Source organism: Chrysochloris asiatica, unplaced genomic scaffold (genome assembly GCF_000296735.1).
Source record: "Chrysochloris asiatica unplaced genomic scaffold, ChrAsi1.0 scaffold00168, whole genome shotgun sequence".
NCBI classification, from domain to species: domain Eukaryota; kingdom Metazoa; phylum Chordata; class Mammalia; order Afrosoricida; family Chrysochloridae; genus Chrysochloris; species Chrysochloris asiatica.
Genome location: NW_006408686.1, coordinates 5,222,267 through 5,346,922, shown reverse-complemented (window position 1 = coordinate 5,346,922; position 124,656 = coordinate 5,222,267). Strand labels below are relative to the sequence as shown.

At 46.9% G+C, this 124,656-nt stretch overlaps 3 protein-coding genes and 1 pseudogene across 6 annotated transcripts; 1 reads left to right on the top strand and 3 right to left on the bottom strand.

Annotated features, from left to right (window-relative positions):
- Positions 1–6,870: 6,870 nt before the first annotated feature.
- On the top strand, positions 6,871–10,803 carry LOC102811172 (annotated as a pseudogene).
- A 20,571-nt stretch (positions 10,804–31,374) lies between these two features.
- Positions 31,375–39,443, bottom strand: DYRK1B (dual-specificity tyrosine-(Y)-phosphorylation regulated kinase 1B). 4 transcript variants are annotated; one of them, XM_006871430.1, is made up of 12 exons: positions 39,267–39,443; positions 37,038–37,201; positions 36,067–36,186; positions 35,777–35,965; positions 35,220–35,367; positions 34,197–34,483; positions 33,439–33,585; positions 33,212–33,352; positions 32,879–32,914; positions 32,599–32,794; positions 32,206–32,312; positions 31,375–32,108 (listed from the first exon to the last, which is right to left on the bottom strand). In XM_006871430.1, the coding sequence occupies exons 2-12, from the start codon at positions 37,098–37,100 to the stop codon at positions 31,737–31,739; spliced, it is 1,806 nt and encodes a 601-aa protein (XP_006871492.1). In that variant the 5' UTR covers positions 37,101–37,201; positions 39,267–39,443; the 3' UTR covers positions 31,375–31,736. The 4 variants fall into 4 exon arrangements, with proteins under 4 accessions (XP_006871492.1, XP_006871491.1, XP_006871493.1 ...); XM_006871429.1 differs by having other exon boundaries at positions 32,599–32,914; XM_006871431.1 differs by lacking the exon at positions 32,879–32,914.
- A 269-nt stretch (positions 39,444–39,712) lies between these two features.
- Positions 39,713–57,457, bottom strand: FBL (fibrillarin). Its single transcript, XM_006871526.1, has 10 exons — positions 57,341–57,457; positions 51,658–51,685; positions 44,518–44,694; positions 44,312–44,413; positions 44,135–44,229; positions 43,035–43,205; positions 42,191–42,323; positions 41,199–41,311; positions 39,905–40,050; positions 39,713–39,812 (listed from the first exon to the last, which is right to left on the bottom strand). The coding sequence occupies exons 1-10, from the start codon at positions 57,455–57,457 to the stop codon at positions 39,788–39,790; spliced, it is 1,107 nt and encodes a 368-aa protein (XP_006871588.1). The 3' UTR covers positions 39,713–39,787.
- A 103-nt stretch (positions 57,458–57,560) lies between these two features.
- Positions 57,561–102,321, bottom strand: FCGBP (Fc fragment of IgG binding protein). Its single transcript, XM_006871525.1, has 20 exons — positions 102,267–102,321; positions 98,853–100,100; positions 95,146–95,489; positions 92,862–93,432; positions 90,020–90,624; positions 87,927–88,494; positions 85,088–85,680; positions 82,489–83,074; positions 82,063–82,262; positions 81,534–81,675; positions 78,442–78,779; positions 76,469–77,042; positions 75,333–75,949; positions 72,253–72,796; positions 69,420–69,991; positions 68,377–68,950; positions 66,730–66,929; positions 62,220–62,603; positions 57,899–58,170; positions 57,561–57,570 (listed from the first exon to the last, which is right to left on the bottom strand). Exons 1-20 carry the CDS (start codon positions 102,319–102,321, stop codon positions 57,561–57,563), a joined length of 8,997 nt encoding a protein of 2,998 aa, XP_006871587.1.
- Between the last annotated feature and the right edge of the window lie 22,335 nt (positions 102,322–124,656).

Genomic DNA, 124,656 nt, shown 5'->3' with positions numbered 1-124,656 from the left:
ACTTTTCAGGATGTTAGGGAATTTTTCTTCCATGAGCTCTTCAACTGTCTCTTCTGTGGACTTGTGTGATTGTTCCTGTTCTGGAATGCCAATAATTCTTGTTGTTCCTCTTCATGTTATCCAACATGAATCTTAGGCCTTCTTCAGACTTTTTTAATCCTTTGTTGTATTTGTGCTTCTATATTAGTTGTGTTGAGAGATTTATTTTCTAGCTCACTAGTTCTGGCTTCTATCTTTTCAATTCTACTCCTTTGCCTTTCAATGTATTGTCCATTTCTGATATTCTATTATTAATCGTTTGGACCTCTTTCTGTAGGTTTTGAATTATTTCTAATGCTGTATCTATCTTATTTGATTGTTCCTGTAGCGCTCTCCTGAATTCTTCCTTATTTTTCTCAACTCCATTGCATAGTGTTTTGATACATTTTATAATCATTTTTCTGAATTCCTTTTCAGGCATTTCTAAAGCCTGCCCATCTTCTGGTATGGAGTGTAGGTCTCCTTCCAGCTCATTTGCCTCAGTCACTTTATCTTGTTTCTGGACATGTGCAGATATGGTCATCTGCTTCTGTTTTTTGGGCATATTCAGGGGTTATGTGTGGCCTTAATACTTAGATGGGTATGTATTTTGGTATTTTTTATGCTTTCTGATTGCCTTCAGGTAGATATGATCAGGAAATGGGCTTTCCTTTTCACTCTTCTTCTTAAGAAATTTCAAGATGCCACTGTTGGTCGTTTTGACATAATTTAGGATTTAATTTTTGGCTTGCTTCCTTTTTTTCTGCTTGTCCCGCTCCACAATACCTGTTCAGGCCTTTTTTCTAGTTGTAAACAGTTTAGGGCCAGCTGTGGCTGTTTGGTTTTAATTGGAAACTGTCTCTTTAAATTTTGAGGAGATCTGTGCGCATGTGTAGTAGAACCCTCGAGGGTCAGGCTGGGGTGCCCACTAGCTCAGACACCCCTATAGTCACCAGAATGGCTGTGCTCAGACAGCCAGGGACCAATGAACATCTGCCAAAAGAAAAGAATATCCACACCTTTATCTCAGCGGTTCTGCCAGGCGTCTGTGGCCGCTACAATCCTTCCCCCGCTTGGCTCACCCAAGATGGAGGCTCCTGGAGCAGGTGAGTGTCCCGGACTAGAAAGCAATGAATTTCTTGCTTTTGCCACAAATTCCCCCAGCTGTAAGCCTTCCAACCTTCTAAATATTCCTTTATATGTGGTTCAGAGTTCTGGGACCATCCCCTGAGCCTGCTTGGTCAGGTATTCTGTGTTGCTGGCGGGGCTCCTTTACTGCGCTTTCACCCGATCCGCCATCTTGTTTGTTCTCCCCCATTTTTCATAAACTTTTTTTATATATATATATATAATATGGAACGCTTCACGAATTTGTGTGTCATCCTTGCGCAGGGGCCACGCTAATCTTCTCTGTATTGTTCCAATTTTTTTTAATAGTATATGTGTTGCCGAAGTGAGCACCCATAAACTTTTTGAAGCCTCGTCATATATAGGTTTGGCAGAAGATATTTCTACATGGATATTTACCTCTGCTGCAAATGTATGTGGTGACATGTATAGGGGACATAATGAATGAGTTACAAGGGCCTGGAGTTCAGGACCTTGATCAACTTATAACAAGATCTACTGGCCTTTTGATCTCAGATAATGTGCAGACCTCACTAGAGGTGTTGGCCCCCACCTGTATACCTATCGAAGTCCTGGTAGGGCACTGTAGGATGAGCACTGGACCGAAAGGTCAGTTTGAACCACAAGATCAATGGTTCAAATTCACCAGCTGCTCCTCAGAAATCTCATACAGGGTTTATATGAATCAGAACCGACTCGACAGCACTTAACAACACCAACAATATACTTTTCTATTATTTGGTTGAAAATTGAGCCGTGGGGGTGAGTACAATTCCAAGTCTCACAGTTTCCATTAGTCTCAATTTACTCTGTTGTTGTTGTTGTTTAGCATCATCGAGAAGGTTCTGACTCATAGTGATCCTATGTAAGGCTTAAGCCTGGACTCTCTATGATTTTGAGTTTTGTTCCACATTTTCTCTCACTCTATCCAGGACCTTCTACTGTGATCCCTTTCAGAGCAGTTGGTGATGATAGCATTCCCATCTAGTTCTCACGTCAGGGTCATAGAGACTGCTGTTCACATGGTCCATTAATACTATTTGTTCCCAACTGTCTTCACTTTTTGTCACTCTTTCTTGCGACCAATAGTTGCACCTTAGATGGCTCTCCATGAGCTTTTTTTTAAAAAAAGTTTTTTTGTTGTTGTAAATTGAGTGATACATGGGAGAACATTGGTTTTACATTCATCTTATCATATTTCATTTCATTGCAATGATTATAATCCTCTCTGTGCATCATCATTCAAAAGTATTTGCTTCTATTCCCTGCTTTTTGTGTTTTTTTTTTTTAATGTACACAAAAACATTCAGTAATATACAATCACTTAAACAACCAAAGAGCACACTGTTGTTGTTGTTTAGTGCCGTCGAGTCGGTTCCGACCCATAGCGACCCTGTACAGGGTTTCCGAGGCTGTAAATCTTTACGGGAGCAGAAAGCCTCATCTTTTTCCCGCGGAGCGGCTGGTAGTTTCGAACTGTTGGCCTTAAGGTTCGCAGCCCGATTCGTAACCACTACGCTACCAGAGCTCCTTAAAGAACACACTAGAAGTCCCTTTATCTTACTGGGGTTTCCTTATTGGTGAAGAGTCATTTTTTTTCTCTTGTGGCTTTTAAGGTTTTTCCCTTATCACTGACTTTCATTACTAGCGCAGATGGATCTGTTTGGGGCTCTCTTTGTGTTTATCCTACTTGGAGTTCATCTTGTTTTTCAATAATTTTAGGAGGTTTTCAGCCATGATGTCTTCAATTTTTTTTTCGGCTCCTTTCTCTGTGTCCTTCCCTTCTGACAGTTGGTTTATACACATGCTGTTGTTCTTAATGGAGTTCCATATTTCTCTGAAGCCATTCTCATTTTCCTGGATTCTTTTTTATTTTTCTTCCTATTGTTCTTTGAACTCCATCATCAAGTTTGTTCATTGCTTCCTCTCAGTTCAGTCTACTGTTTAGTCCCTCTAGTGATCTTTTCATTTCAGTTAGTGTACTTTTCAGCTCCAGAGTTCCACTTGGTTCTTTTCTTATGACTTCTAATTTTTTTTTATATTCTTTATTTAATGAAACATTGCCATTTAGACCTTCCTCTTACTTCTTGAATCATGGTTTTTCTTTAGTCAGTTGAACATATTTATAATGGCTACTTTGAAGGCTTCATCTGTTAAATCTAACATCCGGATACTAAGTTTTTATTGTGAATTGAGTGATAGTTTAATGGGCACTCTCACAAGTGGTTACGTATCTGGTTACTCTCGAAAGCATTTCTTCTCTCTTTCTCTCTCCCTCACACACACACACACATACATACATACATACATACATACATATGTGGTGCTGTGGGTTAATGCTCCAGACTGCAAAGCCATTTGAACTGCAGAGTCAGTGGTTCAAGCTCACCAGCTGCTCTTCAGAAACCCTATACAGGGTTGCTATGGGTCGGATTGACTCGACGGCACTTAACAACAATATATATATATATATTCTGCATTTGGGCATATCTCAGAGATATTGTGGGTTCAGTCCCAGGTCACTATCATAAAGCGGATATTGCAATAAAATGAGTCTTATGAAGTTTTTGGTTTCCCAGTGCATATAAAAAAGGTTATGTTTACACTATAGGAAGCTGGATGGTACTAGAATCTCTTGTAAAGTGTACACTAGCTGTATGAGAAAGTTTGACGTAGTATGAGAATTTCCACGATATGACACAGCCACAGGAAGTGAACACAGGATGTTGGCAAAATGATGTGGACAGACTTGCTCGACCCACGGTTGCCACAAACTTTCAATTGGTTAAAATCACAGGCTCTCCAAAGCTCAATAAAGCAAAGTGAAATAACGAGATATGCTTGCATATATTTCACAATTAAAATAATAATTAGTTTTTTTACTGCAATTGGGATAAAGTCTAAACTCTTGCCCTGACATATACATCCTTGTACAATTTACCTCCTGTTCTAGTTCTTTAACGGGCTCTCCTGCCATCCTCGCCCCTTGTTCTCAGCTCTAGCCACACTGATCTTCTAGCTCCAGCCAGCCTGGCTAAGTTACAGAGGAATTAGTTGAAGGAGTCTTAATTGGCCCTTTATTTAAAGCCATTTGTATTAACAAGGCAAACAAGAACATTTCTCTGTAATGGGGGGAGGACTGCAGGGGACAACCAGTGTCAGAAATGAGGTGCCGATTGTCACCTCCCAGAGGGCAGGAGGGAAGATGTCAGTTTATGTAAGAGACTTGGAGACAGTTCTGAAGGCTGCCAATAAAGGAACAGCTGTGATTGAATGAACCATCAATTAGATGCCCTGAACAGGTGGAGGCTGGGGCTACTCTTGGGGCTGGGGGGGGGGGGGGGGGGGGAGGGAAGCGGCCTCAGAGCTCCAATTACCAACTATCAGAACTAATGCCAGCCAGGAGGGAGAGGAATAGGCAGAAGACCTGAGTCAGCGGAAAGAGTGAGTCCAGAGCACCTGAGGTGACTGCAAAACCATCAGAAAGGGAGCTGGAAAGCAGTCAACAATAAACTCTTAACTCACTGATTCTCAAAGTGAGGTTTCCTGGACCAGCAGGAGCAACCTGGCCCGGGAACGTGTTAGCAATGAAATTCCCCAACTAGGGTGAATCATAATCTCTGAGGGGAAGGTGGGGTCCAGCAACCAATGTTTTAACAAGCCGTCCAGGGTGATTCTAATGTCTGCTCACGTCTGAGAACTATGAATTTAACTTTAATTGAGCTTGGACTATGTAGCAGGCACTGTTCTGAGTATATTACCCTTATGAATGCATTGATCCACATAACAGTGCTAATTATAAATTAAGGAGTTCTGGTAGCGTAGTGGATTACAATCTGAGTTGCTAGCCGCAAGGTCAGCAGTTCGAATCTACCAGCCGCTCCATGGGAGAATGATGAGGGTTTCTGCTCCTGTAAAGATTTACAGCTTCAGAAACCCAATACAGGGTTGCTATGAGTTGGAACTGACTCCGTGGCATGCCACCACTACCAATTAAAAATTACCACCATTTTACATATGAAAAATACGATGTAGGATCATTTATGTAGCTCGCCTGAAATCAAAGTCAGACTAAGGCAGAGACGTAACTTGAGCCTCAAGAGTCTGTGTTCTTTCTTCACCATTGTGTTCTGTGCAAGGAGCCCTGGTAGTGCAGTGCCTAAGTGCTTGGTGCTAACTGAAAAGTCATTGGTTGGAACCCACCACCCACACTGTGGAAGGAAAATTTTCTGAAGCAGACTGCCATATCTGGAAATCATTTCTACTTTGTCCAACAGGGTCACTAGGAGTTGGACTTGGGTTTTGGTTTGGGACTGTAGGAATTGGGGGAAGGGGGTGGAAGAACAAGGTAGATAAGGGAACACTGAGACAGGTTTGCATGGGCTAAATGGGACAGAGGTAAATAATGATGCATGCTAAACCTTGGAACAACAGGGCTCTGGAATACAGGGATCAAGGCATAGTTTGAAGAGGGGAAATAATACTAAGATGCTTGATTGTCTTATGTATATTGGTTTCCCTTGCCTACTCTTGTAAAATGGACATTTGAGTGGGATAGAAAGGAATGTCCAGAAACATGATTACAGAAAGCTTATAAGTCTGTCTTCAGCCTATAACAGATTGGAATACCTAAAAGGGGTTCTAGAACTTTCCCAGTGAATAGGCCTCCTGCAGAGCCTTTGCAATGTATAGGACCTTAGGTGGAATCCTGAGTCCCATCCAGAACTTTATAAGGTGGGACATTCCCACTAGAAAGGACAAGCAGACCAACCTGGAACAGCTACAGTGACAGAAGATACATTTTCCAAGAAAGATCATCAGGAAAAACCCAAACCAAAAATGGCAGTATGATCGGCTACTACAAGAATAAGCAAGTTGCTCACCGGAAAGCCATCAGAGCAAGCAATCAAGTTCCTTCAGGACAGACCCCCCTCTAAGACTGAAAGTCAGAGGGAGCACATGAGCTGGCATGTTGGTCTACTGGTGAGTCTACTGGTGAGTGGAAGAGGGGGAAAGGCAGCAATGAAGAAATGGGCTGAGTTCAACCACGTTCCACAGACTCCTGTTGACCTGGAGATGAGAGAGAGAAGAGGAAGGGCTGGTTGGTCCAAAATGTGAGACCTGGGGACATCTGAGCCTATGGACAAGGACATAGCTGCAGAGGGCTAGAGCTGAGAGTGAAGCATCCAGCTGATATGAAGTGAAAGGAGATGTACAAGAACACCCAAACTTGCAGATAGTACCCATTTGACCTAGCCTTGATGGCTCGATAATCAGAACTCAACTAGAGGAAGATAAAAACAAAAAAGAACAAAACAATTTTTCATAAAGAAAAAGAGGGTGAATTGCTACAATTTGATGAACTTGACCTATACTCATGGAGGTAGTAACTCTAAAGACCAACAGAGAGGAAAGGAATCTTCACATCAAGTATCAATGCTATCCTCTCTGTACACAGGGTAGACAGGATTGGGCATCTTACACATTGGCTACCTAAAATGAGGGGGCAATAAATGCACGAAGTGACTGGCTTACAAAGTTCCAAGGGGGAGTTTAGTTTAATAGTGTGTAGGGGAAGAAAGAGTCCCCACTAATAGTTTTCTTCTTGTCTAGATGAGTCTGGTGAAAAGAGATAGGGATAAGATTTGTATGATTCAATAGAGAGCAATTGTTACCATGACTAATTGTGATGGTCACAACTGTAAAGGTAGTTTTGTAACAAAAATGGGGAAGTGGTTAATCTTACAGTCCAGAAACAAAGAATCCTAGGATCATCAAGGGAGAAGCGCACAAGTGGAATGAGAGACATTATTCAGAGAAGCAGCGACACCAGAGATGGAGGCAGAGATGGAGACATGGAGAGAGGGAGCAGCTGAGGACTCTAGATTCATGGGAAGAGTGGGACTAAGAAATGGTGGCCAGGAGGTAAACTTGAAGAATGTGCTCTTTGGTGGTGTAAGTTATTATAAACGCCTGAGTGTTAAAAAAAAAAAAAACACAAAAAAACATAGCTAAAGTGAATAGAGAGAAATACTGTTAACTGATGGTACATGTTGTTGTCAAGTGCCATCAAGTCGATTCCGACCCATAGCAACCCTGTATAGAGTTTCCAAGGAACAGTTGGTGAGCTTGAACTGCCGACCTTGCAGTTCAGACAACTTTGCAGTCTGGCACATTAGCCCACAGCGTCACACCAGGACTCCGATGGTACATGGAGGGGGTTATATTCATTGTAATGAAACAAGGTATATGATTTATTGAATGTAAAACTGATGATCTGTCCTATAAACTTTCACTCAATCCACAATAAAAACCTTAAGTTAAAAAAATTTTTTTTAAAAAAACAAAAGACTCTAGGAATTGATGGACTACAAACTCAAATCTTTCAACAAACTGATGCAGCACTGGAGGCACTCACTCATCTATGCCAAGAAATCTGGAAGACAACTACCTGGCCAACTGATTGGAAGAGATTCATATTTGTGCCCATTCCAAAGAAAGGTGACCCAACAGAATGCAGGAATCAACGAACACTATAAGTAATATCACATGCAAGTAAAATTTTGTTTAAGATTATTCAGAAATGGCTGCAACAGTACATAAACAGGGAACTATCAGAAACTCAAATTGGACTCAGCAGAGGACATTGTTGTTGTTGTTGTTATGTGCCGTGGAGTCGGTTCCAACTCATAGCAATCCTGTATAGGGTTTCCGAGGCTGTAAATCTTTACAGGAGCAGAAAGCCTCATCCTTCCCCCGTGGAACAGCTGGTAGTTTCGAACTAATGAAATAAGCAGCCCGATTCATAGTCACTATGCTACCAGAGTTCATAGAACTAGGGATATTTTGTTGTTGTTACGTGCTGTCGAGTCGGTTCCTACCCATAGCGACCCTGGACAGGGTTTCTGAGGCTGTAAATCTTTCTCCCGCAGAGTGGCTAGTAGTCTCGAACTGCTGACTTTAAGGTTGGCAGCCCAATTCGTAACCACTATGCTACCAGAGCTCCTTAGGGATATTTTACTGATGTCAAAAGGATCTTGGCTGAAAGCAGAGAATACCAGAAAGATGTTTACTTGTGCTTTATTGACTTTTTTTTACTGTGTGAATAATGACAAGCTATGGATGACATTGTGAAGAATGGATATTCCAGAACACTTTGTGCTCCTGAGGAACTTGTAAATATACAAAAAAGTAGGTAGTCATTAGAACAGAACAAAAGGACACTAAAATTAAGAAAAGTGTGTACCAGAGCTGTATTCTTTCACCATACTTATTCAATCAATATGTGGAGCAAATAATTGGAGAAGCTGGGTTATATGAAGAAGAATGTGGCATCAGATTGGAGGAACACTCATTAATAACCTGCGATGTGCAGATGATACAACCTGGCTTGTTGAAAGTGAAGAGGACTTAAAATATTTACTGGTGAAGATCAAAGACCACAGCCTTCAGTATGGATTGAATCTTAATTTAAAGAAAACAAAAGTCCTCACAACGGGACCAATAAATATCATCATGATAAATGGAAAAAGATAGAAGCTGTCAAAGACTTCATTTTGCTTGGATATACAATCAACACTCATGGAAGCAACAGCCAAGAAATCCAACTACGTATTGCATTAGGCAATTCTGGGGCACAAGACCTCTTAAAAGTGTTCAAGAGCGAAGATATCACTATGAGGACTAAGGTGTGCCTGACCAAGCCATGATATTTTCAATGGCCTTATATGCATGTGAAAGTTTGACAATGAATAAGGAAGACCGTAGAAGAACTGATGCATCTGAGTTATGGTGTTGGAGAAGAATATTGAAAGTAACATGGAGTGCCAGAAGAACAAACAAATCTGTGTTGGCAGAAGTACATCTAGAATGTTCCTTAGAAGCCAGGATAGTCTGACTTCATCTCTCATGCTTTAGGCATATTATCAGGAAGGACCAATTCCTGTAGACGGACATTATGCTTGGTAAAGTGGAGGGCTGGCGACAAGAAGAAGACCCCCAATGAGCTGGGTTGGCACAGGGGCAGCAGCAATGGGCTCAAGCTTAACAATAGTGAAATGGCTCAAGAATGGAGAGTATTTGCTGTGTCGTGCTGTGAGTTAGAACAGATTTAACAACAACAGTTTTCAAAAGTACAGTCTTTTGGAGAATGGTTTACTTTTTGTGAAATTAAGAGCTGGCTTTTAGTGAAATGAATGATACCAAAATGTAGACGAGGAACAGAATTTAGGGTGTTTGTGTGAGAGAGACTGTAAATATGAACCTAGCATGAGTAGGGATGGTGGGCGAGGGAGGACAAAAAACAGGCTGTGATAAGAGTGGAGAGAGTGGAGCAGCCCTAGAAGACCCAATGAGAGCAGACCATGAACAAGCTGGGATGACAGGAAGCTGATCTCAGCGTGGCCTTCATTTATCTTTTACTAATTACTGATGTGATTGAGCTAATTACTGATGTGATTTCATATCAATTATGGAATTAAAGCAATAGGCAAATATATATATTTTTAAAAAGACCAATGAACTACCTTTTCAAGCGTAAATTTCAAAGCAATGTTTCTATGCCGTTAAAAAAAAAAAGGAAAGAAAATAAGGGAAAACAGTCTGGAGAAAAATTAATCTCTTTATCAAAATCTATGTTGTAAGTGTCTAATTGTATGGAACAAAACTCAAAATTATTTTATAAAAAAAAAAAAGACTGGGCTTACTGTTCAGAAAGAGATTGGGGGTCCTAGACTACCCCTTCAGGTCTGCAAAGGAACACGCCCTCTCAAGCAAGCAGTAGATAGGAATATAGGGGGAACAAGGAAAGTAGTAAGATATGCTCACTATGAATGATGGAATGATCTTCATTTAAAATCAAAGGGGCAGCCATGGACGCTCATGGGAAAGTTAAGTTTGGAGAGGCAGGAGGAAGAAACATGGAGAGAAGGAACCACTTGTAGCTGAGAACTGGACCCCAGAGGCTGTTCAAGAACTTACCCTAGACAATTGCAAATCAAATGATGGAAAAATCAAGGGTTTAACAACTGAATCTATGAATTTAGAGTTCCTCAGTTTCATAAACATAGTCTTGATTTCAGTTTCAAATCTTCCCAAACCACCAAAATTGAAAAAAAACAACAACAGCACAAAACTTGAGCTCAGTGACAACAGAATCTTTGGAGGTCTGGACATGTTAGCAGAAAAACTTCCAAACCTCACACAACTTAATTTAAGTGGAAATAAATGGAAAAATATTAGCACCTTGGTAACCTTTGAAGAAATTAGAATATCTGAAAAGGCTGGATCTGTTTAACTGTGAGGTTACCAACTTGAAAAATTACCAAGGGAGTGTCTTCAGACTCCTCCCCCAACTGACCTACCTGGATGGTGTCAACTCAGACGACCAGGAAACCTCTGACTCAGATGTTGAGGTGATGGTGAGGATGAAGAATAAGATGAGGATGAGGAGGACAAGGAGGAGGATTTTGATTTAGAAGAGGATGAGCATGAAGATGTAGACAGGGAGGAAGATGAAGATGAAAGTGGGGAGGAAGAAGAATTTGGCCATGATGGAGAATTTGATGAAGATGAAGAAGAGATGAGGATGGAGAGGAAGAGGAAGAAGAAAGTGGAAAAGGTGAAAAGAGGAAACAAGAAACATATGATGAAGATTAATAAGACCCCAAATAAACTGCAAATAAAGAACATTATTGGTTGGACGGCTCATGAATTTTGTAGCTGTTTAAAAAAAACATAGCTGTGATTCAAACTCCAGGACACACACCCACCCACCCAAAAAACCCAAAGAATAGTACCTGTGATGTTCCACGTTCTTCTATTTAGTCCTTCTGGGAAACCCACCACCAAGCTTGAGGACTTCACCCCAACAAAGTTCTAAGTGTTGTTAGGTTTCTGTGTAAGACTTTTGCTGTAGCATTTTTACTTTCTGTACAACAAAGAAGCGTTGTAAAAGATCTTTGTAACATTTGGCAGAACAGAGCAGTGGACAAGGGACCACATTGCTGAGAAGCCAAAGACAAGTGAGGCTTGTCTACACTAAAGAGAAGTATGTCTGGCTAGAAAACTGCTGTGTCCTGAGGGTTTTTTTTGTTTTTTGTTTTTTATTATCCTAGATTGTACCTGGTTCACATCCCTAATAAACCTCATAATTGGGGGAGGGGGGAAGAAGAAACATTGTAAATAAAATCTTAACATTTTGGGGGGGAAAAAAAAAAGCACCATGGACTGCCAAAAAAACAAACAAATCTGTATTGTAAGAGGTACAGCCAGAATGCTCTTTGGAGGCCAAGATGGCCAGACTTCGTTTCTCATATTTAGGATATATTATCAGGAGGTATCAGTACTTGGAAAAGGACATCATATTTGGTAAAGAGGAGGGTCAGTGAAAAAGAGGAAGCCCCCCAATGAGATGGATTGGCACAGTGGTAACAGCAATGGACTCAAGCTTATCAACGATGGTGAGGTTAGCATAGGACCAGACAGTGTTTTGTTCTATTGTGCATAAGGTCACTATGTGTTGGTACTAACTTGACGGCACCTAACAATAATACACATCTATGCATATATATATAGAGATCTCCATATTCTATTGTCGGTCTGTTCTCTGGAGAATCCGGGCTGATCTAGCACGTCTGCTGCACACCCAATAGTAGTTAAAGCTGACCCAAGCACTACATTAGGGTAAGATCTCTAAGGTTGGTTTTACAATTCAGTTCATGAGAGGTGAAATGTTCATAATCCACATCTTACTAGTCATTTAGTAATTCACTTAACAAACGGACTCTGTGCCAGATTCTGGAAATAAAGTGGTGAGCAAGGTAAACTTTTAAGGAACCCTGGAAGTGTAGTGGGTTATGAGCTGGGCTGCTAAACTCAAGGTCAGCAGTTCGAATCTACCAGTCACTACCATCAAGATGTACAGCCTCAAGATGTACAGGGTCGCTATGAGTTGGACATGACTCAGTGTCACACAACCACTACCACTACCAAGACCAATTTTATCCTTCATGTACTAATCTGTCTAAAAGGGTAGACAGATACACAGACACAGTTTAGATGGTCAGGACAAGAATGCACTAACAGAGGCCTGTGTGTAGCAGTTAGGGCCAGGATAGAATTGATGAGGTCAGGAAGAGGGGGGCCCAGAGACCTGTGAAAGCCCAGAATAGATACCTGACCCAACCTGGAGGCTCAGGGAAGGCTTCCAGAAAGACACAATCTAAGTTGAGACCAAGCCCAAACCTAATCCAAGACCAATTTCAACTCATAGGACAGGAAAGAACTCCTTAGGCTTTCTGAGACTGTAGAGTGTGAGGAGAGCAGATGGCTGCATCTTTCTCCTGGTGGTTTTGAACCACTGACCTTGTGCTTAGTAGCCTGATACTTAATCCATTATGCCACCAGTGCTCATTAAGAGTTGAGACCTGAAAAGATACATGGAATTAGTTGTGGGGAGGAGGAGTGGGAGAAAGGGACTCCCAAAATGGGGAACAGCATGTGCAAATGCTTACAGATAAGGAATATGGACCAGCGCTACCCAATAGGAGTCCTGTGTAGCACTGTAGGATAAGCACTGGACACAAGGTCGGCGGTTCAAACTCATCAGCTACTCCTCAGAAACCCTATACAGAGTTGCTTAACAACAACACTTAACAATAACTGTTCTATAGAAATGTACTGAGTGTCAAGAGTGTGAGCTACAATTGCAATGAAAAATGTTCTTTCCCACGTTAAAAAAAAATTTCGGTAAAATCGATTTTGGCAACTGATTTTATTTAACTTAAGATATTCAAAATATCATTGATGATATAATGTGAACTCTTTATAAAAATTATTAATGAGCGATTTCACAGTCTCTGATGGGCATTTTACATTTATGGCTCATCTCGGTACACACTGTCACACCCAGCTGGCCGCCGTACTAGACAAGATGGTGTTGGCATCACCTAGAAATCAGCATTGATTCCATGGCAGTGAGTTTTGGTGTTTTGGGAGCTTGTGTCTACATTAAAGTGTAGGAAAAGTTAGAGATCAGAGCTTAGGTCTGACCATATCTCAATTCGGCCTAAAGCAATTCTGTGGCTCCCTATTGCCCTCGCAATAGAAACCCGCCTCTGAACTTGGCATTCATCCATTCAGCATAATGTTATTGAGTGCTGAGAGCTCATAGGGTTTCCCAGGAACAGCTGATGAGTTTGAACTGCTGACCTTGTGGTTCAAACCCATCTAGTGGTCCAGTGCTTATCCTACAGTCCACATCAGGACTCTATTTGATAGTGCGGGTCTAGAACTCTCCAGACTCCTTACCTGTAAGGCATAAGCCTGCCAAGTACCACATCTTGTGCTGGGGATAGAGTGGCTGATGAAAACCCTGGTCCCTAGGTAATTAACAACGTGTTACCCATGAGCCCATTCCTTCTCATAGCAACCCTACAGGACAGAGTAGAATGGTCTCCAAGGAAACAGACTGTGGCAACAGACTGCCACCATCTTTCTTCCATGGTGCAGCTGGTGGACTTGAACTGCCAACCTCTTGGTTAGCAACTGAGTGCTTAACCATTGCGCCACCAGGGTTTCTGATAGATGAGGGTTTTTTTTTTTAAGTACATGGGAAAAAATTCCATTATTTTTCCAATCTATTTTTTTCAAGGAACTTTTTGAAGACCCCCACCCCCTTACAGAAGAATCCCAATTATTTTGGCTTCATTTTGACCCGGCCAAACCTCACTGTGCTTGAAGTGAAGTTGCAGTGTACCCGGCGGCCAGACCTGGTTTGGAGATGGAACCTAGAAAATAACCCCAAATAAGGAAAGAGTCCATGATCGTGGCAAAGAGCCACAGGCCGATTAAATGTCCTGCTGAGGGGCTGGGTTTACCACTGCCCACGGCCACTGAGAGAGATCGTTTTCAGTTGCAGAGCTACGTGGAGAAATAAACGGCAGGTAGGATTACAGGAAACGCGCCAGGAAGAGAGTCCGGCTGATCGTATCTCTCCAGGCAGAGTTGCCTGCATTTGGAAAATGAGGGGAAAGGGGAAGAAGTATCAGGGAGGCAGTTATTTTGCCCGCAGGGAAAGGACTGGGAGCCAGGAACTGTAGGTTATCTTTTCTTTTAAAAACTTCCTTAAAGGATACTTTATGATTGCACTTACATGAAATAAGCAAATATATAGAAACCAAGAATTATTTGTAATTATCAGGGGTAGGAGGGAGGGGGTTTAGGGGAGTTTTGCTTAGGAGACATTGTGGTGATGATTATATACCACCGAGTTGGTTCTGACTCATAAGCGACCCTTGTATAGTGTTTCTGAGGCTGTAAATCTTTAGGGGTGCACAAAGCCTATCTTTCTCCTTCAGAGTGACTGGTAGATTCGAACTGTTGACCTTTCAGTTAGTAGCCCAGCTTGGAATCCACTGAGATACCAGGGCTTCTTGGTGAAGGTTACACAGGAGTATAATCTATGTCACGGGATTGTATGTGTAGAAACTGTTGCATTGGTGACAGTTTTGTTGTATATATTTCCACCACAATTTCTTTCAAATGGAAAAGTTCGTTTAATAAAATACATCTGTATCTGCTTTAAAAATAACTAAGTAAAAACTCATAGCGAGTTTCTGAGATTGTAAATCTTTACAAGAGCAGACAGCCTCATCTTTCTTTCAAAAATAGCTGAGGAGGGGATAAAAATGTACAAAATATACAAAATGAAGCAATGACCATGTGTTGATAATTGTTGAAGTTGTGTGTAGAGGACATGGGCATTCAATATAATAGACATTTCTCTCCACTTTTGTGTGTTTAAAATACCACCCCCACCAAAAAGGTAATGTTTTTCTTAACAAATAATTGGGAATGTAGAAAAAAAATGTTAGTAGCTAGAGAAGAAAGTATAAGTAGTCTCCAACTTACAACATATTCTAATTACGTACAACATATTCTAATTATGGTGAACTGCACTTACGACCACCTGTTGCCTTTTTCTTTCTTTCTTTTTGTACATTTTATGGTTAGCAATACAAGGGGGCTTTGAAAAGTTTATGGAAAAATTCCATTATCGTTTCATTCTATTTTTCCATGGACCTTCTGAAGTCCACACATATGTGTTCCATACAATGTATCTGCACTAAACTTCCTGATGTTATCAGTCTCCATATTTACCCACAGATGTCTGATGTTATGATTTATAAAGGTACTGATAATAACAGGCATTAATAGTCTTCAAAGAGATGGAAAAAACTATTATAAACTTTATATGGAAAGGAAAGAGACCCAGGATAAGCAAAGCATTGCTTAAGAAGAAGAATAAGGTTGGAAACCTCTCACTTCCAACTTCAAAATTTATTACATTGCTACAGTGGTCAACACAGCTTGGTACTGGTACAATGAAAGATACATTTATCAATGGAACGGAATTGAGAGTCCAGAAATGAACCCATCCACATACAGCCAACTGATTTTCAACCAAGTACCTAAATGTATCTCATGGGGAGGGAATAGTCTCTTCAACAGATGGTTCTGGCAGAACTGGAAGTGATATACAAAAGCTGGAAACAAGACCTTTACCTCATGGCTTATACAAAAACCAACACAGCATGGATTAAAGACCTAAATGTGAATCCCAGAATTATGAAGGCCATCAATGAAAAAATCGGGACAAATGTTAGGGCACTAATTCTGGGAATACACAGACTATAAAACATTTAAAAAACTACACAAACAAAAACAGACAAAATAGATGATTGGGACATACTAAAAATTAAAAACTTATGTGCATCAAAAGACTTCACCAGAAGAGTAGATAGGGAACACACAGAATAGGAAAAAATCTTTTGCAATGATACATCAGACAAGGAACATATTTCTAAAATATATAGGAAACTACATCACCTCTAATTAAAAAATGGGCACAGGACATGAACAGACACTTCACCAAGGTGGAGAACCAGGCAGCCAACAAACATATGAAGAAATGTTTACGATCACTAGCCATTAGAGAGATGCAAATCAAAACAACAATGAGATATCATCTCACACCAACAATAACATCAAAGATCAAAAAAGTAGAAGACAATAAATGCTGGCAAGGATGTGGAGAGACTGGTACACTCCTGCATTGCTGGTGGGATTGCAAAATGGCCCAACCTCCCTGGAAAGCAATATGGCGCTTCCTCAGAAGGTTGGAAATAGAAATACCTTATGATCCAGCAATCCCTCTACTTAGTATTTACCCAAAAGAAATATGAGCCATAACATGAGTAATGAGTAGGTATATGCACACTAATGTTCATAGCAGCACTATTTACAGCAGCAAAAAGATGGAGACAGCCTCAGTGCCCATCAACTGAAGAATGGATAAACAAACTGTGCTATGTACACACTGGAATATTATGCTACCTTGAAGAATGACAAGGAAGCTGTAAGCTACCACATAACATGGATGAACGTTGAGGACATTATGTCTCGTGAAATTAGTGACAAAAGGAGAAATACTGCATAGAACCACTACTGTAAAAGACTAAGAAAGAGAACCAATAGGAAAAGGGGGGCGGAATTCTTTGCTGGCTAATGGAATGAGGGGGGTGGGGTGAGGGGAGGGAGGGGAAGGTGGAGCACAGGGTAGGAAATAGACACAGGATAGTTTGGGTGCTGGGGAGGGGGCCAATACGCAAGAAGGGGGAGGGGGATGGAGGAACAAGGCGAATGGGAGAACAGTTAAGTAGGTTTGCATGGGCTAAGCGAGACAGTGGTAACTAATGATGTATGCACAACCTTGGAACAACAGGGCTCTGGAATACAGGGATTTAGGTATGGTTGAAATGGGCAAAACAGGAGAAATAATGTTATGATGCTTGGCTGTCTTTTGAATCTTGGTTTCCCTGGCATACCATTATAAAATAGGCACTTGAGGGGAAGAGAAAGGAATAGCCAGAAATATCACCATAGAAAGCTTGTAAGTCCATCTTCTGCCTATAACTGATTGGAATACCTAAAAAGGGGATACAACTTGCCCAGTGAAGGAGACTTCCTGCAGTGCCTCTGCATTGCATAAGACCATAGATGGAATCCTGAACCCCATCCACAATCTTCTGAGGTGGGGCATTTCCACCGGAAAGGACAAGCAGACCAGCCTGAAGCAGTTAGAAGAACAAAAGATACTTCTTGAATGAAAGACCGACAGGAAAAATACAAAACATTAACAGCAGTCCGACTGACTACTACAAGAGCAAGCAAGTTGCCTGCCCAGGAGACATCAAGGCAAGTGGTCGGGTCCCCTCAGGGCAAACCCCTTCCAAGACTAAGACTCAATGGGAATACACAAGCAGACATGCTCTCTGACAAGTGACCATGTTGGTCACCAATAAGGGGAAGTGAGGGAAAAACAGCAATGAAGCTGTGAGCTCAGTCCAATCATGTTCAATAGACTCCTATGAACCCGGATGGAAACCTGGTTGGCCAGCAATTTGACAAGACCTGGGGACTCTTGGGCCCAGAGTCAGTGACATAGCCACAGAGGACTAGAGTGGAGAATGAAGCATGTAGTTGATTAGAAGAGAGGGCATATGCACAAGAATTCCCACACTTGCAGATAATACCCACTTGACCTGGCTTCAATGGCTGGATGATCAGAGCTCAACTAGAAGAAGAAAGAAGAGGGGAAAAAAGAGTAATCTGATACATTTTGATGAACTGGACCTACCCCTATGGATGCAGTAGCTCAAAAGAGGGAATAAATCTTTACAACGAGGATCATTCCCACCCCTGCAATACACAGGGTAGACAGGATGGGCAACTTGGACATTGGCTATCCAAAATGGGAAGGAGGTGCAACAAAGGCAAGAAGTGACTGGCTTACATGCTTTCAAGAGGGAGCCTAGATCCAGAGGGCGCAGAGGAAGGTAGAATCTCTACTGAGTAGTGTCCAATCTGTCTGGGCGGGACTAATAAAAGGAGATGTGGATAGCACTCATGTGGTACAATAGTGAATAATTACTATCAGGACTTACTGTGAGGGTTGGAAATGTAAAGGAAGATGTTTTGTAGCAAAAGGAAGGGAGTGGTTGACTTTGCAGTACAGGAGCGGAGGGCCCTGGGACCACCAAGGGAGAAGAGCGGAGTGTGGGACCCTACCCAGAGAAGCAGTGACACCAGAGATGGAGGCAGATACAATGATATGGAGATATCGAGCGGTTGGGAACTCTAAACCCAGAGAGGGAGAGGGGCTGTGTGCTGACGACCAGGGGGCAAGCTTGCAGGGTATACACTTTGGTTGGTTGATGATGCATGGAGGGGATTGTAACCATGGCAATGTAACGATAGGATGAATGTAAAGCTAATGTTCTTCCATGTAAACTATCACATAATTCACAATAAAACAGTTAAAAATAAATAAAAGGCAGTCATAATGAAAACAAAACAAAAGAGGTATTTGACTTACATCAGAACTGATTTACCATGGAGTTGTCAGGACAGAACCTTTGTGTGAGGATTGCTGAGGTAATGCATGTATCAAGAAGGTGCTAAATAAATGAGGGCAGTCTTTATTAAGGTACTCATTAGCTAGATTTCATATTACAAAAGATTGTTCCTCTACGATGTCCCAACAGCCACTGGTATCAGAATCTAGAGACGAGAATTCTCCCTGTGATCAGTAATCTCCCTTTTAAACTCAGAATCTTTTTATATAATTCAGTGGTTTCAAATGCTTGTGAAATACTGTTTCACTACATTACAAAAGTCATACTCACCATGATAATTGTGAAAATAGTTGGCAATTGAAAAAAAATCCCTTCAGGGATTGCAACCATCTAAGGAGCTCTGATAGCATAGTGGTTACGAATCGGGGCTGCTAACCTCAGGGTCAGCAGTTCGAAATCACCAGCGGTTTTGTGGGAGAAACATAAGGCTTTCTGCTCCTGTAAATATTTACAGCCTCGGAAACCCTGTACAGGGTGCCTATGAGTCGCAACCGACTCCATGGCACATAACCACCACCATCAATGAAGTAAAGTGTATGACTTGTTTACTGTAAAGCTGATGATCTCCTCTGTAAACCTTCACTCAATTCACAAGAAAAAGTTGGGAAACAAACAAACAAAAAAGAATATGAGTCCATTCTGCAACAACAGTGGGCTTCAACACAGCAATGACTGTGAGGATGGCCCAGGATGGACAGTGTTGTGTTCTGTTGTGCATTGTTGGAACTGACCCACCAGCACCAAACAACAACAACTGATACGAATGGATGATTGAATAAATCGAATAAATGGAGTAGAATCGGCAAATCTTCCATAGAGAAGAATTCCAAATAATAAATATAAAATAAAAGAAGAAGATAGAAAATTATCTTTAGTCGATCCCAAAGGAGCTCTGGTAGCGTAGTGGTTACGAATCGGGCTGCAAACCGCAAGGTCAGCAGTTCAAAACTACCAGCTGCTCCACGGGAGAAAGATGAGGCTTTCTGCTCCTGAAAAGATTTAGAGCCTTAGAAACCCTGTACAGGGTCACTATGAGTCGGAACCGACTCCACGGCACGTAACACCACCACCAACAATCCCAATAATGGAGACCTGGTATGGCACCGTAGGATAAGCACTCGACCTCAAGGTCAGTTTGAACTGCAAGGTCAGTGGTTCCAACTCACCAGCCTCTCATTGGAAACCTATCCAGGATCTCTATGAGTCAGAACCGATTTGAGGGCACACAACAACAACCTCAACAACATCCCAGTAATAATTGCTACAGGCAAGATTCACTGGTGAAAGCTAAGAGCAGAAAGTGAAAGAATGTTAAATAGTCCATGGACTGCCCGAGATCAAACAAATCTGTCTTGGAAGAAGTATGACAAGAATGCTCCTTAGAAACAAAGATGGCGAGACTCCATCCCTGTACTTTGTTGTCAGGAGGCACCAGTCCCTGGAGAAGGACATTATGCTTGGTAGAGGGTCAGTAAAAAAGGAGACCCTTAATGAGATGAATTGACAAAGTGGCTGTAATCATAGTCTTAAACACAGGAAAGATTATGAATATAGCGCAGGACCAGGACATGTAACCTAGGTTACCAGGTAGTGTACACAGGTTCACTATGAATCAGAACTGACCTGACGGCACTTAACAACAACAGAGAGTAAAGCTTTAAAGAGAACCAGGGCATTTGCATAGCCTCAAAGTATCCTCCCATAATATTAATTATTGTGGTGATGTTAAAATATGAAGACAAATTCTTAGATATTTGTCTCTCCAGGAAATCAAGCTTAATCCTCCTCTGGACTGAAGGCTGGATTTAGTGACTTTCTTCTTTGTAAACTTTTGATTGTGAGTTGAGTGAAGGTTTACAGAGCAGATCATCCATTTTACAGTCAGCAAATCCTGCACTGTTTCATCTGACTGACTGCAATCCCCTCCATGCATCGAAAGTTATTTCACTTGCTTCTTGTGGTTCTGATTTCTATCCCACCCACCTTCCCATCCCTTCCTAACTTTGTCCTTAGGTAAATGTTGCACTTTTGATCTTGAATGATTGACCATTCCATGGTGAGCAAACCTTGCTAATGTTGTTGTCCCCTATATACCTATATACTGCTTAGCTGTAAATTGGGCCACAAGGGTGAGTTCCTTTCTCGACCTGAAGGATTGTCTCAGGTTCCCCCAGTCTCCTTCTAATCAGTAAGCCCCGTTTTTGTTTTTAATGATTTTGAGTTTTGTTCCACATTTTCTCCTGCTATATCTGAGACCTTCTAATGTGATCCCTTTCAGAGCAGTTGGTGGTGGTAGCCACCCTACCAGTCTTCTTTACGCAGAGTTGTGCAGACTGATGTTAACATGTTCCATTAGTCCATTGGACTAATTGTTCCCAAGCATCTCCATTACACTTCTTTCTTCCACTCATGGAGAGACCAATAGTTGCACCTTAGATGGTCGCTCAGGAGCTTTTAAGATCCCAAACACTGCTCACCGAAGTAGGATGTAGAACATTATCTTTGGGGACTAGGTTATGACAATTGATCATGATGTCCTCTGAGACTATGGTCCTGAGCCCACAGGTCCAGAAACTCATTGCTTTAAGATATTTGATAATATTTAAGAAATTGTCATCATTTGCCTCTTGTATGCTCCACCACATTCATAGTTATATTTGCAGAAAAGGTTTAAATACTCATGTGCAAATACCTTCTTTCAATTTCTTATATGTTTGTGGCTATTACTCCCATTCTCCTTCCCATACCTGTTCAGCCTTTGTATCTGGGCTTCCACACCACATTGGGTTTCCTCCATCCAGCATTAAAGAGGTCTTTTGTGTAGCTACATCTTTACCCACAGATCACAGTTGTTCCAAGGTTGTGTATCTAACACTATCACCTTTAGCCCCTGCATACTTCCCTGTGTCTTCACCTGTCTTCATCATTCTTCTGCCAACCTCCCTTTTCATGTACATTGCCCTCCTTGTCACTGAGTTAGCATGTATCTACCCACTCACCAGTCTCCCTTCCCTTCCACACCTTCCACCCCTGGTAACCATCAAAGAATCTTCCTTTCAACATGGAAATCTTTTCTTGAATTTTTACAATAGTGGTCTCATATAATATTTGTCATTTTATGATTGATTTCACTCAGCATAATGTCCTCCAGGCTCTTCCATGTTATGAAGTGTTTCACAAATTTATGATTATTCTATGTACCAAAGTTTGTTTACCCACTCTTCCACTGATGGGCATTTAGACTGTCTATATCTGTTTGCTATTGTGAATAGTGCTAAGATGAACATTGGTGTGGATAGATCTACTTGTGTCCTGGCTCTTATTTCTTGTGTCCATATACCAACTAAGGAGCTCTGGTAGTGTAGTGGTTATGAGTTAGGCTGCTAACGTCAAGGTAAGCAGTTCGAAACTACCAGCAATTCTGTGGGAGGCAGATGAGGCTTTCTGCTCCTGTAAAGATTTACAGCCTCAGAAACCCTATGCAGGATTGCTATGAGTCAGAACCAAGTCCACGGCACACCACCACCACCATACACCAAGTAGAGGGGTTGCTGGGTCATTTCCATTTCCACCGTACCGTTTTCCACAGTGATGGAACCATTTTACAGTCCCACCAGCGATGTCGGAGGGTCCGAGAAGTGATTTGCTTCTAACAGAGTGCAAGAAGGTCTTTGATTGTCATCAGATTTTAAGTCCTCTTTGCTTCCAGAAAGCAAGGTTGTGTCATCTGCATTATCACAGGTTGTTAATGAGTCTTCCTCCAATCTTGATGCCACATTCTTCTTCCTATAATCCAGCTTCTTGGATTATTTGCTCAGCACACAGATAGAATAAGTATGGTGAAATAATACAACCCCAGAGCACACCATGATTTTAAACAAAATTGTTCAAACAAAACAAGGGGATGCTGAATAGTTATCTTGGTCTATGTGCATATTGGTCTATGTGCATGTTCCTCATGAGCACAGTTCTGGAATACTCATTCTTCACAATGTTATCCATAGTTTGTTATGATCCACATAGTTGAATGCATTTACATACTCAATAAAGCACAAGTGAACGTCTGTCTGGTTTTCTCTGCTTTTGGTCAAGATTCATCTGATGTCAGCAATGATATCCTTTATTCTATGTCTGCTTCTGAATACAATTTGAATTTTTGGCAGCTCCCTGTATGATGTACTGTTGAAATTGATTTTTGAATTATCTTCAGTAATATTTTACTTGCATGTTGATATTAATATTTTTGATGATTGCTGTATTCTGTTGGTCACCTCTCTCTTTGGAAATGGTACAAATATGGATCTCTTCAATCAGTTGAACTGTTTCCCAAATTTCTTGGCATAGATAAGTAAGTCCATCAATTCCTGGAGCCTTGTTTTTTCCCATAAAGATATACAGCCTTGCAAACCCCATGGGGAGCCCACAGATTCGCTTTGAGTCGGAACTAACTCAATTGCGGTGGTTTGGCTCAACAGGCAGACATCGCTGTAGAAACCTTTAAGCCTGATGCCAGCAATCTGGACAACTTGGAATGGGGAAAGAGGGGTGGTAGAGAACTAAGCTGAAAGGTCATCTACTGGGGCAGGAGTCCAGCCCAGTTGCCTGCAAAGGAAGGAAGCAGCAGATGCAAAAAAAAGACAGAGCCCACGAGGTCCAGGGGAAGAGGAACCCAGAGTCACAGCCCTGTGTTCTGACTCTGGCCTGTTCTCAGGAAGCCTTGGTCCATTTCTTTCATCTCTTATGCGTTTCTTTCCAACTCAATCCTTCTGTAAGTCCCACAGGCTCTGCCTTCAGAAGGTATCCAGAGCCCAAGACCTATTCACCCCTGTTCATTCTTGTCCAGTTCATTGACCTCCTTTATCTTCTTCTAACATACCATACATGCCTTAGAGTTTTTGAAATTGTTTCCTCCCCCACCCCCCACCCCCCCACACACACCTGGAACGTCCTGTCTTCCTGCCCCTACGATGGTCCTGGCCACTGTTATAAATTAATGTAGTGATCTCCTCATGGATTCTCAGTCTTCTCCATCTCATCCTCCCTTTGTGAACGCATCTTGAGTTTTACCACTATATATATGCCAGTGACTTCCAAATCTGTATCCCCAGCCCACATCTCTTGCCACTGAATACTAGACTTGTACCCCACCACGGGCTCAGAAAGTCTACTGGGATATTTTCAACATATCTGAACCCTCTTGTAGTCTTCCCATATATTGCTGTTGTGAGTACTGTTTTGACTCATAGCACCCATATGGTTGATGAGCTTGAACTGCCAACCTTGTCTAACTGCAATTCTCACCTTCTTCTGTTTAGGCTAAAAACCTTAGCGTTGTCCTGGACTCCTCTCTCTCACTCCACATCCTGTCAGCTCTTAAATTATACCCAAACCTGCCATATCTCCACCCTTCCATTACTGCCACGCTGACCATGCTCCCATCATCTTGGCTGGACTGTTGCAGAAACCAGAGGCCCTGCTTCCATCGTCATCCCCACATGACCGTCAGATAAATCCCATTAAGTGTCAGACACAGTCTACCATTCTTCAGCTCAAAAAGCTCTCATTTCATTCTTTCTCATCTCACTCAACATTACATTGAAGTCCTCCTTGCCATGGCTCAACAGGTCCTGTGTGGCCTTGTCCTGGGCTCCTCACCTTGGATTCATTCCTGTCCAGTTCACTGACCTCCTTTCTGTTCAAGCTTACCAGCTGCTCCTTGGAAACCCTATACAGGGTCACTATGGGTCGGAATCGATTCGACGGCACTTAACAACAACAACACACCATACATCATGACTTGGGGCTTTTGAACTTTTTTTTTTCCTACCTGGAATGGCCCTCCTTCCAAAATATAGGCGCAGCTTGCTTTTCTTCAGGTCCCTCTTCCAATAACCAGTTGTATTGGTAGTTCAGAGGTAGAATTCTTGCTTGGGTTTGATCCCCGGCCAGTGCAACTTCATCTCCAGTTACCACTCTTTGGTCAGTGGAGATTTGTGTGTTACTATGATGCAGAACAAATTCCAGAGGAGTTTACAGTGTAAGATGGACTAGGAGAAAAGATTTGGGGATCTACTTCTGAAAAACCAACCAATGAAAATCCTATGGATCATATGATCTGATACACAACTGGCCGTGGGGATGACACAGAGCTAGACAGCATTTTCAGTTGTGCCTGGGGCCACCATGGGTTGGAGGCTAACTCAACTGTTGCTAACCTCCATTAACATTTTCTTAAAGGCGTCTTAACTCTGCCACCTAAAATAGCAATTTCTGTCATTGTCTACCACTTCACCTCTCAGACTTCATTGCTCTGATCGCCAATATCTCACCCACCATCCCCATTAGAATGGTGGTCATGTGCCATGGAGTCAGTTCCGACTCACAGCAACTCTGTATAGGCTTTCTAAGGCTGTAAGTCTTTATGGGAGCAGAAAAAGTTCATCTTTCTCTAGTGGAACTTCTGGTAGTTTCGAACTGCTGACCTTGAGATGATCAGTCTGACTCATAATCACTATGCTACCAAAGCTCCTTCCACTAGAATGGAAATTCCATAAAGGCAGGGATTTGGGAGATCTTGTTTATTATAATACCAGCAGTCAAAAGAGTGCTCGATTTGTTGTCGTCGTTGGTTGCTAGGGGCCATTGAGTCAGTAAGTGACTCATAGTGACACTATCACAACAGAATGAAACACTGCTTGGTCTTGGTTTGTCATAAGTACTATTTCCTCAATGGACAAATAAGTGACTAGAACCCTGGGATCACTTAGGATCAGCTGTTGTTGTTATGTGCTGTACAGTCAGTTCTAGGGTCAGCGAGGATGCTGTTAATTCCGTGTAACAGAAAGCCCAATTTGACTGGGTTTAAACAATAAGATTTATTGGACTCTTCTAATGGAAAAGCACTTCAGGTGGTGCCTGATCCACTATGTCAACTACGTTAAGTGTAAGCTGTCTTTCCATCCATCCGCTAGACCTTCTAAGAAAACGGTTTCACCCCTCTGATCCTTAGATCACTGTCCACAACGTACTTCATAATGATTATCATCGCTTCTGCATGTTAGGTGTCTGCTCTGTGGCAGACTTCGTGTTACTCACAGTAATCTGCGAGATTAATATTACCATCATCTCCACTGTACAGTAAAAATAAAAAACTGAGCTTTAGTGAGGTGAAGTCACTCATCTAAAACCACACCAGTGTTGGGTGGGATAGTGCTTTTATTCATCTCACTGCCCCTTCTTTAACAATGAAGGAAATTTAGATGATGTTGATAATAATGACTACCACATACTTAGTGCTTACCATATGCCAGGCACTTTATTAACCTCTCTGTGCTCTAATTTCCTCATCTGTAGAATGGGAATAATATTACAAGTGACTTTGAAGATTAAATGAATGAATAATCAAGTGGTAAGACCTCAAAACATATTAGCTTATTTCAGTTAGCTATTGCCACATAACAAATCATTCTAAAACACAATGGACTACAATAACACCCATCCATTAGCTCATGGTTCTGCACTTTGGCCAAGGCTCAGTGGGTCAGCTGACTCAGGGTGAATCATCTCTTACTCTGGGTAGAGTCAACTGGGAGCTGGGTTGTGGCTAGATTATCTGAGATGCCATCACTCACGGATCTGGCTGGAATAGCTTGGGGCTAGCTGGGCCTCTCTTCCCACATTTCTCTTTAGAAAAGCCTAGCTGGTCCTCTTTCTATGGGAGCTCAGGGCTCCCAAGAGAGTAAAAAATGGAAGTTGATGTTACAGTGGGTTATGTGTTGGGCTGTTAATCTCAAGGTCAGCAGTTCGAATTCACCAGCTGCTCCACAGGAGAAAGATGAGGCTTTCTGCTCCCATAAAGATTTATAGCCTTGGAAAGCTATACCGGGTCACAAGGAGTCGGAACTGATTTGACAGCGCACAGCCACCAAGACCAGACCTCCTATGGCTCAGCTTCTCCAATGGCATAGCATCTCTGCCATTCTATTGGCTAAAATATCTCACAGAGCCAGCCTAGGTTCAAGGAAAAGGGAGGGAAACGCTCCCTTTTTGTTGGAAGAAACAGCAAAGAATTTGTAGTCTTTAAAGTCCTGGTGTGGGGAGCTCTGGTAGCGTAGTGGTTATGAATTGGGCTGCAAACCTTAAGGTCAGCGGTTCGGAACTACCAGCCGCTCCGCGGGAGAAAGATGAAGCTTTCTACTCCCGTAAAGATTTACACCCTCGGAAACCCTGTACAAGGTCGCTATGGGTCGGAACCGACTCGATAGCACTTAATAACAACTACAACAAAGTCCTGGTGTGACACTGTGGGTTAATGTGCTGGACTGCAAAATCGACTTGAACTGCAAGATCAGTGGTTCAAGCATACCAGTCACTCCTTGGGAACCCTGTACAGGGTCGCTGAGTCAGAATCGACTCGACGGCACATAACAACAATCTCCTCACAAGTCTCTCTGCCCCAATCCTTAATTTCTTGCTGTAAATTCTCCACAAAGCAGCCACAGGGATCTTTAAAAATACATAACTAACCCTGCTCCCCTTTTACTGCTTACCATTCTCCTACTTCTGTCTACACAAAGGGTAAGGACTCAAACTTCTTATAGGATTTACATGGCCAGTCTCTGGCTCCACCTTGGCCTGTAAGTTCTGGCCACCATGCCTCTCAAATTGATAAGTTCCCACCATATTGTTAGACCACAAACCTCAGGGCCTTGGTTCATGCAGTTCCATCTTCCTAGAAGCCATCCCGGTCTCTCAAACACTCTCTGAATCAAGCCTACTCCTTCACTTCAAACCTCTCTTCCTAAGGTCTAGGTTAGATTTCCTGTCAAGTGCTCAGTTAGCACTCTCTCTCTATCTTTGTAACTTCCTATTTGCCTGAGGATTCGATCATCTGAATCCCCACTCAAGATTGTGAACTCTTTGGGGACAGAGAAACAATTTTGTTCTCTGTTGTGTCCCCAATGCGGAGCACAGACCAGGGACAAAATGAAATGTGCAGTGTCTTGTGTTCTCAAAAATCTGTACAATTCTGTGGGAAGGAAAACTACAGAGGCTCTAGGGACAGAAAGGATTAGGAGGATGTGCTTCAAAATCATTCATATTTTTCATTAAAGAAATATTTTAAAAAATATTTTAGTAGTATTAATGGGCACAGAGAAGTAGGTTTAGAAGTCATATTTTTATGAGAGTTAAGGAGCTCTGGTAGCATAGTGGTTACGAATCTGGCTGCGAACCGCAAGGTCAGCAGTTTGAAACTACCAGCTGCTCCGCGGGAGAAAGATGAGGTTTTCTGCTCCCATAAAGATTTACAGCCTCGGAAACCCTGTTCAGGGTCGCTATGGTTTGGAACTGACTCAACAGCACATAACAACAAGAAGCTACTAAGATATTTCCAGGTACTGGCTTCAGTGAAGGAATCCTGGTGTGGCCCTGCACAATAATGCGCTAGACTGTACAGTCGGTTTGAATCGCAGGGTTGGCAGTTCAAACTCACCAGCCGCTCCCAGGAAACCCTACACAGGGTCATTATGAGTCAAAACCAACTCAAAGACACTTAACAAGTTTCAGTACATATTTAGCTCCTACAGCTACCACAAATGCAGCAAATCTCCATTTGAATCCTTTCAATATTGCACCAAAAAAGGAACCATCATTTGCAAATTCACCCAGGTATCTCCAGGCTTTATCGCAGCTCACTTCGCCTGTGTACAACCAGCTTCTCCAGAACTGTTTCTAAAGGTATTCCTTCTATCTTCCATTGTTTATCATCTGAAAGCTTCACTTTATGATGGTCATGTTCCTGCCCATGTCTCCAGGAAAAGACATCTGATGGCAATCTGACCTCTCGGAACATTCAAACGTTGCCTCCAGCTAGAGGTCAACAGAAAACGGAAGTTGTTGCCGCTCAATAAATATTTCTTGAGCTTCAACTATGTGCCAAGTGCACTTCTCTTGCTGGAGATAATGCACAAAGTAGAAAAAAGGCCCCTGTCCTCATTAAGTTTACTGTCTCCTGAGCAGAGAAAGCCAATAAGCAAGATGTTAAGTGCTGTCAAGTCAGTTCCCACTCAGCGACCTGTATAGGGTTTCCAAGGAGCAGCTGGTGAGTTTGAATCTCCAACCTTGTGGTTCAAATCGGCCTTGTGGTCTTGCACTTAGCCTACAGCGCCTGACCAGCACTCCAAGTTTATTTATACAGCATGTTAGTGATGTGATGGATGCTAAGGGGAAAGTTAAAAAGGAGAACTAGGAATGCTGGCAGTACCATTTGAGAAGGTTGGTCAGGGAAGTTCTTATTGAGAAGGTCTGAGGAAGGACTTGAAGGAGTGAGCCTTAGCTATCTGAAGAGTGTTCCAAGCAAAATCCCCAAGGTCAGCGTGGCTGGAGCAATGTGAGAAAAGACAGGGGTCTCAAAGAGGTAATGGGGCTAGCTCTTTCAAGGTCTCCCAGGTCACGGTGAGGATTTTTGTGGTCTTGGTGATGTGTAGCAGGAGCCATTGGAGAGTTTTGAGCAAAAGAGAGAAGTGACTTGTTCCCGAGCCCCTCTGGCAGCGTGTGAGGAATAGACTTTGGGGAGCAGAGGTATGGGGAGCAGGGAGACCACCAAAGAGGCTGCCATGATGGTCTAGGCAGAAGAGGGAGGACAGCAGCTGGGTAAAAGCAATGCAGGTGGGGAGAAGCGGCCATGTTCATGTATTTTTAAGGTATTTGCTGACTGACTGGACAGGTGTGTAAGATCAAGAGTCAAAGACAACTCCAAAGTGTTTGGCTCAATTACAAGGGTGGAGGTACTATTTATTGAGAATATGGGGAAAGGAGGTTTTAGGGAAAAGACCAGTTCAATTTGGCAAAGATTACACTCAAGATGTTCCTAGACATCCAAGAGGAGATAACAAGTAGGAAAGCAGAAATTCAGGGGAGAGGTTCTGGACCAGGAATAAAAATTTGGAATATAAATTTCCATAATCTATCCTAAACTCCTGACCCATGTGATTTGGCCTCTGATGTCTCAAGGTTCATCTTGTATGTTGTTAAACTATGGGTTCTCACACAAATTCTCAGCCACCTACTTCTCAACTATGTGATCTTGGGTAAGTTCCTTTATCTTCTATCTTCAAAATCCTCATCTACAAAAGGGAGAATAATATGATACCCATCCCATAGGAATATTCATTGAAAAGCATTTTTCCCTTGAGCATCTGCAATGTCCTGAGATCATGCTCTGTGCTTTCAAGATTATGACCTTGGAAACTCTATAGGGCAATTTTGCTGAGTTGCTATGAGTAGGAATGGACTTGATGGCAGAGGGTATTGGTTTTATGTGCTGGGGATAGTTTCTTCAGCCCTTCTCCCCCTTTCTCAAAACCTTTCAGGCCCATGGTCTGTCCACTCAGTTTCGTGAATGTCTCTCTCCCTTGCCTGGGTCCAGCTCCACCTCTTGTCCTGTCATTACGCTGGGATCTCAAGATCCCAGTCTTTCCCATCAATCCATCCCCATATGGCAGCAAATTGAGCCATGTTCCTTCCTTTCTGGAAACCCTCCCATGGCTCCTAAGGACAAAATCCAGGATCCAAATCCTCCCCATCTACCTCATGCAGAATTTCCAAATCATCTTCACCCACAGCAGATCAACCGCAGCTCACATGCTTACACCTGGCTCTTTCTCATCACACAAACCATTCCACTACCGCCAGCCACTCCCCCAACCATCCTTCAGTCTTCAAGTCCCAGCTCAGACACGCCATCTTCCTCTGTTCTTTCTCTCAGCTCCCATGGCGTTCCGCGTTGCCGCCTATAGGAAACACACGGCCCGTGTCACGCACGAGACGGGCCAAGCACAGTGCTTAGTGATGCCCTGTGATGGGTCCGTTTGAGACTCAGGGCCCACTATCTGCTATGAAACTGCAGAGCACAGAAGGTATTGGATCGCCAACACCCAGCGATCCACCTTTTGAACGGCTTTAAAAAACTCAATTATCCGCCGACATCAGGTTCAAAGCCCTATCTATAGTCACTGCCTTTTCCTTTACCAGGATCAAACATCCGGGTGTTGACAGACTGCCGATTGGCTGTATAAAAGCTCATCCTCCCCCAACGTGAACAAAAGAATTCTGGTCTTTGTAGTTTCATAACAAACCGGGTGGGAGCGGGGGGCGGAGGTTAGAATAAAGAAATTGCTACGTGGATCGCATTTGCCAGGAAGCGGCGCGCCAGCTGACAAGCAGCTCGATTGGCCAGTTGGAAGAACTGGTTTCCAAGTTGCCATGGAAACGGACAAAAAGACCACTTACCTGGAACCCCCCCCTCCCCGTTGACCTTTTTGAGTGGGAAACTTAAAAACGCTTTGCCCCACATTAGTTCCACAAGGCATGTCTTTGGAGGAATGTCTGTACCTACTACCTGCCTACTGCCCAGGTGGGACCAATAAGGCCTGCCTTGCACAGACAGCACCTCCAGGAGTCTGTCTGTCCCAAAGGACCCCCGCCTGTGAAGATTTGAATTCAGGGCAGAATAGGATGCTTCTGAGACCTTTCAGGGTCTGTTTGTGATATGTAAAGAGCAAATGTAGGCCAGGATCTCCAGGAATCCGTGTAGGATTTTGTGGCCCTGTCTAGGCCAACAGCCCTCACTCCCCCAGAAAAGCTGTTCATGTGCCATGAAGCTCTTCCTGCAGACCCTCCCCACAAATACCATTCCCCTCCCATGGGCCAGATGAGGGGAGCCAAGGCCCTGCAAACGCTCAGGCAGGCATGTGAGAAAGCTTTTTACTGGGGGTACAGCAAGGAGGAGCAAGGCCATCTCCCCCCACCTGCCCCCACCCCCTCCTAGGGTCCTGGGGTGAGGAGGGTCTCCCCTCACCCCCAGCAGACCACAACTGTCTTTGGTACAATAAATAGAAAACAAGGGGGAGGGGGCCACGGGTCCAGTCCTTAGTGGGGAGGGTTTGGCCAAACCCCTCTCCCTCGACCCCCTGCCCCAGGCCCCAGTCAGTGCAGGCCTCACCCACCCCAGCTGGTAGCAGCAATCCCAGTCGAGGGGAGAGATGAGGATGGGAGCCCAGGGCCCCAGATGGGGGGTATGGCTTCAGGGGGGGCCCCAGGGAGGGGACAGGGTCATGAGCTGGCTGCCGTGCTCTGGGGTACACCACGGAGGCCCAGACGAGGTCCCAGAGCGGCAGGGTCATCGGGGGGTGGGAGGGGTGGACGACCTCCTGTCATCCGAGTCCGGAGGGCTGAGGCAGCTGGGTGCTGGGGGGCAGGTGCTGGGTGGGGTGGGGAGCAGTCCGGAGGGCCGCCCACCAGGCTCACATCCATCAGCTCCGGGGGTGGTGGCGAGGTTGGTGACGGGGGACGGGCAAGGCATCGGGGTTGAGGGGGTGGCTGAGCCCCGGCTCCCGGCAGTGATGAGGTGGAGGCAGGGGCTTGGTGTGACTTGTGGGGCACATCACCCCCTGCCCAGGGGCGCAGCGGCTGGGAGGGCGGGACCTAAAAGAGTAAAGAGGCAGTGGATGATGGAGACCCAGGTGCCGAAGACCCAAGTCCCCCATCATCCATTTCCACAGTCCCCAAGGCCCCAGTATACCTGGGGGCTGTTCATCTCACAGTCAGTGATAGGGGGCCCAGGGCCCCCACAGTATCGGTTGCTGTATCGGTAGGCCCGGTTGTCATTGGAGGAACCACTTGAACCTCCTGGGAAGGAGAGAAAGACCTCAGGTAAGGAGAGGTGCAGCTGGTTTTCAGCAGCTGAACTGGATTCAGGGCCCAGATCCAAAGATGAAAAAAGATCCAGTTTTGCGATTTGGTGTCTTTCGTTAGAATCAGTTTCAGGGAGTATGAGCTCACACTCAGTTTCAGAGGTCAAGCCAGGCCCAGTCAGTTACGCATGCTGGGGGCAAGGATCAAACAGTTTCAAAGCCCTGGGTGAAGGGCAGCTCTCCCATCCCTATTCTACCCCACTGGGGCGCTGGGCACCCACCAGAGCTGGAGATGGAGCTGGCGGTGCTGGAGGAGGGGCAGGTGTCGAGGGGCGCGGGCGAGGTGGAGGCACTGCTGCCTGCCGGCCCCGTGTTGGTGGCCTCGTCGGCCGTGCGGCGGAAGAAGCCGTGCTGCAGGGCCCCCAGTGGGCTGATGCGGGCGGCCGGCTCATACTCCAGCATGCGCAGCACCAGGTCCTGGAAGCGGAGGTAGTCGGCGGGGCTGTGGCCCGGCTCCCCCGCCCGCCGGCCCCCGGGCCCGCCCGTCTGCACGCCCAGCACCTCCTGCAGCCGCCGTGTCCCGGGGCCCTGGTAATCCTGGCAGGGAGGGGGTGGGAGGGGGGGCAAGAGAGTGGCCGTCAGTGGGCGGGAGGGGCAGGGAGACACACATGGGGAAACAGAGGCACAGGAGGAAAAGTGGAGAAAGCAAAGCTAAGAAGAGGTGCGGGATGGGCAGGCGAATTGGGGTGAGGTGGGGAGCAGAGGAAGGAAAGGACAGACAAGGGGCGAGGGGAGAGAGGAAGACACAAGGGAGAGGCAGCAGGGAGAGGAGCCCCAAGTGTGAGAGAGTGAGGGGCCACCCAGGGTGGGAGGGGCACAGGGCGAGGGCCGCACCTTCCTGAGTTCCTTTGTCCTTCGTAGGGTCCAGCCACCCCCAGGCAGCCGCTCAAAGTACTTTCGAGCCTTGGGTGCCTGGTCCAGCATGGGGGCCGGCGGGATGCCTAGCACCTCCACGATCCGGTTCATCTGGTCCACCTGAGAGGACACACAGGTGGTCAGGGGTCTCAGGCCAGCCAGGCTCCCAACCCTCTGCTGCCATTCCCCCTGGCCCAGGGTCCTACCTCATTGGAGCCACTGAAGAGGGGCTCTCCAGTGTGCATCTCCACCAGGATGCAGCCCAGAGACCACATGTCAATGGCCAAATCGTAGGGCGTGCCCAGGAGCACCTCGGGGGAACGGTAGAAGCGGCTCTGAATATACTGGTAGATCTGAGAGGGTAGGGAGGCATGGAGGTAAGTGTCAGTAACCTCAATCCTGCTGTCCCACTAACTTCCCCCAGTTAGCAGAGACTGCCTGAGGTCATAGCTGCTGCTGCCTAAACCTTGGGACAGGAGCCTCTGAAACTTTTCCTCAGCATAAACTTCCCTGGCACCCCTAGTTCCAGCTTCAGCAACCCACCAGTCTTTTCTGCCTACTCTGACCCCGGGCCCCTCCAGTCACCAGAGGCAGGATTCCCCAGCCTTGTAAAGCCTCTATACCCTAGTGTTGTGTGCCGTGGAGTCGGTTCCGACTCATAGCGACGGAACAGCTGGTAGTGTAGTGGTTACAAATCGAGCTGTGAACTGCAACGTTAGCAGTTCGAAACTACCAGCTGCTCCGTGGGAGAGAGATGAGCCTTTCTGCTCCTGTAAAGATTTACAGCCTCGGAAACCCTGTACAGGGCCAGCACTTAACCACCTCAATCCCCTACCCACAGCACAAACCCTCAGGTCATACCTGACTACCTAACTAGCCCAGTCCCTCCCTTCCCCACCCTCAAGGCAGGCCCGCAGCCCCGGTTGGCCCCGCCCACTAGCCCCGCCCCTAAGCCCTCCCGCACCCGCTGGCCAAGCTGGCAGGAGCTGCCGAAGTCCACAATCTTGATGGCGCTGCGCTTTGGGTTGCACAGCAGGATGTTCTCGGGCTTGAGGTCGCAGTGAATGATGCTGAGCTCCGGTGTGGCTAGGAAGAGCAGCGCCGTGCAGAGCTGCTGCGCCAACTTCCGGGTCAGGTTAAGCGAGACACCCCGGAAGTGCGTGTTGCGCAGGAGGTCGTACAGGTTGTAGGAAAGCAGCTCGAACACCAGGCACAGGTGGTTCCGGAACATGAAGTGCCGCTTCAGGTGTACTGCAGAGGGGAAAGGGCCGACAGGGAAGAACTCCGGCTCAGAGAGGGCTGTGGGTGACCGGGGCCACACAGTCACAGGGGAGATGCTGGACGCAGGCTAACTGTGGAGGCCTCTGGGGTAGGGCCTTGCTCGCTGGGTGGTTTTTATGTGGCATATAATTTGAATCACACAATAAGTCCATCCCTTTTCAAGTCTGTCAAACCTTCTGACTAAACCAGTTTCCAAGAGGTAGGTCTTAAGGCCACCCTACACTTGCTCGTTAATTTTATAGCATTGTTTTAGTCTCAGTGGTATTCGAGGTTGTGGCAAGGGTTACTGAGTGTCTCTTTACTGCAAGGACAAACGAACACTTCCTTTGAGAAGAAATACACAATTTTAAAATCCACTTGCTTTTTTTTCTCTCAGAGAAGTGCATCAGGGCGGGAGGAAAACCAGATGCAGAGACTTGAGGAGTAAAAGCTCCAGAGAGGACTGCCTGGTCAAATGCTACCTGACAGCCCCCCCCCCCCCCCTCGGATTCTTCAGTTTCTTCCTTGCCAAAATGTGACCCACAACTGTCCCTCCCCTTTTTGTAAAGACCTTACAACAGAGCCTGGCCCTAAGTGAACACACAGTGAACTTTGACCATTATTAGCACATGAAGGTGAAGTGGAAAATCAGGCTAGCAGCAGGTGACAGGAATCAGCAGCACAGACCCACACCAGCCCCGGGGGCAGGCCCTCATGGGGGCCTCACCTATGTAGTACTTCATCTCCGTGTCGTGCTGGTTCATCAGTTCCAGCAGCCGAAGCTCGATCTGGGCCTGGGTCAGGAAGGCCTTTTTGTTCTTGATGATTTTGATGGCCACCAGTTCCTGGGTCTGATGGTCATAGGCTTTCACAACCTGCTGGGGCAGGCCATGTCACAAGGTGGGGAAAGGGACGGGCCACTCTGCTCCCTCCAAGGAGACCCACCAGTAACACTAAAATAAATGCGAATTCACATGTGAGTGCTTACTATCGGGTCAGGCATGGTATAAACCCACTTGAGGTGAAATTCACAACTACTTGAAGTAGTGAGGTCAGTTATCTGCACTGGTTTATAGGAAAGGAAACTGAGGCACATGGAAATGCAGTGACTGGTCCCCAGCAGTATATGGATCCACGTCAGCAGGTAACCATGTGCCAGTCCCTGGGGTGGGGGCGGCTGTCCCACATTTGGCTGAAAGAGCCCTTGCCAATGAGTATGTGGATCCACATCATCAGGTACCCACCCATGTGCCAATCCCTGGGGTGGGGGTGGGCGTCCCGCACCTGGCCGAAAGAGCCCTTGCCAATGAGGGAGTCAATCTCATAGCGCTCGAGCCAGCGCTCGCCGCTGCGCACAATGTAGTCATGGTTGTCATCATCATAACCGTGGTTCAGGACCTTCTTCTCCTTCTTGGTGCTCGAGTCCTGGGGCGGAACCTGTTGGGCCCGCCGCTTCTTCTTCGCATAGTATACCTGTCCAGTCAGGTGACCAGAAGATGAGAATCAGGGCGCCACCTCTACCCATGGCCAGGACCTCCCCGGCTCCCTGCCTGGGGGCCAACATCTCTGCCTACCTCGTTGATGTGCTTGTAGGTCTTGATAAGGTCCACAGAGAGTTTGCGCAGTGGGGCCGAGGTCGCGTCCCGGAAGGCCAGGGGCAGCCTCCGAGGCAGTAGCCGCACATCAGGCAATACCTGTGAGTAGGGTGTTGGGTGGGTACTGAGAACAGGGGAAGTCCTTCATTTCTGACCTCCAGGGGGAGAACTAGATGGGTGGCTGGCCTCAAACAATCACAAATTGATCTGATCAGTGTCCCCTCTCCCCCCCAACTAGAATATAAATTCTTATTCTTCCTGTAACCACAGTGCTTTGAGCAGGGCTTGGCACACCATGGGAGATTTGTGAAGTGAATGAAATATTTACCCCTGACCTTTCACCCCATAACTACATTGCTTTTTGAATCAGTGGGACAGGTCTTAGAGGAATTCTGGCCTCTGTCCACCAGTCCTTCGATCGGAGTCCCTATATCTGGATATCCCACCTCTAGATCCTCTTTTACCCACATTTTGCTTTACTTTCATCCCTTGGGGCCTTTCATCTACCCACTGAGCATCTGTGTCTAGCTTTCACCCCAAGATTCTTGAATCTGAATCCTGGATATCCCCTGTCCTGCTCAAGCTCTATGTTCTAGAGCCTCAACTCCCTGGGAGACCTTTAGCCTATACCCCCCACTGCCGAAGGTCCCCAAACCTTCAGCCTCTGCCCTCCTCTCCACCCACTCCCTTGGGTTCTTTCACTCAGGATTTTTTTCTCAGTATAGTCCTTTAATTTGTGAAATCCTCAAAACTCCTGTGAAGCACCTATCTGTATCAGCCCCATTTTACAGATAAGAAAATGGAAACTTAGGGAATGGAAATAAATTTGACTATCAGTGGAGATCTGGACTGAGATTTTTAAATCCCAATGCCTTTTACATTGCCCTGAGACTCTTTTCTCCCCAGCATCTTCTGACCCCAGGCATGTGAGGAACCAGCCAAATGCATACCTGTGGGTGCTCCTGGGGCCCTGGGAAGCCAGAGAAGGGACCATGGCCTGGTGGGACGGCCATGGTGGGCTCAGAGGGCCGCAGGGGAGTGAGGCCTGGAGCGGGAGCCCGGCCGGGGGGCGCCTTCTCGCATCCTGCACCTCGGCTGCCACCGCCGCTGAGACCTGATAGCAGGCAGGAGAAACAACATTTAACAAGGGGATGTGTGGGACAGGGCCAAACAAAAAAAGAGGTAGACATCAGTAAGATAGCACTGAGGGATGAAGAAATGGGTGCAGAGCAGCAGGTGGCAATGAAGAGAAAGGACAAAAAGGAGTAGGCACGTGAAAAGTGGGTGGTACAACAGAGGTCATGAACAAATGACCACCACAGAAATGAATGAGGTGGGATAATGAATGACAAGGACACAGAAAACAAAACCATGGGAAGCAGTGCAAGAACAGGTCGGCAGCAGGGGGAAGGAAGACAAGAAACCACTAATAGGCAAAGAGAAGACAGAAGAGACAGTAAGGGGAGCAGGGGTCATTCTTCCCATTTCTACTTGGGGCCTTCTCCAGGGTCCCCATCACCAGACCCTGCCCCTCTGTAGTCTTCCTTGCACATGAGAATCTCATTCCATATCACCAAGCCTTCCTTCACTGTTCACTACTAATCGACCCTTCCCTGCAACTCCCCCAATCCAGAGAACACGAAGGTCCTCCTAAACCACACCTGAGATCCTGAGATCCTGAGTCCCAAGATCTCCAAATCACAGCCCTGTTCTTTGCAGAACCCTCAAATCCACACCAGGGCCCGCTGAGGTTCTCTTGACTACACCAAGGTTATCTGGGGTACTCTAATCCCAAAGCGTCCTCCTCCATGGCAGATCACCAGACACCCCTTTCTCAGCAGACCCTATTTCTGCCAAGACTGTTTCCCTCTGTCAAGCGCCCCCAAGCCCAGAAACATTGGTCCAGGTGGTCTCCCTATACCACATCCCAGTTCTTCCACACCACCTCAGAACTCTCCCCCCTTAACTCCCCCTTCCCCATCAAAGCCCACTCTTTACCCTGGCTTACAATGATCTTCCTTCTGTCCCTGACAATGAATCCCCCTCTCCCATATTCTCACCAGACAGACCCCTTCTCAGTAACCTCGCTGTACGTTAGGGTCATCCCACAATGGTGCACATTCTTAGGCGGTCCCTATCTCCAAAGTCCCCAAACAGGGAGTCCCCCAGGGTCCCACACACCCGAGTCCCTCTCCCAAGGTCTAACCATGTCAGATGCTTTTCTCCTATCTCAGGCCTTGCTACTCCACGACAACCCCTGCTCTCTTGAAGACTCCCTCCCGGACAGTTCCCCCTCCAAACAACTTCTTTCCCAGGGCCCTCCAACACCACGACTGTCTCTCCCACCCTCCAACCCCTACCCGGGTCAGGACTGGCGCGTGACCCACGGGGGGCTGGAGCGCGATGGGGCCCCCAGTGGGGCGGGCGGACGGCCAGCATGGCGGCGGTGGTGGTGGCAGTGAGGAGGCGGCCGCCTGTCCCTGGCCCGGGCGGCCCGGCAGGCCCCGCGGCGGGGAGGGCAAGCGGGACAGGCGGCCCGGTGGGTGACAACAGCAGCCGCCGCCAGGGGCGGGGAGAGGAAGGGACGAGGGTCAGCCCGGGGCACGCAGGGGGGAAGGGAAAGCAGGTGGACAGGGGGGGAAGGGCGGGTTAACCCTCACCTCACCGGCCCCGCCCCACGCGTCCGCCCGTCTCCTCCCCCCCCTACCCCCCTAGGGACCTGGCGCGTCCTGCCCCCACCCTAGAGGCCCGCCCTGGCCTGCGGACACCAGGCAGGCGGGGCAAGACTGAGTTTGGCAGTCCGCACCCTGCCATGGCAACAACCGTACCATTGGCCACTGTTGCCAAAAGTCCAGCCAATCAGAACTCAGGGCAGTTGTTGCTAGGCGACGACGATGCAGCCGGCGGAGCCGAGCCCAAACAAAGGGCGGGAGCAGGGCCCTGGCTACCCCTTCCCAACTTCCCTCCCATGGCTGCTCCCAGGGGTTCGGCCCCTTCCAGGAATCCGACTATGAATAGCCAGGCACTGCCCGCACCTGCCCGCCTCCCCCTCCTTTTCCTCTGTGTCGTCCTCCCTCGTGCTCAGTCTCGCGGCGACACGGGCAGTCAGGGCGGGTCTCGCCCTTCCCCCTCCCAGCCAACTCGTGCCACTCCACCCGCCACCCCGTCGTCGTTGTTACCTGAGGGCGCGGGCAAGGGGACTCAGGTTGCTCGGGAAGCCCGAGCTCAGACCTGCCCACTGGCGGAAGGTATCCGGAGGACGCAGCGAGTCAGGGCCGCGATTACCCAGTAATGCAACCAGCAAAATGGCGACCACAACAAACCGGCCCCCCTTCCCTGAACTCCGCCCCCACCCCCCCAATCCGCTCCCCTTCACGTGACCCAGAGAAGCACTGTGCGCATGCGCTATGGGCACTACCTGCAGACATGCGCAGTGGCCCGTCTGCCACACCTAAAAGCTGAATTCCGGTTACGGCTGCAAACCAGAAGTGGGCAGCTGGAAATGGAACATGCGCAGTGTGATCAGATGAGCATTACAACGCCTTCCGTAAGTTGACCAGGGCGCATGCGCCACAAATTGTCAACAGCAGGAGCCGCAAAGCAACCAACAGCAGACTGAAGTGACCGAATGAGTCTTTTAATAGAAAAACACACGTGCAACAGCAACAACAAAATCTCACAATCCAGACGTCATTAGGCTTCAGTTCTTCACTTTGGGGGGTGGCCTGTTGAGAGGAAGAGAGGAGATGGGGAGTCATAGCCTGTCCCCACAAGTAGTGAGACAGATCAAGGGCAGCGGGCAGGGCTCTGCGCTCACCTGTACACACCCACCACCACAGCGTGGTCCCTTTCATATGGCTCCAGGGTCAACTGCTCCTGGGGCTTCATGTTCTCCTGCTGCATCTTCTTCACTTCAGAAGCAAATACTGCCTCAGCTGAGGCCGTGGAGTCAATGCAGTTGGCCTGCAGGAGGGCAGGATTCAAGTCGGCAGCTAGCCTCAGGGCCCTTATCCCCCTTTTGTGTTGTGTAAGGTCGGCGGTTCAAGCCCACCAACTGCTCCTTAAAAACCCTATATGGGGTCGCTGTGGGTCGGAACCAACTCAACAGCACTTCACAACAACAGCAATAAAAAGGAGCTCTGGTAGCAGTAGTTACAAATCTGGCTGCGAATCTCAGGGTTAGCATTTCAAAACTACCAGCTGTTCCCTGGGAGAAAGACGAGGCTTTCCACTCCAGTACAGATTTACAGCCTCGGAAACCCTGTCCATGGCACATAACAACAACAGCAATAAAGCACTGGACTGCAAAATCTGTTTGAACTGCAAGGTTAGTGGTTCAAACCCATCATGCTCCTTGGAAACCATATGGGTCAGAACTGAACACAGAGAACCTATGGAGTGCAGTTCTACTCTGAAACACGTGCGGTCACCATCAGTCGGAAGTCGGGGTCAATGACAACTGGTTTGGATTTCTTCTTTTTTGTGTTTACAGCAGGGTTTTTAAAATGTGGGATAAAGTTACACTGAACTCTTACTTAGTTTGAATTTGGACTAGGAAATTTTATCTACAAGTCAACAGTTTTACATTTTATATCCAGGCTTTTGTTGTTCTTTTAAAATAAGAGTAATCATGCAGCCGGGAATGACAAAAAGTAGGAAAAAGCAAACTCTCGTAGAATTCTCAGTCTTTCAAAAGAAAGTTTCTTAGAATGCACTTGGTGGTGGTGGTGTGATGTACCACCATCACACCACACCAGTGACCTCATTCAGGGTTTCCGAGGTTGTAAATCTTTACGGGAGCAGAAAGCCTCATCTTTCTTCTGAGGAACAGCTGGTATTTTTGAACTACTGACCATGAGGTTAGCAGCCCAATATGCATCCACTATGCTACCAGAGCTCCTTAAAATGCACTTAGCATTTAGATTCATCTAGTGTTGATTCTATACCAGGCTCTGTTTCTAAGCACTTCACACAGACTGATACATTCAGTCCTTACTTGTACCCTAAAAAAGACTGGAAAGAAATCTATTGGACTGGCTGCTTGTCAAGACACAGGTAAGATACGCCTGGGGATTCCCCTACCCAGCTTAAGACTCCCATAAGGCTGTTACCTTAATAGAAATCACAAAGTGCCCTCCATTACGTAGGAACGTATGGGCATTCAGGGCCACAATTCGCGTCTGGTCAGGCTGGGCCACGTCAGCAAAGATCACGTCCACCATTGCTAGGGAGATGGGGAATGGTAGTTATTCAAAATCAAGTCCACCAGAGAGCTTCCCAGCTGCCCCACGGGACCTGTTCCCATTACTAGCAAGTTTTGGGCAGTTTCCCTGCCTCCAGTCTCACCCTCTCCCTAATGCCCTCCCCCACAACCCTTATCAACCCCAAGGTGGGTCCAGAACCCACAGCCAACATCACTTATTGACTACTCTTGTAAATCATAGTTGCCACCTACTCTGTGGCCAGCCCCGGCTGGGTGTGGGGGACACAGAGACGAGTCAGACCCGGACCCTGCCCTCGAGTCGCTCCAGGGTCTGGGGGTGGAGACAGACACGTCATCAAAACAAGCAAGTAAAGGTAAGTACTGACAGCAAGAAGTGTCTGCAGTATTGTCACTGAAAACAAGTTGCAGGATGGGGTATGGTATGATGGTAGTATGGGGAGCAAAACAGAAAAAACCAGTGAAATGAAAAGGTTCTGTTTTTACACACTAGTGTGATTAAAAATACAAAACGAAACACAAAAACACTAAAAAGGTGGTGTAATGAAAATGGGCTCTTAAAAGCAAGAAAAGCAGATACCCAATTAAGCTCCTGAGTTTTTTAAACTAAATCATTGATATTCACATTGGGCCACTCTGGGCCAGGCCCATATAAAAAGTTTTGGGGGAAGGAGGGAAGAAAAGATGAAGGACAAGATGGGGACCTTCAGAGAGCGAAAGTGCCAGACCGTGAAGCTAGGCCACCATCCCTACAATCTCACCTTCCCTTGTCATTCCCATGGACTTAAAGAGGCCTACTAACCCAGCTTTATCCGATTCAGGTCTCAGTCTCCGGCAGACTACCTGGCTCCTACCCCACCCCGACCTCTCCAGATGCCTCACCGATGAGCATTCGGTATTTGTGCGGATGCCTTGCGTCTTCAATGACAGGGATTATGTTGGTCCTCTTCTTGGCCAGGTTAATGAGGTCACGGCCAGAACGATGGGAGAACTCGACTGCATAAACTAGACCATCCTAGAGCAAATCAAGCAGTAACAGTAGGTTCTCATGTACTGAGCTCCTATTTACCAACCATATACTAGGTGCAACATTTCTGCAAATCTCCAAAACCAAACTCCACCATTAAATGACTACTGTTATCATGTATGACAAGTGACTGTTGTTGTCACGTCCATTTTATAGGTGGGTAAACTGAAGTCCAAGGGCTATGTAACATGCAAGCAGATCAGCACATTGCGCAATCCGTAACCAGGTAGTGGAGCAGGAGCCATGCTGTCAGGTGCACATGTGCCCTCCAGGTGGGGGTCTCAACACACAGAAAAGTGGCCCATCAACATCAGAATTCCCATTCTAAACAATTCAAGAGAAGTCACTGATAGAACCAACTAGGTTTCTGATTTGGGGGGCATGAACTTTCAAAGACAGCAACCAATTCACTGCTATCTGTACTCCCAGCTCTGCAGCCTGTAACTCTGATCACCTGACCACACAGGCCCCTTCCCCTTGCAAGGCCAAGAACCCAGGAGTGGGGCAGAATGAGGCTCTGGTGGTCATCCAATTCAAGCAGCCTCTTCCACCCATGGGCACTTCCAGAATGCAGTGCCCGGCACTATGCCACAGTGCAGGGAAGCAGTCATGCCTAACTCCACGGTGGTAGTGTGGGTCCCTCCACCCACCCCACCAGCTGCTGTTACTCATTTCTCATGCTCCCCTTTCCCCACTTACCTGGCCTACAATGTCAGAGACGTGGGAGACAGTGGTGCCTGAGGCAGCTCCAAGGTAGAGCACCTTAGCCCCTGGCTTGATGTGGATCTGGTCCACGCCACCCAGGATCGCTGCTGCCAGCTTTGAGCGGAAAGGGTTCCAGGCACGGTACTCAATTTTGTCCTCTCCCTCCTGGACCAGGAGAGACGGGAGTGGGAATCCATGCTAGACTCTTCTTCAAGATCCCAGTCCCCTTACCCTGGAACCTTGAAAAGGACTGGACATTCAATTACAGTGCAAGTGATGAGTGTGGGTCCATGGCATTGGCCATCCATGCCACATGTGACGGTGGAATTTAATGACTCAGGGAAGAGAGGATGGCCGTAGGCCATAAACACAGACACACACAAGACCGTGTCAGGTAACATTAAGGTCTACAAAACCATTCAATAAACATTTACTGTGCCATGTGCCAGACCCCAACCGGCACTAGGGATTAAACCATGAACATGACAAAGATCCCTGAAACACAGGGCACAGTGCAATGGTGACAGGTGGTACGGAAAGGACAAAGCTAGGTAGACATGAAGTGTGGGAAATAGGGTGAGGGAAGAGTGAAAACAAGAAACAGTGGCCTGGCCAAGGACAAACCGAGTGGGAAATGTCTGAGTTAGCCCTGAAGGAGGTGGGAAAAACCATTTCAGGAAAGGGGGAAGCTGGTGAGAAGCCCTCAGACAGGAGAGGGAATGACATGGGACAGTAAGGCCCCTATCAATAAGACAAGGTGACCAGGCCAGAGGTGAACAGTAAGAGGCAGCCTCACCCAGAGCTGTGGGAAGAGCACTGCAGGCCAGGGAGCAGCAGGGTCAGCTGGTTACAGGGTCCTCCCCAGTCAGGGGATGGTGGGAGGAGATGAGACCATACAAGGCCAAAGGGCGACTCCAGACTCTAACCGGATGGCAATGGAGAGTCACAGAAGGCACTTGTATTAACAACACCTGACTCATGTATTAAGAATAGCCCCTGGCCTCCAATGCAAACAAGACACCTGGCTTTGTGAGTGTGAAATAGAAGCAGGGAGACCCGACTGCAGGTTACATCAGCAGGACCCCACATCTCACCGAAATGGAGACTCGCTTTTCTCCATACACCGATTCTCCAGGGACCAGATTCTTGGTGACCAGCGCATCTTCCTTTCCGCGGCAAATGAAAACACCTGGGTGCAGGATCAGAAGGAGGTGAGGACTGGGGCCACGCTGCACCCCACCCATCAGCCAGTCCCCTCCTTTTTCACTCACCCTCATGCCGATGAGGTTCCACCATCACATTCTTCCCAGATGGGTTTCCTCGTTTTCCTCCCCTCCCACGACCCCGGTTGCCAGACTGGAACCCTCCTCCACCTATAGGAGAGAGACACAGTGAGAGAGGGAGGCCCCCAGTCTCTTCCCACCCTGCTCCCTGGAGCACAAGCAATGCCATCACACTAGCCAACCTTACTCACCACCTCGTCCTCCTCCTCGACCACGGCCCCTGAAGCCGCCGCCACCTCCTCGACCTCGGCCTCCACCAAAGCCTCCGCCAAAGCCTCCTCGGCCACCGCGGCCACCACGGTCACCCCCAAAGCCACCTCGGTCGCCAAACCCGCCTCGGCCTCTGAAGCCACCCCCTCGGGGACTGAAACCTATGGTTAAAAAAAAAGGAACAGGTGATGTAGCTGAAAGTTAACAAATCCCATACCTAGAATTCCACTGAGAAGAGACCCCAGGAAAATGGGTGTTTACAAGGGGACTGCAAAGAACCCCATTGTCTTTTCATTCCATTTTCCCACGAACTTTTAAAGTCTTCTCATATGTACATATTGTTGTTAAGTGCGGTCGACTCGGACTCACAGTGACCCTGTATAGAGTTTCCAAGGAAGTGCTGGTGGGTTGGAACCGCTGACCTTGTGGTAGTAGTCCAGTCCTTATTCTATGGTGCCACACCAGGACTCCCAGAAATATCCACAGAAGAAAAACTGGGCCAACCCAAATACCCACTGGTAGAATGGCTCAACAAGATGTGGGCTAAGTACAGCCAACAGTGGGAGCATGATCTACAGCTATGCACAGCAGGGTAAACTTTACACTCGTGTCTAACGGGAAAAAAAACAAACCAAAAACCAAGTCCCAGAAAACCACATCCAACACAGGATCACTAACAATGAAAATGAACGGGAACCTGCCGTCATCAAGCCGACTCGGACTCACAGTGACCCTAAAGGACAGAGCAGAACTGCTGCATGGAGTTTCCGAGGTTGGAAGTAGACATTCTTGTCTTTCTACTGGGGAATGGAAGAACTGGCCCTTCCGTGCTTAACCACCATGCTACCAGAGCTCTAAAATGAACTTGCGGTCTGTTCTCATTAGGTACCACTGGGAGTCAATTCTGACTCATAGTGACCCCATATAGGGTTTCTGAGGCAGTACATCTTTATGGGAGCAGAAAGCTTCATCTTTCTCCCAAGGAGCAGCTGGTGAGCTCGAACTGCCAACCTTGTGGTTCACCGTCCCGTGCTGTATCACAGTTACTGTGCTCCCAAAATGAACTTGGTGAACTACAACTAAATTACCAAGGAACTGAAATGAACCAGTGCCACGCAGTGCTGGTGTACACAAGTATGTGCTAAATAAAAACAAAACACGAGGGAAGGAAACAATGAATACGGAATTCATGACGGTGCTAATTATTGGGATGGAGGTATTATGGGCTTAGGAGAAGGGAAGAGAACACAGACATTCTGACTCAGGGTGACCGCAGGACTATCAGAACTGAGCTGTGCTCACAGGCTTCTCAATAGTTGATAGTTTGGAAGTCAACTGCCAGGCTTTCTTTGCAAATACTTGTGAATGGACTCAAACCTCCACTCTTTAGACTTGCAGCCAAGCGCATTAACGCCGTAGGGAGTCCATGTTGGGTTTCGGTGCTGTCAAGTTGGTTCCCAATCAGAACCAAACCCTGCCCGGTCCGGCATCATCCTCCCAACTGCTGTTAGGTTTGAGCCCACTGTTGTAGCCACTGTACCACTCCATCTCGGAGAGGGCAGGGAGGGCCTAGCTGCGGTTCGTCTTGGGGTTGCTTGAAGAAGGAGGTACACTGCCTGCATGCCTTGTGGCAGCAGAGTCCCCAAGCCCAAACTGAACTCATCGCCCTGTTTGCAGAAATCCCTCCCAACTCTGGGTTGGGGGAGGGAAGCAAACAAGTTAAAACTGTCCTTTAAGGGGCTAAGGACACACAGTGACTTAGACGCATGTTAGGGCTTGTCAACAAAGCTTGAAATGAAAAGAAAAATTCAATGAAACTTTATTTTCAACACTACAGAAAATAAGCTATAAAACAGTGTTTGAACAGAAATGTCCAGGTGCCAAAAAATTCAGTTTTGGACCTTTCTCTGAGGAACCTCAAAGACAGTTTTTCATTTCAACAGCTCATGAACCATATAAGTTGTAGAACAATAGTGTGGTTATTTGGAAACCAACTCAAACCCCCACTGTAGCTGAGTTGATTCCAACTCCTAGCTAGCAACCCCACAGGACACAGTAAACTGCTCCTTCAGGGTTTGAAGACTGTCAACCTCATCTTTCTCCCCTGGTGCAGCTGGCGGGTTTGAACTGCAGACTCTGAGGTTAGCAGCCATCACAGAAATCCACTGTACCACTAGGGCTCCTTAATATGGCAATTGTTGTTGTTGTTAAGTGCCATCAAGTCGGTTCTGACTCAAAGCAACCCTGTGTAGTTTCCAAGGAGCGGCTAATGGGTTTGAACTGCAGACCTTGCAGTAAGCAGCCCAGTGCTTATCCTACAGCACCACACCAGGACTCCAGTAAACATTAAAAACGATCTCCATTGATCAACACCATTCAATAATGAGGGTGCCACAGACTGGATGGCACTTAAAAACAAGGAACCTCTTGTAAAAATGCATTATGTTCACACCCTTATAAATATGTTCCATGCATCTTAATGCAATTAAGGATGAAAACTGTAAAATCTTTGATAACTACAAGATAGTTTACTTTTTAATCTTCTACGTCCCCTACAGTCTACTGTCCACATAGCTGTCTAGAAACACTGATCTTTTTTAAAATAGCAAGTAAGAAGATTGCCTCACTCTGCAGCCCAAATCTCTCTCGTCATTTCCATCCCATATGAAACGCACATTCCTTTCCCTGACCACCAGCGGTTCTCACTCTGGAGCAATCACTGAAATCATCCTGGAGATTCAGATTTAATTGGCCTGAGAACTTTGACCCTATGCTCTTCCTCCAGACAGCCTTCCCTCCTCAGCAGGAGAAGCCCAAGGCAGCTCATTCTGTGCCTTTTCATCTTTGCTGCCTCCTTCCTGCAGACACCTGCATGGCTTGGGCTTGGTCTCTGATTAAAGGTTATATACATCCCTGACCTCTAGACCCCTCTACCTGCACAATGCCTGGCACAAAGTGGGACTCCATCTATGTTACAGAAACGGACTCCTCGTGGACAGAGAGCACCCTGTCTGCTCGTTCAGAAAGCAGGGGATGATGGCATGGTAGGCAGAACAGCCCTTGTCCTTCCCCTCCAACAGCTCATGTGTCCCATGCAGGTGGGCAGGGGTCATCATCCCATTCAATGACCCAGAACAGTAGGCAAAGTACACACAGTCAGAGAAGTTACTGTGAGTCCTGGATCCTGACCCAGGCTTGATGAACCTGAGAAACATGGGCTTGCACACGAAGCTGTGAATCTTAACTCATTTCCAATCCTGGAACTCTTAGGAAAATGTGCTGAAAGCACCCACACTTCAGAAAAATTCATGTGTACACATGCTTCTGGAAATTGGGGTTTTTTTGGTGTGTGTGTGGGGGTGGGGAGGATCCCATAGACCCATTAATTTTAGATGAGCTCTCCTTCCCCATTTTTACAGATAGCAACTCCATCCTTTCAGCTATCCAGGCCCAAACCCTTAGCTGTCCTCAATTCTTCCCACATCCAACACCCAATCTGTTGGCTCTACCTTCAAAATACATTCCACGCCCACTAACGCTCTCGACTCTCATTCAAGTCACCCTGGTCTCCTTCAGGGGTAGTACAGCAACAACCTCCCCACTGAGGGGCCTACTTCTACTCTTGTTAAGTGTCATGGAGTCAGTTCCAACCCATAGTGACCTGTATAGGTTTCCTTGGACCCTCTTAATGTCTCTTTCCACACAAGCAAAATGCTAAGTGCCGGAGAGTCAGTTCTGAGTCCTATCGCCCCTATATAGCAGAGGTGGGGACCCTTTTTTCTGCCAAGGGTCATTTGGATATTTACAACATCTCTGAGGGCCATACAAAATTATCAACTTCAAAGTTAGCCTGCTCCATCTGGTCAAACATTTACTCGAAGGTACTTCATGAATGACGACCACAAATGTGAAGGCTGAAATTGTGTCTGTCTTAGCAAGGCCAGACCAAAGGATTCCAAAATTTATACAGCCCATGGACTCCTGGTGTGGTGCTGTAGGATCAGCAATGGACTGCGAAACACAGGATCAGCAATTCAAAACCACCAGTTGCTTGGAAACCCTATACAGGGTCTCAATGAGTCAAAACCGAGTTGATAGTCTTTAAAAATAATACAGCCCACGGGCCAGCTGGACATTCCCTGCCCCTGCTATATAGGGTTTCCGAGGAGTGGCTGGTGGGTTTGAATTGCCGACCTTGTGGTTAGCAGTCCAGTGCTTATCCTACAGCGCCACATCAGGACCCCTAGAAGTAAGATTTTTTGTTGTTGTTAAGGGCTGTCGAGTCAGTTCCGACCCCATAGCGACCCTGTATAGGGTTTCCAAGGAGCAGCTGGTGAGCTTGAACTACCAACCTTGCAGTTCAAATGACTGCAGTCTGACACATTAACCCACAGCGCCACACCATGACTCCTCCGATAGATCCCCTTAATAAAAGCAAATCAGACTCTATCTTGCTCCTGCATGAAGTTTTCTAAAGGCTTCCCTCTCACTCAGACTAAAATTCTTACTAAAGTGCTAGCTCCTGACAACTTCACGTCCTACTACACAATAGGGAAGAAAGTGTGCTCACCATCTAATGTGACAAGATGCCTGTAGGCAAGCCAGAATCAGAGGTACCTAGACTAGCTAGGCCCCATCTCACTTCACCAGGAGATCCCCAAACACTGTGAAAAGGAGCGCGGGAGGGGACCATGGACCCACAACCCCCTTCGCAGATGGCACCATCTCCACCCCTCCACCCCAAAAAGGAAAACATATGCTTAACAAATAGTCCACAATGGAAAACCATGTAATGCAGGTGCATAACGATGAATCTGTGAAACCCCTCACACAGCATGGGCGAACCTGGAGGACACTGGTGGTGGTGGTGGTGATGTACCGTGGAGTCGGTTCCGACTCACAGCGACCCTGTACCGGGTTTCCGAGGCTGTAAATCTTTACAGGAGCAGAAAGCCTCCTCTTTCTCCTGCAGAACAGCTGGTAGTTTCAAACGTGGAGGGCATTATGCTGAGTGAAATTGTTGTCAGGGGCCGTTGAGTTGGTATTGACCTACAGTGGCCCTATAAACAACAGAATGAAACACTGCCTGGTTCTGCTCCAACCTCATAATTGTTGCTATGTTTAAGCCCATTGCTGCTGCCACCGTGTCAACCCATCTCGTAGGGGTCAGTCATAAAAGGACAAACACTGTATAATATCACTGCTGTTAAAAGGTTTTCTTGATAAAAGAAACCTTTTATGATGGTTACCCTGGGTGGGAGGGAAGGGAAAATTACTCATGGGCTAGAGAGAAGATGGACTCCTGGTGTGGTGCTGTAGGGTCACCACTGAACTGCAAACAACAAGGCCAGCAGTTCAAATCCACCAGTTGCCCCTTGTTGTTAAGTGCTGTCGAGTCGATTCCAACCCATAGCAACCCTGTATAGGGTTTCTAAGGAGCCGCTGGTGAGCTTGAACCGCCAACCTTGCAGTTCAAACGGCTATGCAGTCTGGCGCATTAACCCACAGCGCCACACCAGGACTCCATGGAAACCGTATATAAAGTAGATATGAGTGGAAACCTACACCAGGGTTCTTAATAAAGGTAGACACATGTTAACTTGGGCAGTAGGGAAGGCAACATACAAGAGGGAAGTTGCCAGAGAAAAGATGAAGTAGCTGAAGGCACATAAATGCAAGAGTTACAATGAATGAAGGTCAATACTGTTACTGTTTACTGATGGTACATGAAGGGAATTGCAGCCATCTTAATGAAACCAGTTTTACATGCAATAAAGTAGATGATTTATTGCATGTAAAACTGGTTATCTGCTCTGCAAACTTTCACTCCATAATAAAACTAAAAACAAAACAAAAGGAAGACACAAACAGGCCCTTTTGGTCAAGCGTGGCAGATTTCCCATACCCAGCGAAACAAAATCTCTCATGGGGGGAGGGTGTGAGGGGCGCGGAGAGGATGCGAGGTAGGAGGCCTCAGGGGAGGGGAGCAAGAGCCGGAGACACCCGGAAAAACCTTAATTTTGTACCCTTTGAGAATAACAATGAAAAGCAATACACCAACATTGAGCTATTAGATGTCGATTTCAGTTTAAATGGTCTCATTTCATCAAGGAGGCCTGGTGGCGCAGTGGGTGAAGCGCTGGACCGCGAACTGAAAAGGTTGGCAGCCTGAACCCGACGACAGGCGAAATGAAGAAGCCGTCTGCTGCTCTCCTAAATAGTTGCAGCCTCGGAAGCCCTCGGAGCAGCACAACTCTGTCCTACAGGGTTACTATGAATTGAACTGACTTGACAGCTGTGCGTGGGTTTTCCTCACTTAATAGTATATGGCGCCATTTTATTGATGGGGAAACTGAGGCTTAGTGAGATAAACACACTAGCCCAAGGTCACGCCAAGTAGACTAAGAACTAGATTAGGAAGCAGAGCCAGGGCTGATACCGTCTGCTGTCAAAGCCAGGACTCCCACCATACCATCGGGAGAAACCCGGGGTAGGTTCGTCAGAATTCCGGGAAAGGAGTATGAATAAAACCATTCATTCCCGGTGATTAGATTCCGTTCCTGTCCCTCCCACCAGTCTTGAGCTTGAGTTCTATCTCACAGCGGAGTTGGGACTCACCAGGCCCACGATCTCCACTCCATCCCCGGGCCCACGCTCCCGCGAAGAGAGCGGCAAAGTGAGTCAGATCCAGCCGTACACTAACTACCAAGCGGAGCCGAGAGCACTCCTCTACTCACGGTCCTCACCGAGAAGCCGGGTTGGGGGACAAGAGGTAGCGGCAGTGACACGGAAGGCAAACGAAAGGCCTGCCATACCAAGCTTCGAGCGAACTAAGATCTCGGATGTCTGGTACCGAACTGAGTCACTTAGCGCTCCCGGCCCAATATCTTGGACGCCTAAAGATGGCTCGTTTGAGGCAAATTCCCGTTCAGGAACCCCGTTCCTGCCTCCCCCAAGAACCTGCCCTTAAGGGTCAAATCGATCCTAGGAGAAACCAGAACCCAAGACCAGATTGTAGGTTCAAAACTCCTGTCCCAAGGCAAGGCCCCGCCCCCAATCCGGCCAGACACCCCGATTTTGGCCCAGCCCTAGCCCCTGAATCCTACCCCAACCTCAGTACACACCTGGCCTCATGATGAGCGCGGAACTGCGCTACTCCGAAGTCTGTGGCGACCCCCGACTCCACGAGTCTCCGGCTTTCGCACGTGGAAAGGAGCGCAGGCGCGGGACGACGGACGGTGCGTGACGCAAACACGCTGTCCCGCCCCCCTCGAACCTCGACTACGCTTGAAGCCCGGCGCGCGCGCACTGGGCGGCCGTTCCCCTGGCTTCTCGCGACAGCGCCCTCACTGCTCTCGCTAAGCCTTTGCTTGTAATCACTTCACTAAACAAGCTTCATCCCGCCGTTTGGCTGATACCTTAATATGGGGTTCTTACTGTGCCGTCGTCTCCTTTCCTCTATAATGCTCTGGGCTGCAAAGTCGGTTTGAACCGCAAGATCAGCAGTTCAAGCTAACCAGCCGCTCCTCGGAAGCCCTATACAGGGTCCCTATGGGTCGGAACCGACTCGACGGCACGTAACAACAACAGCTAACACCCTAAGGTTTCTCTCGACACCCAGAATGCCTTTCTTAACCAATTTCCACCCTCAAAAACAGCGCCGGCGCTGAGTTCCCATTCATATACTCGAAAACAATTTATTATGATCCTTGTATATACCAGGGATGGTTCTGTTGTGGTTAAATGCCGTCAGTTCGGTTCCGACTCATTGGAGCAGCTAGTGAGTTTGAACCACCAACCTTGCGGTTCAAACCGACCTTGAGGTCAAGTGCTTATCCTACAGTATTACACCTGGACTTCACAGCTGTTATTGTTGTTTAGTGCCCATCTTGTTAGGTGCGGTGAGTCTGTACCGACCCACAGAGACCCTGTGCACAACAGAACGAAACACTGTCCGTTCCTGGGCAAACCTCACAATTGTTGCCACGCTTGAGCCCATTGATGCTGTCACTTTGCCAATCCATCTCTCTGGGGTTCTTCCTCTTTTTCTCTGACCCTCCACCTTACCGAACATGATATCCCTCTCCAGTGACTGGTCCTTCTTGACAATATGTTGGAAGTATGAGAAACTAAGTCTGGCCATCCTGGCCTCCAAGGAGCACTCTGACTGTACCTTTTCCAGCACAGATCTGTTTGTTCTGTTGGCAGCCCATGGTACTTTCAATATTCTCCTCCAACACTGTAACTCAAATGCATCAATTTTTCTACCATCTTCCTTAGTTACTGTCCAACTTTCACATGCATGTGAGGTTATTGAAAATACCATAGCTTGGATGAGGTGTACCTTAGTCCTCAAGCTGACATCTTTGCTCTTCAACACTTTGAAAAGGTCTTGTGCAACAGATTTGCCTAATGCAATATGTCCTTTGATTTCTTGGCTGCTGCTTCCATGAGTGTTGATGGCTGATCCAAGAAGAACAAAGTCCTTGACAACTTCAGTCTTTACTCCATTGATAAGAATGTTGTTTATTGGTCCAGTGGTGAGGATTTTTGTTTTCTTTACACTGAGATATACAAACCATACTGAAAGCTGTGGTCTTTGATCTTCATCAGTATTTTAAGTCCTCTTCACTTTCAGCAAGCAAGGTTGCATCATCTGTATACGGCAGGTTGTTAATGAGTCTTCCTCCAATCCTGATGCCACGTTTTTCTTCATTATAACCCAGCTTCTCGGATTATTTGCTCAGCATACATGTTGAATAAGTATGGTGAAAGAATACAACCCTGGCGCACACCTTTCCTAATTTTAAACCTTTTGATGTTCCCATGTTCTGTTTAAACACCTATCTCTCCATCGGTGCACAGGTTTCTCATGAGCACTGTTAAGTGTTCCGGGATACTCATACTTTGCAATGTTGTCCATAGCTTGTCATGATCCACACAATCGAAGGCCTTTGCATAGTCAATAAAACACAGGCAAACATCTTTCTGGTATTCTCTGCTTTCAGCAGAGATCCATCTGACGTCAGCAATGATATCCCTTATTCCAAGTCCTCTTTTGAATCCGGCTTGAACCTCTGGAAGTTCTCTGTCAATGTATGCTTGTAGCCATTTCTGTATTACCTTTAGTAAAACTTTACTCGCATGGGATATCAAAGATATTGTTCGATGATTTCCTCATTCCACTGGGTCACCTCTCTTTGGAATGGGCACAAATATGGATCTCTCCCAATCAGTTGGCCAGATAGTTGTCTTCCACATTTTTTGGCATAGATAAGTGAAGTTAGTGCTCATAGCGACCCTGTATAGGGTTTCCCAGGAGCAGCTGGTGAGCATGAACCACTGACCTTGTGGTTCAAGCTGATTTTGCAGTCGAGGGCATTAGCCCACAGCTCCACACCAGAACGCCAGACTCCATGTCTAGCAGACGGTAAGTGCTTTGGAGGAATTTACAACAAGAAAGAGGGATAGAAACTATTGGAGTAATATTTTCATAAGATTGTCAAGGAAATTGTAAGGAGAAATTTATAAATGTGGAGGGTGAGAGAAAAAGAGGAAGACTCCCAATGAGATGGATTGGCCAAGTGGCAGCATCGATGGACTCAAGCGTGACAACAGTAATGAAGTTGGCCCAGGATTGGGCAGTGTTTCCTTCTGCTGTGCATAAGGTCACTATGAGTCAGTACTGACTCAATGGCACCTAACAACAACAACAACAAATATCCATAAGTATAGGTCAAGCTCATCAGACTGTAGAGTTTTACACTTGTTTTCTTTAAAAAAAAAAAAAAAAAAAAAAGCCCCCACTTTTCCTTCATCTAGTCAGGTTCTGAACATTCAGCCATTGAAGCTAGGTCCAATGGGCACTATCTGCAAGTTTGGGCGCCCTTGTACATATCCCCTCACTTCGTATCAGTTGGACGCTCCACTCTCAGCTCTAGCCCTCCATGGCCATGTCCTTGTACAGGTCTCACCGTACTTCAGGCCAGCCAGCTGTCACCATACTCCAGGTCGATGGGGGTCTATGTAACTTGGTCAGGTTCAGCCCACCTCCTCATTGCTGCTTCCCCCGCCCCTACTTCCTCTCACTAGTAGACCAATGTGGTCACCAGCAAGCTTACATGCCTGCTCATGTATTCCCTTTGAGTTTCAGTCTTGGGGGGGTGGGTTGTCCTGAAGGGGCTTGGTTGCTTGCCTTGATGGCTTCCCAGTGAACAACTTGCTTGTTCTTGTATCAACTCTAGTCAGGTTTTGCTTCATGTATTTGAATCATTGTTGTTTGGTGCATAGACATTTAGAATTCTTTTATCTTCCTAGTCTATTGTATGTACCAATTTTTCTGCTCTTGGAATTGTTTCTTCTTCCTTCCTGATGCTCCAGTATTCTTTTATCATTTCCCTTTTGTTTGAGAAATTTTCCTTAGCCAATCTTTAAGGGTAGATCTGCTAGGGACAACTTCTTTTCATTTTCTTTCATTTGAGAATGTTTTTGCTGCTCCTTCATTCCTGAAGGACAGTTTCCCCAGGTATAGAATACATTGTTTGCAGCTCTTTGATTTAAACATTTGAAAATATATTATATCACTTTCTCCTAGTTTCCTTTTTTATTTCTGATAAGAAATCTGTCATTCAAATGGTTGGTCCCCTAATGCTTAATTTCTGAATGTCTGGTTTCAAGATTTTTTTTTCTGTGTGTTAGTTTTCAAAATCTAAGTGTGCGTGTGATGTAGTGAACTCCTAGTGTGGCACTATAGGATCAGCACTGGACTGTGGACCACAAGGTCTGCGGTTCAAACCCACCAGTTGCTCTTTGGTAAGCCGATACAGAGTCACTATGAGTTAGAATTGACACGACAGCATTAACAACATCAAATGATGTGGTTGGATTTCTTCTGTTTGGAGTTCACTCTGCTGTTTTAGATTTGCTGATGTGTGTGTATGGGTGGGTGGGGTTAAATTTACAAAATTTGGGGAAGCTTTTAGTGGTTATTTCTCTGAACACTCTTTCAGTCCCACCTTTTTCTCTCTTTCTGGGACTCCAGTGATATGAATGTTGGATCTTTTGCTGTTGTCTCAAAGGTCCCTGGAGTCTCTGTTCACTTTTACTTTATTTGAACTCTTTGTGAATTGGGTGACGGTTTACAGAGCACATCAGTTCTCCATAAAATAATTCATACACATTTTGTTTCAAGTCATTGATTGTAATGGAACATCACGTAACCCGCTTCCTCCTGGCATTGCCCATTTCCATTCCTCCTTGAACTTTGTTCTCAGGAAAATACTGCTCTTTTGATATCAAAATGTTGGTTATTCTGAAATGTGTACCTCCCTAGTGTTATTGTTCACCTTGTAGTCTAGCTTGGCTGAAAGTTGAACTAGGGGGTGAGTTCAGTCCCAGGTCTGATGGGTGACTAAAGGTACATCTTCAGTTCCATCAGTCTCTGTCTGACCAGTAAGCCTGCTCTTTATCATTATTTTTTTTAGTTTTTTTAGGTTTTTGGGTTTTTTTTTTTTAGTAGAAAAAGCATTTTACTTATATGGAAAAAGCTACATTAAGATCTGTAAAAGGTGTTAATATAATATTGCCTATACAGAAAAAAGTTCAAACGTGATCAGCAACAGATAAAAGTTACACATCTTCCTATTTAGCAGTGCAATGAATTCACATTGCAATAAAGCTAAGTCAAGTCAACCAAAATTAAAACAAGTGTTTCTCCAAAATCAGCATATTGAGAATTACAGTGTAAAGATCATTTCAGGCTTAAGAAATCATTGATTAATCTACAGAATATCTTCAGACAAGGAAGACAGACAGTTAACTCATTTAATTAGTAGCTGCTGAGTTTCCTCAATACTGTTCACAGGAGAAAAAAATAATGAGTGGACACACATGGTAAATAGAAAGTATTCTGTCTATACAGCAAAAAAGGTGCGAATTATAAAGTGAGCTAACAAAAAATGAAATCTGAAGGCGGATTTATAAAACTGATGACATACAGTATTTTTCATGTAAAAACACTTGATTTCAGCAAAAAATAATTTGGTTGCTTTTCAGCTGCATTGTAGATGTTGCAAGTTGAAGATGCAGATGTTCAAATATCTTAAAAACCCCCATAATAAATGTCTTTCTTAATGCATACAAAATGATAAATGCAGTCTTATGGGTGTTTTATGAAGTTTGTTTTGTCTTGCTTCAGAAACACATTTAAAACGAGTAAAAATCAAAGCGTTTAATAGTACACGGAAACTGTACATAATGCTCAATTTACTGCTAATATTGAGAGAAAAAAAAGGAACCCTAGATTTGACCATACTCTGGTACATAAGAGTCCTGGTGTGGTGCTGTGGGCTAATGTCTCAGACTGCAAAGTTGTTTGAACGGCACACTGGTGGTTCAAGCTCACAAGTTTCTCCTTGGAAACCCTATGCAGGGTCGCTATGGGTTAGAATTGACTCAATGGCACCTAACAACAACTGGTACATATGAAAAAAACTTTTTTTGAATTTACATTGCATATTTCTGAGTTCATTCTCTTGCATGTCATTGTAGTTTCTTTGCCTGATTTATAGATTTGGCCACTCTCTGGTACTAAGGGGTCATCTGGATCAGGATCAAAAAGTAGAGAACATATGGATAATCAAACTTTTGATACAGTCTGAGCTGGTGGCCACTGTGACCTCAGGCTATCAATACACATACTTCCATTACTGTTTATGTTTGGATGGTAAATTTTTGCTGTGAAAGCTATCTTTGGTGGTTCAAAGGCATAGTCTGTTGGGAAGAGTGCAGTGAGAAAGAAGACTGCGCCTTGATCGGTGCTGTCAGGAGGTCCCAGAGTAATGGCTTGCTAGTGGGATGAGCCGTCTCCCTCAGGGCCAGTTGGACAGTGAGCAGGTGGATCCCGATGCAAATCCCTGTCTTCATATTTCCCAGCCTACCCTTCTCCCAATCCACCAATCCATCTCTTTGTCCATCCATCACCTCACACCCCCCAACAACTATTCATCATGAGCCAGATTCCCCAAGCTCATCGCTTGCTGTATGACAGGAAACAAAAGTCAGGGACCCATCTGAGAAGATATGAGACAAACATCTGGGTGGAGCTTAACATAGGTATTTATTGAATGCTCTTGCATTTGTCCTCATGGACTCAGCAGAGGGGAAGAGCAGTGTAGGGCAAATACTGCATCTTTCAACCACCGCAACTTCCAAGGGGATCAGGTCCCGAAATCTGTGATCCTGGTGGGTGGCTGATTACTTGTGGCTGCAAGAGACAGATATTTAGCACCTCCTCTTGCAGACTGAGTACCCACTCTGACAGCCCACCTCCCCTGAGGACCCAGGCTTCCATCCTACATCTCTCACCATGGGGAGAAGTCCTGTGCTCTCCAGAATTCCATCGCCATCTTCCCTGGGGAGTCATGCCCATCATTGGTCTGGTCCCCATCAAAGTTTCCACAGGCCCCACACAGTACTCCACTGTGCTTATCGCTGACCATTACAGCCAGCTGCCCGTTGGATCCAAGCGTCACCTGGACTCCAGCTTCCTGCTGTACTACTATGGAGCCATCTGGTGTTCGACTCACAGACACAGATGTTAACACCTCAGCTGGGAGATCCACTCGGAGACCATTCACCTGGTGGTGGTAGGGGGCAAACACAGAGGTGAGGCCAGAGTCACAGAGAAGCTGGGGTGTTACCAAGATGGAAACTCTGAGAGTTCATGAAGATGCTGAGACAGATGACTGCATGGAGAAATGGAGATATGAGGAAACTGTAGGCGATCTGGGTGGATGGATAGAGGAAGAGACAGATTATTGGAGAGCTGGAGAGATAAATACGTACATATGCCAAGGTCAGGGTAATAAAAAAACTTTGTATCAGAAAGCTGGACAACCAAACAGACCCCAAGGTCACCTTGTTTGATTCTAGTTCTCAAAATAAAAGAACCCTTGACCTCTCCTGTAAGTTACTGGTTTCCTGACAAAAGTAATGTTGTGCCTTATTTTTGCAATGCTGACGTTGGAAGATCAGTAATGACCTTAATAAATACAATAATCATATGGCAAAATTACTATTTCTGTATCACAGACTGGGTAACATTGTGTTATGTTTTTTTCCTAAATAATTGTTGTCTTTTTTAGTTGATGAGTTCATTCTTCTAAACTTGGACTCTTTAGCAAACCTTCTTTGACAGAAAATTCCTTTCTTTTTTTCTGAATGCTTTTGTGTCTAAGTATTCCTCTGACAGACAATTGCAAAGGTAGATGGATGGTTAGAGAGATAGCTGAAAAGATGGTGAATGGATGGATGGTAGTAAAGAAGGAAGGGAGGGAGGAAGAAAAGGGAGAGATAGTGACAGACAGAAGGAAAGAGGGAAGGTTGATTGACTGGACTGACAGATGAGTAGAGAGATAGATGGACTGACAGATAGATGGGTAGACACATGGATGACTGATAGATGAGCAGACAGGTGGACTGACTTACAGATGGGTAGAGAGATGGATGGACTGATAGATGAATAGACAGGTGGACCAACTGGTAGATGGTTAGAGGGATGGATGGACTGACAGATGGGTAGACACATGGATGACTGATAGATGAGTAGACAGGTGGACCGACTGATAGATGGTTAGAGAGATGGATGGACTGACAGATGGGTAGAGAGATAGATGGACTGACAGATAGATGGGTAGACACATGGATACTGATAGATGAGCAGACAGGTGGACTGACTTACAGATGGGTAAAGAGATGGATGGACTGACAGATGGGTAGAGACATGGATGGACTGATAGATGAGTAGACAGGTGGACCACTGACAGATGGGTAGAGAGATGGACAGAAAGCTCCATCAGGCTGCAGATACTCAAGCACAGGAATTGGACTGGTATCATCGGTTACCCAGCATATGGCCTAACACTGAGGGAACAGGGCCCTCAATTTGGAATTGGGATAGTGAGAACTATATGGTTTGGCAAATGCAAAATAGTTAGAAATGAAAGAAAGTCAAGGAGGAGATAGAAGTGGAGCACTGGGGCTGGAATGGACTCATGAACCAGAGGCAAAAAAGAACAGGTCCAAGGAGGTCCTTAAGAGAAAGCTGGAGGGAGGACAGCTGGGGAAATGGTCAAGTGGCCTTGAATTAGCAGGGGTCAGAGTCCCACCAAGCACTGTACTTGGAATCCCTTGTATCCTTGCAGTTACCACCAGCACCTCTGTCACATCAAAGTGTTAAGAACAAGGACTCCGGTGTGTTCGAAGCCTGGATCTCCCAGGTACTTTGTGAGTGACTTGAGTAAATGACGTAACTTTCTTGGGCCTCAGTTTCCTCTCTGGGTAGAATGATGATAGTAATGGTCCCTTCTGATAGATGTGTTGTGAGGAGTCAATGACCTCAGATGTATTAAGGGTTTAGTGTAGGGTCTGGAAAAGGTAAGTAAGTGTTCAATAGCTGCTGGCTGTGGTAGCTGGCCTCCAAGATGGCCCCTATCAATCCTGCCTCCTGCCATTCATGCCCTTGTGTAAGACTTTCCCACATCTATATCAAGGTTTGGTCTTCATGGCCAATAAGAAATGGTAGAGTTCATACGTCACTTCTGAGCTTAGATTATAAAAAGATTGCGGCTTCCATCTTGCTTCTCTCTTGGATCACTTGCTTTGGGGGAAGCCATATGGTGAGCAGCCCATATGGAGAGGCCCAGATGGTGAGAAACTGAGGTCTTCTGCTAACAGCCAGTGAGTGAGCACAGAAGTGGCACCCAGATAAGTCTTCAAGACTGCCGCCTTGGCCAACAGCTTGCCTGCAACCCCCGATCCAGTACCACCCAGTTCAACTGCTCCTGGATACCCAACCCTCAAAAACGATACATTTTTATAGTTTTTAATTAAAAAAAAGATAATAAATTTTGGCTATTTTAAACTGCTATGCTTTGGGATAATTTCTTATGAAATAACAAATAACTACTATATCAGCTCTCATTAGTATAAATATTGTTGCTAAAGTGGTCAGTTACTGCTTTTGACCACTCAGCATCTACATCACTCTCTTCTAGCAAAAGAACCTCCCTGAAGTTTTCCTTTGGGACGCCCCTCAATATCCTACTTTGAACCCAACTCCATGTTGATCTTTGTTGTTGCTGTTACGTGCCACTGAGTCAGTTCCGACTCATAGCAAGCCTGTATAGGGTTTCCGACGAGTAGCTGGTGAGTCTGACCTACCAATCTTGTGGTTCAAACTGACCTTGAAGTCTAGCGCATTAACCCGCAGCACCACACCAAGACTCCAGAAAAGGGTTAACATGGCAGGCCTGAGACGGCTGTCTTTACAAAGGCTGCTTCCAAGGTTGGCCCTTGGTTGGTGTCTGGGAATTTATATTTCTGAAGAGTCCGCACCATTCCCAGAACTGGTAAAAGTATTTCACTGTGCCTAAACGTCACCACTCATCTTGTCAGTTTATCGTACCGTGGTGGCTTGTGTGTCGCTGTTGCTGGAAGCTATGTCACGGGTATTTTAAATCCCAGCAGGTCACTCATGGTGGATGGGTTTCAGTGGAGCTTCCAGCCTAAGTCAGACTAGGAAAAAGGAGAAGCAGACTGCTTCTGAACGTTTAGCTACTGAAAAACCTTATGAATCGCTTAAACTATTTGCTCAAACAATGTAGTTTATGCTGAACACCTAGCTTTCCTTCTAACAGTCTGAAATTTGGATATCGCCCAAGCAAAAGTTGCCTCCATGACCGGCCTCCAATCCAAATGCTGCCTGCTGAGTCTCTAATGAACATCCCTGGTAGACACATGTCAGTACTCATAGCTGCAGGAATTAAAACTATCCAGTGTGACCCGGGGGAGAGGAGTCTGGAAGGCTTTCATCTGGTTTCCTCCAGACTCTGCTTCATGCGCCTTGGCCCTTGGCTGATTTTGTCTTGTTTCTTTGTGCTGCAATAAATCTTAGCTGTGAATATGACTATATTCACTGAGTCCTATGAATCACTCTAGCAAATCAGTGAAACCTAGGAATGGTCTTGAGGACTCCTGACCATTGTGATCCCCCAACCTGACCAATCACAGCATTTTAGTCTTAAGGGCAAAACAACTAGTGCCAGAGGTGGGCATGTGACCCCAACACTGGCCCAGTGAGATATCATCCTGGGGTTTTGGCATCATGTTCTGGTAAGGTAGATCAATTGGTGGGATGTTGGCCTCAAGCAGTTGGAGGCTCATCTTTGCCCTGCGATGATGCGAGAGCCTACTGAAGGCTGATGCTGATTTTTGGTGACAGCATTTCTAAGACACAGAGGGGAGAATTCCTGATAGTACCGTGATCCCACCACTCCTGAAGCTCTATCCCTGGACTTCCTAATTACTGAGCCAATATGTTCTTTTTTTGCTTAAGGCATTTTGAAATTGGTTTTCTGCCACTTTTTGATTCCTATCACTTGCAACCAATGGAGTCTTGATTAATACTAATGCCCAAATGATTAAGTTCCTTGCATACATTTCTGTGTGTCAAGAACTCAGCTGACTTAGAGACCAAGTTTGAGACACGGAGATAAATATAAATCCAGAGACCGAACTACAGGGACCTGGATGTAGACAAGTCAGACAGAAAGAGACAGACAGGCAGCCAAGCAGCCAAGAATGTAGGAACATTGCTGTTAGAGGAAGAACAAAAACCCAGGCTTACCCATACGCCCTTGCTCAGGGTTATGGTGACCATCCCATCATGGAAGAAGATGTGGGCCTGGCGAACAGCTTCGGCCTGGCCTTGGCAGGGTCGGACGTCGGTGACCACACGATACCAGGGGCTAGTCTTCTGCCGTCCTGGGCAAAGAGTGGAGAGCTCATAGACGCCAGGGGAGCTGACGGCAATGTGGGCCCCATCAAAGGAGGTGAGATTGGTGTCTGCAGAGAGGGAACAGAGGCCGTGGGGGGTCCAGCAGTCCCGGGTTCCGGACTGAACGTCACACACACGGCCTAAGGGGCAGCCGGCTGCCTGGCAGGTGAGGCCCGTGCTGGAGGAACAGGAGCAGCGCTCACTGCAGTCTGAAGTCAGCAGGGAGGAGTTCACCTGGGACGGAAAGGTACAGGTGATAGCTGTGAGGTGGATTGCAAAAATGGGCACAAACCTGCTCTCCATTATACTGAAAGCATGGGAAAAATGAAATCAAATCATCCAGCCACTAAAGAATTGCGAAGAATCTGTACCACCATGAATTCTGCCATGATATAAGGTCTACTCCAGTTCTGGTGGTCCATCAGTTCAGTGATACTTGGGGCCCCTTGTGCTGACACCTCTTTCAACTGATCCTAAATATTCCTGTGGTTTGATTTGGATGTGGTTCCTCTCACCAAACATCAGTATCCATGTAGAGGGATTTTTGCAGCAGCTTCTTTTAAGAAGTGAAATTTATTTCCCCTCCTCCTGTTTCTGGGCTGCTCTAATGACTATGCTTTGGCCGATACGTTGCTGTTAAGCACTGTTGAGTCGATTCTGACTCACTGCCACCCTATGTAGGGTTTCCAAGGAACGTTTGGTAAGTTTGAACCACCGGCCTTGTGGTTTAAGCCAACCTTTTGGTCCAGTGCTTATCCTACAGAGCCATCCCATACTTGAGGGGGCTTCAAAGAGTTTGTGAAAAAACTACATTGCTTTTTTTCCCATTTTCCCACAAACTTTTGAAGCCCCCTCAAAGACCACAGCCTTTGGTATGGGTTGCATTTCAATGTAAAGAAAATAAAAATTCTCACCACTGGACCAATAAATAACATCAAGATAAATGGAGAAAAGATAAGTTGTCAAAGACTTTATTTTGCTTGAATCTACTATCAACACTGATGGAAGCAGCAGTCAAGAAATCAAACGACGTAATGCATTAGGCAAAAATGCGGCACAAGACCTCTTTCAAGTGTTCAAGAGTAAAGATGTCAGTTTGACGACTAAGGTATACCTGACCCATGCTATAGTATTTTCAATAAACTCATATGCATATGAAAGTTGGATAAAGAATAAGGAAGACTGTACAATAATTATGATGTTGGAGGAGAACATTGAAAGTACCATGGACTGACAAAAGATCAAACAGATCTGTGTAGGAAGAAGTGCAGCCAGAGTGCTCCTTGGAAACCAGGATGGTCAGACTTCGTCTCTCATACTTTGGACATATTGTCAAGTGGGTCCAGTCTCTGGAGAAGGATATCATGTTTGAAGAAGTGGAGGGTTGGAGAAAAAGAGGAAGACCCCCAATGGGATGGATTGGCACAGTGGCAGCAGCAATGGGCACACATGCAGTTAACGATTGTGAGGTTGGCGCAGGACTGGGCGGTATTTCGTTCTGTTGTGCATGGGCCGCTGTGATTCAGCACTGACTTGATGGCCACTAACAACAACATACAATGCAGTAGTAGCAATTGATCAGTTTCAAGTTTAGTCCTCAAGAGACATTGCAGCTTCATTCTCTCTCACTCTGCTTAGTAATCATGAGAACAATCCTGGGCTAGCCTGTTGGAGGGTGAAAGGCCACATGGAAGAGCAACAACTGCTTCAGCTAAACACACCTGGGTCAGTCAGCCCTCAGCTAACCCGTCTGTGATTACAAATACATGAGTGAGCCCAAGAGACAGATAGCAGAGGAGGCGTTCTGCTCCCGTAAAGATTTACAGCCTCGGAAACCCTATACAGGCAGGGCTGCTATGAGTCGGAACCAACTCCATGACACACACCAACACACTCCCAACATCCTGCTGGGAGCGCGGTGGTTCCATATGATAAGTACTGGTCTGTGAACCACAAAGCCCATGGTTTGAGCCTGCCAGCTGCTCTGCAGAAGAAATATGAGGCTTTCTGCCTCGGCAAAGAGTTTTTAGAAAGCCTGGGAAACCCTATACAGGGTCACTATGAGTCAGAACTGACTTGAAGGCACTTCACAGCGATTTATAGAGGTAAATGGATAGACATATAGGCAAAGAATGATAAGGAAAACAATTGGGATATATTCTCAACAATGGAATCTGAGTGAAGGGTATACAACAGTTCTTTACAGTATTATTCAATTTTTAAGTTTGAATTCTTTCAAAATAAAAAGTTAGAAAACTTGAATTGAATAAATGTAATTAACTAACTACTGTCTCTATACTGATGGGCCCCACCTGTACGTCTCCAGCCCAGATCTCTTTCCTGAATGTCAGACTCACAAATCCAAGCTTCCAGCACAGCGGAGGGCTCAGCTGGGTGGGGGAGGCATGGGCAGGTTTGGAGCTAGGCTGGGGGAAGAGCAGGGCTGTGGGAATCTAAGGAAAGATGTTTAACCCAGCCTAAATCAGGAATGGATTCTTATAGGTAAAGAGACATCAAAGATGGAATAGAAATTTGCCCTCCCCTTCCCCAGAAGTCTTAGACTTCTAGTCTAACTTCCTGTCATTTATAAAACTGAATGTATGAGGAAAGACTGTGATAATCCAGCTCTCCTTTGTCCAAGGACGCTATTTTTGAAGAAGCTGGATAGCTTAGCTTATCCTATTTAACAGCCCAAGCTTCTGTGGTATGAATCTTGACATGATCACTTGTTCATTGGTGCCCTTGGGCAGATTTCTCTGCCACAATCTCTTCATCTATGAAAGAGTTCCTACTCAGAAGATTGTTGTGATTATTAAATAAATGAACACGTGTAATAAACTTGTATGTACTTAAGAGCTCAAAAAATATCATTAACAAAGATAAACCCAAATTAACAGTCATTATTAAACTCCTAACTAATACTACTAAATTAAGTGACGGCTAGCTGTCCGAACTATTATGCTGCTATAAATTGCTATTATTTTTACTGTGTGTCATGAACATGGAAGATGAGATCCTGAATTCAGTAGATGCCTTCTGTGTACAGTCTCATCCCATCCTCAGACATCTATCGTGTAAGGCTGAAGATTAACTCCATTTTACAGGTGAGGAAATTGAGGCTCAGGAAGGAACTTGTAGTAAGCAGAATAACAGCTCCCCAAAGATATCAGACCAGTCCTTGGAGAAGGACATCATGCTTGGCAAAGTAGAGGGTCAGCCCCTACCCAGAGAGGCAGTGATACCAAACATGGAGACAGAGAAGATGATGTGGAGAGATGGAGCGGCTGGGGACACTGGACCCTGCTGGTGGCTGGGGAGGGAGAGGGAAGGCCTGTGTGATGTACCCTTTGGGGTTATATGATGATGCATGGAGGGGAATGTAATCACTGCAATGAAATGAAATATGATAGGACGAGTGTAAAGCTGATATTCTCCCATGTAAACCTCACAATAAAAACTTGAAAAAAAAAAAAAAAAGTAGAGGGTCAGCAACAAAGAGGAAGATCCTCCATGTGACAGACTGACACAATGGTTGCAACAATGGCTCAGAAATAACAACAGGACCGAGCGGTGTTTTGTTCTGTTGTACATAGGGTCACTATGAGCGGGAACTGACTTGATGGTATCTAACAACAACAACAACAAAACGTCAGGCCCTAATCCCTAGGACCTATACATTGTTGCTCTTTACTGTGTGCTGTCAAGTCAGTTGCCACACACAGCAACCCTGTGTAGGGTTTCCAAGGAGAGGCTGAAATGCTGACCTTGCTAATCACAAAGTCCAGTGCTGATCCTACAGGGCCACACCAGGACTCCATAGTACCTATGTATGTTACCTGAGATGGGAACAGGATCTTATGCAGGTATGATTCAACTAAAGATCTTGAGATGGGATTATTCTGGATAGATCTTGAATACAACCACAAATATATTTGTAAGAAAGAGGCAGAGGGAGCTTGTACAATAAACACAGAAGAGGAGGCACTGTAACCATGGAGACAGACACTGGAGTGATGTCGCCATAAGTGAAGAAATGCTGGCAACCATGGGTGCCGAAGGAAGCAAGGAACAGATTACAGCCTTGCTGACACCTTAATTTCAGTCCAGTGATACTGATTTCAGACTTCTGATCTCCAGAACCATGAGAGAATAAACCTATCTTGCTTTAAGTCACCATGTTTGTGGTACTTGGTTACCGCAACCACAGGAAACTAATACAACGATGTATTACCAGCACCAAGTCACACAGCTGGGTCACGGTGGCAGCTCTCTGTCCTCATCCCTAAGGAGGTTGGCACAGAAGCTCTGAGCCTCTACCCAGCCCCAGCACCTTCTCTGTCCACCACAAGCCCCTGCTCACCGGCAGGTACCGGCCGTCATGGGTGCAGCCACAGTCTTGGGTAGGGATACAGATTCCGTTGGAGAGCAGGAAGCGGTCATCACACTCACAGCCTTCGAAGCATCGGGTGGTGCAGCCCGTGAGGCCGGAGAGAGCCGCACAGGAGCCCTGGCAGGAGCGAGTGCAGATGGAATAATGGCTGTGGGCAGGGCACTGTAGAGCTGTGGAGAAGAAGATGGGAAAAGTCATTCCTCCAAGTGACAATGGACAATTAATGGAATCAGCTGCACAAGTCCTCTTTGATGTGTTCAAGAGCAAAGATGTCAGTTAGAGGACTAAGATGCGCCTGACCCAAACCATGGTATTTTCAATAACCTCATATGTATGCGGAAGTTGAATAATGAATAAGGAAGACTACAGAAGAATTGACGCATTTGAGTTATGGTGTTGGAGTAGAGTAATAAAAGTATCATGGACTGCTAAAGAACCAACAGATCTGTGTTGGAAGAAGTACAGCCAGAGTGCTCCTTGGAAGCCTGCACGGCCAGACTTCGTCTCTCATACTATGGACATATTATCAGGAGGGACCAGTTCCAGGAGAAGGATATCATGTTTGGTAAAGTGGAGGGTTGGAGAAAAAGAGGAAGACTGCCAATGAGATGGATTATTAGAACAGTGGTGGCAGCAGTGGGCTCAGGTGTAGCAATGATTGTGCAGTTGGCTCAGGCCCGGGCAGTGTTTCATTCTGTTGTGCCTAGGGTCACTATGAGTCGGTGCTGACTTGATGACACCTAACAACAACACTGCATACTTGGAGCCCTGGTGGCACTGTGGGTTAGGTGCTGGGCTGCTAACTACAAGGTTGGTTGGTGATTCAAACCCACCAGTTGTTCTGAGAGAGAGAGAAGGAGGTTGCTTGCTCTCATAAAGATTTACAGTCTTAGAAACTCTATACAGGTTTGCCAGGAGTCGAACTCCACTCCTTAGCAGTGGGTTTGATTTTTGGTTTACTGAGGACAAAAATGATGAAGACAGTCCCAAGCCCGAGCCTGGTGGAATTTCTATCCAGTGGAACAGAGAGTGACAGCCCAGAGCAGTCGGGGAAGGGGTGAGAAGGTGCAGGGGAAGGGACCTAGGGAATGCCTCCCCCGGAGGTCCTGAGCTCTGACTAGGAGGACAGGAAATGGTCCCAAGATGGGAACCAGGAACGCAGACTGGGAGGATCAGGTTTGGAGTGAAATGCTGACGTCAGCTGGGAAGATAGCAGGTGCCAAGTGTCCCTAAGGATATCAAGGGAAAGGTGTTCCATTGGTCATTGGACCTCTGAGACTGACAGTCAGGAAAGAGGTTAGGGATGGAGACAGACAGTGGCCAGGTCATGGGGTGATGGCCAGTCCTGCCCTGAATATCTGTGGAGACATGGCTCTGCCTGGGGATCTGAGTGAGCTGTAGGCTCAGGCTTTATTGTGTGAGCTCCTGACCTAGCTACCCTCCCTTCATATCACCATAGAGCTGGGATAACGGAATTTCAAGTTTGAGGACAGGTTGGAGTGGGGCTGGGATGAGCGAGGGACGAAGCACTTCAGTCGGAGATAGGGACAGGAAAGGAAATCAGGAGATGCCTCAGAGCTGGGTCTGGAGTCCTCAGAGGGGTCGGTGGACACTTACGGCAGAAGCTGTGTGTCCTCCAGGGCTTCACGGCCAAGCCAGCTGCCTGGCAGGCCGCTGTGTAGGCGGCAAGGCTGCTGCAGAGCACAGCCCTGTCCCCCTTCTGGGCACACATGTCGTACACACACTGGCGGAAGTACTCAGAGGGGCTCAGTGCTGCATGGCAGGAGGCGAAGGGGCCCTGAGGGTCCCGCATCATCCCGCAGGCCTGGGTGCTCTCATATGGCGCTGTCTCCTCCGCAGAGCACACGGGGCAGCCTTGGGGCCCGCAGCCCTCGCTACAGCCCGGGAAGGAGCCAGGTGCCCGCCAGGAAGCTCCGAAGGCCTCCACACTGGGGGCGTTGTGGCCATTGGGCAGCGCAAAGTCATCAGTCCAATTGCCATTGAAGTTCCCACAGAGACCACAGAGCCGGCCGTGGAAGGGGCTGGGAATGGACATGAGGATGTGGGCATCGTTGTCAATGAGCAGCCGCAGCCCCTTGGCTGTTTGCAGAATTATGTTCCGGCCCTCAGCAGTCACCCGTATGGGGCCCTTGGCCATGGGCAGGGTCACAGCCTCGCCGTCCACATAGACCTGGGTGGAAGGGTCAGATGGGTTAAGGACTCACAGGCCCACAGGTAGGACTGTCCCTTCACACCCCCAGGATGGAGCTATGACCACCCCATATGCCACTGGGTGAAGGCCATTCATATAGGGTTGTTGTTGTTGTTAAGTGCCATCGAGTCGGTACCAACCCATAGTGACTTTACTTACGCACAGCAGAACGAAACACTACACAATCCTGGGCCAACCTCACTACTGTTGCCACGCTTGAGTCTAAGGCAGGGTTATTTCCCTCTCAGACCCCTCTCCCGCTCCACAGGGCAGGGCCATGTCCCCCTCAGACCCCTCAAGGTGGGGCTGTGTCCCTTGGCAGCCCCCGCAGGGTTTTCCCCTAGGGCCCCTCAGGGTAGGGCTGTATTCCCCTCAGACCTCCAGGGGAGGGCTATGTCCATTCAGATCTGCCAGGACAGTCCCCTAGGGCCAGGACTAGTCCACTCACCTGCATCCCCAGAGTCAGGATCACAACATGGTCAGCCACAGTGACCAGCAAACGCTCAGGTTCTCCAGTCTCATCCTTCTCAAGCACAATGGCAAAGTCCTCATCCTCAGGCTGCGGGTGGCAGACTTGAGCCAAAACATAAGAGCAGGAGCCATGCAGGTCATAGACACGCCCATCGAGGGTGATGTAATGGATGCCCCCGTTGGCCAGGCAGCGGCCACAGCCTGTGGCATGACAAGCCTGGACGCCGTTCTCTAAGCGGCACTCCTCATGGGGCCTGCAGGCTGCACCCTCCTGGCAGTGGACCTGGCCCCCCGGCCCACACTCACAGCGCCGCTCACACTCGGGGCCCGGGTAGAAGGCCTCACCCAGTGGGTAGTACTGGCCTTCATGAAGACAGCCACACTGGCCCACGGGTACACAGCTGTCACCACTGAGCACGAAGCCAGCATCGCAGACACAACCCTCACTGCAGGCAGGCTCGCAGCCCTCAGGCGCTGAGAGACTGGGGCAGCTCACCGGGCAGGAGTTACCACAGAGTTCATAGTGGCTGTGGGCAGGGCACTGCAGGGCTGTGGGAACAAGGAGGGAGGGTGTCAGGTAAGGTGAGGGGGGAGGTAAGCCTCAGAACAGGAGAATCTGGGTGGATCTGTGTCTTTTATTAACTTTATATAACTGTGCAGGCTGGGTGGCACAAGTGGTTAAGTGCTGAAAGGTTGGTTCACACACACCCAGAGGTGCTGCGGAAGACAGACCTGGTGATCCATTTGTAAACGATCAGAACCTTGAAACTCCTATTTGTTGTTGTTAAGTGCCGTTGAGTTGTTTCCGTGTCATAGCGACCCTGTGTAGGATTTCTGAGGAGTGGCTGATGAGTTTGGGCCTAACAACCATCTAGGGATCTGATGGGAGTGAATCTAACTGGGGAATTTAGGATGGAGATCTGTGGGAGGGTTATAACCAGGTCTTTCTGCATGTTTACCTGACCAAGCATATTTCTAGCTGACTAGAGAGATTTGATCACATGTATTTGACTGGGAGACTGACGCTGTATGATACACACAAGACTGCAAGGTCGGCTTGAAAAACTACCAGTCAGCGGTTCAAACTCACCAGCCGCTCCTTGGAAACTCTATAAAGGTTCTCTATAGGTCAGAACCGACATATGGGCACTGAACAACAACAGCTGCAAGATTACAACCAACTGTGGTGTGAACCTGCCTGGGGCATCTGGCCAGATGTATCATGGAGTGGCAAGATGCCTGTGTACATTTGGTACACATCTGTCAGAGCCTCTGCATGTGGTTTGTCTCAGTGTGTGAGTCCAACCACATATCTCTGACTGGGTGAAGCTGACAGGATAAATTTGAGCAGATATGTTACTGAGGAGAATTGCCCAGAGCTAAGGCAGTATGGTAAGGAGCTCTGGTAGAGTAGTGGTTACGAATAGGGCTGTGAACCACAAGGTCAAGTTCAAAACTACCAGAGGTTCCATGGGAGAAAGATAAGGCATTCTGCTCCCATAAAGATTTACAGCCTTGGAAACCCTATTACAGGGTCTCTGTGAGTCGGAACCAACTCCAGGGCACACAGCCATCAAGGGAGTATGGTTGGAGTCCGTTGTAGGAAAAGCACTCGACTGCAACCTTGGTTTGAACTGCAAAGTTTGAGGTTCAAATCCATCAGCTGCTCTTTGGAAACCCTGTATAGGATCACTATGACTTGGAACCGACTTGACAGCACTTTAACAATAACAATGGAGTATGGTGGCTTTGAACCAAAAAGTCCATGGCTAGAGTCCATCAGCCACTCTATGGGAGAATGATTTTAAAGCCTTAGAAACCCAACAAAGAGTCGCTATGAGTCAGACCAGATTCGACAGCACCGAACAACAACAAATGGGTTTAGGCTGGAGCCCTGGTGGCACTGCAGGGTAAACACTGGACTGTTAACCACAAAATCGGCAGTTCAAACCCACCAGACTTTTGGTGGGAGAAAGATGAGGTTTTCAGCTCCTATGAAGATTTATAATCTTGGAAACCCCATACCGAGCATGTAACAACAGCAATGGGTTTAGGCACTGGGCTGCTACTTGCAAGGTTAGGGGTTCAAACCCACCAGATACATTTCAGTAGAAAAATGAGTCTGTCTGCTCCCATAAAGATTTAGTCTCAGAAACCCTATAGAGAGGAGGGTGACTGTGAATCAGAATTGACTCGATGGTACTGGGTTTGGTTTTTGGTTTTATGTATGAGAGGGCTTCAGAAAGTTGGTGGAAAAACGGAATGAATGAAAAGGTAACGGAATTTTTCCACGAACTTTTTGAGGCCTCTGACTGGTACTGCGTCAGGGTAGTGAATCTTGTGTATTGCTATAACCAGGTTTCACTGAAGGTATCAGACCAATTCTATCTGACCAGGTGGGGTTTGCTGTCAAGGAGACTAGATCTATCTAACCAGGGTGTGTTGGTGGTGGGTCCCAGTGTAAATCTGTCCAAGTGTCTGTAGCCATCTATGTCTCTGTCCCTGACCCTGTGTATTTCAGTGTGTGAAATAGTCTAGGGGCATCTGACCCTGCATAAATCACAGAATTGACTAGGGCATGTTTAACCCGATGCCTCTCCCTGTGTAACTTAAACAGGGCTGTCCACCCATATTATCTGAGCATGGAAATTCACAAGAGTGTATTTGACCAAGGGTTTCTGATCAGGTGGATCAAGTCTCTCCCACTGGTATACGTGTATTTCAGTGGGTAGCTACAAAAGAGTCTCCCTGACCTCTTGGAGACGGAGGGGAGTGCCCTCCTGTATGGTCATGCATGGATCAGTACTCACGGCAGAAGTCCGGTCGCCTCCACTCGTCCAGCTGGGCTCCAGCAGCCTGGCAGGCGGTCACGTAGGCGGCTATGGCAGGGCAGAGGCCTCCCGGGTGGCCCTGAGCTTGGCAGGCGTCTAGGAGGCAGGCTTGGAAGTATGGCTCAGGCGGCACAAGGCCGTGGCAGGGCGCCAGCGGGCCGTCGGAAACCGAGATCACGCCGCAGGCATCCGGGCCAGCGAAAGCAGCCTGCTGCTCTGGCGTGCACGGTGGCGGGCACGGCCCGGGCACGCATTCACCGCAGCCGGGGGCGCCGCCCACCTGCCAGCCTTCGGGCTTCCCGCCCACAGCATCCAAGTCGTCCTTAGGGTTCTGGTTGTAGTTCCCGCAAAGACCACAGAGGGCGCCCGCGTACGCCGCTGGCACGCGCAGGCGCGCATTGCTATTCCCGTCGAAAGCCAGCGAGATCCCCGCGGCAGTGGTCACTACTACGTCGGCGCCGCTCAGGTACGCGTGCAGGCGTGAGTCCAGCTGGAAGGGCAGCGCTACGAGCTTGCCGTTCACCTGTGGGGACAAGCAGGTTGAGTAGCGAGGAACCCCTCGCCCAACTTGTAATAATAATGATGCTGTTGTTAAGTTCTGTCGAGTTGATTCTGACTCATAGCGACCCTCTACAGGGTTTCCGAGGAGCAGCTGGTAGGTTTGAACCGCTGACATTGCGGTTTGCAGTCCAGTGCTGATCCTGCAACGCCACATCAGGAGTCCATAGAATAAGCACCAGACTGCTAATAACATATAGAATCCTCAGGACACATCAGGCATGGTACTGAACTCTTCATATGGATTAACTGATTGAATTCTCATAATCACCCTATAAGGTATTATTATGATCCTTTTACAAATGAAACTGAGGCACAGAGAGGTTAAGTGCCTACCCAAGGGCACAGGACAAATATAATAACAACAAACACAAAGAACATATTGTAACAGGTACTTTTAAAATGTGCTTTATAAGTATTGGAGCTCTGGTGGTGCTGAGGGTTAGGTGCTAACCAACAGGTATACAGTTCAAATCCCCCCGGGTGGGGGGGGAGGCTGTCTGCGCCCATAAAGATTTACAGTCTCAGAAACTCTATGTAAAGTTGCTGTGAGCGGGAATCGAAAGTGTGTTTGGTTTTTTTGGTTACAAGCCTTAACTCCTTTACTGCTCACAGTACCTTTGAGAGCACCTCATTTAATAGGTAAAGGAAACCGAAGCACACAGAAGTCACCTAGTAAGAGGCAATTATGGGATTTTACCAGGGACTGTCTGGCTCCCAGACCCCAAGTATATAATGACTCTACTATTGCTGATGCCTTTTGTGATTTCCACCTAAGTTGTCGGGAGGGACCAGTCACTGGAGAAGGATATCATGTTTGGTAAGGTGGAGGGTCAGAGAAAAAGAGGAAGACCCCCAGCGAGATGGATTGGCAAAGTGGCAGCATCAGTGGGCTCAAGCATGGCAACAATTGTGAGGTTGGCCCAGGATCGGGCAGTGTTTTGTTCTGTTGTGCATTGCACTATGAGTCGGTACCAATGCAATGGCCCCTAACAACAACAACCCAGGTAATAAAAACAGTGTACTAGTGAAAATGCTCATGTTGCCGAGTGGATTCCAACTCATTAGAGTGATCCGACAGGTCAGATGAAATTGTCCTCTTGGGTGTCCTGGGCGGTAATCTTTATGGGAACAGATTGGTAGGCCTCTTCTCCTGAGGAGCAGCTGGTGAGTAACCGACCTTTCAGTTACTGGGCAATTGCTTAGCCATGGTGCCACCAGGGTACCATATGACAAACAATAACAGCAAATACTTCTAAGCATTTGCTAATACAGAAATACAGGTCTTTTGAAGGTCTGTCTGAGTAAGTAATAATTCTTGTTTTGTTGTTATGTGATGTTGAATCAGTTCTGACTTATAGTGACCCTGTATAGGGTTTCTAAGGAGTGGCTGGTGGGTTTGAACTGTCAACCTTGTGGTCAGCAATTCAGTGCTGATCCTACAGCGCCACACCAGGACTCTAATAAGATAATGTTGTTGCTGTTAAGTGCTGTTGAGTTGGTTCTGACTCAGCAAACCCTGTATAGGGTTTCTGAGGAGCGGCTGGTGAATTTCAGCCACTGACCTTGCTATTCAAATCGACCTTGCTGTCCTAGTGCATTACCCCACAGTGCCTCACCAGGACTATGATAAGTAATAATGTTGTTGTTAAGTGCTGTTGAGTCAGTTCTGCCTCATAGTGACCCTGTATAGGGTTTTCAAGGAGCGGCTAATGACTTTGAGCCACCGACCTTGTGGCTGAAGCCAAGCTTGTGGTCCAGTGCTTTAGCTCACAGCGCCATACCAGGATTCCCAGAAAGAAATCCTATACGGGGTTGCTATGAGTTGGAACTGACTCGATGGCACTTAACAACAGCAACATTATTACTTATTAGAGTCCTGGTGTGACACTCTAGATCAGCACTGAATTGGGAACCATTGAAATTGATGGTTCAAACCCACCAGCCACTCCTTAGAAACCCTATACAGGGTCACTATGAGTCAGAACTAACACTCAATGAGAGAAGTATTATCCTACCCCCATTTTACAGATGAGGACACTGAGGTACAGGCACTGAAGTAACTTTTCATACAGTTAGTAAGTGGCACAGTGAGAATTTGAGCCCATGTCTGTCTGCAGAGTTGGCAGAGCTCTTAAATTCTTAGTTGACCATCCCGTACTATGTCTGTCTGGTGGTTGATACTGGCAAACCAAAGTCTGGTAATAAGAACAGTGGTTATGCATCCCAGTGATTTCGCTGTCACAGACCCCACACTGATATTTACAAATACAGTATCACAGGTTCCTCATACTATCCTCTGAATCGGGTATTTTTCTTAGACCATTTTACAGAAGAATAAACTAAGGCTCAGAGAGAAGGAAGCCACTGCTCCAAGCCACCAGGCTCCAAAACGTGTCCTTGGAACACCTTGCACCATACCATACCCTCTAACATGTGGTGAGAGGTACTTAGGGTAGGGGGATGGCCACCCTGTTACTGTCCCGGGCAGTGCTCCTCACCTGCAGCTTCCGGGGCCACTGGGCACTGAGGGTCAGGTTGTGGTTGTAGATGCTCAGGGTGATGCTGCGGGTGTAGCTGACAGCCTGGCTGCCCCGGTGCTCGTTGGCTACAGTGACAGTGAATCTTTCAGTCCCCTCTGGTAGCTCCTGGCAGGGTGCGCTCAGCAGGTACTCACAGGCGCCCTGGAAGTCAAATCGCTTTCCATCCAGGGTGATGTAGTGAGGATCGCCCCAGGCCTGGCATTCAGCTGTGCTGATGGGGTGGCAGCCATGCTGACCCGAGGGCAGAAGGGCACACTCCTCACCCAGCCCACAGCTGGCAGGCTTGCAAACTACAGAGCCACCCCCAGGCCCACAGCGGCACAGCTGGGAGCAGGTGCCATCAGCCCAGAACTCGCTCCCTGGCTCGTGGTAGGTGCCATTGGCCCAGCAGCCGCAGCCCCCATCCAGGGGAACGCAGCGGTCCACACTCAGCACGAAGCCCTCATCACACTGGCAGCCCTCAGCGCAAGGGCCGTCACATGGGTCTGGGATCGTGGGCGGTGCAGGGGACGGACAGGTGGCTGGGCAAGGTGAGCCACAGAGCTCATAGTGGCTATTATCAGGGCAGGGGATGCCTGTGGGCAAAAGGAGGGAGAGAGAGAGAGCATGGTGTCAGGTCATCGGGTCAGAGCACAGAGAAAGACAGACAGACACACTGAAGGGTGGGAAGTGGTATAGAAAAGAGCTGGATTCAGATGAAGAAGGAGAAAACAGAGCAAGAAAAAAAAGACTTGGTAAAAGATGTAGAATGAGACTTCATACAACAGCCCAGGGCCTGGACCAGAGCATGAGGAGGAGACACATAGGGGAAGAGACACAGAGAGTCAGAGACAGAGGGACCCAGTCAAGACAGAGAAAGAGGGAGCGGTAGAGTGAGACAGGATAAAGGAGAGAGACAAGCCCAGGTAGAGAAAGACAAGAGAAAGGGAAACACAGGGGGAGGTACCAAGTGACAGGAGAGACACCAACAGAGAGAGAGAGACAGGCACCAGGAGACAGAAGCAAGAACACAAGCAGACCCCAATATTCCCGAGTGAGACCCGGTTTCCCGGCCCCTCACCCTCCACCCTCTGTATGACTCCCCCAGTGCTTACTGCAGCCAGCCTGCTCCCGCCAGTCCTTGATTGTGATTCCAGCGGCCTGGCAGGCAGCAGCGTAGGCAGCCAGCGCCTGGCAGAGTATGTCGTGGGCCCCACCACCCAGGCAGACATCCAGGATGCAGCCCTTGAAAAAGCTGTCAGGTGACACGTGGGCATGGCAGGAGGCAAAGGGGCCTCCTGTGCCAGGGACCAGGGGTCCGCAGAAGCCAGGGCCGCTGTACTCCTCCAGCCGGTCCTCGGGACATGTTGGGCAGGACCCCTGACATTCATCCCAGCACAATGGGTCCCAGCCAGGGGCTCTCCAGCTGCCGCCCCAGATGGGGATCGAGGGAGCCAGCGTGCCATTGGGGAAGACTCGGTCGTTGCCAGGATTTCGGTCCATGTTTCCACAGAGTCCACAAACTGCACCGTGATAGCTGCTGGGAAGTGTCACCTCCACCCGCCAGTCCCAGTCATAGCTGACCTGCAGCCCAAAGTCTGCTTTTAGCACTGCCTTGGACGTGCCGTGGGTCACTACCAGCCTCCCACCAGCCTCTGAGACAGGCAACGCGGTCAGCACTCCGTTCACCTGTGGGAGAAAGCGATGCCAACAGGGGTCACTCCAGGGAGGTGACCCCATCTCTGATCCCCTGCATCCCCAACCATCCTGCCAGGACAGAAGCTATGCGGACAGATGGCTGTTTGGTGATGGTTGTGTGCCTTCAAGTCGGTTCCAAGTCATAAATAAATCTTTACAGGAGCAGAAAGCCTCATCTTTGTCCCGCAGAATGCCTGGTGGGCTTTGCGGTTGGCAGCCCAAAGTGTAACCCAGTATGGTACCAGGGTTCCTTCATGGCTGTGTAGTCATTTGAAAAACATGGATCTGGGGAGTGAAACCTCCCTCTTCTTTTTCTGGATCTCTCTCTCTGGGTCCAGCTCTCTTTCTGCCCCCTCTCACTCCCACCTCTCTGTCTGTCTGTGTGTCTGATTGACTTTGCATTCTGTTTCTGGGTCTCTTCATCCCTCTGTTTCTCGCCCTTTCCCTCACTACATCTTTACACTGGTTCTCCCTGTCTTTAGGTTTCTCCCTTATCTAGGTCCATCTTGCTTGCTGGTTCTCTCTCTGCATAGATCTCAACTGACTCACTCTCAGACTCATTCTCTCCACATCTCTTCTCAGTGCCTTCTCTGAGCATCTCCGAGTCTCTGCACGGCTCTCCTACTCACTCAGCACTGACTGGGTGTCTACCCTGCTCCTCACCGTACTCCCTCCCTCTGAGCTGCCACGGACCTTCTCCATTTCCCTGGACAGAAAGGATGCTCTCTCCCTCTCTTTCCTCATCTCCCTGAATATCTCTCTGTATCTCCATCTCTGGGCTGCTTATTCCTTCCTTCAATCACCAGATGCTTACCTGGACCAGACCCTGAGCTAACCACTTTGCCTGCCACCACCTGGCCACAATGCCCATTTCACAGATGAGAAAACTAAGGCCTACCAAGGACAGTTCCTAAGATCACGCAACTCATGAGAAGGAAGTTCTGGATTCAAATCCAGGTCTCTCTCTAAAGAAGCAAATTTTAAGGGACTCCACGGCACTTAACAACAACAACAATAACAACCTTAAACGCCAAGGAGCTCTGGTAGCGTAGTGGTTACGAATCGGGCTGCAAACCGCAAGGTTGGCGGTTCGAAACTACCAGCTGTTCCACGAGAGAAAGATGAGGCTTTCTGCTCCCATAAAGATTTACAGCCTCGGAAACCCTGTACAGGGTCGCTATGAGTCAGAACCGACTCCATGGCACATTACAACAACAACCTTAAAGACCTTGGGACAGGATGAGGCTCAATTTAATACCCAACGGAAGTGTTATGGGGTCATTGTAATTATTGTTGCCTTTTTGTTTCCGGCCTCAGAGAACCTTAAACTGGCAGGACCCCTCCACCCTTACTGGGCATGGCGTTCAGATGACCATAGTGCTGGACATACCCGGACTTTGCCAATTTCGCCTTTGTGGATGGAGATGTTGGTGCCAAGTGTCATCACAGTGACAAGCTTCACAAAGGACACCGCGGGGTTGCCCCGGTTCTCATTCTTGGTGGTGACAGTGAAGTGTGTCAGGCCTTGGGCGCTGACCCCGGGACAGCCAGTTGATGCCAGCACGTAGTTGCAGGTGCCCTGGAAGTCGAAATCCCAGCCATCGAAAGAGTGGTAATGCGGATCACCCCACAGCCAGCATGTGGCCTCATAGTTGGGCACGCACACACCCTGGCCACCCTGGTCCTTGCATGTCTCCTGGGGTCGACATGTCACACCGTGGCACGGGTCTGGGGGGCAGAGGAAAGGAGATCTTGAGGGACTGCCCAACAGAAGGCCAGCTTATCCCCAGCACCTGCTTGGGTTCATGCCAGAAATGCTGAGTTACTACAAACGACACCCAGGTTTCAGGGTCCTCATCCCTGAGACCCAGTACCCACATCTCCGCCATGTCTGACACCAGACACTACATCCAAGAGCCAGTCATCAGATGTCTCTACAACTGAAACCCAGACCCCAGACCAGAGTCCCCTTGTTTGTGATCACAGCCCCGAGGACCTAGATCTGAGACTCTGATCATGCTTGAGATTCAGATTCTGAGGTGCCTGTGTCTTAAGTCTCATGACTTGAGGATACTGCTGGACAAGACTCCACCCCTGGGTGGCTGTGTCTGAGATCCTGGTCTTGGGTGTGTATGTGGGGGTCCTGGGAGTATCATGTCTGAGACTTTGCCCTTGAGGGCCTCTGCGTCCAAGGTCCTATCTCTGGCATCACTGCACCCCAACTTTTGGAATCCCCTGTCCAAGATACCAGCCTAAAAACTTCCTTCTCTTTCCCACTGCGTCTAGGGGATCAATTAATTTCTCGCCTCTCAGCTCCAAATCTACCTACAGTGTTAATCATTGTCACTAGAGGGCGCTGAAGTGACATTGCAGGGGCTCTTCCTGCTTCCAGGATTACTGACGCTCCTGCTCTTGCTACTTGAGGGGCCAACGATCCCTTAGCGAGTTCCACTGCCCCAGCTGACTTAACAACAGGCTGTTTCCCAGTGAATTTCAGCTGAACCTGTGTGGGTGTTAGCTCCAATCCAAACGCATTACTGTCAAGTCAATTCCAATTCATGAAGACCCCATGCGTTACAGAGTAGAATGGAGCCCTTGAGTTACATAGTTGCTCCATAGTGTGTTCTGGATTGTAACCTTTATGGAAGCAGACCACCAAGGCTTTCTTCTACAGCCATAGCCTTTCCAGGGACGTCTGAATCTCAGCCTTGGAGTGGGTGGGGTACCTCTTCCAAATTTGTTCCTTCCTTTGGTCCTCTGCTTTAGCTCTGGAGGTAGGGACTGCTCTCCAGCTCTGCTACTCCTGTATTTATTTGTTCTCTGTTGTTGCTAAGTTCCTTCGACCCTGTACAGGGTTTCCCAGGACCGGCTGGCTGGTGAGTTGCGTTCGTTATACCCCACTAAATCCCCTATTATGAGTAAATATTTATGTTAATCTTTCTCTATTCAAAAGAAGGGAGCATTGTGGCTTCATATATAAGCACTGGACTGTGAACCACAAGGTCCGTGGTTCAAGCCCGCCAGTCACGTCACAGGAGAAAGATGAGGCTTTCTGCTCTCATGAAGATTTAAAAGCCTTGGCAACCCTATAAAGGGTTGAGTCAGAACTGACTTGACAGCATTTACCAACAACGACAACAATTCAAACTAAGGAGCCCTGGTGGTGTAGTGGGTTACTCACTGAGCTGCTAACTGCAAGGTCAGTAGTTCTAAACTACCAGTCGCTCTTAGTGAGGAAGATGAGGCTGCCTGCTCCTGGAAGGACTGACCATCGCAGAGCCCTATGTAGGGTCCTCGTTAGGAGTTGGAATGCATTTGAAGGCAATAGGTTGGCTTTGGGTTTGGAGATTCAAATAATGGGGTCCCAGGGTGGTGCAAGTGATTAAAAGACTCAGCTGCTAACAGAAAGGTTGAAGGTTCAAGTTACCCAGAGGATCCTTGGAAGAGAGGCCTAGAGTTGTACTTCCAAAAAAACTAAAACAGCCATTGAAAACCCTATGACACACATTTGTACTTTGAAATTCATGGAAATGTCTTCAGTTGTACTCACAGTAGTCAATGTTTGGTCTCTGTCTCCTGACTGTTGTTGTTAAGTGCCGTTGAGTCGGTTCCGACCCATAACGACCCTGTATAGGGCTCCCAAGAAGCAACTGGTGAGCTTGAACTGCCAACCTGGTAGTTCAAATGGCTTTGCAGTCTGGCGCATTAACCCACAGCACCACACCAGGACTCCTGACTAGACCCCCGACTATAGACACCCCCATCCCTGGGAGCCCCTCATATCTTACCCTCTCAGTTCTCCTGCCCCTCAGTTTGGGGGGGGGGGTCCCATTCCCTTAGCTCCAAGAAGTTCTCTGCCCCTCATCCTAAGAAACCAGTCCTAGGAAGACATGGGGCTCCATGTCTGAGACTACCCCTAGAAATCACTGACCCTTGGTTTGAAGGGCATCCTGTATCCAAGGTCCAGTCTTGGTGGGGTCTCAGAGAATTCCAAGGCCTTGCAAAGAAGTCTGCTTTCTGTCCCTGTCCCCAGGAGTCCTAGTCTCCCCTGTCCCTTGATGTTGGTGTCTGAAGCTCTGAGCCTAATTCCTTAGCAAACTATGGTGGGGCTGTTTGGTTCTACAAATAAAGTTTTATTGAAACAGCCATGCTGGTTCAATTACATGCTGCTGATGAGTAGTTATGACACACACCTATGGCCCGCAAGCCTTCAATATTTCCAACCAGGCCTTTTACTGAAAAAGTTTGCCTATCCCTGCCTTACACGGAGGGGCTCTGACATCTGCCCTGGAAACCTAGCCCACAGCCAAGATTCTGCCCTAAGTAAGGGTCCCTGCATCTCAGACTATCTGCCTTTGAGAAACCCAGCCTGTGGGTCCCCAGGTCTGAGACCTCAGCTTTAGTCACCTGTGCTTCCCACCATGAAGAACACACCACCCTTCAGTGCCAGAGTCCCTGTCCCCACGTCTGCTAGCCCAGCACCTTTGGTGACGCAGCTCAGGACACCTTCCACGGGCTGGCACACCTGCCCGGGCTTGCAGCTGTGGTCCTGGCACTCCAAACCTTTACCCGCGTGGCACACACACTGCTGCTGACAGTTGTCGATGAGCACCGTCTGTTCTGGCTGCAGGGACAGAGGGCACATCCATCAGGACCCCACCTCTACACAGCTCACAGCCCAGCAAAGGACAGACGGCTTTTAGACCAACAACACCCACTCGGGTGAATAGAAAAGGACTGTGCGTGAGCCGAAGAGGCAAGCAGAGGGAGTAAGCACCACAGGTATGTCACTGAGAGGCATAATCTTGTCTCTGTGTTAGGACTGAGGAAGTGACACTTTTGCCCGGTTACAGAACCCATGGTCACATTTAGAAAGGTCTTTCCCACTGCTCCATGGAGGTTGCAAAACTAGGGGCTGAGAGGGATCTGGGTGGGAGCGGACACGCTGGATCCAGGAGAGGGAGGAGTGGGTGGGACAGGGGGAGCGTGGGACAGAGTCCAGGGCACTTACGTCGTAATAGATTCCGTTGTGGTAGCAACCGCAGTCCTGGATGGGCACACAATCTTGGCCATTAGAGAGGAAGCCGGGGTTGCACTGGCAGCCCTCAGCACAGGTTTCTGGACATTGTGGGGGAGCACTGAGGGCTGAGCAGCCCAGGGAGCAGGTGTCCGCACAGAGCTCATAGTGGCTGTTGGGGGGACACTCCATCGCTGTAAAAAAAGGGGTGCAGGTCAGAGCCCCAGAGGGGAGAGGCTGTAGGGTCCAACTCTCTCCCTCTCCCTGTCTCTCCCTCTCTGCCCCTCAATCCCTCCTTCTATATACCCTCTGATATCCCCATCTTTCTGCTCTCTTCTTTCCCCTCAGCCTCCCCCTTCTTTGCTTCTCCGTTGTCCCTCCTTCCGCCCCTTGGCCTCCCCATCTCTGCCCCTGACTCACGACAGAACGACTCAGTCCTCCAGGGGTCCACGTGGCCTCCCGCTGCCTGGCAGGCGCTCACGTAGGCTTGGATGCTGCTACAGAGGATGCTGTTGTTCCCGCCACCCAGGCAGAGATCGAAGACGCAGTCATGCAGGGGGCCCTGGGGTTCCAACAGCTTGTGGCAGGCGGCCAGCGGCCCGGTGGGCTTGGTGAGAATCCCACAGAATTGCTCCTGTTGGTACTTCTCCTCCAGCTCGGGAGGACATTCACCCAGGCTGCAGTCTTCACCAGGCGGGCAGGGGGGTGGCAGGCAGGGCGAGCCGGGCACCTTCTCCTCCCAGGAATCTCCAAACTCACTGGAGCTGCCTGTCTGTGAGCCATCGGGCTTCTGGAAATCGTCACTGGGGTCCCCGTTGTAGTTCCCGCACAGGCCACACAGCTGCCGGTGGTAGTTGCCTGGGATGGTGACTCGAACGTTGTACTTGAGGTCATAGGCCACACGCAGACCAAAGTTGGTCTCCACCACGGCGTCTGAGCCATGCTGGAAGGCCCGAATCCGGCCCTGGTCCAGTTCTACAGGCAGTTTCATGTCCACACCGTTGACCTGCGAGTGGGAGAGGCCATGCTTTAGAGGGGACACTTCAGAAGGGCAGATCCTCTAGTTCTGAAAATCTGGCCTCACATCTCTGGGCCTGAGTTTCCCTCTGTGTAAAATGGGTATAATCACAGAGTCTCAAGGCTCCCTGAAGGCACTGTGGGCTAAGCATCAGACTGCTAACCATAAGGTCTGTGGTTCAAACCTACTGCTCTGTGGAGAAAGAGGAGGCTGTCTGCTCCCTTAAAGATGCCTGGGGAACCCTTAGGAGCAGTTCCTCTCTGTCCTACCATGTCATAACGAGTTGGAATTAACTGATGGTGTTGGGTTGTTGTTGTTTAAACAGGGTCTCAACAGAATAACAACATGACCAACAATTCACAGTTGGATATGGTGATTAATAATGTAGTAACTGACCCTAATGTCACCTGCCTGGGTTGCTACGCAGCTGGGGTTGACAGAAACTAATGGTTTCCATCTCACAGGGAAGCTGGGGATTCGGTGAGATGCAAATGACAAGAACACTGACAACTTTAGCCTATTTCAAGCTTACGATACACCAGACGCTATTCGAGAAGCCTGGAGTTCTGGTGTGGGGCTGTAGGATAAGCACTGGACCACAAGGGCAGTTTGAACCACAAGGCCGGCGGTTCAAATTCACCAGCCAGTCCTCGGAAACCCTATACAGGGTCGCTATGAGTTGCAACAGACTCAATTGTACTTAACAACAATTCTAGAAGCTTGGGGGTATATCTGGGAATATATGAAATCATTTCATGTCTGTCAGCACATAGTAAACACTTGATAAGTCTGCTATTTATCGACACTCTACTGGTCAGTATTGCTACTAGGACAATGATGATGGGGTTCTCTGGGAAGTAGATTCCGACTCATAGAGACCCTATAGTCATCCCACTCCAACTCTATAAAAGCCAAACTCATTACCACGGAACTGATTCTGACTCTTAGCAACCCTATATAGCATTACCGAAACTATGAATCCTTATGGGAGTAGCTAGCCTCCTCTTCTTCTGCAGACTGGATGGTGGTTTTGAGCTGCTGACCTTGTGATTGGCAGCCCAACACTTACCCTACATTATCACCAGTGCTCCTTATGGTCATCCCTCTAATGCAAGGGTAGGGAACGTCTGACCCTCAGGCCGTATAAGGCCCCTGCCAAGGCAACCGCAGCTCCAGCCATCACACTGTTGCTTTGGACTCATAACGATCCTGTATAGAGTTTCTGAGAAGCAACTTGTGAGTTTGAACCGCCAACCTTGTGATTCAAATCAACCTTGTGGTCAAATACTTATCCAGTACCACACAAGGACTCTAACAAAAATGCCTGGCTGATTCCATATGAGGTCTGAAAGGCACAGCAGATGAGCACAAGGTCAGGCGTGCAGACTGTCCTGGGAACCAGTTACTGTTTTGAGGAACAAATAAGCCTGTGGGTGTGAAATGTTTAGCAGCGAACAGGGTCTGAGGTCAGTTGTAAAAGCTGTCACTTGCTTACCATTGCTAAGGGGGAGCGGGGTGGTGATGGGATCAGCTGGAGTTGGCAACCCCGACTCACAGATTGTTCTCTGTTCTTGGCCCTTCCTGTCCCGGAACCTTCCCTACCTCTGAATGTACCACGTGCTGACTCTGGCATCTGGACCCAGAAGGTGGATAGGATGAAGTTGGGCATGGTCAACAGACCAAGGGGTTGAGAGAAGGGGAGAATAAAGGACACAGAGAGGGGAGACCAGGAGACATAGAAAGGAGAGATGGGGGGACAAGAGAGAGGAAACTGAGAGGCAGACTGAGGGGAGACCAGAGGAGCCTGAGGGGAGACTGAGCCACTTGGGGTTAGGTCCAGGTCCTGAGATCTCCTCCCTCTTTGGATCTCCACTCCAGGCTCTGCCAGGCTCCTCCTATCCTCGGGGACTGCATGCCTTCAATGCTCTGAGCTCTGTGCCTCTACTCCCAAGCTACGCTGCTACCCATCCCTCCCACAGACTGCCCTCCATCCTGCCTCACCGTGACTTTCCATTTGCTCCGCTCCAGCCTCAGGGTGTAGTTAGACACCTGGACAGTCACTACTTTGGTCACACTGACTTTCCCATTGCCCCAGGCCACGTTCTCCTGCAGGACAGCGAACTGTTCCAGGCCGGGCTGGGCTCCACAGGTGCGAGCCAGCGAGTACACGCAGGTGCCCATGAAGTCAAAGCGGCGGCCATCAAAGGTGGTGTAGTGGGGGTCTCCTGATGCCTGACAGGTGGCTGAGCCCACAACCACGCAGCCCAGAACGCCATTGGATGGCTTACAGGCCTCATGTGGGCCGCAGATGGAGGGCTCGCAGGACACCTGGCCGTCCTCCTGGCAGCGGCAGAGAGACTCGCAGCCTGGGCCAGGGTGGAAGGTCTGGCCCGGCGGGTGGTAGACGCCTTGGTGCACGCAACCACAGGAAGTCAGGGGCACGCAGGACTCGCCACTCAGCGCAAAGCCTTCGTCACACTCACAGCCTTCGTGGCACTCCGAGCCACAGCCCCCGGGCACTGGGAGGTCTCCGCAGGACAGTGGACAGCCATGGGAACATGCCTCATAGTGGCTGTTGGGTGGGCAGCTCGGTGCTGCAGGGAGAGAGGCCATCAGATTAAAAATCTCTGTCCCTCCCCAAATTCCAGTTCCTCCAGCGTATACAATCAATGTTTCCCTCAAACAGCACAACAAAGCTACCCCTGAACCCAATCAAGCCTCTATCTGTTCAATACGGTAACCACTAGCCACTTGTGGCTATTTAAATTAAGTTAAAGTAAGACTTAGTTCCTCAGGTACACTTCAGGTAACATTTCAAGTGCTCAATAGCCACATGTACCTAGTAGCTGCCTATAGTGATGAATTTTATGTGTTAACTTGACTAAACTATGATTTCCAGTTGTTAGCCAAATACTAGTCTAGTTGCTGCCACGGAATAGTCGCATGTGATTAAACAGCTGGCCTTGGGTAGATCCTAATCAGGGTCGCTATGAACAGATTTGACAGCACTTAACAACAACAAATGTAACATAAAATAACAAAAATAATGAAATAATCATGACAAAAGGTAGCATAGTGTAGCATAATGTAACATAATGCAATGTAATATAATCACTTTCAGCAATGCAATATAATGTATGTAATGTAATCACTTTCAGCAATGCAATATAATGTATTAATGTAATCACTTTCAGCAGTGCAATGTAATGTAATATAATGGCCTTCAGCAATGCAATGTAATGTAATGTAATCACATTCCACAGTGCAATAGAACGTCATCAGTTGAGGCCATACCAGTGTAGACTGGATCCTAAGCCTAATTATTTCTTTCAAAAAGACCAGAATAGACACAGAGACACTTGTACATGGGGAAGACAAGTAACACCAAGGAATGTCTAGGAACCAAGGAGTGCCTTGCCTATGTGATAAACTGCCCATGACTATCCCTTGATTCTGGGCGTGGCTACCACTCTCGCTTTATCCAATGAGGCATTAGCAAACGTGAGCCAAGCAGTTTCTGTTTTGTCCCATACTCTATCCCCCGTGCCTAGGACAGTGCCTGCAATCCAGTAAGTGCTCATTAAATATTTACTGGATGAATGAACATAAGCTAAAGGAAGAAAAGGGTTGATGTGAGAGTCATCTATTTATCATGCATACTTTTTAATGAACTACTAATAGTTGTGTGTACTGCTGTCTGTTTCGTTGTTAGGTGCTGTCGAGTGGATTCCGACTCATAGCGACCCAATGTACAACAAAACTAAACACTGCTCGGTCTGGCACCATCTTCAGCATTGGTACATTTTAACCCATTGCTGCTGCCATTACGTCATTCTATCTCTTTGGTTGGTGGGGGGAGGTGTCTTCCTCTTTCTCGCTGTCGCTCCACAGTACCAAACATGTACCAAACTTCTCCAGGGACTGGTGTCTCCTGATATCATGTCCAAAGAATGAGAGACGAAGTGTGTAGCTATTGGAAATGATTAAGAGAGTTGCTTAAGTCAAATAAAAAGTTTACTTTAAATGGTTACTAGTTCATTGATCATTGTGGAAACTAGATGTTGGATAGGAGGTGAATCTCTGTCTTTTTGAGCATGTTCAAAAATTCCATAATAAAAAGATTTTAACAAGTCAAACGTTATCATTTTTTGGAGATTATATCGTTTGCAACTGGTGACACTTAAGATGAAAAACTAAAGATGTCAACTTAAAAATGGGGAACTGCTAAAGATCTTTTGCTGAAAATTCATCAAGCTCTTGATTTAGGTTGTGAGTGCATTTCTGAATCTGTTTTTGGTATTTCAATCATGAACTAAAGTTTTTTTAAAAATTAGATCTGAGGATGCATGGCTTTTCGAGCTTTTATAGACAAGCAACAAATGTTTGAAGAGCACTTCTGTGTTGACGTCCATAGTGAGGTTTCAAACTGACTGCCCAAGGGGCCAAGCAGATACAACTGAGTGAAGTAGGCCATGTGGGGAGATTCGACAGCACTTAACAACAACAACAAAGGTCATGAGAACAACAGGAGAGGGGACCAGACCCCTTTAAGGCAGTACCATCTGCTCACTTTTGAATGACAGCCGCCATGTGGCAACCAGACCCAAAGTCACCAGATGTAGTCAGTCATTACATGAAACGTTCCTGCATGACTTCCTAGTTGTGATCCTGGGCATAAAAGTTAACCTATCTAAGTATCAGTATCCTCATCTGTTAAATGGGTATAACCAAAGTCCCTACCTCATAGGACTGTTTGTAGTCATTAAATGAATAATGATATTAATGTTGATGAATACACATAAGGCTGATTCCTGCCCCCCACCCCCACTCCGGTACTCACGGCAGAGCTCCTCTGTCCTCCAGGGGTACACGGTGGCCCCAGCGGCCTGGCATGCAGCAGCGTATGCAGCCAATGCGTCACACAGTGGTCCAGACTGGCCTGGCAGCAGACAGAGGTCGTACACACAGTCCCGCACAGCGCCCTGGGGGTCCAGTATGTCATGGCACTCCCGGAAGGGACCCTCAGGGTCGGCAAGGATCCCACACTCCTTCTTGCTCTGCAGTTGGTGGGCCATCAGGGACTCCAGATCGGGACAGTCACCCGGCTCAGTTGCTCCACAGCCTGGCCTTGTCTCCTCCTGCCAGCTGTTTCCGAAGGCCAGCGCACTGGAAGCCTGGCCCCCACCCCGCAGAGCCAGGTCATCACTTGGGTCTTCATTGAAGTTTCCACAGAGCCCACACAGGGCCCCAGCATAGCTGCTGGGCACCTGGACAGTCACATGGGCGTTCCAGTTGTAGGTGACGGTCAGGCCAAAATCTGTGCGCACAACAGCATCATTGCCTTGGCGGAACACCTGGATTTGCCCATCTGCCGCATGGAAGGGCAGATACTGAAGGACACCATCCACCTAGGGTAGAAATAGGGAGACAGGCGTCAGGGTGCTCCTAGCTCTGTGGTCCACCTCTCTCTCCCTCAGCTCCAGCCACTCTGGCCTGCTAGCTCTTCTCCTGAGCACATTACGCTTCATCGTTCCTATGGGCCCTTGCACTTGCTGTTCCCTTGGCCTGGCACACATCCAACACTCTTCATCCTTTTGTGATCAGCTTAAATCCAAATTCCTTACCCAAGGCCTTCAAAACCTACCTGATTTGACTGCCCATTACCTCCTTGGTCTAGTCTCCTCCTATAGTCTCCTCCTGCTCCTCCTCTGCCTCACTCTGGCTTCATTGATATTCCTCGAACTCACCAAGCTTAAGGCAGCCTAGAACACCAGCTCTCACCTCTCATTGGCTGCTTCTTCTTCATCCTTCAGGACTTGGCTTAAACCGAAGCCCTTACCTAGAAGGTCCTGCTGGACCTGACCCCCGTCTGCCGGTGTCTACATCACCCACCATATTGCTCACTCAACTCCGGTCACCCTGGCCTCCGTGCTGTTCCCCTGAAAGTGCATTCCTACCCCAGGGCTTTTGAGCTTGCTTTGCCCTATTCCTGGATTTAAAAAACAAAAACCAAAAAACTAAATTTACTGCCATCAAGTTGATTCTGACTCATAGAGACCCTACAAAACACAGTAGAATTGCTCCTTAGGGATTCCAAGACTGTAACTCTTTTCCGGAATAGAAAGCCCCATAAGTAGGTTTGAATCATGGACCATGCTACTTAACAACACTGTTATTACTATAATGGGCTCAAAGGAGCTCTGGTAGCGTAGTGGTAACGAATCCGGCTGCGAACCTTAAGGTCAGCGGTTTGAAACTACCAGCCGCTCTGCGGGAGAAAGATGAGGCTTTCTACTCCCGTAAGGATTTACACCCTCGGAAACCCTGTACAGGGTCGCTATGGGTCGGAACCGACTCGATGGCACTTAACAACAACAACAACTGCCAGTTTCTCTAGAGGTAGGATTTCCTTTACTTCTTACCTTTTCTGTCACCTCACTTTTCTCCAGAAAAGTGCTCAAGTGTGCAGTGTCAGACTTTATAACAAAATAGGAACAATGTTTACTAAACACTGGGTGCCAAATTCTCTTTTTAATACCCTACACAAATAAACTTACCAGTGCCACCCCCCCAATCACCCTGTGACTATCCTGGTTTTACAGAGGGCAGCTTTGATGTCCAAAGAGGCCAAGTCACACAGCGAAGAAGAGACAGTGCTGCCTAGTTGGGGACCCTGGACTTAACCACTGGTTACTGGTTCCCCATGGACTCCTGTGTAGTGCTGTGGGATAAACACTGGATTGTGAACCACAAAGTTGGTGGTTCCAACACATGTTGGAAACCCTATACAGAGTCATCATGAGTTGGAATCGATCTGACAGCACTTAACAACAAACCGGTTCACCCTCAGTCCCACCCAGAGTCCAGAGCCTCTGCTCTTTGGAGAGGGGTGTCCCCTGGTCCACTACCCAGCCCGAATGCCACGCCACTCACCAGCACTTGGCCAGGGTGCTCCCGGCGCACTTCCACTACCACGCCGCGGGCCTCCAGGCGCACGGCCCGTGTGTAGCTCACAGTCTGGCTGCCCCGATGTTCATTTTCCACCAGCACCCGGAAAGTGGGCAGCTCCGAGTTCTGACCGCACGAGCCGGCCAGCAGGTACGTGCAGGTGCCCATGAAGTCGAAGCGTCGCCCGTCGAAACTGACATAGTGCGGGTCTCCGGACGCCTGGCAGCTCCCAAAGCTGTCGGGGTAGCAACCCAGAAGGCCTCCCTGGATGTCGCAGCGCTCGCCCTCAGGGCAGCCATGAGTGTCGCGGCAGCGCACCTGTTGGGTGGCGCCGTCGCACACGCAGCGCCGCTGACACTCCTCGTCCGCCCACACCTCCTGGCCGGGCGCTAGAGGGCGGCCTTCGAAGATACAGCCGCAGGCCGAGACGGGCACGCAGGCGCCGCCGCTGGCCACGAAGCCGGGGAGGCAGACGCAGCCCTCCACGCACGGGCGTCCAGAGCAGTTGGCGGGCGCCGCTGCAGAGTTGCAGGTAGCCGGGCAAGCGGGGCCGCAAAGCTCGTAGCGGCTGTTGGCCGGGCAGGACAGGGCTGGGGAAGGCAAGAGAGAAAGAGACCCGGCCTTAAGGGGCGCCTCCTTGGCCTGGGCGCCAGTGATTCTCTCCCTAAACGCCTCTTCTCCCGCAGAGCTTCCCAGCTCTCAGGTCTCAAAGAGGTCGGTGCCTCGCCTTCCCTCCTCACTCAGTGGACCACCAATCTCATCTGCTAGTCAATTCCATGAGTTCCATATTCAAAATCTATACAGAATCTGTCCCCTTCTCCTCTCAGCATGATCCTCACCCTGGGCCGGTTTACCACAGTGGCCCCTCACTAGTGGTCCCCCTGATCCAACTCCTCCACAGTCTGCTACCCACAAGAAACTAGAGGGACTCCTGAGTGGCCACCTGCATCAGATCCCATCTCTACACTGTCCTGCGTCCACCTCTTTCCTCACTCAGGGGAAAACCCAAAGTCTCCAACGCTTCCCTAAAGGCCCCCCAGGGTCTGCCTAGCCACCTCTCTGCCCTCATCTCCTTTCATTGTCCCCCTTGCTTACTCTGCTCCAGGCACATAGACCACCCCCCCCTGTTCCTCAGGCTCCTCCTACCTCAGGGCCTTTGCACTGGCTGTTTTGTTTGTCAGTACTGCCCTTTCCTTAGACAGTCAGTACAATACTGATATGTGGTTAAGAGCCAGGCCGCTGGAGCCCAGACGACCTAAGTTCAAGTTCCGGGTGTCTCAGCTTCCCCATCACTAAAGTAGGATTCTAGTAAAGCCAACCTCACTGCGTCGTGGCGAAGATCAAACAAGCATCATTCTCCCTACTGAGCTGACTCCGTCACATTATTCTGGTCTTGGCTCCAATGTCACCTACTCAGGAAGCTTTCCTCATCCCCCCTCCAACTGAGTCTCCAGTCAAGTGACCTTGACTTGATTCTTTTTGCTCTTTAAAGATACTTAATGAATTACCTGTTCTATCTCTTCAACCCCACCCCACCCCCAAGATATAAGTGAACTTGTCTGTCTTGATCTTGGATGAATCCCCATCACCAAGGACACAGTCTGCCCTCTGCCACTGCTATTGATGGAACAAAGTACACGTGTCCTGCGGAGTTCCAAAAGCTCTAAATCTTTACAGGAGCAGACAGCCTCATCTTTCTCCTGAGAGGCAGTTGGTGGGTTTGAACCACCATTCTCATGGTTAGCAGCCCAATGTTTAACCGACTACATCACCAGAGCTCCTTAGGGCACTGGTGCATTGTGTATATGTACAGTATGTACTGTAGAAATGAATGAGTGAATGAATTAATTCCCTGGTTCTTCTTTTGTGTCATGCATTGGAGAACTGGGCGGGGTGGGAGGAAGCTTACTGAAGAGGGACCAGTACAAACTCAAACTGGCCTCTGTGTCATGCCTACACTCATTCCCCTTCAGAGATCCCCTGGGCCTGGACCTGGACATCTCTTCCTTCCACTTCCCTTCTCTTTTCTGCTTCCTGAACATTTCTTTGGGAACCCCACAAGGGCAGGGACAGGTGTATCTTGTTCCTTACTATATACTCCATATCATCATCACAGGGCCTGGATCAGGCAATGCATGTTGAGTGAAGTGAATGAATGAATAAATGGCTAAGTGGATAGAAACTTGGCTAAGGAGCTTAGACTTTATCCAGAGAACAATGGTGAGCCGTGGAAGTGTTATAAGCAAAGGAAGATGCTCAGATTTCTGCTTGGGAACATTCCACTCTATCTCTCATGCCAAATCTTTGCAGTACTCTTCTCTTGGCCTCAAATCCTCTTCCTCTTCAATTTTCTTTCTGGCTAGTTACAACCCTCCTATGGGTCTCATTCCTTTCTCTTAGGAAACTCTCCTTGACCACCCAGGCTGAGCCATGAACCTTCTCTGGGCTTCTCCGATCTCAGCTCCTGCCCCTCTGGGCTGTCACTATATAGAGCAGGGGTGGGGAACATCCGACCCAAGGGCTTTGTATAAGGCTGTGAAATCATTTGGTCTGGCCTTGCCAAAGCAATGGCAAGCAGGACTCAAAATTCAGTAAATCTAGGAGCTTTTTTCATAGCAACATAAAGGTATATTAAGTGATGTTATATATATCCAAATGGCCCTTGATAGAAAAAAGAAGTTCCCCACCCCTGATCTAGATGGACAGGCTCAGTGTAGACAGAATCAGGCAGGTTCTGGCATTGTCCAGCACCAGACTGAACCACATTAAGTGCTTGGGTTCCTTCCCTCCACCATGTGTTCCCAGCCTCTAGTAGGGGATCACTTACGGCAATTGGCTGGTGACCTCCAGTCCCCGACAGAGATGCCCAAATTGAGACAGGCCTGGGCATAGGCGCTGAGGCCACGGCACAGGCTGGGCCGGTCCCCGCCAACCACGCACATGTCATATACACAGTCCTCCAGGAAGGACCGGGGGTCCAGGATAGCATGGCAGGCGGCAAAGGGGCCATTGATCTGGGTCAGCATGCCACAGAGACGATCCCCTTCGTAGTGCTGAGCCTGGCCTGGAGTACAGGAAGGACAGTTGTCCTGACAACCATCTTCACACAGATAGTCACCATCATCCAGCTTCCAGCTCTGGCCAAACTCAACAGCGTCAGCTGCCTGCTCCAAGTCAGGTGTGAGGAAGTCGTCAGCGGGGTCACCATTATAGTTGCCACACAGACCACACACCTGGTCTTGGAAGTTAACGGGCAGACTCAGAGTCAGCTTGCAGTCCCAATCGTAGATGACCACCAGCCCAAAGTCCAGCTCCACCATGGCACGTGTCCCGCTCTGGTACACACGCAGGCGGCCCTCACTCAAGGAAACTGGCAGGCGGGAACGCTGGTTGTCGATCTACAAAGGGGGGGATGTGTATGAGTTTGGGTGGTTAGTCCCCTGGGTGGCCTAACCTTCAGCCCCTCATCTCTTCCCATTCGCAACCTGTCCTCCACATGCATTTGGATTCCTCTGTCACTGCCACCGACCAAGCCTGTTACATCGCTGGATCTTTACTCTTAGGGTTCTCCTAGTCTGAAATGCTCTGGCCCTAAGATGTCCACGGGCTCACTCCCTCACTTCATACAAAACCTTTGCTCTAAGGCCTTCCATGCCCATTCTATTGTATTTTATTTACACTTTAATTTTTTTTAATGACAAACTTTCTGTTATATATATATTTTTAACACACACAAACAAAGCTGACGTTTTCTGATACTTTTACAAACTTGCCTGATCTTAACAATCCCTTGGAGCTCTTACTGAAAGTTTCATGCTCCACCTCAAATCTAGTGACTTAGAGACCTAGGAATCTTTCTCACAAGATACCCACCCAGAGGATACACATGATGGAACAGGTTTGGAAAACAACATAGAAGAAACCTATTTTACCAATTTACTTATGGGTGTTCTAGATGAGCAGTCCAAGTATAGACTGTGTTCCAAAAGTTCATTTCTAAACTAGTTTTTAGGACTTGGAATAATATTTTCCTAATGAAACAAAGTAATCAATGGTGGTAAGTTTTCTTCAAAAAACTATTAAATCCTTTACCCAATTCACAACAAAAAGTCTAAAAAAACGCTTACTCAATCTTGATAACAGGTCTGAAGTATAGTAAAAACAATTTAATTTGTGAACCAATCACATTTCGAAAGTTGAAAAACAAAGTTGGCCAATTAGAATGTATTTTCTCATCGACTAGCACTGTGATGAACATTGGTGTATATATATATATATGTTGTTGTTGTTAAGTGCCATCGAGTCGGTTCCGACCCATAGCGACCCTGTACAGGGTTTCCGAGGGTGTAAATCTTTACGGGAGTAGAAAGCCTCATCTTTCTCCCGCGGAGCGGCTGGTAGTTTCGAACTGCTGACCTTAAGGTTCGCAGCCCGATTCGTAACCACTACGCTACCAGAGCTCCATATATATATATATATACGCATATATCTACTCGTGATCTGGCTCGTATTTCTTGGACTATCCTATTTTATGTAGTGGTTACGAATCGGGCTGCGAACCTTAAGGTCAGCGGTTTGAAACTACCAGCTGCTCCGCGGGAGAAAGATGAGGCTTTCTACTCCCGTAAGGATTTACACCCTCGGAAACCCTGTACAGGGTCGCTATGGGTCGGAACCGACTCGACGGCACTTAACAACAACAACAACAACAACATCCTATTTTAAATGGCAATCCCTAACATCACAAGGTCAGCAGTTCGAAATTACCAGCTGTTCTGCAGGAGAAAGATGAGGCTTTCTGCTCCCGTAAAGATTTATAGCCTCGGAAACCCTGTACAGGGTCGCTATGGGTCGGAACCGACTCCACGGCACATCACAACAACAACAAAATATACATACATATAAAAAAGTTCAAGGGAAAATCCCATTCTTTTCATTCCACTTTCCCACAGACTTTTGGAAGTCCCTTGTATAGAATCTCGGCGCATAGGACTTCTGAAAGGGGAATTGTTGGATGAAGGGGCCTGCCTCCTCCCATGACCTACTTCCCTATGTGGCTTCTGCACCAGAGAGTCTGGCTTTGGGACAGCTCCTGGGCTGCGGACACTCACCCGGGCGAAGCCAACCTCCCCGCGGGCCAGTGACACGGAGTGGCTATAGGCGCGCACGGTGACGAAGCCCACATAGGAGACCTTGCGGCTGCCGCGATGTTCGTTCTTGGCCTCCACGCTGAAGGCCGGCAGACTGTCGTCCGTGCTGCACAGCTCTGCCAACGTGTACGTGCATGTACCCATGAGGTCATAGCGGCGGCCATCGAAGGTGGTGTAGTGGGGGTCACCCTGGGCACTGCAGGTGGCCAGGGACTCAGTCACGCACTTGGCCTTCCCGTCCACCACCTGGCAGCGCTGCCCAGCTTTGCACGTCAAGTCTTCACACGACTCCACTGGCAGCAGGGCTAGGAGGGAGGAGAGGGGGAAAGAGTTAGAGTGTGTGTGTGTTTGTGTGTGTGTGTGGTGGGGAGTCAGTGTATATGTGTCAGTGTGTGTGGCGTGTATGTGTGTTCAGGGTGTGTGTGGTAATTCTGGTGCTCTCTCCCTGGGGAGTTTGGGCAGCTCTCTCAGAATTGCTCATTTTAAAAGTAGGGAAATTGAAGTTTGGAATCTCACTGGGTAAGAGCTGCCTCGGGTCTGATTCAACCTGGTTTCCTGATCACCTGATTACACATTTTCTTTTCTGCAGTTCAGCTCAGCTTAGCCCAGAGAAGCAAGAAGGCAGTGAGGAAGGACAGCTAGGGACCATCTGGGCTGTTATTTATATTAGCTGTATGTTGTTAAGTCGGTACCGACCCATAGCAACCCTGCATAGGATTTTTGAGGAGTGGCTGGTGAGTGTGACCCTTGCTGTTCAAACTGACTTTGAAGTCCAGTGCATGAACCCACCATGCCACACCAGGACTCCCCTAACTTAATGTCATCACGATGATTTGTACTCAGAGAGCCTGTAGGACAGAACTACTCCTTCAGGTTCTGAGACTAAATCTCTACGGGAGCAGACAGCCTTGTCTTTCTCCCACCAAATGGTTGGTAGTTTTCAGACACCCACCTTGTGGTTAGCAGCTCAATGCATAACCCACTGTGCCACCAGGGTGCCTTAAGAATCATCAGAGAAATGTTCATCTGTGTTGGTTCTCTCTCTGTTTCTTTTCTCCCCACCTGGGAATATGGATTTTCTTTTTAAGGGCAGAAAGTGGAAGATGAGTGGGAACCATGGTGAAGTAGGGCTGCCTAGGTTTGAACCCTGTCTCCCCCAATTAGCCTTGTGACCTTGGACAAGCGATTTAAATCCTCTGTGGCTCCACTTCCTCATTTGTAATATGGGTAGATAATAAAACCTTCTTCATAAAAATATTTTTGGGGGGGAGGCAGGGATGTTGTCTGATTTAAATGTGTTAATATAGCAAGGAGCTCTGGTAGCGTAGTGGTTACGAATAGGGCTGCGAACCTTAAGGTCAGTGGTTCAAAACTACCAGCTGCTCCATGGGAGAAAGATGAGGCTTTCTACTCCCGTAAAGATTTACACCCTCGGAAACCCTGTACAGGGTCGCTATGGGTTGGAATGGACTCAATAGCACTTAACAACAACAACAACAATATAAGCAGAGTTTGGAACTGAACTCAGATGTTAACTGAGTGTTAATCATTATAATTGGAGCCCTGATGTTTCACTGTAGGATAAGCACTGGACTGTGAGGTCAGTTTGAGCTGTGGTTCAAACTCACCAGCCACTCCTCGTAAACCCTGTACAGGGTTGCTAAGAGAAGGAACCAACTCGACAGCAATTAACAACAATCTCCATTTGACATGGTTTGCCCTCACTATCAAGCCCAAAGTGACCCCTTAAAGTTGAGGCTTTCAAGACCCTTGAGGGGTAATAGTTTTGCCTGTACTGGGAACCCCAATGTCTTGGTTTCTACTTTGAGGGGAAGGTTCACATAGGAAGAAAGCCACCCTTCCTCCATCTACTTTCCAGTCTTCAAAACCCTCGCCTAACCCAATAGCTCACACTTACTGCAATGCTTTTGAGTAGATTCTGTCTTACGGTAATCTTACTGGACAGAGAGGAACTGTTGTTCCATAGCGTTTCTGAGTCTGTAAATCTTGGTGGGAGCAAACAGCTTCATCTCTCTCCTGCAGAGCCCCCAGTGGTTTTGAACTCCAATCTTTCTGTTAGCAGACCAATGTTTAACCCACTGTGCCACCACGACTCCTTCGCTCACCTTTATATAGCCCTAATCACTTTCTATAAGGAGCTCTGGTAGCATAGTGGTTATGAGTCGGGCTGCTAATCTCATGGTCAGCAGTTCGAAACTACCAGCCGATCCATGGGAGAAAGATAAGGCTTTCTGCTTCTGTAAAGATTTACAGCCATGGAAACCCTGTACAGGGTTGCTATGAGTCAGAACCGACTCCATGGTATATAAACATCACAAGCTCCATCACCAATCACTTTCCATATACCAACCCTTATGAGGTGGGTACAATTACTATGCCCATTTTCCAGATGTGGAAACTGAGTCCCAGAAAAATGAAGTCACTTGCCTAAGATCACACAAGCAGAGCTTGGATTTGAACCTCAGCACTCTGGCCCTAGTATTTGTGCCCTCAAAATGCCCACTGCACTACCTGGTGGGAGTTCTCCAACAGGCCTGAGACCATGTACAGTAGCTCAGGATCTTGTAGATTAACTATATTAAGACATGTGTATGCCCAATCCCTGGTATATTGAGAGAAACGCCACCCACACCATGGTGTTGTTATTATTAAGTGCCATTGAGTCAGTTCTGACCCATAGTGACCCTGTATGGGGTTTCTGAGGAGTGGCTGGTGAGCTTGAACCAACAACCTTGAAGTTCAAAATGACTTTGCAGTCTAGCACATTAACCCACAGTGCCACACCAGGACTACCATAGTAGTCATGATAATTATTGTACTTTTGTTGTTGTTGTTAAGTGCCATCGAGTCGGTTCCGACCCATAGCGACCTTGTAACAGGGTTTCCGAGGGTGTAAATCTTTACGGGAGTAGAAAGCCTTATCTTTCTCCCGCGGAGCAGCTGGTAGTTTCGAACCGCTGACCTTATGGTTCACAGCCCGATTCATAACCACTACGCTACCCATTGTACTTTTAGATCACCTCAATTTGGCATGGACGGTCCTATTGAATGTGGGGATAAAGGGAAGCAATAGTTATCATTTGTTATAACTGTTGTTATGTGCTGTTGAGTCAATTCTGGCCCATTGCAACTCTGTATAGGGCTCCCAAGGAGTGACTGGTAGGTTCGAACCAACCTTGTGGTTAGCAGTCCTATGCTGATCCTACAGCACCATACCAGGGCTCCATTATAAGTATATCAGTTGCTATAATAACAAAATATTCTCAAAGTGACAGGAAAGAAGCTGCTGACCTGAGTTCCGCAGACATCCCCCTTTTGGGCACTCTGGCTGACCCCTAGGACCGTTTTCCAGTCTCCCCACAAACCAAAATCTGAAGGGTGATGCTGGACTCTGCCGGGACTTCTGGGAGCCCACTACAGGGCTCTGTCTGATGTCTCTTCTGACTGGCTGGTGCCCTGGGTCACACTGGGAGGGTTGGGGAGGCTAGGAGATGTCCTCCTTGAAGAAGGAGGACAGGGAGGAGGGAGATGAAGGTGGATAGCCCCCGCTCAGCCAGAAAACCCCAGAGGGGAGTGGAAAGGGAAAAAGAGAGGCTGCAGAGGGGTCACCAGGTGGCCAGGGACAGGAGTTATTTCCCAGCACTCACTCCGGCCGCAGGCAGCTGATGTCCCGAAGCCCATAGCCTCAGCCAGCCCGAAGACGAACAGCCCGAAGTCAGTGGTGGCCTCAGCCATGTGGAGCTTGTCAGCGGTACCGAGGTCCACCTCAGCATATGAGAACTCGCTGCCGGGCACAGCTACCCAGGTGGCCTTTTTTCCTAGTGTCTGTCCGTCCATGGTCAGCCCCTGAGCAGCCTTTGTCGGCGCCACCACCAGGGCCAAACTTTCAGTGCCTGGCACGCTCCTGACCACATAGGCAGGGCAGTAGGCTGCCACGTCTGGGACCAGGACTAAGTAGGGGTCATAGGTAATGTTACCCTTTGTGGAACCTGTGCCAAACAGCAGGACCTGAATGCCCACGTCTGCAGTCAGATACAGTGGCCGGGATGGCCGGATCTCAAATTCCACCACATCACCAGACTGAAGCCCACGGGAACCAGCGGTGCCCCCATGGTTGTAGGTCAGCTTTGTGGTCTGGCTGGCCACAACGTAGACCATATCATAGCGGACCTGAGAAGCCAAAGAGGGCACCACATAGCGGGTGCCCCAGGAGGATGTGGGCAGCAGTTGCTCTACCACATGGTTGCAGTTTGTGTGTTTCTGGGCACAGCTATGGCCAGAGAAGACAGCCACGGCACTAGTGGATGTGACTTTGGACCCTGAGAGATCAGCCTGGCTCTGTATCTGAGCCACATCAAAGGGTTCCAGAGTCATGCTCAGGACACTGCCCGCTGGGTAGAACTTGTTCTGGAACGTCACTGCCCCCTTCAGGTGGATACTGACCGAGGCACTTGCAGCGCCCGCCACCACAGCAAACTCCTTGAGATTCTTGGCTGAGGCACCTGGCGGTGTGAGCACAAAGTAATTGGTGCCCAGGGCACTGACTGGCCACAGCACAGTCACCTCTGCTGTGTTGGGCTTGACATTGAGGGCCTGCACAGAAATGGTGCGGTCTGAGTGCACCACCACTGCACGTTGGAAGATATTGGTGCCAATGATCTCAGCCCTGGAGCTGATATTGACCATGACTGACTGCCCGGGCTTCACAGTGATCTTCTTCGAGGTGTTGTCTGCCCGGTTGAGGATGGAGACCGAGGCAGGGTTCTCGGACAGACTGGAGATGAGCAGGCGTAGGTTGGCCACGCTGTATCCCAGCTGATAGTTCTGCAGGAAAGCAGTGAGGAAGTCCTCCCCGCCAGTGGTTCTGGGGCCCACTGAGGCCTCCTGGGTCAACCCTGGGGTGAGAAAATGCAATTGAGGGTCCACTTACCCTGCATCAGGGAGCTGACCCCCTGCCTGAATAAGCAACAGCAACCCGCAAACACACTGCCATCGAGTCGATTCTAACTCATAGCAACCCTACAGAGGGTTTCTGAGACTAAATCTTTAGGGGAGCAGACAGTGGCATCGTTCTCCTGCAAAGCGGCTGGTGGATTTGAACCACTGACTTTGCCGTTAGTAACCTAAATCACAGTGTGGCCAGGGCTCTTACTGAAATATTCATGTGGGCTTTTCCCTCTTTTCTTTCTTCATTCAGAAGTTACCTCTGAACTTTTCTGGGGTTTGGTGTCCAAAAAGCTGAACACTTTAGACAGAGGGGAGCTCTTCACATGCAGAGGGGACCAAGCAAATAATATTCATGGGTGAATCAGTTCTGGTGGGGACTTGGAGTTGCGGACACTCGTATCCCACTTCAAGTGGGTTGCTACTACTTTCACCAGAGTGATTGTTGAATTAGCTCAGACTCTTGGCGACATCATGAATGTGTCACGTACTCCACAGGGTTTTCAGTGGCTTGTTGTTGTTAAGTGCTCTTTAGTAGGTTCCAACCCCTAGCGATCGACCTTGTCGTGCAACTCACCTTGTGGTCCAGTTCATTATCCTGCAGTACCACATCACAACTTTAATGGCTAGTCTTTCAAAACTATATTGCCTTTCTTCTGAGGTGCCACTGGGTGGACTCAAACCTTTCAGTTAGCAGTGCACACATTACCTGTTTACACTGCCCAAGGTTACTGCTAACTCTACACTATTTCTTGATGAAGGATTACGGGCTAATTTTTTTTTTTTTTTTTTTTTTTTTTAATGACAATTCTTCCCAGTGTTCAAGAGAAGCTGACACTCTGAATTTTTATGAGAATTTTTTTGGCCAATGGCAGGCCTTAAACTGGCTGCAGCTTGTGATGTCTGTCTTAATGTCTGTCAGATTTAGGGGTATGTGTGAAGGAGGGCAAAGGAAAAAGAGGATTTTAGGAGTATAGACATAATACTGCCTCAAAACTAAGGGGAGATTGGGCTTCTCAACACTCCCCTACTAAGAAGAGATTCCCCAGGGCTGAGAGCAAGGGGGAGGAAAGATCTAAGGAATTGTGGGAGTTATAGAATGGCTAAGAGGAGTCTTGAAAGATATACCAGGCAAATACTATTAACTGATGGTGAATGGAGGGGGTTGTAATCATTGCAATGAAACCAAATATGATTAGCTGAGTGCAAAACCGATGTTCTCCCATGAAAACTATCACTCAGTTCACAATAAAACTTTAAAGAAAGAAAGAAGGCTAACAATATGACGCTTTTAAAATTGTGATTTTGTTTTCTTGGACATGTCAGTAAGTACATGCAGCTGATTGATAGATTACATTTTAGCAAAAATAATACTTATGACTCCATCAAAAAAAAAAAAAAAAAAGATATACCAGTGTTTCAGAAGGTCAGGGGATCAGGAACAAGGAACATTCAAAACAATCCAGATGGATGTTGGTTAGTGTCTAGAAGGTTCTGGTATCTCCTTCTCCCCCAGCCCCTGTACTTCGACTCTACCTAAGTCCCTGAGAGTTGCAGATGGTTAAGTGCTGGACTGCTAACTGAAAGACTGGAGGTTCAAGTCCACCCAGAAGCACCTTCAAAGAAAGGTCTTGTGCTCATCTTCCAAAAATTCAACCATTAAAAACCCTATGGAACACAGATTACTCTGACATCCACAGGGTCGCCATGAGTCCAAGCTGACTCGATGGCAGTGGTTACCTGAGATTCTAGGCATGGTCATAACCCTAGGAGAATTGGGAACAAAGTCCTCTAAGAATGACTTTAATGAAATTTCCTATATCCCCAGTAGAATGAAGACTCAGAGTCAAAAGTTTAGTAAATTGTAGAAAACCAAGAGCATGGTTCTTGCACACTGGAATTTATTGTCTATGATTTTCTTTCTCAAGAGCAGAGAGAGAATGGGGGGGGGGGCCGGGGGATTCCACCACATTTCTCTGCATTATCAAAGAGGTCTCTCAACCATCTTAGCTCACCTGGGGTGATACTATGGAGATAAGTTTGTGGAGAGGGCACAACAGGAGGCACAGTTCCCAGGATTGGGACAAGGACATACATGGGATCTTGGTCTGACTTACCCCACAGGAGGGTTGCTCCGGCCCAGAGCATCCACCAGCTCCACAGGAAACCCATGTCTGTAGCGGGAAAGAGAGAGGTGCCCCATGGAGACAGTGTCCCCAAAAGGACTGAGCGGTTTAGCCTCCTGACAAGGACCCCCTGGGTGGGCTGACATGGGGAGGGAAGTTAGGTAATAGATTCAAGTGTACGTGTGAGGATCTGGCTGTGGAGGGATCTGAGGTGGGGGCAGGAGGGCAGGATACAGGGGCAAGGTTGGGGAGCTGGCTATCAGGAGTCTGGGGATAGGGAAGGGAAGCCTAGAACCAGGGTCAAGAGTAGGTTCCATCTCTCACCTGCAAGGTTCCTGGAGCTGTAGGGCTAACCTGTGGGCCGGGCTTTATAGTCGGTTTCTTGACCCCTCAGGCCACACCCTGGGTCACCTGCCAGGCGGATTGTGCCAACTTCCCGGAGAGGCTATTGATTTCAGGAACTTGAGGAGCCCGAGGGTCTGGCAAGGGTGGGGAACTCACCTGGATGCCTGAACCCTGGGAGGAGAGTGAGAACAGCTGGTGGCTGTATCCAGAGAGCTGCTGGCAACTTCAGTCCTGGGAGGGTGGTGTCCCTGAGGGAGACAGCTGGGGAGCAGGGTGCTAGGGTCCGGAGTCCCTGGGAGGGTGGGGGGTGGTAGGAGTTGCCATTTAGTCTTGTTTGCTGACAGACTGGCTGGGTTCCCTCCTCTGACTTCTGCCAGGAATAACAGAAAGGACCCACATCCGGGTCTTGGCGGCTCCCCAGTCCCCAGGAGCCGACCCCTGGTCCTCAGCCACCCACCTACATCCTGTTTCCAGGCAATACTATGGGGCAAGTTTCTAGGGATGGGGCAGAAATCTGAGGCCCTGAATCAGGCTGGTGGTCTGATCTCATCTGTGAAATGGGTACAACAGAGCTAGCCTAGCTGGGCTTAATTCTTACCAGAGGGTGCTCTGTAAACCTTGTATATATGGTAGGGAGCAGAATAGGACTAGGGGCTGGGCTGTGTGTGAAGCTTGTTGTTGTTGTTGTCAGGTGCCATTGAGTCGGAACCGACTCAGAGCGACCCCATGCACAGCAGAACGAAACAATGTCCGATCCTGGGCCAACGCTTAGAGGTCCCTGATTCTTGGTTGCACACAAATATCCAGGTGCTTCTTCCTGGAGAGTTTTTGCTTTGTTTCTTTGTGTGTTTCTTTGTTTCTTTCTGTCCTCAGAAGATACTGACAGATCAGATTAGGGATGACTCTGTGTCTCCAGAGGTAGGCCGTGGGATTCCAGGTTGTACAGGGGAGCAAAGACGAGATAGCTGAGAGGCAGGTTAGGCTTTTGAGATGAAGTCAGCTCCTTCTGAGGGGCTGGCCTGACCTTGCCCTTTTCCCTCCTCCCAACTTCTGAGGTTCATTGTTTGCTGGGGAGTCTCCCCTGGAACCAGCAGCTGTAGAGCCTGATCTCCTCCAGACCCCACCTCTACAGCTGCTGCCCCCAGGGCTCCTCCTCTCTTATCACCAAGGCCTGGGTCTCTGGGTGACCAGGGTGGCTGAAGACTTTTCTCTCCTGGACTCTGGCAGCACCTCCATCCAGGGCAGTTCCCAGAGAGAAAGATAAAGGTTTGAAGTTAACTAGAACCCAAAGTCAACCAGGAAAATGAGGTGAGTAAACAGGAGACTGGATAAAAGTCAGAGATAACAAGAAACAAGCTCTGGGGTGGTCCCAGGGAAGCTGGGTGGCAAGGGGTGGGGGGAAAGCCTGGATCCCCAGGGGTCTGAGGGGGAGGAGGCTGCTAGGTCCTCAAGGGAAATAAAGTCTGGAGGGAAGGGGATACAGGGATTCTTGAAACAAAAACAGTGATGGCAAACCAAGGTGTCAGAGAATTGTAGGTTAGCTTTAGGGGTGACTCTGGCCTTAACTTCCTCTAAGCTTGGGGTCTATCCTGGTTGACCCCAGAGAGGATGCCCCCTCCTACTCTCAGCACTCAACACAAAAATCCCTCATTGCTTTCTGCAGCCAGGCTCCCCTCAGATGGAAGAGATAGATGGGAAATACCCCAAGTCAATACTGTGTACTAAGTGTAGTCCAAAAGTATTACTAGGGGTCCATTTCACACACGCAGGTTTATTCCAAACAAGACACATTTAAACATGTCTCTGAGATCAGTGGATGACTACAGACAAGTTCTCTCAGAAATGCACTCATCTTTGTCTTGTTAAGGTGCTGTCAAAAAAAGAAAAAGTAAGATCCAATCAAAACAATGGTTTCCAAGAGAGGCTACAGGGCCAATCAAATTCAAGGCAGAGGGTCACCTCAGAAAGCTATGGCTACTGCTGATGTAAGCTTGAGGACTAAGGTGCGCCTGACCCAGGCCATTGTGTTTTCAATAACCTCATATGGATGCGAAAGCTGGACAGTGAATAAGGAAGATCGTAGAAGAATTGATGCCTTTGAGTTGTGGTGTTGGAGGAGAATACTGAAAGTGCCATGGACTGCCAAAAGAACCAATAGATCTGTTTTGGAAGAGGTACAGTCAGAGTGCTCCTTGGAGGCCAGGATGGCTAAGCTTCGTCTCTCCTACTTTGGACATATTGTCCGGAGGAAACAATCGTTGGAGAAGATGTCATGCTGGGTAAGGTGGAGGGTCAGAGAAAAAGAGGAAGACCCCCATGAGATGGATCAGCCAGGTGGCATCATTGATGGACTCAAGTGTGGCAGCGGTAGTGAGGTTGGCCCAGGATCGGACATTGTTTCGTTCTGCTGTGCATGGGGTCGCTATGAGTCTGTTCTGACTCGATGGCACCTGACAACAACAACAACTGCTGTTTGGGACTCCCAATGGGAAACATTGATAGATTATATTAAGCTAGATAGGACAATCAAGGGGGTTTATTATGAAGATATTTTAAAACTGCATTAGTGAGAAAAAGGCCAGAAAAGCTGTGCAGAGGAATTATTTCCCCATCACAACAGTGCACCTGTTCATTCTTTGAGGTAAACATGGGCTGTTCTATGAGAATGTCATCGAAACCTTACCCTTCAAACTTCTTTTTGTTCCCCAAACTCAAATAGCTTTTTAAAAAGAACACAATGTGAGTCTGTGAGGATGCCCAAACTGCCATTTTTGATTTGGTATAAATTGAACAGTGCAGAAGTCTTCAGTGAAGGCACAGAGAGATGGAGACACTGCCTTCAGAAGTATGTAGACCTAGATGGAGGTTTTGTCAAGAAACAGTAGCTTCAGAGATGAGGACATGGAGAGAGAGAGCAGCTGAAGACTCTAGACTCAGGGAAAGAGAAAGGCTATGTGCTGGGGGCCAGGAGGCAGGCTTGCAGAATGTGCCTTTTGGCTGTTAAATTATTATATGTTCCTGAGTGTTTTTGTATACAACAACTACAAAAAAAACCAGAAGGAATTGAAGCAAATACTGTTGAATGATGGTGCATGGAAGGGATTGTAATCACTGCATTGAAATGAAATATGATAGGATGAGTGCAAAACCAATGCCATTTCTCCCATGTAAATGATCACTTAATTCACACCAAAAAAAGCTTTAAAAAATAAAAGAAACAGTAGCTTCAGGTGGAACTCTAAAATGGTGTGACCACTGTGGAAAATGGTATGGCTCTTCTGAAAACATTGGAAATAGAAACACCATATGATCCAGCAATCCCTCTACTTGATATAGATCTACAAGAAATAAGAGTCGTGACCCGTGTAGATATAAGCACACAGACGTTCATCACAGCACACTATACACAATAGCAAAAACATGGAGACAGCCTAAATGCTCATCGATGGAAGAATGGATAAACAAACGTTGTTATACATACACACAATGGACTAACATGCAACAGTGCTATGTTGAAGAATAATGACGAATCTGCAATACACCTCATAACATGGATGAACCTGGAGGACATTATGCTGAGTGAAATCTGTCAATCACAAAAGGACAACTATTGTATGAGACCACTATTGTAAAAACTCAAGAAGGGTTGGAAACGTAAAGGTAGACATTTTGTAGCAAAAGGAGGGGAGTGATTGACTTTGCAGTCTAGGAGCAGAGGTCCCCATCAAGGGAGAAGAGCAGAGAGCGAGACCCTACCCAGAGAAGCAATGATGCCAGAGATGGAGGCAGAGACGATGACGTGGAGAGATGGAGTGGCTGGGGCCTTTAGACCCAGAGAGGGAGAGGGGCTGTGTGCTGACGACCAGGGGGCAGGCTTGTAGGGTATACCCTTTGGTTGGTTGATGATGCATGGAGGGGATTGTAACCATGGCAATTAAATGATATACGATAGGATGAATGTAAAACTAATGTTCTCCCATGTAAACTATCACATAATTCACAATAAAACATTTTTTTAAAAACCCAAAACATCAAGAAAAAGTTTCCATGCTAAAAATAAATATTCTTTGGTGTTGCTAGGGTTGAGAGGGAAAGGAAAGTAATTTACTGGCTAAAAGGTAGACACACATTTTCTCAGGTGATGTTGTTGTTAAGTGGTTCTGACCCAAGGTGATGGTATACAGGGTTTCTGAGGAGTGACTGGTGAGCTTGAGCCACCAACCTTGCAGTTCAAACTGCTTTGCAGTCTGGTACATTAAGCCACAGCGCCACACCAGGACTCGGGTGATGGGGAGGGCAATATACAAGAAGAGGGAGGTTGGCAGAAGAATAATGAAGACAGGTGAAGACACAGGGAGGTAATGTGAGGACTAACTCTTAGGATGGTCCATCTTCAGGAGTGAAGGGATTCCAGGAAGTTGCTAACTAGTGTAACCATGGAAGCTCATGGTGGGGGCGGGAGTGGGGGGATGGAACTTGTTTGGAAGGCTAGAAACTTTAAATAAGAATGCAACCATCAAGGAGAGTGGGCTATGTCCAGGAAAGATTGTTAATCCCATTGTACTCAGTCAATGAGGAACCAGGAGACGACTTTCTCAGACTAGGAGACAAAATTCTTTGCAAACCGGCTGCACCACATGTCTGCCCTTGTCTTCTGGATTTGGCGCCCGATTTTGCAAAATCGAATAAGAAAGTCTCATGCTTTCTAAAATGAGTACAGATTGGATTTCTTGAGCGTTTGTCGGTAAGCACTTGTGACAACTCATTGGCGACCTCATATGAGATAAGGTGGTCTGCGGCAGTTCTCCTTCTGAAGACCCATTGGGGTATGTCCTAGTGAGGGGTTTATACTGACCCACTAGTGACCAAGAGAGACCAAGGCAGTATCCAGGGTATCGACAATGTTTTTCACAAACCCTGGTGGAAAAGGAGACAAATCCTGCCTAGTTTCAGTGGCCAGCTCTGCAAGGGTGATCGCCTCCCAGTGAGAGCCAGAAAAGATCCAAGACTATTAAAAAAGAATTAGCAAGAGAGATGCCAAGGCCTGAGAACAGACTAACCACAGGCACCAAGCAGTCTGTGCACGGGCCAGAGCAGGGAAATTGGACTGTAAGTATCACCTTGGTGGTCTGGCATTTTCAGGGGTCCAGTGTGTGTGACTGAGATGCATCCTGGATGCGAAGCAAGTGCTGAATCCCTATCCACGGTTCCATTCTCCCATGAGGGAAACGGCCAGAATCGGATGAAGAGAATCTCAGGATGTGCAAGAAACCTCCAGAAAATGGGGGTGGGGGGAGTTGAACGCACAGGGAAACTCAGACACTAGACACCAAGACGAATAGAAAATGGGGAATGAAAATTCTAGGCCTAGAGAAGAAGGAAGAAAGAGTGCAGGACAGACTCCCACAGATGTTCCCCCCGACAGTCCTCTGTGAAGAATGTTGAAAGCTTAGGGGGACAGTCCCCGAACCAGGAAAAAGATAAACAAAAGGTGATTAAATCTTGTTGTTTTATTTGGCCAAAAGAACCAATCCATTCACCATCTGTACTCTGGCCTCAATTTGGTTCCAATAAGGATTAGATCTGCCAGGCCCTAGTCCTTCATGTGAACGATAGAACTCAGCCTTCTAGGGAGAAGCTAACCTATGCTCTTTGTTGTTTAGTGCGGGGGAACAGAATCAGTTCAGAAGATGCTCCGCCTTAAAGAAGAAAAGGGGGAGCTTCAGTCAAAATTGTGGGACTCTCTGCCTTGCTTGCCACCCCCTTATATGCACACCAATGTTCATAGCTGCACTATTTACAATAGCAAAAAGATGGTGTCAGCCAAAGTGTCCATCAACTGAAGAATGGATAAACAAGCTGTGGTACATACACACAATGGAGTACTATGCTACCTTGAAGAACAACAAGGAAGCTACATGCCACTTCATAACATGGATGAACTTTAAGGACATTATGTTGAGTGAAACTAGTCAGTCACAAAAGGAAAATTACTGCATAGGACCACTAATGTAAAAGACTAAGAAAAAGAACCCATACTAATCCACTAAAGTGGATTCTTAGTGGGTTGCTAGGATGTAGGGGTAGGGATAGGGGTGGGAGGGGAAGGTGGAGCACAGGGCAGGGAATAGACACAAGATAATTTGGGTATTGGGTAGGGGGGTAATATACAAGTAGGGAGAGGGGAATCGAAGAACAAAGCAGATGGGAGAACAAATAGACAGGTATAAATGGGCTAAATGGGACAGAGGTAAAAAATATGTAGGCACAGCTTTGGAACAACAGGGCTCTGGAATACAGAGACTGAGACATGGATGGAATGGGGAAGAGGGGCGAATAATGTTGACATGCTTGCCTGCCTTTTGAATCATGGTTTTCCTTGCAATACATTATAAAACAGACACTGGAGGGGAAGAGAAAGGAATAACCAGAAATATCACCGTGGAAAGCTTGTAAGCCCGTCTTCTGCCTATAACTGATTAGAATACCTAAAATGGGGCTACAATGTGTCCAGGGAAGGAGGTTTCCTGAGGAGTCTCTGCATTACATGGGAGTATAGGTGGAAGCCCGAACCACATCCAGACCTTCAGAGATGGGAAAATTTTTTCCACTTGAAAGGACAAGCAGACTAGCCGGGAGCAGCTAGAAAACCAGAAGATACCTCTTGAAAGAAAGACCTACAGGAAAAATACAAAACAATAAGGGCAGTCTAACTGTTACCACAAGAACATACAGGTGGCCTGCCCAGGAGACATCAAGGCAAGTGGTCGGATCCTCTCAGTGCAAATTCTCTTCCAAGACTAAGACGCAAGGGAAATATACACTTTGACTGACAACCATGCACATCACCCAGAAGGGGAAGTGACCGAAGAACATCAATGAAGTGGCGAGCTAAGCCCTACATCGTTCAGCAAACTACTGTGAACCCGAGTGGAGACCTGGTCGGCCAGTAGCGAGGCAACAACTGGGGACTCATGGGCTCAGAGCCAATGACACAGCCACAGAGGACTAGAATGGAGAGCGGGGTGGCCAGCCGATAAAAAGAGGCCGGACAGACGTTAGAACATCCACACTTGCAGATGATACCCATTTGACCGGACTTCAATGACTAGATAAACAGAGCTCAATCAGAAGAAGAAAGAACAGGGGAAAAAAGCATCATCTGATACAATTCGATAAACAGGACCTACACCTATGAATGCAGTAGCTCAAAAGAGGAAACAAATCACCGCTGCAAGAACTATTCCCACCCCCTCTGCACAAAGGGTAGACAGGGATGGGCAACTTGGACATTGGCTACCCAAAATCGGAGGAGGGATACAGGGGCAAGAAGTGACTGGCTTACAAGCTTTCAAGAGGGAGCCTAGATCTAGAGGGTGTGGAGGAAGGTAGAGTCTCCAGTGAATAGTGTCCAGCCTGTCCAGGAAGGGCTGATGAAACGAAATACAGATGGGTCTCTTGTGATGCAATTGTGAATGATTATTGTCAGGACTGATTGTGAGGGTTGGAAATCTAGAGATGAACTTTTTGTAGCAAAGAGGGGAGTGATAAACTTTTCAGTCTAGGAGCGGAGGACCCTGGGACCATCGATGGAGAAGAGCTAAGAGCAGAATCCTACCCAGAGAGGCGGTGGGGCCTGAGATGGAGGCAGAGAGGAAGACGTCAAGAGATGGTTGGGGACTCGGGATCAGGAGATGGAAAGGGGCTGAGGACTGGGGTGGGTGGTGGTCGGGGGTGGTGGTGCAGGCTTACAGGGTACACCCCTTGGTTGGGTGAGGATGCATGGACGGGATGGTAACTATGCCAGTGAAATGATGGATGATGGAATGAATGTAAAGCTGATGTTCTCCCATATAGACTATCACAAAATTCACAATAAAACGCTTAAAAAAAAAAAAAATGGAGGCAGAAAGCCAGAAACATGGGATCGAATGTAAATAAAATAGCTAACAAGAAGCTAGCACAAGACCCCCCCTCCTCGAGGGAAGTGAGACACTGTTTACAGTGTTAGGGTCTCTTCAGAGAACAGAAAGGAGAGACCTGGGCCAGGCTTCCAAGCCCACCAGCGAATGCTATAGGTGTGGGAAGAGGCCATTTCAAAAGAGGATGCCTAGAGGTAAAAAGGGAAGAAAAGGTGATTCCCCGACCCCAGTCACTTTTTTTTCACCCCTCATGACTTTTGATGAGGACTAAGTGGGGCAGGGGTTCCCTTATGACTGGGCCCCACCAGGAACCCTTGATAAATCTGAAGGTGGGACCCAAAGAGGAGGAAATGACTTTCCTAACTGTTACTGGGGCCACCCCATCTTCCCTGACCTACTAGCCTAAAGGCACCAAGTAATCAATGGACAAACAGTGCAGGGAGTTGGGGAGAATGGTTCCAGGTGTCTATATTTCAGAAAATGTTACTCAGAAGGGGGCTCAGTCAAGCAGAAAAGAGGCTTCTCTATATCCCAGAAGCAGAGCTGAATATTTTGGGACAGGACCTAATTGTAAGATTGGAGTTAGGGTTGGGGGTGTAGGAGGGGTGGGTGAAGGTAAATATAAGATTTCTGACTGAAGAGGAGGAACGATCGACCCAAGGGTATGGTTTAAGGAAGGCAACAGGGGAGGTCTGGGAATTCCACCCTTGTGGGTGGAACTAAAAAAAACCAGGGGAGGTCATCTGTAGAAGACAATACCTTATCCCCATAGAGGGGGAAAAGGATCTGCAGCCAGTAATAGAGGCTCTAGTGAGAAATGGCCTCCCAGAGTCTCATATAAAACAAATTGTCCGTACCCATCATCAGTAGTTCCTAACCCTTACACCCTCCTCATTAAGCTCCCCCATGAATATAGATGGTTTAGGGTGGACTTGAAGGATGCATTCTGGGTGTGCCTCCTTGATCCTGAGATGAGTGATCACTTCACCTTCGAGTGTAAAAACCCCCAGACTGGAAAAAAAAACACATCAATATCGTTGGAAAATGTTACCCCAGGGCTTCACCATGGCTTTCACTTTATTCAGTCAGATCCTAGAAAAAGTCTTAGAGGAGTTTCCACTGCAGGTAGAGACCCAGTTATTACAGTATGCGGATGATTTATGAATCTCAGTGAACAACAAGAGCCAGGTGCAAGAAATTACTACTGGTTTACTAAATTTTCTGGCTAGAAAAGGGTCTTTGTTGCTGTTGTTAAGTGCAGACGAGTTGGTTCCGACCCATAGTGACCCTGTACAGGGTTTCCGAGGAACAGCTGGTGAGCTTGAACTGCCAACCTTGCAGTTCAAACAGCTTTGCAGTCTGGCGCATTAACCCACAGCGCCACACCAGGAGCTTCTTGGGTAGAATGAGTTAAATATTTAGTGCAAGCTCTCAACAAAAGTGAGTGTCACACTTGCGCAGCTGATAAACCACAGGCGCAGGTGATTCCCTTTGTCCTCGGTTGGGATTCGGATCTGCCAGGAATGTACTACATGTTGGCTCTGGACCAAGACAAGGGTGCTTGGGGAAATGAAATTTGTAAGGGCTTGCCAAAAGCAATTCCCTCATTCGCCATAGGGATGATGAACCACTCTTCTTGTCTTTCAAGGCAGGGAGCAGAGTTCACAGTGCCCCTAGGAAAATTGACAACTTGCACCCACATTCAAAATGTCACTGGTGAACCTAGAAGTGACAACTATTCAGCCATCAGAGTACTCCAATGGATGTCTTGTGGTATTGTGGAAAATGGGAATCTCCAAGATTTATTGCCATCTAGTTGTGCTGGAGCATGCGCATTGGTCCAGCTAGCAAGTCCCTTCACCCTAGCATTCTGCAAGAACCCTGAGCACAGCAAGAAATCCTGAACCCAGAGATCTCTCCCTGGACCTTTTGATCCACATATTTATATAGGCTCCATTGGATTCCCTAGGGGAGATGTTGATAGGTTTAAAGTTAAGAATCAGATAACTGCAGGGTTTGAGAGAATACTTCTCTGGTGGTCTACCATAAGTAAAAATGCAGACTGGATTACTACATCCACTATAACCAACAGAAAGAGCTCTGGCAGCATAGTGGTTACAAATCGGGCTGCAAACCTTAAGGTCAGCAGTTCAAAACTACCAGCTGTTCCGCGGGAGAAAGACAAGGCTTTCTGCTCCCATAAAGATTTAAAGCCTCAGAAACCCTGTGCAGGGTCGCTATGAGTCAGAAGCGACTCCACAGCACATAACCACCACCACCACCATAAACAACAGAGGTTCATAAATGACACCAAAGACCCTCTACAAGGGGTAGCTAACCAGTTAGATGCCACTAAACAGATGGTTTGGGAAAACAAAATGGCACTAGACGTGATGCTAGCCGAAAAGGGAGATGTATGTGTAATATTGGGAGCTAAGTGTTGTAACTTTATCCCTAACAACACAGCTCCTGACAGAACTATCACAAAGGCCCGAGCTAATGAATTGGCTGAAAACATTGAAATTAGTGATCTTTTTACTGCCTGGTTAAAACGGTGGTTTAGAAAGTGGAACAATATAGCTATCTCAATCCTCGCCTGTCATAGTAGTAGCTGGAATTTAGACAGCTATTGGATGTTGTATCATACCCTGCATCCAAGGACTAGTCCAGAGGCTAATCTAGACTGCTGTGAGGAAACAGATGCTCAGGACATACCAACAAACCAGTTGATTACTCTTAGAGACATCCACATGTGGGGATAAGAATCTTTTCTTCAAATTTATTATTATCTTATTTATTGTATTCAGATGACCTTTCTTTTCATTTTTACTATTTCCTGAAGTGAGTAGGGCCTTTCTAACTTCCTTAAGCTCCCCGAGCAATTTGGAATAGCCAACCAAGTAAGGACAAGACTGTGTGGTCGAAGCCCTAGCCAATGGGGTTAGACACAGCCTTAAGACTCGTGTCAGGGATAAAAACCCGAGCAGACTACCTGTCCAGTGTACTCACTAGCCTGTTCCTGTACAGCTATGCACACCCTTCTGAAGAAGTAAATTTTGCCTTGCTGAGGTAATTTAGTCTTACCGAGTGTCTTTTTGTGGACATTGGGGTTCAGTTCTAACACAGAGATGATACATTTTATGAGGAAGAAAGCCAACAGATGCTAGATAAATTTGAAAAGCGTAAGATGAGACCAACAAATGTAAAGAGAAAAGGGAAGGATTTGTGAGGACTAACTCTTAGGATGGTCCATCTTCAGGAGTGACAGGGTTCCAGGAAGTTGCTGGCTAGTATAAGGATGGTAGCTCACGGTGGGGGTGGGGGGATGGAACTTGTTTGGAAGGCTAGGAACTGTAAATAAGAATGCAACCATCAAGGAGAGTGGGCTATGTCCAGGAAAGATTGTTAACCCCATAGTACTCAGTCAATGAGGAACTGGGGAAGGGACTTTCTCAGACTAGGAAACAAAATTCTTTGCAAACTGCCGCACCAGTGTGTCTGCCTGGGTCTTCTGAGTTTGGCATCTGACTTTGCAAAATTGAATCAAAAAGCCTCACTCTCACTAAAACAAATACCAATTAGAATTCTTGAGCATTTGTCAGTAAGCACTCGTAATAACTCATTGGTGACCTCATATGAGAGAAGGCAGTCTGACCCAGTTCTCCCTCCAGAGACCCATGGGGTAAGGTCCTAGTCAAGGGTTTATACTGACTTGCTAGTTCCTAAGAGAAACCAAGGCAGTGTCAGGGTATCAACAACATGTCTTACAGCAGGCAAGTGCTAAAGGGGCTAGAGATAAATAGTACTGTGTACACACCCTGGAACAACAGTGTTCTGTGGGTAGATACATGGACAGATACAAAGGTTGAACAGGTCTGGAAGGGAGAATGGGAGTATCCTATAAATATAGAAGAGTTTGAAAAAGGATATTTGTACATGGGTATTTACCTTTGCTGCAAACACACCTATGAATGTGGTTGAGTTTACAGAGAGAAACACGATAAAAAAATTAAAAAAAAACTTCTTCGATATTATCAAACATCTTAAGACAATGAGTTCCTGGGCCTGCTCAGGGTCATAGTCTCAAAGGACACCAGGGTAATTGGCGTAACACAGTCCACAAAGACAGTATTCTACATCCTACTTTGGTGAGTAGCGACTGGGATCTTAAAAGCTCATGAACATTTTTGTGCTTGATAGTGACATTTTTACACGTAACAACAAGACGTCATTTGTATCAAAGATCACATTGTTCTTTCTTAAACGTCATGCTAAAATAACAAATTACTGTGCCTGGGTGTCACCATAAAGCTCTTGGCTGTTCTTTACATTTTAATAAGAAATTAAAATTTACAGGAAATTTATGCTGATGACTGGGGGTGGGGTGGGGAGTGGGCCACACTTGTAGGATATACCCTTTGGTTGGTTGATGATGCCTGGAGGGGATTGTAACCATGGCAATGAAATGATATATGATAGGATGAATGTAAAGCTAATGTTCTCCCATGTGAAGTATCACATAATTCACAATAAAATATATAAAAAAAAATTTACAGGAAATTTATAAATTGTACTTAAATCTGGCATAATTATAATGTAGAATTCTGCAGACTGTATTTCAGAATCTGTGATACATTTTTAAATGGCTGCTGTAAGAAAAATGTCCTAAAAAATTAAGCGATGATCAATCACTAAGATAATCTCTGTCCTGCATATAAAATCCACATAAATTCAGAAAAATTGCCTTGAAATGCTGCTTACAAGTGTATATCAAAACTTAATTACTCCCAGAAATTCTACTACCAAGTATGTACCCAAGAGATTTGAAAGCAGGGAGTCAAACAGATACTTATAGATCAATATTCATTGCAGCACTATTTATAATCGCCAAAAAGGATGGAACAAAACCTGTGTCCCCCAACAGATGAATGGATTAAAAAAATTGTGGTCCATACATGCAAGAAAAATGTTATATACATACAATAGCATATTATTCCATCATAAAGAGAAATTCATTGCTGAAACATGCTATGTATGACATGGATAAACCTTGAAAATAAATAAGGACAAATATTGTATGATCGTTTAAATAAAATAGCTAGAGTAGGCAAATGCATGGAGACAGAAGTAGCTTAGTAGCTAGCAGGGGTTGGGGATGTGGGACTAGCATGTGAAGTTACTGCCCAATGAGTACAGGATTTCCATTGGGGTGATGAAAAAGTTTTGGAAACAGATGCTGGTGATGGTTGCACAACAATATGAATATAATTAATGTTGCTGAGTTGTATATTTTAAATTGTTATATGGCAAATTTTATATTCTATATATTTTACCATATAAAATCTTTTTAAAACGTAAAAAAAAGCTCATGAACAATCATCTAAGGTGCAACTATTGGTATCTCCAGGTGTGGAAGAAAGAAGAGTCATGAACACTGAAGATGCTTGGAACCAACTCGTCCAATGGACCAATGACAGAGGTGAACATCAGTCACCACGACTCTGAGACCAAACCTAGATGGCACCTGACTACCACTACCAACTATTCTAAAAGGTATCATATTAGAAGGTCTCAGGTAGCGTGGGAGAAAATGTGGAGCAAAACTCAAATCACTTTTAACTTTTTAGCCTAGGAGCGGAAGTCCCTGGGACCATCAAGGGAGAAGAGCAGAGAGCAGGACCCTACCTAGAGAAGCAGTGATGGCTGAGATGGAGGCAGAGACGATGACGTGGAGCGATGGAGCATCTGGGGACTTTAGACACAGAGAGGGAGAAGGGCTGTGTGCTGATGACCGGAGGGCAGGCTTGTAGTGTATACCCTGGTTGGTTGATGATGCATGGAAAGGATTATAACCACAGCAATGAAACAATATACGATAGGATGAATGTAAAACTAATGTTCTCCCATGGAAACAATCACATAATTCACAATAAAACATTAAAAAAACAAAAACTCTAATCACTTAAAAAAAAAAACAGGCCTACTGGTCAAAAGAAACTGGAGGAACCTGAGACTATGCTCCTCAATCACCCTTCAGGTCTGGAAAGGAACTCATTCTCGTGGCCCAATTTTCAGCCAAGCAGTAAATACATGCTGTTGTTGTTAAGTGTCATTGACTTGGTTCCAACTCACAGTGCCCCTGTATAGGGTTTCCAAGGAGTGGCTGGAGAGCTTTAGCTGTTGACCTAGTGATTCAAACCAACTCTGCAGTCCAGCTCATTAACCCTCAGTGCTACACAAGGAATCCCAGATATATAGAGGGGGACAACAACACTAGTAAGGTCTGCTCACCATGGAATGGCCAATCATTCAAGATCAGAATGATTCACCTAAGGACAAAGTTAGGAAGGGATGGGAAGGTGGGTGGGATAGAAATCAGAACCACAAGGAGGAAGTGAAATAACTGTCGATGCATGGAGGGGATTGCAGTCAGTCAGACAAAACAGTGCAGGATTTGCTGACTGTAAAACGGATGATCTGCTTTATAAACCTTCACTCAGTTCACAATAAAACGTTTTGTGTTTTTTTTTTTAAAAAAAAACACCACCACCCAATAGCTTCACATTTTGATACTTTGATTTTGAGGCAGTCCTTTGTGACTGTCCCTAATATCTTTTTTTTTTTTTTTAAGGTTTTTATTTTGGATTGAGTGAAAGTTTACAGGGCACATCATCAGCTTCACATTCAACCATTCATATAGCTTGTTTCATTACATTAATTATTATCCCCTCCATATATCATCAGTTAACAGTGTTTCTCTCTATCCTCTTTAGTTTTTTTGGGGGGTGGGGGGGAACTTGCCTTTTTGGAATTTACAGTCTCGGCTTTTAGGGAAGGTTTTTACATTTGTCTGTGGATATCCAGGGCTCATGTATGAGATTACTAACAAGCATTACTATAATCAGATGAGGGACAGTTTGCTATGTCTACTAGGTGGCTAAAGTCTGATCCTCAGAGCCTATGGTTTGGACGGTCAGCAACGCTTGGGCCCACAGGGTCTTGACCTCCTGACTGGGTCTGCACGGTCTGCATCAGATTCCCCCTTATTTATTGTTTGTTTAAGGGTGTCCCTAGTATCTTATACACTGTCTGTGCACATACCCTTCTCCTCACTCCCAGACTTTCTCCTTCATTTCTTTCAAGTCCTAAGGTGTGTATGTATGTTTGTGTGTTTGTGAGGTATGGCACACCCTGTGCTCTACCTTATCAATTCTCAGAAACCTCACTGGTGACCCCGGAAACACTCTCTGGGGACATTTCCTTATGGTCAGAGAAACCACATCCATCTCACCTTTTTGTGAGCCCAAACAAGAAGTGTTTGTGTGTCCAGGCCTTTCGGCCTCTCCCATGATATGAACAGTCCTAGGAACCTCTGGCCAGTCAGGGTTGTCCAGACTCAGGGCCCAGGAGTAACTCTCACCAGCTACATTAAGGTTTGCTGCCATTTCTAACTTCATCCTTCATGTTCTAGATCCTTCCAGAGGCCTTTACACGACTGTGGGGAACTCTTCCATTTTGCACAAGCTGCTACGCTAACTTTTAACTTCCCTGAGGTTCAACCCTAATCTTGCTCCTCCACTGCTTCTAGAACATTCCCTACTCCCATGTATAAAATCTTGGCAGGAGTATCTCAAGGTCTGTTGCCCCATTTCCTAAACCTTCTCCCCTCTATCCTCCAGCCTCTGTGCCATCTCCCTTGCAGTTCCTTTCCCTTAGAACACCTTTCCCCATGTTCTACCCTCTCACTGTATTTGAGAAATCGAGATATCTCTCTGTGTGAATCATATCCAGAGACCTTAAGTCAAAGTGAATCCTTATTATTCCTTCTCTATGATCGATTGGAGTCCTGGCGTGGTGCTGTAAGGTAAGCACTGGATTGCTGGTCAAAAGGTTAGTGGTTCAAACCCACCAACCACTTCTTGGAAACCCTACACAGGGTCACTAAGAGTCAGAACAGACTTGAAGGCACTTAGGAACAATACAGCACTGGTTACATGCTCCCTTGAATGCCTCCTCCCCCACACCCACCCACCTCTTTTTTTGTTAGCTGCTGAAAACCAAAACTCCTGGACCATTCATGTTCTAGCTCTGTACTTCACCCATCTCTTCTTCCATCCGCTGCCCTCTGACTTCAATTTCCACCAACACTGTATTGCTAACTCTCCAATACCCTGGTGGTGTTGTGGGATAAGCACTGAACTGCTAACCACAAGGTCATTGGTTCAAACCCAGGAGCCACTCCTCAAGAGAAAGATGAGACTGTCTGCTGCCCTATATAGGGTCACTGTGAATCAAAATCCATTCAACAGCAGTGGGGTTTCAATACCCTACCGTTTTCCACTTGCTTCTAGCTCCTTTGTAATCTTTGACCTTGTTACTACCTCTCCCTTGAAATGTTCTAAACGCTTGGTTCCATAATCACACTTCTTTCTGGATCTTGGGTTGCCTTTGTTGTTTTTATCTGAAGAGGTCTCACAAATTTCATAGGAGTCCCGGTGTTTCACTATAGGATTAGCACTGGGCTGCAAGGTTGGTTTGAACTACAAGATGGCAGTTCAAACTTACCAGCTGTTCTTCGGAAACCCTATATAGGGTTGCTATGAGTCAGAAATGTTGACTTAACAACAAAACTCCTAAGCATTTTGTATTTTTATGCTACTTAACTGCCATCTTTAATTTCTTTTCATTTCTCAACTGACCTAGTTGACCAGAAAAAAATACACTTAATTTTGAATGTTGACTTTATATTCAGGAAATCTTGGTAAACTCACATTAATTTTTCCACGATAGATTTTTTGACTGTTTTATTTTGAAGCAGTTATAGATTACCAGGAAGTTGCAAAACAGTATTAGAGATTTGATGTACTCAATCACTCGGTTTTTTCTAATAGTACAACACCAAAACCAAGAATCTGGTACAATCAACACTCTATTCAGATTTCACCCATTGTACATTGATTCCGTTCTCTGTGCATACATGTGTGTGCAGTTCTTTGAAATGTTATCGCCTGTGTATATTTGAGTAACCACCACTGTCAGGACACAGAACTGTCCCATTGCCATGAAAGACCTCATACGGCTCCTTATGCCACCCCTTTATAGCCCACCTCTCCACTCCCCATCTCTAACTCCTGGCAACCAGCAATCCACCCTCCATCTCTATACTTTTGTTATTTTAAGAATGTTAAATAAACAGAATCACACAGTGTGTAACTTTTGGGGTTTTTTTTAAAGAGGCTCAGCAATCATGAGGTTTTTTATCATGAATTGAGTGATAGTTTACAAGGGAGAACATGGGTTTTACACTCATCATTTCTTTGCAATGATTACAGTCTCCTCTGTGCATTCAACAGTAGTTGCTTCTATTCCTCTGTTTATTGTTTTGTTTTGGGATGTTGTTGTTGTTGTTAGGTGCCATCAAGTCGGTACTGACCCATAGCAACGTTACGCACAGCAGAACGAAACACTGCCTGATCCTGGGCCAACCTCACTATTGTTGCCATGTTTGAGTCCATCATCATCTTCATCAAAGATCTTCATCAAAGATCGAAGAGCATAGCCTTTTGGGATGTAGTGTATAACTTCTTAAGATTGGCTTTTTGCACTTAGCATGAGTCCCTTGAGATTCATCCATGTTAATACACACATCAAGAGTTCCTTTCTTTTTGCTTTGTGGGCGGCATTGAGTTTATGTTAATGATGGTGGAGAGAGAGCAACAATGGTTGTACAACATGAAGAATGTAATCAGTGTCCCTGAATTTTGCATGTAGGAAGTTGTTGAATCTTTTCACCACCTTTTTGTTTTTTGGGTTTTCTTTTTTTTTTTTTAAATAAAGAGTCTATTCTAGTTTCCATCTTGTCTAGACAGGTCTGGTGAAAAGAAATGGGGATAAGATTCTTATGATTCAATAGTGAGCAACTGTTATCATGACTAATTGCAATTGTCACAACTGTAAAGGTAGAAGTTTTGTAACAAAAAGAGGGGAGTAGTTAATCTTACAGTCCAGGAACGGAGGACCCTAGGACCATCAAGGCAGAAGAGCACAAGCAGAATGTAGGACCTTATCAAGAGAAGCAGCGACACCAGAGACGGAGGAAGAGAAGAGTGCATGGAGAGAGCGAGAAGCTGAGGACTCTGGAGAGAGAGAGCAGCTGAGGACTCTGGACTCATGGAAAGAGAAAGGCTGTGTGCTGGCAGCCAGGTGCTGGTGGCCAGTAAGCAGGCTTGCAGAATGCGTCCTTTGGTTGTTTAAATGATTATATATTCCTAAGTGTTGGAACGGACTCGGCAGCACCTAACAACAATGACGACAGCTTTCTATGGTGTGAAGGTAACACGGCATAATATATACATGCTATATACTCAAAGGAGCTCTGGTAGCATAGTGGTTACAAATCGGGCTGCGAACTGCAAGGTCAGCAGTTCGAAAAGACCAGCTGTTCTGCGGGAGAAAGATGAGGCTTTCTGCTCCCATAAAGATTTACAGTCTCAGAAACACTGTACAGGTTCGCTATGAGTCAGAACCGACTCCGTGGCACATACCAACCAACAACAACATATACTCATTGAAGGGCATTTTGATTGGCTCCAGTTTTGTGTGTTTACAAGAAAAAGTTGCTGTGAATATTTGTGTACACATTTTTGAGTGAGCATACAGCCTTATTTATCTGGGATAAATGTCCATGAGAGCTGGGTCATATTTTAAGAGTATATCTGGTGTTATAAGGAATTACCGTACTGTTTTCCAGTGTGGCTGTACCATTTCACAGTTCCTTCAGAATGTCTGAGTGATCCCGCTTCTTTGCATCTTCACCAGCACTTAGCAGTATCATAATTTTTTCTGTTAGCCATTTTAATAGGTGTGTAGTGGTACCTTGTGATTTAATTTGCCTTTCTCTAATGACTAATGATTGCATAGTGGTTATAAATTGGGCTGCTAATCTCAGGATCAGCAGTTCGAAACTACCAGCTGTTCCGCAGGAGAAAGATGAGGCTTTCTGCTCCCGTAAAGATTTACAGCCTTGGAAACCCTGTGCAGGGTCACTATGAGTCGGAACCGACTCCATGGCACATAACCACCACCACCAATGACTAATGATACTGAACATCTATGTGCTATTCGCCATCTGTGTATCATTCCTCAATGAAATGTCTGTTCGTGTCTTTTTCTTTTTTTCTAAAGTTTTTATTGTGAATTAAGTGATAGTTTACATGGTAGAACATCAGTTTTACACTCATCCTATCGTATCATTGCAATGATTACAATCCCCTCCTTACATCATCATTCAACAGTATTTGCTTTTATTCCCTCTGGGTTTGGTGTTGGTTTTTTTTTTTTTTTTAATGTACACCAAAACATTCAGAAATATACAATAATTGAAACAGCCAAAGGGCACATCCTGCAAGCCTGCCTCCAGGCCGCCAGCACACAGCCCCTCTCCCTCCATGAGTCTAGAGTCCTCAGCTGCTCCATCTCCACGTCATCAACTCTGCCTCCATCTCTGGTGTCGCCACTTCTCTAGGTAGGGTCCTACTTTCCACTCCTGCTCTTCTCCTTTGATGGTCCCAGGGTCCTCCGTTCCTGAACTGTAAGATCAACTACTCCCCCCTTTTTGCTACATAACTACTTTACACTTGCGACAATCACAATTAGTCATGATATCTGTTCTTTTCCTTATTGGGTTTGTTGTGTTTTTTGTTTTGTTTTTTTATTTAAAGAAAGAAAACAATCTGAGTTTTGTAAGTTCTTTATATGTCCTATATATGAGGCCTTTATCAGATACGTCATTTGCTTACATTTACTCTAGGTCTGTAGCTTGTACTTCTGACCCCTTACTGGGGGCTTACACAGAGCAAAAGTTTTTAATGCTAATGAACTACAATTTATCCAATTTTCCTTTGATGGCTTTGCTTTCTTTTCTTTTCTTTTCAAGGTTTTTCTTGTGGATTGAGTGAAAGTTTACAAGGAAGATCATCAGTTTTACATTTAACAAATCATACACCTTGTTTCATTCCAATGATTATAATCCCCTCCATGTACCTACCATCAGTTAACAGTATTTCTCTCTTCCACATAAGCTTTAAAAACAAACAAACAAACAAACAAACAAAAACAACAAACCACGCAGGCATATATAATAATTTTCATCTCCAAAGGGCACATTCTGCAAGTCTGCCTCCTGGCCACCAGCTCTCAATCCTTTTCTTCCCATGAATCTAGAGTCCTTAGCCTCTCTCCTTCTCCGTGTCCCCATCTCTGCTTCGCCTCAGGTGTTGCTGTTTCTCTGGATAAAGTCCCACATTCTTCTTGTGCTCTTCTCTCTTGATGGTCCTAGAGTCCTCTGTTTCTGGACTGTAAGGTTAACTACTCCCCTGTTTTTGTTACAAAACTTCTACCTTTACAATTGTGACAGTTGCAATTAGTCATGATAATAATTATTCACTATTGAATCATACGAATCTTATCCCCATCTCTTTTCACCAAACCCATCTAGACAAGATGAAATCTATTCAGTGGAGACTCTTTCTTTCCCCCCATACTCTTAAACTAACTCCCTCTTGAAACCTTGTAAGCCAGTCATTTCGTGCCTTTATCGTCCCCTCATTTTAGGTAGCCAATGTCTAAGTTGCCAAATGCTTTTCTGCTTTAATTTATACGATCATATGATTTTTATTCCTTATCTTGTTAATATGATAGATTTTTTAATGTTAAATAAGTTGATGGATTTTTAAATATTAAGTCAGACTTGCATGCCTGAAATAAATCTCATTTTGTTGTGGTATTCTTTTTACACAATGTTGGATTCAATTTGCTAATATTTTGTTGAGGATTTTTGCATCTGAGTTCATGAAGAATACTGTCTAATCTTTCTTTGTTTTCCTTACTCCCTCCTTTTCTTTCTCCCTTCCTTCCTTTCTTTTTGTGTCATGTATTTGTTTAGTTCTGGTGAGTCTAAGTAACATTAGCTTCCAAGAATGAGTTGAGAGATGTTCAGAGCCCTTGCAATGTTATCTGTCTGCTGCATTTGCCTAGTGCTGGTGAAACTTACACTCAATCTCTGATGATACTGCCAATAGGAATTGAAAGCACTTTTTCAAGCCTCTATGATGCTGCTTAGTGAGGTCGGACATTGTTTCGTTCTGCTGTGCATGGGGTCGCTGTGAGTCGGTTCCGACTCGATGGCACCTGACAACAACAACATGATGATGCTTGGTAGGAAACAGCAGATACTGGTCTGAAGGAGTGAAGAGCATTTCTCCAATATGACTGATGCCAGCAAAGCTCACACTTCATTTGCTGATGGGGCACAACTCAAAATGAGGAGAAACAGCTGCAAACATCCATTAATAATTGGAACATGGAAGGTACAAAGCATGAATCTAGGAAAATTGAAAGTTGTCAAAAATGAAATGGAATGCATAAAGATTGCTATCCTAGGCATTCATGAGCTGAAATGGACTGGTATTGGCTATTTTGAGTCTGAGAATCACATGGTTTCCTCTACCCGGAATGACAAATCCAAGATGAATGGTGTTGCATTCATCATCAAAAAGAACATCAAATGGAAGAAGAAGAAAGCACATTTTAAGATCTATCTTGAAGTATAACGCCTCTGTGATAGAATAATATTCATATGCCTACAAGGCAGACCAGTCAATACTAATATTATTCAAATTTATACACCAACCACTAAAATCGAAGAATTCTATCAACTTCTTCAGTCTGAATTAATCAAACATGCAATCAAGATGAATTGGTAATTGCTGGTGATTAGAGTGTGAAAGTTGGAAACAAAGAGGAATCCATTTTTGGAAATATGTCCTTGGTGATAGAAATGAGGCTGGAGATTGAAGGATAGAATTTTGTAAGACCAATGACATGCATTGCACATACCGTTTTTAAACAACATACGGGGTGACTGTACACATGGACCTCACCAGGTGGAATACACAGGGATTAAATTGACTACATCTGTGGGAAGATACAATGGAGAAGCTCAATATCGTCAGCCAAAAACAAGGCCAGCAGCAAACTGTATAACAGACTGTCAATTGATCATATGCAAGTTCAGGCTGAAGTTGAAAAAAATTAAAACAAACCCACAAGAGCCA

Excerpts from the sequence above, each read along its gene's own strand:
- DYRK1B (XM_006871428.1), bottom strand. The coding sequence starts at position 38,526 with ATGCTGGCCGTCCGCCCGCCCCACTGGGGGCCCCATCGCGCTCCAGCC. Across the intron at positions 33,586-34,196 it reads CCTGCCAGCTTGGCCAGCGG|ATCTACCAGTATATTCAGAG; the intron begins GTGCGGGAGGGC and ends CTACCCTCTCAG. Across the intron at positions 32,313-32,598 it reads CAGCTCCATCTCCAGCTCTG|GAGGTTCAAGTGGTTCCTCC; the intron begins GTGGGTGCCCAG and ends TCTCCTTCCCAG.
- FBL (XM_006871526.1), bottom strand. The coding sequence starts at position 57,457 with ATGAAGACAGGGATTTGCATCGGGATCCACCTGCTCACTGTCCAACTG. Across the intron at positions 42,324-43,034 it reads TCTCTGACATTGTAGGCCAG|GATGGTCTAGTTTATGCAGT; the intron begins GTAAGTGGGGAA and ends GATTTGCTCTAG. Across the intron at positions 39,813-39,904 it reads GTGGTGGTGGGTGTGTACAG|GCCACCCCCCAAAGTGAAGA; the intron begins GTGAGCGCAGAG and ends TCCTCTCAACAG.
- FCGBP (XM_006871525.1), bottom strand. The coding sequence starts at position 102,321 with ATGGGTTTCCTGTGGAGCTGGTGGATGCTCTGGGCCGGAGCAACCCTC. Across the intron at positions 77,043-78,441 it reads GCGAAATTGGCAAAGTCCGG|GTGAACGGAGTGCTGACCGC; the intron begins GTATGTCCAGCA and ends TTTCTCCCACAG. Across the intron at positions 75,950-76,468 it reads GCGGGAGCAGGCTGGCTGCA|GCATCCCCTGCCCTGATAAT; the intron begins GTAAGCACTGGG and ends TTTTGCCCACAG.